This window comes from Lynx rufus, unplaced genomic scaffold (assembly GCF_022079265.1).
Source record: "Lynx rufus isolate CCGP_SWC_20201006 ecotype Redwood Valley unplaced genomic scaffold, mLynRuf1.p SCAF_2, whole genome shotgun sequence".
Taxonomy (NCBI): domain Eukaryota; kingdom Metazoa; phylum Chordata; class Mammalia; order Carnivora; family Felidae; genus Lynx; species Lynx rufus.
In genome coordinates this window covers 151,838,006-151,982,184 of record NW_025814834.1, presented here as the reverse complement: position 1 = coordinate 151,982,184, position 144,179 = coordinate 151,838,006, and the positions used below count along the sequence as shown (strand labels likewise).

General features: G+C 36.3%; 1 protein-coding gene across 1 annotated transcript; it reads right to left on the bottom strand.

Moving 5' to 3' along the window:
• Window positions 1–36,543: 36,543 nt before the first annotated feature.
• Window positions 36,544–131,465, bottom strand: TTLL7 (tubulin tyrosine ligase like 7). The gene is made up of 20 exons (XM_047085380.1): window positions 131,284–131,465; window positions 130,942–131,073; window positions 126,293–126,414; window positions 125,287–125,354; window positions 121,210–121,368; window positions 116,888–117,104; window positions 111,931–112,095; window positions 106,427–106,585; window positions 101,196–101,290; window positions 98,624–98,771; window positions 98,465–98,538; window positions 97,315–97,450; window positions 90,793–90,879; window positions 86,125–86,323; window positions 82,425–82,630; window positions 81,292–81,426; window positions 79,131–79,211; window positions 65,881–66,041; window positions 52,120–52,293; window positions 36,544–41,324 (listed from the first exon to the last, which is right to left on the bottom strand). The coding sequence occupies exons 1-20, from the start codon at window positions 131,306–131,308 to the stop codon at window positions 41,204–41,206; spliced, it is 2,664 nt and encodes an 887-aa protein (XP_046941336.1). The 5' UTR covers window positions 131,309–131,465; the 3' UTR covers window positions 36,544–41,203.
• Between the last annotated feature and the right edge of the window lie 12,714 nt (window positions 131,466–144,179).

Sequence of the window (144,179 nt, the reverse complement as noted above, 5' to 3'; positions counted from 1 at the left end):
ACAACCTACCCTGGGTGACTAGGTCCTCCTGGGCCAGATGCCATTGCAAAGCCCCAATTAATCTAAATATTACATTTTTGACAGATATACTCTTGGGGTTTCTATGCCAGGATACTGAAATTTATAGTTAAGGAGTGCATCTATGATTGTTAAGCGCTGAAATTTCTGCCCAAATTAGCCTGACCCGGAATGTGGACTTTGATCTCAAAATGGATGAATCCTGAAGATACTGTCATTGTCTTTAAAAGCCCCAAGAATTGCAGACAGCTTTTTAAGTAGTATAATTAGTGTAGAAGCAAAACCATCCATGGACCTGAGAGACGTCTTCATCTCACCCAGCAACCGGGATGGTCTTTCCTAAGACTGCCATATACCAAATTAAAAAAAAAAAAAAAAAATCTTAAAATGAACTAAGGCACACTTAAGGGCTCAAAAACTGGAGCACTTAAGAGGATTTATTTAAATCTCCCAAATAACAGCTTGAAAACAAATCCTGTTAAATGCTCCATTTCCCTATATCTGTCAAAATTTTTGCTTGGCCCTTTCCCTTTTATTAAATTCTGTAACTATTCATTATATTACAACATAACATATATGGTTGTTAGCAATCACCTGTGGCTATTGGCGTTTCTGAAAACAAAGCCTTTAGATTTGCCAACATGGTAATGCTGGATTATAAAGACAATGATTTGCTAGAGAAGATAAATGAAGAGAATTTTTTTCAAATACTATGAACACATCCACTCTTCTTCAGAACTTTTCCCCCATTAGCATCACCTGCAAGAGTTGTTTGCTCTCTGAGGAGTTGCCAAAATCAGGTTTTAAACTGAATATATACTATCGCAAAATCCAATGGGCTTTGTTTGTCCCAGAGGCTGGTAAGGAAGGTCAGCCAGGTCCTTTTGCAAGAAGACTCAAAGAGTCTGGAAAGCCTTAGAAATACTGAGACTGACACATGACGGCCAGGGCTAAGATCCCTGCACTCTCTAGAAATGAGGTGTCCCACAGGCCACAAGCAGTGCACCTGGATAGACACTGTGAAGGGATAAAGATGATGCTGATGGTCTGATGGGGGAAAGAAGCCATCCTAAAAAGAGAAAGCAGAAGTCCAACACTTAGCCAAAGGACATGATTGAGGCAGGGCGGTGGGTGGTCACAGGAAATAAATGACTTTGAACATCTCTCAGTTTGCTGACACTCATTATCTTCAAAGAAAAATGTTTATAATAAATACTGAATCACATGGAAGAGTCAAGCCATCAGAGATGAGAAAGAAACAAAACAAGAGACAGAAGAGGGTGTTCTCCTGCTTCCACATGAAGACAGCTGGAGCAAGACCAAATAACAACTGGAACTAAGTCACTTGCAAATAGCAAAAGAGAATACCACAGATACCTGGGAGCATCACGGCCATTGCTCAACATCAGAGCAGAAATAACTAGGTGAGACAGGTAGATGTGAGTTGTATCAAAAGACTTGATAAGAGACCACAGGATATTTCTTTCATTGATAGGAAGGATTTGGGGGAACTAGGGTTCCAATGATTTCATAGGGTGGGTGCTAAGCCAGAGATTATCGTTTTCTACCATTATTGTGATCCTGTTGGGGTTGCAGATAAGAATCCCATGGAAAGCAAGTGTAAGTGATATACTGAAAAATCTGAACACTAAAGGGCTCAGTCCTGCTGCATACTTTCTTGTAAGGGAGACACTTTCTGTCTTTTTTTAGTTTACTTATTTATTTTTGGAAGAGAGAGCGCGCATGCATGCACGCACATTCACGAACAGGGGAGGGGCAGAGGGAGAGGGAGAGAGAGAATTCCAAGCAGGCTCCACGCTGTCAGCACAGAGACAGACATGGGGCTTGATCCTGAACCATGAGATCATGACCTGAGCTGAAATCAGAGTCAGTCCTCAACCAATTAAGCCACCCAGGTGCCCCAGGGAGATACTTCCTGACATGATTTCTTCCAACCTCCTCTCTACCTGCGCCTCCTTGCTGCTGGTGTCCCTTCATCTGGCACTTGGTCAGCATCCTGGCCAGATGGTACAAGGCTAGCTAGCTCCTACAAAGGCCTAAAGGTCCAAAAGAAACCCACAGACCCCTACTAGAACAAACAGTAGTGTGACTGTAAGCAGTATCTCTATTCCCTTTCTTCCTGATAATATTTCACTCCCATTTCTCACCAGCTACTTTTCCCTTTATTCAAATCAGCAAATCCACTTTACACGCAGATGTCCACCTGTAGAAAAGAAGCCAGTCTCCCCTTTTTTAAAGTACCCCTTACAAATTTAAGAGGTTTTCTTAGATCTCCCCTCACTCGATTTGGTGTGTGGCAGAGGTAGGTGCTCCAAGAATGTACCACCCACTAAGCTGACAAATTCTCTAATTATTCTACTTGGCTCCTAATTTATAGAGTGAAGATGATGATAGCACAGGTAGTTTCGTCATTTTGTAAGTAGGTTCTGCAAGGATTTGGGGGAGCCTGTTTCTAGAATGGAAGGCTTACTGCTCTCATTTTCGGGGAGTTAGCTGCATATCCAAGGCACAGAAACAGTTCAATGTGACATCCTGTTATGTCCAGTAGATACCTCAGTAGAGAGATGTCATATGGAGCAGCAGAAACGCTGCTGCTCAAAGGAGCAGTCTCAAAGTCTTTCTTAAGATAATGTCACTGTCATTCTCTTGGTACAAAATATGACAGCATGCTTATTTTTTAACCCCATTCTATGGGCAATGAAAGTGGAATTCAAAGGTTAAGAAGCTTGCCCATTTTCACACAACTAATAAGTCAGGGGTGAAGACAAGACTCTCAGTTCTGTTTTGAACTGAACTTTACTATTCGACTTCTCATTTGACATACTGTCACTAGTATCACATACTTTGTCCTCTTTATAGTGAATCTCTTATCTGATTAAATTGGTATCCACAGGCTGACATGCTGAATTATTTGTTACTAGAAACATAGCATCTCAAGTAGATATTATTTAGACATTAGGCTAAACATGTAGCTAGATCCTCTCTATCTAAGGGACCAATCATTTGTAAGTTGATTCTTCATGTTCTAGCTCTAATTGTTTAGAGAAAATGAAGAATTTATTCTCTAGTCATGTGAGGAGGGCCCAGATTCAATAAGTACGAGTTACAATAAATATGTAAATATTCTCAACTTGAGACTATCTCATACTGTACATCTTCTAATAAACAGTAGGTCAATTACAGGACAATTAGGTAATGGGGAAAGGCCATTAGTGAAACTAGATCTAGCATATCTGGCTTTCCAGGCAAATACCTCTGCAAGAGACAAAAAAAAATTAATCTGACCCAGCTTGACCCTAAAGAGATTGCAGTTATATTTAAATTCATTGCATCATGTCCAATACAGCATATCATTCTAAATACTGGTGAATTTAAACATTCTATCTAGAAATATCCCTAAATAATGACACAGATTTGATAACTTTGTATAGGGTAGCAAACGTTTCTCTTTTTTTTTTTTTTTCAGATTTTTAAAGACATAGCTTTGGTTGTTTTTTTTTTTTAAGAGAAATTTTATGTTCACAAAAAAATTGACAGGAAGGTACAGAAATTTCCCATATACCTCCTACCCCCATATACATAGCCTCCTGCATTATCAACATCACACATCAAAGTGGTACATTTATTACAACTGACAAACCTACACATCATAATCGCCCAAACTTCATAGTTTACATTAGGGTTCACTCTTGGTGTTCTACATCCTGTGGGTTTGGACAAATGTATAATGGCATGTATCCATCATTATAGTATCACACAGAGTAGTTTCAGTGCCCTACAAATCCTCTGTGCTCCACATATTCATCTCTCTCCCCAACACTGGCAAACCACTGATCTTTTTATTGTCTCCATGGTTTTGTCTTTTCCAGAATGTCACACAGTTGGAATAATACAGTATATAGCCTTTCAGATTGACTTTTCTCAAGTTTTTATTTAAATTCCAGTTAGTTAACATACAGTGTAATATTAGTTGCAGGGGTAGAATTTAATGATTCATCACTTACATAACAACACCCAGTGCTCACTTGGTAATATGCAATTAAGTTTCCTCCATGTTTTTTCATGGCTTCATATCTCATTTCTTTTTAGCCCTGAATAGTATTCCATTATCTGCATGCACCGAAGTTTACTTATCCGTTCACCTATTGGAGGACATCTTGGTTGCTACCAAGTTGGGGCAGTTATTCATAAAGGTGCTATAAATATCTATGTACAGGTTTTTGTGTGGACATAAGTTTTGAAGTCCTCTGGGTGAATACCAAGGAAAGCAATTGTTGGATCATATGGTATGTTTGGTTTTGTAATTAACTCCAAACTGTTCTAGAATGACTGTCCCATTTTGTATTTTCATCAGCAAGGAATGATAATTCTTGTTGCTCTACATCCTCGTCAGCATTTGGTATTGTCAGTGCTCCAGATTTGTGCTATTTTAATAAGTGTGTAATGGTATCTAGTTTGAATTTGCGTTTCCCTGATGACCTAGGATGTGGAGTATCTTTTCATATACTTATTAAAAATTTGAATATCTTCTTTGGTGAGGTTTCTGTTATGGTCTTTGGTTCATTTTTTAATCCAGTTGCTTGCTTTCTAATTGTTGAATTTCAAGAGACCTTTTTATAGTTTGGATAACAGTCCTTTATCAGATGGGTCTTCTGCAAATATCTTCTTCAAGTCTGTGGAATTTCTGCTCATTTTTTGGACAAACCTTTAGTTTTGTCCTGAGTTTTTCTAACATGACTCAGGAGGCCCAAATCTGGTTACCTATGAGACAAAGACCAACTTAAATTCTTAAGCCTGCGAGGGTGAGGGTCAGGGCCTGAGCCAAAGTGAATTCACAAAGACAAATGCCACCTTATGAGTTTGGGAATTAAGAGGCTTTACAGATAGCCTTGTCCAACTCCATCGCTACCCGCCTCCTCCCATCAATTATTGGTATCTTATTACATATCATATCTGAAAAATATTGTTTGACCTGGTGGTTTCCAAACTTGGTTTTTTGTTTTTGTTTTTGTTTTAAGTTTATCTATTTATTTTAAAGTGGGAGAGGAAGAGAGAGAGAGAGAGAGAGAGAGAGAAAGAGAGAGAGAGAGAGAGAGAAAGAGAGAGAGAGAATCCCAAGCAGGCTTCATGCTGCCAGCGCTGAACCCAATGTGGGGCTCAACCTCACCAACTGTGACTTTTGAAATCAAAACTCATATGCTGTTGACTGACTGAGCCACCCATGTACCCTCAAACTTGGTTTTATATCAAAATAATCAAAGAAGCTTAAAAACAATACAACTCCTAGACTCCCAATGCCAGAAGGAATTCTGAGGTGGGCCTAGGTATCTATATACTTACACAACCTCTCTAGGTCACTCTGATACATCCCACTCCACCTTCAGACTATTCTGAATATTAGAAAGATCTTCCTTCTATTGACTCAAAATGTCCTAAAACTGTAGATTTATACCCGTTGATATAAATTTTAACTCTTGAGAGTAAAATGAATAATGATTCTTCCCTCTTCTCCCCAACAGCTTTCAGATACATAAAGGCAACTACTTTGTCCTTCTATGTCCTTCTGAGAGGAGAGAGTGTGTGCATGAGTGGGGGAGGGGCACAGGGAGAGACAGAATCTTAAGCACACTTCACACTCAGCAGAGCCCAATGCTGGGCTTGATCCCTGAGATCAACCCTGGGATCATGACCTGAGCTGAAACCAAGAGTCAGATGCTCAACCGACTGAGCCACTCAGGCAACCCAATCTCCATCTCCACTTTCAAACCATCTCCAAGCCAGTCATTTCCAGCTTTGCTAATCTTTCCCCTGATGCAAAGATTTAAGTCCCTTTTTCTTCCAGGCTGCCTTTCTCTGATGCTCTTCAAGTTGATTCTATTAGTTTTAGATCTTTGATCCATTCAGATTATGTACTTTCAATTGTGCAAACAAAGATCACAGTAGCTTATAGGTGGATATATCACACAGGGTCCACTGATAAAGAACCCCAAATCATTTTTAAAAAATTTTTAATAAGTTTATCCATTTATTTTGAGAGAGAGAAAGAGAGTGAGCAGGGGAGGAGCAGAGAGAGAGGGAAACAGAGAATTTCAAACAGACTCAGAACTGTCAGCACAAAACTTAATGCGGGCTCAAACCCACGAACCGTGAAATCACGACCTGAGCCAAAACCTAGTCAGATGCTCAACAGACTGAGCCACCAAGGTGCCCCCAAATCATTTTTTTAAACAGAAGTTGTTGCCAAGCTAGTTCCCTACCTCTTTCCCTAACTCTGTATCACTGCAGTTTGTTTAATTTTTATTTAGACTCACATGGATAAGCTTACAGTTAACTGATAAAAACTTGTCTTTTTAGATTCTGCTTATCCCTTCAACTTGTCAACATCTTCATCCACACTAGTAATTTTGTCCTCCAAGTCAAAGGGGCTGCAGAATTCTTACACAGGAGAGTCCTTGAGAACAGGAATCTACTTGGAGGTGAGTGCTTAAAGACGTACTTGCTGAATATATTTCACAAAACCAAGAAAACTTCTGATGGAGACCAATAAAATGTGGAGGACAGGTCTTCCAATTCATCTCTTGGTGTCTCCATCCATCAAATATTTGATATTCACCTTACCAGAAAATTTGAAAATCATGCCTTTCCTATTATTAAGCAAACTATTAATAGAATGTTATATAGAACCGGTTCAAAGACAGAATTTTACAAACCTGTTATCAGATTAATATTGATTCACTCATCAGAAATACTTGTATGTAATTGCTCAACTCATTATGACACTAATTTTATGTCCATACAGTCTTTTTGTCTCCTCAATTTAAATTTATCAGGATACAACTGGAAAAAGTCAAAATAAAATCATACGCTTCCACATCTTCCATCAAAACTGTTTTTAAAAAGAAAGAATTGGATTAACATGTTTTGTTTTTAGTAAATCCATCCATCCATGCAATGGCTATTCTAGAATTTTGCCTGGAATTGACATTAATTTCTAGAGTTTATCTTTAAATTTAATATATTGAAAGCTCATGAGAATGGGGCCCATAACTGCCTTGTATCCTGAGAGCCATGCACAGTGCCTAGCATCCAGTAGGCACTCAATAAAAGTTGGTTGGTTGGTTGATTGGTTGGTTGGTTGTTTGGTGGGTGAGTTGGTTGGCTAAATGAATGAGTCTATGTTTTGGTGAATTTACTCTTTTTCCGGTTTTGAAAAATCAAAATGGCATTTATCTGTTTCTAATTTTCTGATTCCTACACAAATGTCCAAGAAGTTCTCCATTCCAGATGAGCCAGAAATAACCTCCAGTTATAGACAGGATCAGCCTTGAATGAACCCTGAGGTGATAATAGCAAAGTCCTATCCCTCCCAACCAATTAATTGTGTGTGTACAAAATTGTGTCTGTGTGATCCTATAATAAATTTTGTGCCCTGATAGAGGTCTGACCTCCAGCCCTTTATTTAACACTGACCTCATGTATTGGACTATGTGCTAGTATATACCTGACTACTCTTGAATCCAATTTTTAACTGGAACTGAGTTCTATCACTAATTCATAGGCTTAGGGTACTAGACTTTTCTCTTTATTGCCAGCCAGAGACTGGGTTCTGCTTCTGATATTCCTTTTACTGACTTTATACAGCAATATGACTTACCAATTACATATTGTTGCCACACCCTATCACCTTAAAAGGCCTCTTAGCATTACCAGAGTCCTGGCTAGAATTAGAATTTGCTAACTTTTCTTATATTTAAAGGCCTTTGATGACGTTCTGGCTTCACCATGGATAAGAATAGCTCTTCTGAAACAAGTGTTGGCAAGGATGTGAATTAAAAGAAACCCTTGTGTACTGTTGATGGGAATACAAACTGGCGTAGCTACTGTGGAAGACAGTATGGAGGCTCTTCAAAAAGTTAAAAATAGAACTACCCTATGATCCAATAATTGTACTACTTGGTATTTACAAAAAAAAAAAAAATACAAAGACACTAATCCAAAGGGAAACACGCACCCTTATGTTTATTGTGGTATTATTTACAATAGCCAAGACATGGAAACAGCCTAAGCATCCATCCATAGATGAATGGATAAAGATATGGTATGTATACACAATGGGATATTATTCAGCCATAAAAAAAAAAGAATGAAATCTTGCCATTTGCAACAACATGGATGGAGCTAGAGATTATAAGGCCAAGTGAAATACGTCAGTCAAAAAAGACAAACACCATATGATTTCACTCATATATGGAATTTAAGAAACAAAACAAATGAGCAAAGTAAAGAGAGAGAGAGAGAAAGAGGGAGGGAGAGAGGGAAGGAGAAATCAAGAAATAGACTCTTCCAAAGCATAAAGACTCTTAAAAACTGAGAACAAACTGAGGGCTGATGGGGGGGTGGGTGATGGGTATCGAAGAGGGCAGCTTTTGGGATGAGCAGTGGGTGTTGTATGGAAACCAATTTGACAATAAATTTCATATATTAAAAAAGAAAGAAAGAAAGAAATAGACTCTTATCTATAGAGAAGCAGATGGTCACCAGAGGGGAGGTGGGTGGGAGGAACAGATGAAATAGCTGATGGGGATTAAGAATACACTTACGGTGATGAACACTGAGTAATGTATAGAATTGTTGAATCACTCTATTGTACACGTGAAACTAATATAACACTGTATGTTAACTATACTGGAATTAACATAAAAACAATAATTTAAAAAAGAGTAGCTCTTCTATAAGTTCTAATGTATTCTTCTTAGTTTCTTTAACTGCCATTCACCAAATCTCTGGGTTCCTAACATGTTCCAATGTCATGGGAACAATGACATTTAGAGTATAACCTTCTGTGCTAGGAGAATCAACATCATGTAGAATATCTTGGTGTTCTTAAAATTTCTTTGTCTCCATGGCTCTATTTTCTCTAATTTCAGCTCTACCACATTTAGTTTCAAGTTTAGTTTCCTTCACAAATAACACAGAAGCAAAAACAATTAAGAGGTTCTGGAGTATTTTTTTTATTTTCTTTCAATATTATACCATCAGTCCTTAACAATTAAATAAATTTTGTGTCAAAAATAAATAAATAAATAAATAAATAAATAAATAAATAAATAAATAAAATTTGTGTTTTAATCTGATTGACACTAATAGTACAAGTCGACTCCATTTTCTTTTAATTGCTGTGATTAAATATCTTTCTTTCAATCATTTATACATGTCCTTTTAATTCAATTATTCCAAAAAATATTCCTGGGAGCCTTATATTTGCCAGATCCTCTTCTAAGCTGAATACATTTATGAACAAAACAAGGACAAAGGTCTACTCTTTGGAGCCTCCATTCTAGTCTGAGGAGAAAAAAAAATCAGCAAACAAGTATAAATATAACATCAGGTGGTGACAAGTGCTATAATGAAAAATAAGGCCGTGTAAGAGGGATAATGAATAAGGGTGATGAAGGAAGGCCTCTCCAGGTCACATTTGAGCAGAGTAGAAGTGAGGGAACGAACTGTAAGGATTTATGGGGGTAGAACTTAATAGGCAGAGAAAATAAAAGCAAAGCCTTGAGGTGGGACTGTGTTTGGCTTGTTCACTACAGTGGATAAAGTAGAGTGAGCAAAGTAGGGTGGTGAGTAAAATAAAATGGAATACTGAAAAACAGAAAAGCAATACAGGAAAAATTGAAAAGTAAACAGATGGGACAAATAGAAAACAAATAGCAAGATGGAAGATGTAATCCAACCATATCAATAGTTACATTAACTACATATGGTCTAAACCAATTAAAAATCAGAATTGTCTGTCTGGTTTAAAAAGCAAGACCCAACTATATGCTATCTGTAAGAAACAGCTGTGTATAAGAATCTTTAAATATAATGATTCAGTAAGATTGAAAGTAACAGGATGGCAAAAAAAAAAATGTATCACATAATCACTAGCCATAAGAAACCTAGTATGGCTATATTAATATCAAAAAGAGACTTTAGGACAAGAAGCATTATCAGTACAGAGAAGGACATTTCATAATATTAAAAGGGTAAATTCATCAGAAAGACAGCACAATCATTTTTTATTGTGATAAAATGTATATAACATAAAATGTACTATTTAACCACTTTAAGGTATACAATTCAGTGGCATTAAGTACATTCACAGTGTTATGCAACCATGACCATCATTCATCTCCAGAACTTTTTCATCTTCCCAAACTAAAACTTTACATTCATTAAACAATAACTTCCAATTTCCCCCCTGCCACTATCTTCTGGCAACCACCGTTCTATTTCCTGTCCCTATGATGTTAACTACTGTAGACACCTCATATAAGTGGAATCATACAATATTTTTCCTTTTGTGTCTCACTTATTTCACTTGGGAAAATAACTTCAAATTTCAATCATTTCATAGCATGTGTCAAAATCTCATTCCTTTTTCAAGTTGAATACCATTCAATTGTATGTATATACTACATCTTGTTTACCTATTCATCTGTCAATAGACATTTGGGTTGTTTCCACTTTTTGGCTATTATAAATAACACTACTATGACCATACGCGTACAAATATCTGTTCAATTACCTGCTGTCAAATCTTTTGGGTTTATACCCAGGGGTGGAAATGCTGGATCATGTGGTAATTCTATGTTTAATTCTTTGAGAAATAGCCACACTATTTTATGCAGTGGCTACACCACTTCACATTTCCACAAGCTATGCACAAGGGTTCCAATTTCTCCTCATCCTCAATAACACTCTTTATTTCTTTTTTAATGTTATTTATTTTTCAGAGAGAGAGCATGAGCACAAGAAAGGAGGGGTAGAGGGAGAGGGAGAGAATCTCAAACAGGTTCTGCACTGTCAGCACAGTACCCAACTTGGGGCTCCATCTCAGGAACCATGAGATCATGACCTGAGCCGAAATCAAGAGTCAGCCACTTAACCAACTATGGCACCCAGGTCTCTCTTTTTCCTTTCCTTCCTTCCTTCCTTCTTATCTTCCTTCCTTCCTTCCTCTCTCATTCTCTCTTTCTCTCTCTCTCTTGTAACAACTGTCCTAATGAAGTAGTATCTCATTGTGGTTTTGATTCACATTTCTCTAAAGGTTAGCGGTGTGGTGTGGTGTTGATCATCTTTTCATATGCTTATTGACTGTCTGTGTCTTCTTTGGAGAAAGGTTTTATTCAGTTCCTCTGCCCGTTTTTTTGGTTGGGTTGTTTGGTTTTTGTTATTGATTTGTAGGTGTTCTTTATATATTCTGTATGTTAATCCCTTATCAGATATATGAATTGTAAATATTTTCTCCCATTCCATTTCAGTCTATTGATCTTGCCCTTCAATACACATATAACAATCTTACTGAACTTCAAAATACATGATATGAAATGAAATACATGAAATGTAAACTAACCAAATGAAAGGGATAGACAAATCCATGATCAAAGTTGTTTTTTATTAACATCCTTCTCTTAGGAATTGATGGAATAATTAAACAAAAATATCTGTCAGTATAATCAGGATAATAGAGATTTGAATAACAAAATTGACCTAACTGACATTTACAAAAAAATAAAATTAAATAATTAATTAATTAATTAATTAATTAAAAGCTAATAACTGCAGACTAAAATTTTATAGAATATGTTATCTGAGCACAATGGAAGTAAATCAGAAATCAATAACAGAAAAAGATCTACAAAATGCCAAAATATTTCTAAGTAACTCATGAGCCAAAAATAAATCACTGTTTTCGTTCAATTGAAATAGATTTTAATCAAATATTTCATTGAATGGCAACAAAAATACAATACATCAAAATGTGTATGATGCAACTGAAGTAGTGCTTATAGGGAAATTTATAAGTTCAAATACATATATTAGAAAGAAAAAGAGTATAACAATAGTGATCTAAGCTTCTACGTTAAGAAGCTAGAAAAGAAAGTGCAAATGAAAACCAAAGCAAACAGAGGGAAGGAAATAATAAACATCAAAGCAGAAATCAGTAAAATAGAAAACAAATTATAGAGAACATTAACAAAATCAAAATATGGTTGTTTGAAAAATTAAAATAATTCATAAACTTCTAGTGAACTGAACAAGAAATCAAGACAGAAAAGCAAATCAGTAAGAGGGGCGACCACTCCAGACCCTACAGACATGAAAACCATATTAGGGCCACTCCACTCCTAGTTTATATGTAGAAAGTTGCAAAAGACCATCACTCTAACTTTACCAATCAAGACAAGGCAGATCAGATGAACTACAAAATCACAGTATTAAAAAACCAGTTAAAATACTGAAAACAGAAACAACCACAAATGAATTAAAATCCAGAAATTGAGAAGCCATGTTATATAGAAAAGGAAATACACTCAGAAGCTCTCATCCCAGGCAGAAATATGAAGGATAAAGACTCTACCCTATGAAATTAGGATACATGATAATAAATGCAATTATATGTCTATATCTTGGTAGTAAAAAATTGGAAAGAAAGAGTTTTTAGCAGAAGATTGGAAGGTAAGAGTTTACCATTTAAAAAGCACCAAAAACTTATAATGCTTAGCAGTACGTTTAACAAACAACAAGTGAGACACTGAAAATTCAAATAATTCTGAGAAATATTAAAGATATCCTTAACAAATGGATGAATAAACCATGTTTATAGAGTAGAAGACTTATTAATGTCAAGTTGTTAATTGCTTAAATTGATGTGTAAAATCAATGTAATCCCAATCAAAACCCCAGAAGCACTTTATTAAAATTATCTATAAATCTTCACATTTATATTTTAACATAAAGGACTTAAAACAGCCAAACAACATCAAAAAAGAAAGAAAGCAAAATAAAGTTGGATTTCAAGACTTTACTATAAAGTTACTATAAAGTGATATGCATGTGGTATCAGTGTAAAGATAGACCCCCCAAAAAATCTATGAAAAAGATATGTTGAGGGTATGTATATTTATGATCAAGAGATTTAAAAAATTGTTTTTCATGTTTATTTATTTTGAGAGAGAGAGAGCACAAGGAGGGGGCACAGGGCTGAGAGGGGGGGGGGAGACAGAGAGAGAATCCCAAGCAGGCTCCATGCTGTCAGCCTGATATGGCTGTCCATCTCACAAACTGTAAGATCATGACCTGAGCTGAAATCAAGAGTCTGATGTTCAACCAACTGAGCGACCCAGGTGCCCCTAGAGATTTTTGACCAAAGTACACAGATGATTCAATGGGGAGAAAAAAAATCTTTTCAACAAATGGTACTGAAACAATAAGACATCTTTATGGAAAAATAAACTTCAGCCTCTATTTCGCTCAGTACACAAAAATTAATTTCTGATAGATTATAGACCTAAATGTAAAAGCTAAATCCTTGGAGAAGAAAACATAAAAGAACATCTTCATCACCTTGCAGTATGCAAAGGTTTCTTAAATTGAACACGAAAAGCAACACTGACCATAAAAAAAAATGTTGATAAAATAGAGAGCTTCAATATTAAAGAGTCGTTCTTAAAAATATATACAATTTAATTAGATAAAAAGGCAGGCAATGGACTACAAGAAGTTACTGCAATACAAACATCTAACAAAAGATTGGGAAACAATATCAAAGGAACTACTATAATCAATAATAAAAAGAAAAACAACCCCATTTTTAAAAATGGGCTAAAGATTTGAACAATTTACAGAAAGATATGCAAATGGCCACATGAACACATGAAAGGTGCTCATCAGGGAAGCACAAATTAAAACCAAAATGTCCTACCACTTCACACACACTAGAATGGCTAAAATTAATATACTGACATCATCATATGTTGGTGAGAATGTGCAGCAACTGGAACTCTCATACACTTCTGGCATAAAAATACCACATATAAAAATACTACAACCACTTTCTTTTTTTTTTTTTTCAACGTTTATTTATTTTTGGGACAGAGAGAGACAGAGCATGAACGGGGGAGGGGCAGAGAGAGAGGGAGACACAGAATCGGAAACAGGCTCCAGGCTCTGAGCCATCAGCCCAGAGCCTGACACGGGGCTCGAACTCACGGACCGCGAGATCGTGACCTGGCTGAAGTCGGACGCTCAACCGACTACGCCACCCAGGCGCCCCTACAACCACTTTCAAAATTAGCAGTTTCTTACACAGCTCAACAAACATCTACCCAATTACCTAGCAGTTTCTCTCCTAGATGTTTACCCAACAGATATAAAAACATATGTCAACAAAAATATTTGTACAAGAATGTTCATAGTTGCCTTATTCATAATAGGCAAAAAAATAGAAACCACACAAATATCCATCAACAAAAGGACACAGTAGAAACAAACAAAATGATACAACGATGGTATATCCATACAATGGGTTACTATTGAACAATAACTAAAAGAATGGATTATTGGTATAAGCAGCAATTGGATGAATCTCAAAAGCATTATGTTGGGCAAAAAACAGCTAAACACACACTTTATTATTCCATTTATACAAAATCCAGAAGCAGGGAGAACAAATCTGGCCATGAAAAATCAGAACACTGACTGACTGCCTAAGGAGTTGGGGATGATTCAGATTCATCTCAATAAGAGACAGAGAGATTTAGAAAAGGAGAGAGAAGTAGAAAGAGAATAGGAAAAGAGACAGTAGAGATGACAAATAGGGAGAACTCTTTGGGGAGGTTCTGCTCTAAAGAGATTCAGAAAGATGGAGCATGAAGGAAAGGTGGAATCAAGATAAGGCTGCTTTTATAAAGTTGGGTGATATTCTGGAATATTTGTGCCATGTTTTGGAAAAGAGGAAGCATATGAAGATGTAGGGGAAGCGGACACAAATGCAGAAGTGATATGTTTGAGAAGGTGAGAGATGGGAGGATCCAGCGTATGAGCGGAGGCCTTTGAGCAACCATCCTGGTTTCTTTAAACATCCCAAGTTAAGATAGTTCACCTAAAATGTTTACTGTAGTGCACTTAAAATGTTTACTGCAGTTATATTCAGTTGTCAAACAAACATCATTGCTGTTCCTTTTTCTTTCTTCTTTTTTTTTTTTTGATTACACAGATTACACACCATGGGTGATTTTATAACAACATATCCTTCTCCCAGCATGCAAAGAAAGCAAAGTTTGTTAACTAATGAAAGATGATGGATTTGGGTCAAGGAATTGTGACAAAGGTTTTAGAAACTGATAACTCCAATAGCTTTTCTCAAAAGACAAGCACAGCAATAAGGGGAAATGTAAAAGAACTTCTCGGTCCAAATCAGGTTCAAGAGCAGAATTAAGGTTACAGGAGAACAAGTGCTAATCATCCTTTGCTCATTTTGAACAGATTAAAGCTCCAGCTCTTCCATAAATGCTGAACATATTCTTAACTGCCTGTGATTTCTGCAAGCCTCGCTGGTTTAGAATTAATATCAATACTCCATTCTCAACACACACAAAACTCTCTCTCTCTCTCTCTCTCTCTCTCTCTCTCTCTCTCTCACACACACACACACACACACACACACACACACAGCCTGTGCTCAACATCAACAAATACCCACAGCTTGAGATTAATAGTCAGGAATTAGGAGGGCAGGAACCTTCGATAAAAGCCACATGTAAAGGCCAAAGTGGATTTTTAATATTGGGGACAACAAGCATTAACTAATTTTTCCTACTGGAGTGCACTGTCCTTTAGTCTCTATTTTTGCTCCTAATTGTTCCTGCAGGTAGTAGGTTAACACATAACGTACTTAGAGAAGGAAGCAATTGAATATGGCATAGATACTGAAAGAAAGGGCTCAATAAAAGAGCAGCATGTGCTCTAATCTGGCCTTTTACAACATCTACTATCAAAGAGCTTTGGGGGTTTAAGGGGATTAGACACCATAACCCATCTGTCAGGTCATTATGTAAGGAAACACTCCTGCTGTTTTCAAGGGAAGATGCCCTACTGTATATTATTATCATTAAGCATTTAGAGTACTGTAGACTCGCAAAGCTCTTTCAAGGCATTTTTATTTGTTGTTTCTTCCAAAATGCTGTCAACTCTAAGTCTTATTTACAGAGAAGAAACTGAGGTACCAGATGATGATGGCAAACATCTCAGTCACCCAGGGAATAGGAGGAGCAATGAGGGGAGCCTGTATCCTTGAGAAAAGGGAATAACCTACTACATCCTTCCACCTAAAACTACGCCAGAGGTTTTTGGGGGTTTGTTTGCTTTTTTTAAGGCCAATATTAATTCTCTCGTGTTTTCCTGCAATGTTATACATTATTCCATAACAAATACTTATGGGTTATTTTCTGTAGACACAAGACGTATCTTAACAGTTGTATCTCATGATTGACACCGTTCCATATGGGAGGAGAAGCAGGATGCATTCAAGCATAAGCACGTGTAAAGATGGAGTGATATATCGTAGTTATCATTTACAAAACTGGAGATCCCAAATCTAAAGCATAATGAGGCAAAAATGAAATACTACATGTCCATTCATCCATGTTGCTTATAATTTGCTAGAAATAATTTAGCATTCTAGTAAACTCTAAGCAAGCAACTTAGTATACAGGGGAAAAAATAAAGATGCTTGCTGGAAAATAGCAAAGCTATCCAATATGCGCTCCCTGGAGAGTTCTAACACATCACAATAACATGGATGCAGTTACCTGATAACATTTATTTTTCTGAGATTTTCCCTCCTATTTAGAACAGAATTATGGGACTCATTTTTGTGAATTGTAACATGAAAGGATTATAGTTTTCCCCTGAAAGAGAATTAATCCCCACTTAAAATAAAGGCATGAATAGCATTGATATATTTAGACCTTAAAGTCAGAAGATATATTCCTCAATTGTGCACAATTATACAAATGTACTGATCAAACTTGAAGACTTCATTAAAAGACTACATTTTACATCTTTTAAAGTTGTTGTACCTCCCCCAGTAACAAGGAAAAAAACTCATACCATTCTTTAATCATGAGTTGATAAAGAATACTGATATTTGCTTATTTATTACCTGCTGAGGACCTACTATATGCCAGACATAATTCCTTTCCTAAGGAGTCTACAGCCTGATAGAAGAGATAAGATATATCCATTATAACTTTATTACAAGGTAGAAGGCAATGGTCCCATAAGTAAATTATAGGTAAATTATTCTGGAGTTTGAGGAAAAGTCCAGCACTGGACAGGATTACCATCTCATCCACTGGGGGAGGCAGGGCAGGGTCATGTGAGGAAGGAGGAGAGATACGGGAAAGCTTTACATGACCGATTTCAGTTGAGGTGGTTGGTACTCCAAGGATGTGTAAGGAATTGAACAAGTGGAAAAGGAGGAGACAGATCATTCCAGGAGAAGGTAGTGGCACATGTATAGGGGCAAAAAAGATACTTGTAGGAGAGTACTAATGGTAGTTGGCTGTAATTCATAGTTACTACTACAGCCTAAATGATTACGCTGGATCATAGCTACATGTAAAAGAAAACAGAAGAGGAGGCAAAGCCAGACCAATTAGTGCTATGGTTCCAAAGTTTGGTTTAATCACCCACAGGCCATTTGGAAACTCAGCCAATAGCTAGGTGAAGCCTTGGCTGCTTTCGATTGCATCATTCAATTGTCTCCTTAATTCCTACCCACACCCACAGTACTACTTCAGACCCTGGTTACCTGTCACCTGGAATATAATAGCATGCTGCCTCACTCCTCATTAATGCTAGAATCATGTTTTTAAAACGTATGTATGCTCCTCACCAGCCTACTTCAAAACTATGTAGGGCTCCACACTGCCTTTTAAAAATTTTTTAATGTTTATTTATTTTTGAGACAGAGAGAGACAGAGCACGAGTGGGGGAGGGGCAGAGAAAGAGGGAGACACAGAATCCGAAGCAAACTCCAGGCTCTGAGCTGTCAGCGCAGAGCCTGACACAGGGCTCGAAGTCTGTCAACCACAAGATCATAACCTGAGCCGAAGTCAGACGCTCAACCGACTGAGCCACCCAGGCACCTCTCCACACTGCCTTTTAAAGAGGATGTGGCAAACTAGGTTAGTCAAAAGCTGGTCCAGCCTACCTTTCCTGCTTTATCTGCTTCAGCACAAATGTGTGTGCATAACACACACACTCCCAATGTCACTAAAGCTCATTCAGCCTCTGTTGGCACGCTCTGTGCTCCCCTTCCTTTCCAGAAAAAATCCCAACAACATTTAGCATTTTGATTCTGGAATTTATTCTAAAGAAATCATCTAAAATATTAAAATGTCTCTTTTTAGCCTCATCTCTTGTCATTTCCCACCTTGCCCCCACCTCCCGGTGCAGGGAACTACTTGCAGTCCTCATCGACTCTCTGCCTTTATTAGTGGCCTCCCTCTACTTGGTACCTTCTTGCTGGCTCACTTACCCCCACCCTTGCTTTCACTTCTTCGTATCTTATTCTTTTTTTGTTGTTGTTTATTTATTTTGAGAGAGAGAGAGAACAAACAGGGGAGGGTCAGAGAAAGAGAGAGAGAATCCCAAGCAGGCTCTGCACTGTCAGCGCAGAGCCCAATGCAACGCTCAGTCTCACAGACCGTGAGATCATGACCTGAGCTGAAATCAAGAGTCAACCTCTTAACTGACTGAGCCACCCAGGTGGGCCTGTATTTTCGTCTTAAAGGACCGATTCAAACGTCCCCCTTGACAAACCGTCTCTATCCTAAGCAGCTAGCTATTCACTTCACCAGACTTCATAAAACTTTGACCATATCTCCACAAGCACACTCAATTACACTGCATTAGAATGGCATCCAACCCATCTAAACCCATCTAAATCCATCTAAACCCATCTAAACCACGAGCGCCCAGAAAACAAGAAGCAAGCGTTGTGCAGCTGTGAGCTTTATCACTTGCACTGAGCCCACCAACATTTGTAAATAAATTAATAAATGGCTCAGTGAGAATCATTTTTGCAGGGAGATGTGTTTGGAGGGCTGTTGCCGAGATAGATTTGTAGTTAGTCCTCCCGTATCCATGGAGGATACATGAAACGACAGATAGTACCAATATATATACTGTGTTTTCTCCTACATATACAAATCTATGATAAAGTTAAACTGACAAATTATGCACAGTAAGAGATTAACAGCAAAAACAAATAACAAAATAGAACAATTATAACAATATACTGTAATAAAAGTTATGTGAATGTGGTCTCTGTCTCTCAAAACATCGTATTACACGTACTCACCCGTCTTGTGATGATGTGAGAAGATAAAATGCTTATGTGATGAGAAGTGCGGTGAATGACATAAGCATTATAGTGACGTACTGGTCGGGTACTATTGACCTTCAGGTGATTCTTCAGAAAGAGGATCATCTGCTTCAAAACCTTGGGTAACTGAAACCAGAAAACGCAAAACCACAGGTAAGGGAGGGCTACCAGGTAGGTTGGGTGCCTGTTAAACATAAGTGGTAAAGCAAAGAGGAGCGTCAAAGGCGAAGTCAAGCTTAGGTGATGGTGAAGATGATCTTGTCAAAGCAAATCAGAAAACATGGGATGAGAAAGAGGTTAAAAGGAAAATGTTGACAAATGCGGCCTGGGACTTGAGGAGGAGGAGAAAGAGAGTTTTGCGTTCCAGGCCCAGACGCACAGACACATGGACCAGCTCATCCATCCGTCTCCATAGGCTGGGAAATTAGAACCTTTCCATGCTCTGCCTATGATTCTCTGTCTTTTAGCTCTCGTGCTATTGAGATGCAGTGTGGGTTGCTATTAGTCACTGTAGAACTACATAAGAATCAATAGATGTGTAACCAGTTTATTGAAAAGGGCTGAACGTAATGAGTACAAACAGGAAGCAGCTGTATTTTCCTCCTACCACTGCCTTTCAATATGTCAGATTCCCCTTTCCCATACCTTAATGACATCGCAGGCAGTTCCAGAGCTTTTTGGTCATTTTCAGCAACAACAACAAAAATTGGCCTCGTGATGGTAATTATGGCTCACTTCAAGGTAGTAGAAGGCTCTGTTAAATTTAAGACTTTAATCTCACATCTCATTCAAAGCTGCTCCCCTCCGCCAACAGACTCAGGCCCAACCTGACGCCAGGCTCCTGTAAAGGAGAAGCAGGGCATGGTCTCTTTTCGTCTCCGTCACCTACCTATTTGTGGCTTTGCTAGAGTTGGAGCAAAACAAGGAATGTCTAGAGAAAGGGACAAAACATTTTCACCTAGGTGGTGCTGATTATAGCTCTGTGTTGACTATTCCTGACTATTTATATACCATCTGGATGTTCACATTATCTTTCTTTCAGAGTCCATTTGTGGCTTCTACAAGCCCCTACCGCACTAATGTGGGCCCTCTTCCCCTAACTTTTTACCACCCACACACACACACAAGTCCCCTCAAAGCAGCCAGAGCCTGGTACTCTGTGCCTTGCACTACAGAAAATACATATTTGTATGACACCAGATGAATGGGAGCAGAGGCTTCCCTGAATGCTGTCCCCTCTCCCTGCACAGGTGGCTGCATAAGCCCCACAAAATCCTGGTGAACCCATCACTCAATAATGAATAGCCTTCTTTGTCTCTGGGAGATCAGCCTCATTGTAACAGGAATGAAAAGAGAAAAGAAGCAGTTGATGCTCAGTTTTTAAATTTTAAAGTACATTTGTGAAACCGACAGCAGAGACAAAAGTGTGAAGGCTAAAGTTTTTCCTTGCAAGAACCAGGCTATTTTGCAAAAAAGGAACTATATACTTTTTTTTTTAACTCAGAAAGCATGGTTTGGGGAATTGGGCAAGGAATAAAAAGGCAAAGCACTGAAGAAGCTCAGGACATAAAGTTACGCCATAAACACTAATTAGAAAGACCAAAAGAGAGCCTGGTTACGGCACTCCAGAGGAGATAAAGATGCAGAGGGCCGGAAGAGGAGAATGTGACCAGCAGGAGACACCAGTGAGGCCCAGGATGGGGGCCTGAGCCTGGAGGAAAAACACAGTGCACCCAGAAACTGCCCAGCCTTTTCCAGATCTAAAGCCATATTTTACCAGCATCAGAGAGGCATAGAGAAGCGTGTTATTGCCTATGTCTATTCTAAGAGCATCCAATGGACCACTGCACATCACTTATGCTGAGAAATTCCATCAGCAGGTCTTTCCATTACCATCTGGGAACTTACTATGCACTGCAGTCTATTTATCACCTGGTGATCTTGCCTATATGTTCAGCCCCACAGTGAATCATCCTTTGTGTCTAATCCACCCCCTCCCCCTGACCCTTCAGCAGCTCAGGACGCTTGAAAGTCCCAACACAGTGTCCCAGAGTCTTCAAGTGATAGTATCCCAGTAAAAGGAGATGCCACCAGCCCTCAACTTCTTCATATGGATTCTGTTGAGCGATTACTTTCACCCAATGCCCCTAGCAGCATCCCATGCCAAAACTCCAAAGCTGTATATTGTTTCTCTTAGGATTAGGTCTAAACACACCTTAAAACAATAAATCACAGTTTACCTAGTAGAAAAGCATAACAACAACAAAAATAAAACCTGCCAATTTGGAAAAAGCAGAATAAGGCAAGATACTCACGTACTACAAGTTATTCACATCAGCTATTACAACCCCTTTCACCAGCTGAACAAGTGGGCAAATGGGCTTTCCTGGGGAGCCAGGCTTCAAGCCAATTTCTCCCTTGGTTTCATATATTAAGAACAGTGTAACAAGAATACTTCAATTCTTTTCTAGAAGCTATGTCAAATATGTTTCTTGCCTTATCAAAAGAAAACCAAGAAGAAGGAAAATATGTAGAAGTGGTATGGCTATGAGGAATTCTGAAGTCAAGCCCACACAGGTATTTAGACACACTATATACTGAATTTGGTAATACTCCATGTTCAAAATTAAATACCTAAAATTTACCAGGTCCTAGAAAACACTGATAGCGCATTCCACATTTCTCTGGATATTCACAAGCATGTATGACATTCAGTCTCAGAGAAATTTTCCATAAGGTCTTTTGAAATGAATTTGTACTGACCATTTCAGAACCTATCAATGCTGACCTCAACAATTCCAAGTCAGAACCCCTATCTTCCAATGCTTTCCATATTAACAGGCTGAAGCATAGGTGGAAAACCTTCAACATTCAGTTAATTTCTTATAGTCCCTGGAGAAGTCACTACAGTTTATACAATCTATTCATGCCTGTAGTTGCAAGGTGCTTTGTAGGCTATAAGATAAGATGGTACTCAATTACATTGCTTTCTGTTTTTTCAACAATTTAACAAACATTTACAAAACCCTATTTTGGTGTGCTAGAAGCTGAGAACACAAAGATAAATGGGAAACAAGCCTTGCCTTTAGGAAGTTCATAATCTCTTTTATTTGGTGTATTTATATGGCGTTCTCTTCTTTTTTCCATGCAATTTATCCAAATAAAGAGAGCATGCATGTGAAACTTTGCATTCATACTTACATCGTTTTGTTTGAGGAGAAATCTTATTCTCCCTCTCTTTGTCTCTTCCATATGATGTCTGAGGCCTATTTCTTTTTCTGATTCTCTCCCTCTCCACCTCAGACTTCTTCGTATTTATTCTCTCTTCCTGAATGAGTTAAGTGAAGGTGCATCTTATTTTTTAGACTTGTTACATTTTTGTGATCTTAAATTTCAATTTTTATACTTAACTTTTCTTTATTATTTATGTAGCCTTTATATGATTTTCACCCTCTACATGTCAGTAGAACTTGACAGAAAAATACACTCCCTATCTTCTGAACTTACAGATTTGAGGTTTTTGTGTGTGTCTGTGTGTATGTGTGTGTATGTACATATGCATATGCTTAGATTTTATCCCCAACTGGCCCGTATGAAATACAATGATAATAATAAAAACCCATAAATAATAGAGGGATGATTACATTCATTTCTCATTTCTACTTATTGTCTGATAGGAAAAGTCCTAGTCTATGAGTTTCATTAGGCTTGACCCGATTTCTTTTATCTTCATAATATGTGAGCCAGGATAAAGCGATTCAATTTGAGAGCAATAAGAAATACCCTTAAAAAGAAATCAGGAAATGGATGGATTACGAACAAAAAGAAAAATTCTGTAATACCTGGAAAATAGCATATGAACAAACCTGGCTCAATCACCGTTTTATCTACTTCATGCCCCTGTATAATTAACTCTCCGGTACAAAATGAAATCAAGTTTTACAAGTATATTTGTCACACCCTAGTTTATGAAACCCCAATATTCTAAAATCGGGTTATTCACTTCATTCATTCTTATTTTGGGACGTTTTTTCTTCTATTTTTTTAAATGTTTGTATTTATTTTTGAGAGAGAGAGAGAGAGAGCGCGCGCTCGCGCCTGAGAGGGGGAGGGGCAGAGAGAGGGAGACAGAGAATCCAAAGCAGGTTCTGCTCTGTGAACACAAAGCCTTGAGGGGGGGAGGGGGGAGGCTTGATCGCACAAATGCTAGATCTTGACCTTGACCTTTGACCTGAACCGAAGTCCAAAGTTCAAATGACTGAGTCACCCAGGCGCCCCTGGGTACTCTTTATTATTAAGTCTTAGCTTTAGCTCAAACCATTGAGTGGATATACCATAACTCGTTTCTCCTGGAAATTTTACCTCCAATCTGCTCGTGAACTCCGGCTGTGGATTGAGGCAGCTCCCTGTTTCTCTGAGGCCGCACACAAGTCTGAATTTGCTCTGTGGGGACCTTCCATCCTTTGTTCTGAGAGCTGCCTTCTCTCTGGATCGTGTGATGAGAAGTTTTAAGGCTCTTTTGTCCCCTGTCTGCGTTTGGAGTTTAAACTGAAAGTGGATTTGTGCGCTCGCACGGCTACCTCCAGCCCTGTGAGCTCCCTTCGCTGCTCTCTCCTTCTCCCCACCCTGGGCGGCGCTGACTTCCGGCTGAACTCACACAGCCTGAGGAGTGCATACTCAGTGCACACAATCTGATGGGTGTTTAGAGATACAAAATGCAAAGAGAGGAACCTCGTTTTAATTAATGAGCACACAATTTAATAGGAGGAAAAGTATGTGAATAATCGCAGAAAAAAAAAATTTTCATGCAACTTTAGAAAGACCTATCAGCCATAACATAAAGGACTGAAGCAGTTATTCAGGAGGGTGTTAGAGGCAGGTAGAGATCTCAACAGGTTCCAGGTAAAGGGAATAAGCATTTTACAAAAGGAAAAGCAAGGAAGTAAACAACAGCTTCTTCCAAGAATTGCATGAAACAAACGTTATGGATTAAAAAAAGAGGCTCAGAGAGGTTATGTAAAAGGCTTAAGATGGCAGAGAATTAATACCCAGGTCTATCTGGCTCCAGAGTCCATGCTCTCCATACTATTGCCTTAGAATGGAATGCAATTCGCTGTCCACATTACACACCTATGGCAACATGAGATGCCTTCTCAAGGCTGTGCCTGTGCCTGTGTTTCCCAGAGTATGTTCCACCTAATTTCAACAGGCTCCCTTCCCCATCGCTCAGTTGAAACTGTTCTTGTGATGGTCACAAACAGCCCCATGTTTGTTGACCATTCCACTTCTCTCCTCACCTTCCTCCACATCGATGGAGCTTTCTCATCTCCTTGAAATAATCCCTCCTCTGGGCTCCTGTGGCCCATTATATTCCTGGTTTTCCTCAGACTCCAGTGGCTGCTCTTTTTCAGTCTCCCTTCTTATCTCCTTGGCCACCTCATATGGAAGAGTACACAGGCACGGTGGTCTGTCTTTCTACTCTCCTAACTTCTTTTCCCAAGTGAGCCCATTCCAACACCAGCGTTTTAAGTCTCTCCAACCCTGTGTGCCAAAATGACAGAGGAGTGACTAAAAGTGTAGACTCTGGGTCAGCCAGGCTTCCTGGGTTCTGATCCCAGCTCCACTGACTAAAAGCTAAGCTGGCGACCTTGAGCTAACTGCTTAACCTTCCTATACCTCACTTCTCCCTGAAAACGGAGATGATAATAGTAGCTGTTTTTATATTCAACCATCTTATCCATACTTCCACTTTGCGTATCACATTTAACATGTCCCAGACTGAATTCTATATTCCCTAGCCCTCACAGAACTGTTCCTCCTCACGTCAATAAATGGCACCATCATACACTCAGATGTTCAAATTAAAAAAAAAAAAATCTAAAAACATCCAGGGGCATCTAGATGGCTCCGTTGGTTAAGCGTCCGATTTCAGCTCAGGTCATGATTTCACAGTGAGTTCAAGCCCCGCATCAGGCTGTGTGCTGACAGCTCCGAGCCTGGATCCTGCTTCAGACTGTGTGTCTCCCTCTCTCTCTCTGCCCGTCCCCGTGTTGTGCTCTCTCTCTCTCCTCTCTCAAAAATAAATAAACTTAAAAAAATTTTTTTAAATCTTAAAACATCCTGTTTCTTTGCCTTTACTAACTCCCAACATGAGCGGGTTTCCTCTGCTCTATGTTCCAAATATATTCCAAAATGTTCCAGTTTTCTTCACCTCTTTCCCACCCTAATCAAAACTACCATCACTTCTTAGTTCATCAACGTTAGTAGCCTTTCAACTGACCTTCTTCTATTCACTCTTGTCACACTACAATCTATTTTCCATATAGGAGTGTGAATTATCGTTCTTTTTTTTTTTAACGTTTATTTATTTTTGAGACAGAGAGAGACAGAGCATGAACGGGGGAGGGGCAGAGAGAGAGGGAGGCACAGAATCAGAAGCAGGCTCCAGGCTCTGAGCCATCAGCCCAGAGCCCGACGCGGGGCTCGAACTCACGGACTGCGAGATCGTGACCTGAGCTGAAGATGGCCGCTTAACCGACTGAGCCACCCAGGTGCCCCTGAATTATCTTTCTTAAAAGGCATAGCAGCGTATCACTCCTCTGCTTAAAACTTCCAATGGCTTCCCACTGAACTTAAAATCAGAGTCCACACCATGGCCTAGATGGCCCTGTGTGAATAGCCCCTTCCTCTCCATCTTCATCTGTACCACCCTCCTTGACTCATTACAGGCCAGCCACTGGCCTTTCTCTGTTCCTTCAACACACCATCTTGTACCATTCCAGGACCTTTCAATGGAATGTTCTTTCATTGGCAGAGATATTTTACCACTGGGATGTCTCGTTCTTACAAGACTGCCGGGAACGTAGTATGTGATCAGTATATACCTGTTTGATGGCTTGATTGATTGAGCCTTTTTTCAAGTCTGTAAGTCAAGATTTCATTCATCTAATCTATTAGATGAATTGTTCTTTAGATGAAATCTATCATTAAATTCTTTAGGGGAGCATTCTGTGTAAAGGAACTGTGAAGTGAAATTTTTTTTGAAGTGAATTTTTTTTTAATGTCTAGAACAATTCCTAAATTATAATTATAAAATTATGACTTTGTCAGTTACAGTTATTTTGGTGATCAAATATATATGTATATTGATATATACATGTATTCACTGACTATATATATTTGATATATCAGGATGCTTTAATCTCGGGCTCTAGGGATCTTGAAAAGGATCCAGGGATGCTTTAAAAAAAAAGTAGGTGGCTCATTGAATACATAAAATTCATTATATTCTGAGGTAACTATGTCAAGTATAGAATTAGACCCAGGGTCTTAGATATAATTACCGTTTTTTCAAAACTAAATATTGAAAGGACAAGAGCAGCATCAGACCTCAAGGGTACAAAGACACAAGGCAACGCCTCCTTGTGGCATTAATATTCCTAACTTATGCCCGTCAATATTCCTGAGAGCAAGCTACAGAAACCAGGCAAATATTTACATGGAATTTTTTAAATCCACAAGCTTCTTCCTATAAAGACTTCTAAAAATAAACCTCTTAAAAATAAATGCCTCAGATGTATTTTAATTTTTAAAAATTTTCTGAATTTAAAATCACATGAAAATAACTTTCTGAAAAGCACATAATTGATACATTTATTTGTAGCCATGACCTTGTTTTTTTTTTCTTTTTCTGCCCTCACCCTGGTAAATGACCCCCCAGAGGTTGACAAGTATCTAAAGATCCATAAAACATGAATGTAATAAGTATAATAAATCATTTGTCACTGGCATTTTTAAGATTTGGCCTTATCGAGTTTTAACTGATATGTTTTGCAGGTACTCCTGCTGTTATATGGAAGCAATATAAGTTAGATATTTAGTTATAGCAATCTAAAGACACTGTGTTTTACTGAAGTATGAAAACCTTGAGAGGAAATAGTGTCCTTAAAATACTTAAGGTAAAACTTTAAGCCACAGAATCTAGCAAAAATTTTAAAGTTAATCACAATTAATGATTTGAAAGTACACACTTTATTGGTGAAATCTTCACGCTTTCGTTTTTTTTATTCAGAGTTGCAAGTACACTTAATAGTACTAACATTTTCCTAAAGAAAATCTCCAGACATACCAGTTCTCTTAAAGTTAGATATGACGCAGCTTGATCATGTTGAAACAATATAAAAATTAAAAATCCACCACTTACACAATCTAAAACTCTTCCAGTTTTACTTAACTTCATTATACCGGTTGGAGAGAATAGATCCTGTCGAAAACCACTTCTGACAGGAAAAACAATGCCGATATTCAGAAACTCATAAACATGGATAAGTGAAATCATAAAGAAGAAACATGTTGTGCATAGAAAATACCTGGAGATAAAAATATGATCCTTTACAGAATGCATCATCAACTGCCATACTCCTAACTAATCACTGCACTTGGTCTGTCAAGTTCAGAGGCAGGTAAAGTAATAGGTTCCTAAATAAAGCATGGACACGATGCCACCACTTATGGCCGTGGAAATGTATTTTTGTAAAGTGTGCTTATGTTGCTCTCTCTTGGTGAAAAAGTAGTACTGTTCAAATTGAGTGCCGCTGATTTTTTAAACTTTCTTAAAGGTTTTCTTGTTAAGGGGAACAGTCTTGTTTTGATACAGCATTTTCAGTGCCATTTGCACAAATTAAAGTGCTAATTGCTAACCTTAGAACAGTTAGAACCGCTTTAAATAATTCTGAGTTTCTAAATTGACATGAATTAAAAGCCAGTTAGAGCACACACTCAAACGTTTTCATTTATGGACTCACAGGAAATTTCATTTCATAATAAACAAAAGTAGCAAAGGGAATGGATAGGAGGATACTAACTATGAAAGAAACTCAGCACTGAAACCTAATTGACTGGAAGAAGGTAAATATAATTGCAGTCTTGTAAGTGCTCTACCGATTTAACATGTTTGCAGTAACAAACCATAAATCCATTTGAAAAGAAAATTTAGTGGAGAGACATAAGTAGTAGCAGAAGGTACAAATGTTTAAAAAACAGAAAAGAAAAAAAACTTGGGTGATCACCAATTTTCAAATCAGAACCAGTGATTTAGTGGAGCCGATTGGTACCAGCTTGCAAGAGCTAACTGTGTTCACAACTTCCGAATTGCATGTTTAGTGACATAGCTTTGATAGTTGAAATCTGTCATGGCGGGAGTGTTTAAACTGCAGAAATTGGCAAACACTATAAAATAGGGTTTTGTTTCTGTGTGTGTGTGTGTGTGTGTGTGTGTGTGTGTGTTTGGGGAGCTTGTAATCAGTTACCAGCATACTACTAGAAATGCCAAAATGTGAAAAAGCATGCCAAAAAAAAAAAAACAAAAAACAAAAAACCTTTCCCTTTGATCAATGATAATTGATACATAATTAGCAACTTTTCTGCATTGCAATGAATGAGAAGACTGAAAAAGGATCTCTCAGAAGAAATCATTACATGTTAACCATTGTATAAGTGAAGATACTACCAAATTTAGTGTAGTAGCTGAAACAAAAGGGCATCTTTCCCCCTCTCTTTAAACCACTTATAAATCCAACAATTTATGGCATTTTGTTGTCAGAATAGAAACTATTCACCGTGACTATTTCTTTATGTTCTCCCCTCCAAAACAAGATTCTTCTCAGAGACGCACTTCCATCATATGTTTTTTCAAGTTTATTTATTTTGAGAGAGAGAGAGAGAGAGAGAGAGAGAACACACAAGAGCAGGGGAGGGGCAGAGAGAGAGGGAGAGAGAGTATCCCACTCTGTGGAAGCCAAGCCCCAAGTGGGCAGGCCTCTATCCCATGAACTGTGAGATCTTGACCAGCCTAAATGAGGAGTCAGATGCTTAAAAGACTGAGCCACCTAAGTGCCCCACCAATCATTTTTAACCAGTTCCCTACAGCAGTCAAATAGAGCTGGGTAAACTTTGGGAATTTTTAATTTCTCAAAATACCACACTCAACTAATATGAGTGTTCTGCACACTTTTGTTATTTTTAATACGAGACTGAATAAAGAGGATGTTCAATGGCATAAATTAAGGCATATACAATGTAAGCCAAAGTTTGTTTGACAAAGACTTGAAAATGATGTTCCATAAGCCAAGCCCTTTTTGTGTGCTCCTTGGGGTACACTCACCTTTGGGAGGCAAGACTCAAGATTCCTCAGTCTTCCTTTCCCTTAAAAGACTTACTCGTACATTTAAAGAAATAAACTCAGGAAACCACTGTTTTGCTGTTTAAACTTCACAGCAGAGCATCCTTTGTACAAGACAAGAAAACGCAGCTTCTAAAGTATCACAGTGTTCTGCAGCTCACGTACGTCAAAGGCACTGAAATGAACTCTTCATGCACGGTCCAGCAGCTCGTGTTTACATTAGGTCCAGTTCACTGTGTGGGGAGGATTCTCAAGGGAAGGTTTGATTGATTATTAGGCCAGTTTTGCCTTCCCCTTGGACCCACTTGAAGATGTTATACCTCAAGGTGACTATTTTATTGAAAATAATATAATATTAATTAATTAATGATTACATATAAATAATGGCAAGAGACTAATTGAGGGATGGTTCAGTTAAATGGTTCCAACAATGTCACTAACAGTGACAGCACAGCTGAGCAATTGATAAATAGTACCAGGCATCGAGGGCAGATATAGTGCCTTTTAAATTAATCTTTCCATGTATTTCTTCATGATGAAAACCAGTAACAAAAGTGTATTTTAGAGACAAAAAAGATGTTAGAGAAAATATAATCGTTAAAGCAGCAAGACTTGTCTCTTTATCATTAAGCCCTCGGAATGGAAATATATCTAGTGATGTAAGATTGTTTCTAATATTATTGACAGAAGGACAGGAAGATCATCGTGTCAGTAACATAGAAAGAAAGAGCTATCACTGCGGAGAACAATCAATGGGAGTGCAATTTTCAATGTTACAAATCATTAAGTTGAAGATATATGAGAATCAGTTTTAAATACAACATATAATCAGAATCTATTGTGAAACCATACAATAAGATAACTTTTTAAAAACTGCACCAATTCACTAAGGTATTTATTTAATAAAATAAAAACCTGACTTCTGGTATAGTTATTCTGAAGGTTCCCTATCATAAAAAATGAACATAAGACTTCATCTCACTGATGTCTTCAGAAATGCACACATCAATCTTCATAACCACCCTATTTCTACTATCATTATTATCCCCATTTTACAGATTAGGAAAATGAGAAAGAGGGTATTAAGGAACTTACTAAAGAGCAGACTGGTAGGAAGTGACGGGGCTGAGATTCAAATGCTGGCAGTTCACTTCCTGAATCCTGCCTCTTAGCTACCACAGTGCATACTTCTCATCATTTGGATTAAAGATAAAATTGTAGTGGGGCGCCTGGGTGGCGCAGTCGGTTAAGCGTCCGACTTCAGCCAGGTCACGATCTCGCGGTCCGGGAGTTCGAGCCCCGCGTCAGGCTCTGGGCTGATGGCTCAGAGCCTGGAGCCTGCTTCCGGTTCTGTGTCTCCCTCTCTCTCTGCCCCTCCCCCGTTCATGCTCTGTCTCTCTCTGTCCCAAAAATAAATAAACGTTGGAAAAAAAAATTTAAAAAAAAAAAAAAAAAGATAAAATTGTAGAGTGTCCAGAGTTCTTTCTGAAGAGAAAGTTTATCTTGAGCTGCTTTCGCCTCCTGAGAGTCTACAGCATTAAACATCAATTCTGCTTTCTGCATTACTCATTACCCCTGCTGCTGTAAGGGCCATTCCATGTGGGAACCAGAGCTAGGTCCTCACGTTACCTAGAGGTGTTCCGTGCTAACAGCAGTAGAACATTTTAGGCAATTCCTTACAAATAATTACCTTTTGTTGTAATTATTTGTTTAGGTGACTTTTTCCTGTACTAGAATTTGAGCTCATGGAAAGTGAGGGCGTTATCTTATTAATAATAATTTGTTTCTCTGGTATTTAGCATGGTCCCTGACACAGAGCTGATACTCAATACGTGTTTGTCAAAATGAAATTAAATGCCATAGCCAAGGTAAGCAGCCTTGAAGGAAACAACCTTTAGCCTGCATATTAAACACACAATCATTTTTTAGACCAAATAAGATTTTTTTTTCACAACAACGAAAACATGTTTAGACAATTCCTTGATTGTTCTCCTTCATTCCTCACACAAAATAGATCAAAAAGTCTGAGGCATTATTCCTCAGAAACCCCTCTTAAATCTGGATCATCTCCACCCCACTGAAGTTTAGTCCCTTGTCCTAACAGGGCCCTGCAGTCACAGTGTCCTACTCCCCTGTCTCCAAGGCCTGTGTTCCTCCCTCTCCACAAGGCCAACATAGGCAACACCATAACATGCAGATCCCATCTCCTCACTACTTGATATAAAAAATGTCCATTGATTCCATTGTATAAAAGGTAAAACCCAAACTCTGAAGAGTGGCATCTAAGGCTTTCGTGATTTGGCCCCAACCTACCTCTCTTCTTCCATCAACACCCCAACATCACACTAAGCTTCTCTGTTGCCTCAGTCAGTCAGGCCATCTCACCTCTGACATCCCCCTGTGTCTGGAGTCCTTTTTTTTTTTTTTTTTTGGCTCTGTATGTTGAAATCCTGCTCACATGTCAAGGCCAACCCAACTCAACCCAACTCAATTGCTCCCTTGTGACACTGACACCAGTTCTCCCACACAGCATACTCATTACTTCTGCTGTACTCCCACATACCCTCTCGTATCTCCATTGTACTACATGTCTTCATTAGTATTATCTAATAGTGATTATGTATCTCCCCACCAAGAATATGAGTTCTTTTTATCTCAGAGCACAGTTCAGTGGTGTTTGGCAGATAGGAGGCCTAGTTTTGTTTGTGGTGCTCATCAGGCCCTGTTGAACAAAACCAGGAATAGCCAATAAAAATCTTTCATTTATTGATTTTTCTCTACACCTTCTTGTTTCAGAAGAGGCATGTGTGTGGTAATTCTATAATGATTATAACTACCATTTCCTAAGAACAAATATGACTAATTCTTTACCGATTGGTCAATTCGCCCTTCAATTCAGTATTTACTCAGAGATCTCAATGGTTAGAGAAACCTTTTGGGAAATGAACAACTACACTGCCCCTTGTCTGAAACTGGCATACTATAAAAGAAAGAACAAAGCAGAGAGCAAGGCTGGAAAATGTGCAGTGGGAGACCCTGAAGGATGCCCCAGATGCCAGATTGGCTTTAGGAGCCCCCAGTCCTAAAATATATCAACAGAATTGTGTTTCATGTGGAAATAAAAATAACAACAAACATTTATTGGGAGGTCAGTGCCAGGCTCAGAACTCTACATAGAACATTCCAATAATTCCCCACAAAACTGCAGAGAAAGCCCTACTCTACCATGAAGAAACTGAGGCCCAGAATCATTGAAACCCAGGTCGTCTGGCGTCTGAGGTCACTCTTTTACTCAGCATCTTACTTAATTGGGAATAACAAAATCTAAAGGTTTTGGTTTTGTTTTGTCTAAAATTCTTCGCTGTGTAAATGCCTTACTTTGTGATTTTGAAAGTGAATTTAGTGGGTCTGCAAAAGGTTTTTATTGAATGAATGAAGAGGATTACCACCCAGTAACAAGTTTCCTTAGTCCCATTCTTGGAGAACCTGAAGCCCAATGATAGCCCTCCGGATTTAGAATCATAGAGTCTTCAGATCATCAGTGAGACATTTTTTTATATACAATGAGGAATTTACAATAGTTTGCTACCGACACTAGTGCTTCCTATTTTCCTCACAACAAGACTCTCGTGTAGACAAAGTTGCTATTATTTTTAGGAAATGAACTCTCTCCCACCCAGGAAGTTCACAGCAAAACCAAGGTTGAAACTTATGTCATCTGCTTCCTATTCAGTGTGTTTTCTATTATGTAGGAAAAGTAAATTTAAAAGGTAGATGAGAAATAATAAACTACGGAAGACAGTAAAGACTCCAGTCTTTGTAAGGTGTTTAATTTCATTTTCCCAAAGCCCTGGGATTACTTGGCAAGGTGTTATGGTGCTATGGAGTCTTTCAGAAATCTGTAACCCCCATTTAATAATTACGCACCTAGGTCAGATCTGCAAACTGCTGTGGAAATTTTTAGCAAATGCAGGGCGAAGCAAGGTCTAGAAGTGGCCTCTCATGGTTTTTCCAGGGCATATAGTCTCAAGAGGTTCCAAGAAGCCACAGAACTTTACAGAGAAGTGGTGACCATATATCTGCTATCCAGAGAAATAGGACACTAGGACTGTAAGCCAAATTGCTAAAAAAAAATATTAATCCAAAGTACAAATAATAATGCAGAAGTGGGATCTGCCTTTACTCTTCCCATACATGTATGATAAGAATTCAATGTTTTAGTTAAAACAACCAAAGTAGGCAATGATTACCATTCTTCAAGTGAGGGCACCATGGCAATGCATCACATGGGAAACGTGGAACGGAATGAGATGAAATGGAGAAACGTAGACATGGTCAGAAAAAACAAATTCCAAAGCAAATTATAAGTAATCTTTGGCTGAGAAACCTGAGGCTAAAATATAAAATCAAGCTAATTTCTGAGGAATCTACTTATCCTTTATTTGTACTAAATGTTTTATGACAAGTCTATTGCTTCAGTTTGGGAAGAATCAAAAAAATGTAGAACATTTACTGAATAAATACCAATTTGAGCTAAAATGATATTAGGTTTTGATGATCTACCTATTTTTAGCCTAAGGACTAAATGATTTTCTGACTTCACATTTTCATCATTTTAATGAAAATGAAGTTATATGCTGAAATGGTATTTTCTTAGATTGTATTAAGGTTTATATATTCTAGATTTTTCACATATGCTGTGCTATACATTTTTCCCCTAAATCAAATATATTACACACATGTAGATATATTTTTACTCCTAACAGAATACTGCAGGCTTGAAAATGAATTTTATTATGTTCCTTGACCTTTTTAAAGTTATTTATTCTAATGCTAGCAACAGTCTGTCTATAATATAACAGAGCTTGGCTAAATTTATATCGCTTTGAATCATCCTTGCAAGTTTTTGTCATAACAGTGTCAATTTAGTACTTAAAAGGTTTATGTCTACTTGCACCTGTTCTTAGGACAAGATTTGGAATTTGCTTTTTCTTACTGTATGTTTTTATTACTATATCAAATACTGAAGACCCGCTTGCTGTAAAGATATGAAAATGGCATCATTTCCTTGCAACAGTCAAGACACTACTTTCTAAGTCAAAATTTCAACATTTTTGATAACTACGTAAGACAGTTCAGTTTAGATCAGTCTTAGTACCACTCAATATACAACTCTGTAGACACACGGAATAGTCATAGATTTACTACATTTTTAGGAGGGAGATTAATTTGGCAATATTTCACATGGGACCAAACAGAACTGAATGTGATGAAAATTCTTAAGGCTTCCAAAGTGTCTAACATACTGCTTAAAGAAAACCTAGATATGGGGAAAATTTGGTTCAATAAATCTTGCCTCTCATAAATAATCCAACAAACTTTTAATCAATTCCAGCTTTGAGGGAAATTTGTTGTAAACCAAGAGGCCTTTTTTGTTTGCATAAGAAGATGCTTTCAAATGGCAAGTGCTTCTAGATAGACTGTGCGTTACGTACAAAGCTCTTATCTGCTGATGGGTGACAAGAGAACGTCATTAGAGACAAACTTTTATCATGTTAGACCCAAGAAATCATTAATATCTTTTTCTAAAAGCTCGGACCTCATTCTGACTACATTCTTAAGCATTTTATATCACTTTGCATATCACAATTGTGTTGCAAATGTCTAATACAGCTCAGGTTTACCATTAAGGTAATTTACCTGTGACCATCATTCTTGGATCAAGCCATCCCTGTTGAATCCCTGCTTCAAAGATTCCTCCGGAAATGACCAATTCTTTCTCAACTGACAGGTTCAAGTAAATTCCTGCACTAGATTTATCAGTGTTCATAATTATACCACCAGTGCATATTTGATAAATGATTAAGTAAATACCTTGATTACTTTATTAATAAATGAATGGTTTAGTTTTTTGTTTTCCAAAGTTTGGTCAACAGAAGATTAGTCCTGGGAAATGAATTTCAATGAAAGGTACCATAGTAAAATTAGTTTAGAAACTGATGTACGTTCTAATCTCTTGCTGAAAACTCTCAACATATCTTAAGATACTAAGGACTCAGGTCCTGAAAGTAGAGAAACACAACCCAAATTTTACACCCAATGTTTTACAAACCTACAGGATCATGATGATAGGCATTGTTGTCACCATATTCTATACATACATGAATAATCATGAAGGGATAACGCTCTCCAAATTAATTTAAAGATCTATTATCTTCCTCTCTGCAAAATAGCTGTGTTATTTTAGTTTTACGGCACTGTATGAAGTTTTCTACACTTGAAATTATTTCAGGATTTATTTTATAATTTAAAAAGATGTCTAGTCATTTAATTGAATTTATACATATATCTTACAAATTATTTGATAAAATAAGGAGATACCAAACTACCCACACTAGCCTCATCTTTACCTGTCACTGAAAAAAAAAGTCAAAAAATTAACTTTTAAGGCATTCATGGAATACTTTAACATTATAAAAATAATTTAAAATTTTTAAAACCATTTTTAAGTCAATATTTATACCATGTTATCGTCAATTCCAAAAACGAAGGCATTCATGCATTCAAGTTCCTATCACGTGACAGGATTTTTAACCGAAGTGCTTCCTTTCTTTAAAGGAAAAATATTCTAAACTTCTTTCTGTATAATCACCTTAAAGAACAATGGTATGAATGACGATGAGACTAGGATATGCTTCTTACTGAGGCTTAGTATGATGTTTTAACGATGACAAAATGATAAAGTCTTAAGAAAAATAAACTTCATAACTAAGATGCTAATATAATTCTATTCAGATTAGTAATACTTTGTTATAAGGAATGATACTAGAGACATATGAAAATATCATTTCTAAATTTTAGAAAGGTTTGCCTTTCAGCTAACTAGGAAAAGAACTGACACCAATTTTGTTTACTCGACCTGACTTTAATAGAAGGTAAAGTTATCCCCATAGTGCTATTGCTGTCTACACAGCAGAAGAAAATTACTGTGAAAATATATTTCATTACCTGAAAGCTTAATTGACCAGTCTCCTCCACTACTAAAAACACGGTGTGTATGTGTAAAACAGAAATAACCATTTGATGACATGTTGTAGCTTTCTTATGTTAAACATTTTTATTATAGTAATTGAAATAACTTCACCATACAGATATCACATGCTGAAGCATGACAATGCAATAGTAATTGCACATTGTGTTGACATTTCAAGCATATTTTCTGTAACAACATTTGCATTCATACACAGGTAGTAAAGCACATGGGGGGATAATTTGAGTCATGATTCATGGTAGCAAAATGTATTGCTTTCAAGCTATTCTTGAAACCCAGAATCTTCAGCAAATCTATTAATATTCGATATTGTAGCGTGTACAGTATTAATTGGATGAACCAACCAGTTCAGGACCAAGAACTGCCATTGTTAGCCTTTGAAAGAGAAATAAGAGCATTATCTGATTACTTTTGTAAAGTAAGCCTTCTTACTTATTTAAAAAATATTAGTCTGTTGAATAATGATTTTACCAACAGTTTTCAAGTTAGTAGGGATGGATAAAATAAAAGTTTTATGTAGCCCTTCTTAGATAATACAGCCCAGTTAATACAAAATGTGTTACCCGAATCATTTTCCTTCAATATACCATACACCCATTTATGACATGGCGAAAAATCACCAAAAAAGGGCAACAATCTCAAAGAGTGCAATAAGTTTTAATATACTACTTTTTGGTTGCAAGGTTATTCTTTGTATCCATACATCTTGGTTCAAATGGTCTAGACAATCCATGCTTTCTAGGAGTAGAAACTTGGTTCTTAAAAACAGCAGATGAATAGAACTTGATTTAAACACATTTTATCTAAGTTTTACTGTTGCCGAGGCAAAAATACACCACCATAAAATACAAGGAAAACCAATATTTAAAAGGCAGCAGATATCTTTTCTTGACCTTCTCCACGCAAAGGTCAAAACTTCAAAAGGAGCTTAAAGTGAAGAAGATGAGAAGCAAAGAAAAAAGGAAGAAATAAAAAGCAGTGTAAGAAATAAAATTTTCATCATGAATATATTTCCACTTTTTTAATTTATTTGTAAGTACTATTAACCCAAAATATTTAGATAACTAATTCAGAACTTGAAAACATAAACTTCTCAATTTAAAGAGCAAAGCCAATTTTCAAAAATTAAGTCACAGCAACACAACTATTTGAAGTTACACTTTTTATTGCTTAGCCCTTAAAACTAGGTAAGCTAAGATTTGAAATGTAAATTAGCATTACAGAAAAGAAAAGGAAGGTATTTTCTGTCACTCTTCTCGAGGTATTTGCTATTATTTTTAAAGAATACCCTTTTAAAAATGAATCAGTGCTTTATAGAAACCTAGAAATAATAGAGTTTATGCAACTATCAATTTTTGTTACACTGAAAAGGTCAAATAATGTGTATGTTTAGATTTAAAAAGAATTTTACATAATGGCTTTGACATGCTAAAGACAAAAGCACTTGGATTAACTTATATTACAATGTGAAATTTCAAGTTAGATAACTTCCAACTTGAAATTCTATAATCATATGCTTTCCAAATTAAAAAGAGAATTAGAATGAAATCCTTGATGTCTACAAGCCACTATCATCTAGTTGTTTGTAAATACTACATGAAAAGAAAATTGAGTGTTTTTTTGTTTGTTTCTGTCTGAGTTTGGCTCATTTTAGTTTTAGGGAGGAGAAATTAGTAGGCAATTTTTGTGTAGTTAGACCTAATTTAGACATACGGAAAAAATATGTATAAGTCTTTGCATCTGGCAGAGGTTATTTCCATATTTGATCCTGTTATAGCTTCATTTTCATACACACAAGGTAAATGAAATGCTAGTAAAATAAAATTTGTTGCTAATAAAAATAAATAAAAATATGAATCACAATAGTTGGATTACATAAAGCAAATGCTAATTAATTACAATGCTTGATAATTAAAGTGAAAACAAATCTGTAATCTCATACCATATTCATAGATGATGATTTAAAATAAAGATTGCTTTTTATATAATTCTGGAAATCATTGCAATCATATACGGTTCTGGAAAGCATTCTGATCTTAGATTAACAGAATGAGTAGAGATATGTTTTCTCTAACAGAATGAAAATACACTTTCAACTTAAGTAACCCAAATTCCCTATTAAAAACTCCTGTGAATATTCAGTAACTTCTGGAGTTTTTCAAATAAAGTTATTTTCTCTCCTGGAAAAGAGAGAGAGAGAGAATCAGACCCGTACTATCACTTATATTAATATGTTTTAACCCTATGAATAAAAAATTTATAATAAAAACTAAGGAATATTTTATACCTCTAAAACATTTCCGTGGCCGCTAGAGACTTTCATGGTTTACTAGTGTATCTTCTCTTCTTAGTTTCTCATTAGGGAATAAGCACTATAGCAACCATAGTCCACAGCATACCAGGTAGCATATATAAATAATGAGCACATGGCTTTTATTCACAACTTTATCACATCAAACTAGATCAGTATAAATATGCAAATGTGAGCAATAAAATTCTGGTGTTCAAAAAAAGCCAGCTCTAAGTAGCTAGAGAAGTGAAATTTGTTCATTGGGTAGTTTCACACATTTTAACTTACTTTTGGTTTTTAAATTGTGTGTGTGTGTGTGTGTGTGTGTGTGTGTGTGTATGTGTTTTCTAGGGGGAGAGGGTTCATCCCTATGTTAAACATTCTTCTTTTTTGTTTTAAATAAAAATTTTAGTCTTCTATCACTAAGGACAGAAGTTCCAAAGCACCCACTCTAGCATAAGAAATAACCATTTGATTTAAATTAATGCAAGTGAGTGACCAACAAACTGGGTTGATATCATATACCAGACACTTGAAATTATGTCTCATTCATGGAGAAATCATGAATTTAAAAGAAAGATGATTTAAAAAAATACTTCATGAAAAGACCCACTTGCTGATCACTCTTAAAATGATTTTGTAATATCCCAATTTTTACATTATTAATTCTAAGAAATCTGCAATAAATTTAGTAATTCACAAAGTGGAGTCACAAATACTCAGAGTTAAAATGTAACTTCCTTTATCCTGACATCCTCATCCTCTTTTTCCACAAAGATAATAACAAATTCTTCTTTGGGATGCATCTAGCAAGGAAAAGTATCTATCGGAATATGGATGTTAGCTAGTCATAAAGAATCAAGTAGCGATAATTTAAGGAAAAACCTATTTTAGCCTATCACAGCCTCAGAATATGGCTCTAAAAGCAAAATGTATCTAACTTACAACTTCAGGTTGCTAATTATCCAATTTGTAAATTAAAACCGGACAGTTTGCCTCTCTTAAGTTCTCCTGCTTTGGGGCCATTTCTTGATTTACTGAAAACAGTTTCTAGGATAGTAAAAGGTAAAACTTTCCTACATTTTGCCAATAATTAGCATCTGTGAGAAAATAAGACCGTTGGGAGAAGTTTAAACAAACTTCTATAAGATGAATATCACAATTTCTAAGGACTTCCATGTCAATGATACTGCTGTGTTGATATTTTTATGGAAAACTGAATGCTCACCCATCGTTTTTGAAACTGTAAGCAAGAAAAGGAAGTAAACTGCTAAGAAATTCATGCAGAATAACTTTACACATGAAGAAAACTTCATACTCTATTTTGATTTTTGAAAATTCTTAAGGGTACATCCATGACTAATAATATTTAGTAATCCAAATCTTCCATTTGCAATAATTTAGATTATTTTCTATGGTACAATGTGAAACTCTTTATTAGACTTTGCAATGTTAGTTGGTCTCAACATTGAGAGACTTGTAAGTGTGACACATTACCCTATAACTCCAAAATGAGTTTGAAATGTCAACTCTTCTACTTCTGAAGAACAGAAGAAATTGTATTTAACCATATGTACCCATTGGAGATATACTTTCCAAATAAAAGTGAGTGATATGAGATACAAAAATCAGATGGAAAGATTTTGTTATTACCATCATTTTCTGTTCCTTTATGTGACTCCCAATGAAACATAAAAAATGAAAGCTAGTTTATGTTTTGTTTACTTTAACCCACTGGATTGTCTTCCATTTTAGATCATTATATGATCTTACTAGATCCTTACTGAAAATGTACATCATCACAAGTAGCTAAATTTTCATATGGAGAAATAAAAATGTTGGGAATTTCAGGTTGGGATTTTTATAGTAGTTTGCAGTGTGCTGTAGTAATGATAAACCCGTCTTATATTTAATCCTATCATCAAGCAACACCAGGCTTCTAGCTTTGTTTTTCATTTTAAATGGCTACTATATATAAGAGAATTAATAAGGTATTATACTATTAATGCTTTTTCAAGTCAAAAGATGTGTTGTCTAGAAAATAATTTAACACTGAAATGGGATCTTCAAGATCAATTCTGTTTTATATATTCTGCAGCAAAAATAACATTTCTAGTAGGAACGTATTAATTATAAACCTAGCAAATTCTAGACATTCACATATTTGTGTAAACAATTTTAGCATGGTTTATTACATTTCCAGAAAGGTTAAGTCTTATATCCAGTTTTCTGCTAATTCTTCTTTCATATATTATAATAAATATATATGTATTATTTGAGTGCACATGTGTATATATTTTCACACATATATGTCATATATACATAAAACAGCACTTAATGGTCACTTTCTTTGCATGTTTAAATTGGAGGGAAAAAATGAATTGCTATTATGCATAATCCATGGTGATCTTCCTTTCTGTTTCACAAATGGCCATATCGGGACGTAAACAAAACATTGGAGCGAGTCATTCCAGGTGAACTGTATTTCAAGGTGTAGGTTGGTGTTCTCATGAAGAATTGTGTACTTCCTGGTAATAAATACCTATAAATGACAGTTAAAAAGTTATACTTTCACAAACAAGTTAATATGAACATGTCTCACTAAAGTGTTCTTGGTTAATACTTTATATATCCTACATGAAAAACAATACTATAACAACAATGCATTCAACATAAAAAATGCCCTCTCCCAGACTGAGGTGGGGAGGTGGGAAGGTGCTCATAAAAGCCTTACCTAAAGAGCTGCCTATAGATGCAATATATGACGATCTCAGTGTCCTAAGACATCCCATATAGGGCCATTATACTCACATGCTAGGAAACTATTTGCATGGCTCATGTTAATTTGGAATTCATTGTTAATCTCTATAAATAATGTGTGAAACTAGTCAAATATTTCTTAAAAGTATGTGATATGAGAATTTGGCTAGCCACATTAGTAATAATTGTTTGTTTCAAGGATGTTGGAACCACTAGTTATAATTTAAAAACATTTCATCAATATATTAGGACTAAGGTAATCTAAGAGAAAAATTAAAGATTAAAATTCATAACTATAAAATTTATATTCCTGGACCACATAGTTCTTATGGTAACAGAACACCAAAAACAATCATGATTACAGGTTACATGCAATCCTTGCAGCCAAACGTATTTGAAAATACGTGAATTATCCAGATTTTAGAACAATATAGTGTATATACTATATATGATATAATATCTCCATGGGGGCTTGGGGCAGCATCCTGAAATCAAATCATTAATATTTCTGTATTTAAATGTATGCATACTTACAATAAACAGGATGAAAACAATAAATAACTTCATGTCAATTCAGGTCAGGTCAGATTTGCCAATAAAAAGGTTACTCTTCCTTTTTAGTTTTCAGAGATTTGAGAATAAGGAATTGTAAACAAGAATGTGCACCTGTATAATTTGTTTCTCTCTGGAAAAACTTTGATTAGCATTAGGCCACTCCAATCTATATATCTAGAGAAAAATGGAAATCCACAAGGAAATCCACATGAGCAAATGCACATAAACATAGCTATTAAAAGTATAAGTCTTGGTAATGATGAGAAGGACATGGTATAAAGCCAGGACAAAGACATCTATGAGGAACTTCCAAAACTATAGTCAGCAATAGAAGGAGGTTTGAAATTTTTGAAAAAATAAACAATGGTAGAGCATCAACTCATTTATTTTTTTCACTTGACTTTAGAACAGCAACGGTATCACACTTCCAGAGATACACAAAGAAACTGACAGCCAAGAGTACAATTAGCTACCTATTCTACATTAAATAATGTTGATAATTACTATACCTCTATGTCAACAGAAAATTACACTTATAGTTGTATTATATGAATTTTATAGAAGAATATGAATTCATTATGATCAAGTTGCATACAGCATTCAAATTAAAATGGAAGAATTCTCTATAATATTCATAAACATCACTTTATCATGAATTATCTAATAATATCCCCTAAATCTATTACCTAGTACCACAAACTATAAATAATTGCTCAAATCATTAAGTTAATAGAGCAGTAAAATAATACAACAAACCAAATTAAATCAAAATTGCACAATGGGTGATGAATAATGAAACAATTGATTTCTCACATCACAGATTATATAAATTATTTTCTTAATATCACTTGGGTAATTTATATGGATTAATTATTATGTCAAGAGCTAGTGGAATCATGATGATTAATCTGATGTCTTCTGTCATGAAAAGACTCCCTTCCTATCTAAGGCAGAGGTGCAAAAGAAAATAAGGTGTTTGACCAAAACCCACTACTTTGTATTGGTTGAGAGTTATTCTTCTACTGAAAATGCATCCTGATTATATTGATAATTTTCAGAGTAAACAATAACTTCTACCAACTTCCTTTTGAAGAATTTCTGAGCAATAGTTACTACTGACATTACAATAACATCCACATATCTGTTTGAGTTAAAGATCTCCATTCCGCAGATGAAAAAAATAAAATAAGAACACGAAGTCCAGGGGTAGCTATACTATTTTATTTAACCTATGTAACATTTAGTGTTTTCTGTGTGCTCACCACTATTCCAATTGCTTTGCAAATATTAACTCATTTACTTCTCAGAACAATTCTATACAGTAGATATTATTGTATGCTTCATTTTACACATGAATACACTAAAGCATATGGGGGTCAAATGTCTTGCACACAGTTAGACAGCCAGTAAATGGCAGAGCTCAGATTCAAATCCATGTGCACCAACTCCAGAATCAGTGCTCCTAGCTACTGTATTATATGGCCATTTCTCTGTGTGAATCTCAACTTTAAAACCAATGGATACAATGATTATACTCAGTTTTTCAAAACTATGAAGTGTAAAATAACCTAGAAAGTAGAAAAAAATTATACATCCACAAACCTAAACTTTTTAATAGAGGCAGAAAAAGCTAAAATGAAACTTTTTCTAAGGAAAAAAGTTCAGTATGAACTAAAAAAAGCATATGAAATTACATTGAAAGAAACACTTTGTTTCCCTAAAGCAAGTGCTGTGGGATATTTTAAAGCATAACAGGGAAACACAATGGGTTATATGCCTTAAAATCTCCATTAATATCTCTTGGGAGATTCCACACTAGCTGAACATCAAAGATTATTTTTGAAATGTTCTTTGCAATGATATTAAATAATACAATTTGATCATTTTTAGCAAGAAGAAGATCTCTGGGAAGTACATTTATAGCCTATATATATCTATCTAAAGATTTTGTGTTAAAGCACCAAAAAAATGTGAAAAGTTTAGTTCTACCTTTACTCTAGCTTACTCTTGATGTACAAAAATAGCTAATTTGTAGATACCAAGGAAAAATACCTCACACTTATACCCTCACTTCTCATCTCTGAGGCTAGGTGTGTACAACCTCACATATCCATCACATAGACATAAAACATGTATTCGTCTAATTTCTACTTGACGTAGAATTGGTTGGCCTGTCAATGCCAACTTATTGCTGACCACGGAGGATCTCTGGAATGTGAGCATTACAAGACTGGTAGGGAATTAGCCTTGAAAACTTAAGCTACACCCACCTTCCAAGATTGTCCTAGAGTAAGATCAGGGCCCCTCAGACCCCAAAATAAACTCAGCTTCCTAGTTTGGGGAACAAAGGTAAATGAAACTCATCATAATATTTTTCCTGTGTTTAATTTTTTTTCTATTGTGGTAAAAGATATAGAACATGGAACTTACTAGTTTTATCATTTTTAAGTTTTATCATTTATCATTTATAAATCAGTGCATTAAATACATTCACAATGGTTGTGTAACCATCACCACGATATAGTTCCAAATGTTTTCATCCCAAACAGAAACTCCTTGCCCTTAAACACGAAATCCCCATTTCCTCCTCCTCCCATTCCCTGGTAACCTCTATTCTACTGTCTCTATGAATTTGTCTAGATATTTTCTAGATACCTTATATAAGTGAAATCATACTATGCTTGTCCTTTTGTGTCTGGCTTATTTAATTAGCATGCTTTCAAGGTTTGTCCATGTTGTAGCATGACTCACAATTTTATTCTTTTATATAGACTATTTGAATAATATTCCATTGTATGTATATATCACATGGTGTTATCCATTCATCTGTTGGTGGACACCTAAGTTGTTTCCACCTTTTGGCTATTGTGAATAATGTTGCTATAAATATTGCTGTACAAGCATCTGTTTGCGTACTTGTTTTCAATTCTTTTGGGTTTATACTGAGGAGTGAAATTGCTGGGTCATACAGCAATTCTATATTTAACTTTTTGGTCAATTACCAAATTGTTTTCCATAGCAGCCACATCACTTCACATTCTGAGATAGCAATGCATGAGGGTTCCAACTTCTAAATACCCTCACCAACACTTATTATTTTGCATTTTGGGGATAACAGCCATCCTAATGAGTGTGGATTGTCCCACTGATTTAATTTTGATTTGGGGTACGGGGTGGGGGAAGCTCTAGTCCCACTTCTGCCATTGCTAGCAATGTGGATTTAGATAAGCTATTTAACCTCCAAGAGCCTCAGTTTTCAGTTTTCTCTTCTGAAGAGTCCAATAGATTCTGCCATGCCTGTTTAATAGAGTATAGAGCCAAAGAAATAGTGCACAAAGGTGAAATATTATTTATGTGTTATGAAATCAGCCTCACTAGGCAGGACTACCCCTGTTCTGAGATAGATGTTTCAAGCTATCTTGGCCTAGGGCCATAATGGTACCATGTCTTTAACTCAATTGTATAGTACACATTTGAAAATGTATAAAACATAAACGTCTAGCTTAATGAATATTATAAAGTGATTACTTGTAAAACTGATACCCAGGTTAAATAACTGAATATTCCTAACAGTCTAGAACCCTATACTATAGCACCCTCTCTCCTTTCCAGTGTCTTCCCCATTTTTTTTATAGACTGTTCTGATTTTTCTTAGAAGTTTGTAAGATTTTTCTAAAAATCTTACACAGGTTATGCAGGCTGTAAATACCTTCTTCCATTCAGTGGCTTATTTTTTAACCCTCTTAGGATATATTCTAATGAACACATATTCTTAATTTTAATGTAGCAAAATTCATTTTTTCATTTATGATGTGCACTTTTGGTCCTATTTTTTATAATCTTTGCATACTTCAAAGTCATGAAAATATTTTACTATATTATCTGCGTAATCTTTGGTTTTGCCTTTCACATCTGTATAGTCAATTCACTGGAAATGATTTTTGTACATGGTATCAGTAAGTTCAAGTTTCCTTTTTTTTATTACTATTTAGAAACCTAATTGCCTCCACACTATTTTTTAAAACAAATTTCTTTTTTCCCATTTGTCATAAATCAAATGTACCTCCCTTTCTCATAAATCAAGTCTCTATATATGCCCGGGTCTACTTATGACTTTCTGAATGCTTCCGTCAGTCTATTTATCTATTTGGCAATATTACACTATTAAATTAAATTACTTTAACTTATTAAAAGTCTTAGTACACTATAGTTAATAAACCCTACCATTTTATTTTTCTACTTCAAGAGTGTCCTAACTATTCTTGGCCCTTTGCTTTTCTATATAAATGTTAGAATAAGCTTTGGTCAAATACTGTGCCCCCGCCCCAAAAAAATAATTTGTTGGAATTTATACTACGATTACACTGAATTTAGAGATGTTCAGATCTATGTGAGACATTTGATGATATTGATTCCAATGATGAACAAGGTATATCTTTCCAGAGTTTACATTTTCCTACCTAAAAGTCTTACACATTTTTGTTACATTTATTCCTAAGTATTAACTATTCTTTGATGCTACTGAAAATAATATCGTATCTAAAATTTCATATTTGAGCTGTTTATATAGAAAAAATACAATTGATTTTCGTGACCTTGATTTCATTAAAACTATTAAATTTACTTAATAATTTATCTGTAGATTTATTTAGATTTCTATGAAATAATCATATCCACTAGCATTGAGTTTTACTTTAGTGCCTTTTATTTCTTTTGCTTGCCTCATTGAACCAGCTAGGACCTCTAGTACAGTAATAAATAGAAGTGGTAATAACAGGCAATCTTGTCTTGTTCCTAATCTCATAAGGAAATCCTTCAACATTTCATCATTAGGCATGTTGGTTGTAGGTTTTTTGTAGTTATTCTTCATTAAATTAAAGAATTTCCCTTTTGTTTCTAGTTTGCATTTTTAAAAAAACATGTGCCCTGAATTCTATCAAGTGATGTATATTTATCTTTTAAAATGATCTTTTATCCTATAAAAATTACATTGACCACTTTTTACTGTTATTGCACCCTTAAATTGAAGCAATAAACAGAAGTTGGTCATGATATACATTATCCGATTTAAAGTTTCTGGGTTCATTTTGCTAATATTTCATTTAAGACTTTTGCATCTACATTGGAATAAGATTGAGCTGTTACTATCCTTTGCCATAATGTCCTGGTTAGGTTTTAGTATCAAATGTATGGCGGCCTCATAAAACAAGTTGGAGAATGTTCCCTCCTTGTCTGTTCTCTAGATGGGCTTAATAGAATTGGATAGTGAAAACCTATGAATCTAGAGTGACCTTTGAGAGGGTTTTTAATTACTGATTCAATTTCTTCTATAGTCAACACTATTTGATAATTTCTATATAAGACTTCCTAACAAGAAGTTGTGTCACTTTTGGTAATACATATGTCTTTTTCCAGGAATTTGTTAACCTAATCTCAATTACCAAATTTATTGGCATGAAATTGTTTCTGTTTTCTTACAAAATTTTCAATGTTTGTAGGATCTGTAGTAATGTCTCCATTTTTGTTCTTGATGTTAACTATTTCTGGCTCTTGTATTCTTGATCAGTCTCACAAGTTGCTCATCATTTTTACTAGTCTTTTCAAAAACACATTTTGGCCAAGTTAATCTTTATTGTTTCTTTCATTATTGTTAATTTCTGCTCTCCTTTCTTTGTATTCTTTGGGTTTATCTTAATGTCATTTTGTCATTTTTCAAAATGGTTACTGATATCATTAAATTTGTGCCTTCCTCTTGCCTAATGCCAATTTATATAAATTGTCTATAAATATGCCTATAATAATGATTTTTTATATACTGCAATTTTTATTATAGTATTTTTGTTATAAATCCATTCAAAATATTTTCTTATGACCATTAAGATCTTTGATCTTCTTTGATTCATCAGTTACTTAGAAGCATAATTTTTTTTATCTTTCCAAAGTATGGATATTCCAATTATAATCTTTGCTATTATTTTGTAGTTTAATGGCATGGGGTCTGAAAAAAAAACTCTGTATGAGTTAAGTCTTGTGAAATTTGTTGAAATATGTTTTGTTATTCCACAATATGATTGATTTTTGTAAAAATTCCTGGTGTGCTTGGTATTTTATATTCTGAGATTATTAGATTCACTTCTGTATATGACAGTTAAGTCATATATATGACAGTTAAGTCTGTTATATTGTTAAGATGTTCTATATCTTTAATTTATATATATATAGATAGATAGATCTCCATCTATGGTTGTAGATCTATTTTTCCTTGTAATTCTGTTAACTTCTGCTTTGCAAAACATCTGGATGACTGTTACTCCTAGAAATCTAGGGTGTTTACCAATATCCCCATCTTTGGCAGACCTTGAACTGCTACTTTTTCCCTTAGGCCCATGAGTCTATCAAAAGTACTACTCAGTACTGGGGCACCTGGATGGCTCAACTGGTTAAGTGTCTGACTTTGGCTCAGGTCATGATCTCAGTTTGTGAGTTCGAGCCCTGCATCAGGCTCTCTGCTCTCAGCTCAGAGCCTGCTTCAGATCCTCTGTCCTCCCACCTCTCTGCCCTTCCCTCACTCTCTCTCTCTCTCTCTCTCTCTCAAAAATAAACATTAAAAAAAAAAAGTACTACTCAATACTAACAAGCACTCATTATGTACCCAATTAACTCTCCAATGTCTTCAAGCAAAGGTATCGGTATTTTGTCTAGCTTTTCTAGTTCGTATTAAAAGGAAGATTTGTCCAAAAACCTAGTGCTCATTACCGAAGGCAGAAGTTTGAACTCAAAATGTTTTGAACTAAAAATGTTTTTAGCCATGAAACACCTTGTGAAATGAGCTTATATGGAAGCTCAGTATATGAAATATAGAAACACATTTTGATTCTAGTATCCTGGAGATAGAGAGAGAGAGAGAGAGAAAATATATACATATATATATATGTGTGTGTGTGTGTATATAGATATATACAATAGATATATATATGAAGAAAATAGAGATAACATATATATATAACATATATAACACATATATATGTTATCTCTATTATGTTATCTCTATTTTCTTCTCTTTTAATTTTATAGATAAATGAACTAAATTTATATCTCCTCATAAAGTATTTAGGTATACCCCATACATTATTTATATTAGGTATATATTAAATTATAAATATTAATTTATACTTTACTAGGTAACTTAATAAATGAAATTTATCTATGCATTAATAAGTATAAGTTAAGTGACTTCTTTTTTTTTTATTTTTTTAAAAAAAATTTTTTTTTCAACGTTTATTTATTTTTGGGACAGAGAGAGACAGAGCATGAACGGGCGAGGGGCAGAGAGAGAGGGAGACACAGAATCGGAAACAGGCTCCAGGCTCTGAGCCATCAGCTCAGAGCCCGACGCGGGGCTCGAACTCACGGACCGCGAGATCGTGACCTGGCTGAAGTCGGACGCTCAACCGACTGCGCCACCCAGGCGCCCCTAAGTGACTTCTACATATAAAGTAAAATGCTATAGGTTCTTAATTGACAAGGGAAAGAAGATACGGCTAGTTGTCACATGTTTTTAAATTAATGTGACACTGACTTGGGTTTTAATAGCTAGATATCAGGAGGACAGTTTCATTTCTCTTCCCTCCTTGTGGTTTCCAAGTAGAAGAATTTCCACCAAATTTTTCTGACCTTTTCCCAGAAGTGAGTTATCTGATTTTCAGGTTTAAAGTTTATTTATTTATTTTGAGAGAGAGAGAGAGGGAGGGGTTGAGAGAGGGAGAGACAGAGAATCCCAAGCAGGCTCTGCACTGTCAGCACAAAGCTCGATGTGGGGCTTAATCTCACAAATTGTGAGATCATGACCTGAGCTGAAATCAAGAGTTGGACGCCTAATTGACTGAGCCACCCAGGGGTCCCTGATTTTCAGGTTTAAAAGAAGGAATCAGGTATGCTTGGCTTGGCCCCCTTCTCTTGTTGGATTAGTCTATCTGCAGAAAGGGTGCATCCTTATTTGTTCTTTAGCCAACACCAACAGAACTAGATTTTATGGGGTAGTGTGGAAGGTTTGGGTTGATCCAGCTCTGCTTATGACTGGATCAGTACATTTAATTCTCACAAAGTCAATTTTAGAGAACTCACTTGGATCAAATCTATACCATGCCCTTTAATGTAGCTTTACTCAGTAACGAAGCCACATTCTGATGATTACCTGTCTGATTCCTACATTTCTCTCTCAAATGGTTCTGAACTTGGGCAGAAATAGAGGGTGTGTGTACTAATATACATCCCCCAAAATGCTTATAATCACCATACCTGGGTTATAGTGAGCATTTATCAGAAGTCCAGAACTCAAGGTTCCAGAGTCAAGAATATCTCTTCTGACCACCAAAAGGGGGAGAAAATAAAAAGGCCTGAACCAACTGCAAGGTGTAACTTCTTCCTCCAGAATGACGTCATCCTATTTTTGGCTGTCTACAAAAGTTATAAGATCCCTCAACAGAAAATGGGTTACAAAATCTGTAATTGCAAGTGTGACATTAAAGATTTTGAAACCATGCTTCCTAGACTGGAACTTAAGATTTTTCTGATCATCCTTCCAGAGTATCACTCTTTAAAATGAAGCCTCTTCATTTATATATTGTAATATTTCAATGATGACCATCATTCTTTCAAACCATATGAAAATACTAATGAAAGTAATATAAGTTGTAGTTCAATAATTTGCTTCAAACCATTAAACTGTAGAATATTGTTTTGATATTTACATATTTCAAATATTAATGGCTAGCTTTATCCTTACCGTTGTTCTAATCAGGCAGCTTCTAAAGGTAATGCAACAGTCAGAATCCAACACAAAGATTAAAAATACATCTTTCAATACTTTTTGTTAAATATATTCCAAGCCATTCTGCTGTTGTAAGTCAGTTTATAGAAAGTTAGCTTTAATATACTCTCTGTGATTTTTATAATAAACAGATTAATTTCTAGGTATTTCAAAAAGAAAATCCAAGCTATGGTGGTTCTATTTTCCTCATTGCCTATTCAACTGTTAGTTGAATACTATCATCTTTTGACTATCACTTAGTTTTTCAAAGTCATAGTTTATTCTCTTTTCTTTCTTTCTTTCTTTCTTTCTTTCTTTCTTTCTTTCTTTCTAACGTTTTATTTATTTTTGAGACAGGGAGAGACAGAGCATGAACAGGGGAGGGTCAGAGAGAGGGAGACACAGAATCTGAAATAGGCTCCAGGCTCCAAGCTGTCAGCACAGAGCCCGACACGGGGCTCGAACCACGGACCGCGAGATCATGACCTGAGCCGAAGTTGGCCGCTTAACCGACTGAGCCACCCAGGCGCCCCTGGTTTATTTTCTTCTATCTTGAGTAGTACTTCAATGTATATATACTAAAAATGAAGTCGCATATCCATCTTTAATTCTAATGGGAACTATGATTGTACAGAAAAATCCTAAAATGTACTTCTTTTTTACTCTGTGTATTTTTGCAGCTTAAAAACAACATTATTTTTTATGATTTGGAAAACTACCTATTTTAACTGGACAATATTTATTAAAATTCAGTTTTTAAATGGAACTTAACAAAATTCACCTCCCATAGATTTGTTTGGTGATGAAAGGAGTAGTGGAGGCATACTGAACAACAAAAATTAAACTAAAGGCATCTTCCCAACTTATCAGGCTGATGGATAAATCTGAAATATCCTTATTGGAGCAAAAAGTTAATTACCATTTTTTGGATGCTTTTACTTGGCTTTTGAAAGCAAAAGTATATAAACCAAATAATCTCATTTCCATGTAGGTTATTTCTGTCACCTTCAGGTTTGTGGCTGTTGTCCTTGTTTGGTCCTTCAAAGGTGAAGACTGTGCAAATTAAAAGTCTTTTGTAGATAATAGCGGGTATGAATTTTTGGTCTTTAGCTTTTTCTCTAGCTATATAAATGAAAAGAGACTTTCAATTGCAAACTGCATTGTGGAATTACTTTATATAAAACTCACAGGGTGTAGAAATGTAAACAAGTACCTGGAGTTACTCCAATCAGTACCAGGGCCTGACAGTGATCCTCTTGTGTCAGTTGCATACTTGTAAACCACTAGCAGGCACTGTTTACAAAGCTCAACCAGGCGCTGGCAACATTGGAGCTGCAAAGGAGTCACCACCTCCGGGCTTTTACTGAAAATACTCTCCCAAGAGGATCTGTGGGCATGGAAACAGACATGACCTCATGTGGCTGTTAAAAAAGGCAACCAGCTTTATCACTTACCTAGCAACAAACCAATAAGGAAAAGTAGAAGTGGCCTCAGAACATGTGAAGTGACTGCAGGTGGTTGAAAGGTATAAGATAAATATATATTTGAAAATTAATCTTTATATTAAAAAACATAACATAGAATTCATATGCTATTTGTCTCTAAAGACTTTACTGATATCAACTGTGGGTAGCTATCAGCATGGCTTCCCAACACCTCCTAAAAATTTCCATTACTCTATATTAAAGTATATGTAAAATATCGAGCTTATTTCTCAAAAGTTAGGTATTCTAAAACTTTAAGCTTTCTAAAGTCCTTGTTATCTTTACCTTTATATTAATAATAATCCCAAGATCTGAGGAGTTAAGATGGTGGAATAGTAAGGGGACCCTATACTTGTCTCTTCCCTTGAACATAGCTAGACCAACATCAAACCATTCTGAACACCTAGGAAATAGATCTGAGGATTAACAGAGCAATCTGCATAATTTGAGACACAGAGGAAGGCAGAGGCAGGTACTTGGTGCAGACAGGTGAACTGGGGGAGAGAAAAGCTGCGGTGCTGCAGAGCAGAGGGAGCTATTTTCATGGAGAGGAGAAAGACAGAGGTGGCTGCAGGGAGAGAGCAGCACTCGGGTTTGCATAAGAAAACACCCCCCTGAAAGCAGCTAGAGAGAAAGAGTGAAAACACACACAGGGGACTGCACAAGAAAATGGTTCCCCAAAACCACCGGAGGGGGGGGGGAAGGAGAGGGTTTCAATACCGCCAGTTTTTTTATTAAACAGCTGAGCACAGAGTCTGAAGTTTCAGAGATCAGACTCTGGTGTTGTCCGGGCCCCAGGAGCAGGCAACTGGCCTAAGGATCCCCTAGGTCCCATAGGGAGAAATGGTTCCTCAGTTTGGAGTACATTTGGTAGAGGTGATACAACCTCTCTCTGGGTAAAAGACAAGGTGGGCACCATCAAGCTGCCACCGATATAGGAAGAAAGATGCCAGTTGAGGCCAGCAAATCCTGGAGCCAGCTGTGTGTTGTGATTTACCATAAACTCTGAGTACTGCCACTGAACGGTGGCATGACCATTTCCTGGGACAAGCCAGCCACAGGGCAGTGAGATCCTCCCCCAGAAGATCACTGAGGGTCTGAACTGTAAAGGTCTCTGAAGTGTGGGGTTTTGAAACACAGCTGTGCCTGAGATAAAACTCTGGAGAGAGGCACTGTTTGATAGGTGGACAGCTCAGACACAGACAGGGGTAAGGCAGGGAGCTGATGGAAGCAGTGGACACAGGAAGGGTGGCTGATCATGCATCTGTGAGGGCGCAAACTTCCCTCCCTGGACACTAGAGAGTGGGGTGAAGCCATTTATCATTATTAGCCCACCAACACTGATCCACCCCAATGAGCTAAACAGTGCCTCCAAGTGGAGAATAGAGCCATTACACAAAGGCCCCCTTGTGCCCTCCAGGCACATCTCCATTAGGACAAGTTGGCCTGAGAATCTGAGCAGCAGACCCCTCTCCCAGAAGCCCAGCACAAATCCTTTCCCTGAGTTTAGCCTACCATAGACTACTGCAAAGTTTCAGCTCTAGGGGAAACCTGATCTAGTTTCATTTGGTTTTTTTGTTAGTTGGCTCATTTTGTTGTTGGTGCCTCTGTTTTTGTTGTGTTTTTCTTCTCTTTTGTTTCTTGGATACAGAATGGACACTTTATTTATTTATTTTTTTAATTTTTAATTTTTTTCTCTCTTCTTTTTTCTTTTCACTTTTTCCTATCAAGCTTCTCTTAACTAGCAGACCAAAATACACCTAGGATCTAGCTTCCTTTATTTTATTTTTAAAAATTTTTAAACTTTTATTTCATTCTATTATTATTGTTGTTGTTTTCTTCCTCCAAAATGACAAGATGGAGAAAGTCACCTCAAAAGAAAGAACAGAAGGAAATGATGGCCAGGGATTTAATCAATGCAGATATAAGGAAGATGTCTGAACTAGAATTTAAAACAATGATTATAAGGATACTAGCTGGGCTTGAAAAAAGCATTGAAGACACCAGAGAATCTCTTTCTGCAGAGACAAAAGAACTAAATTCTAGTCAGGCTGAAATTAAAAATGTTATCACTGAGATGCCAACCCAGTGGAAGACATAAAAACGAGGATGGATAAGGCAGAGAAGCAAATAAGCGATAAAGAAGATAAAAATTATGGAAAATAATGGAGCTGAAAAGAAGAGGGAAACAAAGGCCAGGGATCACAAAGGCAGACTTAGGAAACTCAGCAATTTATTAAAACATAATAACATTTGTATCATAGGAGTCCCAGAAGATGAAGAGAAAGAAAAAGGGAAAGAAGGTTTATTTGAGCAAATTATAGCTGAAAACTTCCCTAATCTGGGAAAGGACACAGACATCAAAATCCAAGAAGCACAGAGAACTCCCATTAAATTGAAAAAAAGTTAGCCATCACCAAGCTATATAGTCAAATTCACAAAATAAACAGACAAGGAAAGAATCCTGAAAGCAGCAAGGGAAAAAAAGTCCTTAACCTACAAGTCCTTAACCTGAAAACAGATCAGGTTAACAGAAGATCCGTCCACAGAAACCTGGCAGGCCAGAAAGGAGTGGCAAGATATATCCAATGTGCCTAATGGAAAAAATATACACTCAAGAATACACTATCCAGCAAGGCTGTCATCCAAAACAGAAGGAGAGATAAAGAGTTTTCTAGACAAACAAAAACTAAAGGAGTTTGTGACCATTAAACCAGCGAAAAATTTTAAGAGGGACTCTGAGGGGGAGTGAGGGGAAGACCAAAAGCACAGAGATTAGAAAGGACCAGAGAGCATCACCAGGTAACACAATGGCACTCAATTCATATCTTTCAATTAACACTCTGAATATAAATGAACTAAATGCTCTAATCCAAACACATAAGGTATCAGAATGGATAAAAAATGAGATCCACCTATATGCTGCATACAAGAGCATTTTAGAGCTAAAGACACATGCAGATTGAAAGTGAGGGGATGAAGAACCATCTATCATGCTCCTGGATGTCCAAAGAAAGGCAAAATAGCCATACTTAATCAGACAAGCTCTATTTTAAAACAAAGACTGTAATAAGAAATGAAGAAGGGCATTATATCATAATGGCCCTATCCATCAAGGAGATCTGACAATTGTAAATATTTATGCCCCCGACTTGGAAGAACCAAATATATAAATCAGTTAATGATGAAAATAAGGAAAGTCATTGATAACAATACCATAATTATAAGAGACTTTAATACCCCACTTACAACAATGGACAGATCACCTCACCAAAGCAGAAAATCGACAAGGAAACAATGGCTTTGAATGACACAATGGACCAGATGGACTTACCAGATACATTCAGAAGATTTCATCCTAAAGCAGCAGAATACACATTCTTCTCCAGTGCACATGAAACACTGTCCAGAATAGATCACATAGTGGGTCACAAATCAGCCCTCAACAGGTACAAAAAGACGGAGATCATACCATGCATACTTTCAGATCACAATGCTATGAAACTTGATATCAACCACAAGAAAAAATTTGGAAAGCCCTCAAATACATGGAAGTTAAAGAACATTCTATAAAGAATGAATGGGTTAACCAGGAAATTAAAGAAATATAAAAATACAAATGAAAATGAAAACATGGCAGTCCAAATCTTTTGGGATACAGCAAAGACAGTCTTAAGAGAAGAGTACACTGTAATTCAGGCCTATCTAAGAAGCAAGAAAGGTCCCAAATACACAACCTAACCTTACACCTAAAGGAGCTAGAAAAAGAACAGCAAATAAAGCCTAAAGCCAGCAGAAGAAGGGAAATAATAAAGATTAGAGCAGAAATAAATGATATAGAAACAAACAAACAAAAACAGTAGAACAAATCAATGAAACTAAAAGCTAGTTTTTTTAAAGAATAAACAAAACTGATAACCCCCTAGTCAGACTTATCAAAAACTAAAGAAAGAGGAACCAAATAGATAAAATCATGAATGCAAGAGGAACCAATGCCACAGAAATACAAGCAATTGTAAGAGAATATTATGAAAAATTATATGTAAACAAACTGGGCAATCTGGAAGAAATGGACAAATTCCTAGAAACACACTACCAAAACTGAATCAGGAAGAAACAGAAAATTTGAACAGGTCCATAACTGGCAAAGAATTTGAATCAGTAAATCAACAAGAGGGGCACCTGGGTGGCTCAAGTCAGTTGAGCATCCGACTTTGGCTCAGGTCATGATCTTGCACTCCATGAGTTCAGGCCCCGCATTGGGCTCTGTGCTGACAACTCAGAGCCTGAAGCCTGCTTTGAATTCTGGGTCTCCCTCTCTCTATACCCCTCCCCCCACTCATGCTCGCTCGCTCTCTCTCTCTCTCTATCAAAAATAAATAAACATTAAAAAAAATTTTTTTTTTTTTTAAATCTCCCAATGAGAGTCCTGGGCCAGATGGCTTCCCAGGAGAATTCTACCAGACATTTAATGAAGAGTAAATACATATTCTTCTCAAACTTTTCCAAAAAATAGAAATGGAAAGAAATCTTCCAAACTCATTCTACAAAGCTAGCATTATCTTGAATGCAAAATCAAAGACCCCACTAAAAAGGGGAATTACCGGCCAATATCCCTGAAGAACATGGATGCAAAAATTCCCAACAAAATATTAGCAAATCAAATTCAATAGTACATTAAAAGAATTATTCACCATGATCAAGGGGGATTTATTCATGGGCTGTATGACTGGTTCAATATTCACAAATCAATCAATGTGATACACCACATTAATAAAAGAAATGATAAGAACCATACGATCCTGTCAATAGATGCAGAAAAAGCATTTGACAAAATACAGCATCCATTCTTGATAAAAACCCTCAATAAATTAGGGATAGATGGAACATAATTCAACATCATAAAGGCCATATACAAAAGAACCACCGCTAATATCATTGTCAACGGGGAAAAACTGAGAGTCTTTCCCCTATGGTCAGGAACAAGTATGTCCACTATCATCATTACTATTTAACACAGTACTGGCATCACACAACAAAAAGAAATAAAAGCATCCAAATAAGCAAGGAAGAAGTCAAACTTTCACTATTTGCAGACAACATGATACTCTATGCAGAAAACCTGAAAGTTCAACTGCAAAAAAAAGTGCTAGAACGAAAACAAGAATTCAGTAAAGTTGCAGGATATAAAATCAACGTGAATAAATCTGTTACATTTTTATACACCAATAACAAAGCAGCAGAAAAAGAAATCAAGGAATTGATCCCATTTGTAATTGCACCAAAAACAATAGATACCTAGGAATATATCTAACTAAAGAGATAAAAGATCTATACTCTGAAAACCACAGAACACACATAAAAGAAATTGAAGAAGCATTCTTCAAAAAAATGGAAAAGCATTCCATAGTCATGGATTGGAAGAACAAATATTGTTAAAATGTCTATACTACCCAAAGCAATCTACCCATTAAAAAAAAAATTTTTTTTTTGTGTTTATTTATCATTGGGAGACAGAGAGAGACAGAACATGAGCATGAAAGGGGCAGAGAGAGGGGGAGACACAGAATCCAAAGCAGGCTCCAGGCTCTGAGCTGTCAGCACAGAGCCCAACATGGAGCTCGAACCCATAAACCCCGAGATCATAACCTGAGCCTAAGTCAGATGCTTAACCGACTGAGCCACCCAGGCACCCATCAATCTACCCATTTAATGCAATCCCTATCAGAATACCACCAGCATTTTTCACTGAGTTGGAACAAACAGTCCTAAACTTTGTATGGAACCAGAAAAGACCCCAAATAACCAAATGTTGAAAACAACCAAAAAACAAAAAACTTGAGGAATCACAATTCCGAATTTCAAGCTATATTACAAAGCTGCAGTCATCAAGACAATATGGTACTGGTACAAAAACAGACACATAGATCAATGGAACAGAACAGAAACTATATGGTCAACTAATCTTTGACAAAGTTGGACAGAATATCCAATGGAAAAAAGACAGTCTTTTCAACAAATGGTGTCGGGAAAACTGGACGACAACATGCAGAAGAATGAAACTGTACCACTTTCTCACACCATACACAAAAATAAATTCAAAATGGAAGAAAGACCTAAATGTGAGTCAGGAAACCATCAAAGTCCTAGAGGAGAAAACAGGCAACAACCTCTTTGACCTCGGCTGCAGCAACTTCTTACTAGACAGGTTGCTGAAGGCAAGGGAAACAACAACAAACACGAACTACTTGAGTCTTCATCAAGGTAAAAAGCTTTTGCACAGTGAAAGAAACAATCAACAAAATTAAAAGACAGCCCAAAGAATGGGGGAAGATATTTGCAAACAAAATATCTGATAAAGGGTTAGTATCCAAAATCTATAAAGAACTTATCAAACTCAACACCCAAAAAACAAATAACCCAGTTAAGAAATGGGCAGAAGACATGAATAGACACTTTCTCAAAGAAGACATCCAGATGACTAACAGACACATGAAAAGATACTCAAGATCACTCATCATCAGGGAAACACAAATCAAAACCACGATGATATACCACCTCACATCTGTTAGAATGGCTAAAATTAACAACACAAGAAACTACAGGTGTGGGAAAGGATGCAGAGAAAGGGAAATCCTCTTGCAGTGCTGGTGGGAATGCAAACTTGTGCAGCCACTCTGGAGAGTAGTATGGAGATTCTTCAAGAAACTAAAAATAGAAGTACCCTAGGATCCAGCAATTGCACTATTAGGTACTTTCCCAGAGAATACAAAAATACATATTTAAAGGGGTACATGCACTCCAATGTTGATAGCAGCATTATCAACAATAGCCAAATGTCCATCAATTGATGAACTGAGGAATGGATAAACAAGATGTGATATATATATACATACATATATGTATATGGAATATTACATATACATACATATATATAATGGAATATTACTCAGATATCAAAATGAAAGAAATCTTGCTATTGGCAATGACATGGATAGAGCTAGAATGGATCATGTTAAGTGAAATAAGTCAATCAGAGAAAGACAAATTTCATTCATATGTGGAACTTAAGAGACAAAACAGATGAACATATGAGAAGGGGAGGTGGGAAGGGAAGAGAGGGAAACAAACCACAAGAGATTTTTAATGACAGAGAACAAACTATGTGTTGATGGGGGGAGGTGGGTGGGGCATGGGCCAGAAAGGTGATGGGTACTAAGGAGAGCACTTGTGATGAGCACTGGGTGTTCTATGTAAGTGATGAATCACTGAATTCTACTCCTGAAACCAATATTGCACTGTATGCTAACTAAAATTTATTTTTTTTAAAAAGGGGGAAAAAATAAAAGATGAAAAAATAGAAAAAAATAATGATCCCACAAAAGAATTTAAAATTTGCTGTGATTTCATTTGTGGTCTCTGTGCTAGGAACATGTAAATTAATCCTTTGACTATGACCACTCCTTTCAAAACCCTTTCAGATGTAATTATATATCCATGATATTTCTAGAGCTCAGTTTCTCTATTCTAGAAGTAATGTTATCTCAATGAATACTGCCTGACTGAAATCTTAAACATAGTGTTCTTCCTCCTTTCATGCACTCAACTTATACCAAAGCAGGTAGTAGTACACACTTCTTGGTAAACTTAATATGTGTGTGTGTGTGTGTGTGTGTGTGTGTGTGTGTGTGTGTCTATGCACATGCAGGTACACAAATATATATAAATATACTTACAATTCTAAATTTACCATGATGATCCCAATCAGGAAATACCTCCTCACCCACCCCCACCACCACAGAGAGAGAGACACAGAGAGAGAGAGAAAGAGATTTATTTCCTTAGTGTAAATGAAACTCTTCTTAAGTCTCAAGGGGAAAGTTTTATTTGAGACTTGGTAATGGTTCAGGTCTCGTTTTACATAAACCAACTCGCTTAACCCTCAGAGAAAGAAAACAGTAGATTTTCAGAAAGAAAAAAATATTAAGGAAAATATTTTTCTGAAGAAATTTACTTCCCAGTGGGAAATTCAAAGACTCCATTTTCAATTTTCTGTGGATATTTGATATCTTTGGAATTTTTAAAAATGCTTTAAAAACTCAGAAAGGCATTTTTTTTAGCAGAAAGGCTACTGTTTATTTTTTCGCGAGAAATGTGGTCCTAAAAAGATAGCATGTCATCAGTGAATGACAGGTTTTCTTAAAAGGAATGAGATTCAAATGAATAGACTGAAAGGAATAAATTTTCTTCATATTCTGAGATGTTCAGGACTAAATATAATACTGTTTTTATTATTTTAAGAAAGTTATTGCATTCAAGAAGCAGTAATGTGCTAGCTAAATTAACTTTTAAAATAAGTTTTAATTTATTACTAAATATAAGAAAAACTAGATATAACACATACATGTTTGTATATACCCATATATACCTGTGTGTGTGTGTGTGTGTGTGTGTGTGTGTGCAATTGACTTAACCTAATTTGATCAAGAAAAATATTGGAGAATACCAATTAATTAGAGAATGTGTTTATAATTAATATGTCTTAATTTCAAAGTCCTACATGTTTAGGTCCAGATAAATAAAAATTTCATATAAATACAAATACATTCAGGAAAACATCCTGTGTTACGACTGTCTGCTTAGGACTTTTCTCTCCACTGAAATTGAGTATTGCTACATCCTCTTCTCTTAATTTGGATATATTTTTATTTTGATCCTTTGGAGCCATTTGATTAGATCCACTATCAAGTTACAAACATCATGGCAATTTTTCTTTTCCTGATTTGGAGTATAGAGAGGTAAGAAAAGAACAAATAAAATGGAAGCAAGGTAAAAAGAGCTTTTTCTATAACACTCGAATTTGATGGAACAGTCTGAATATTATATAAGTTATATCACCAGCTCTGCTTCTCAATCTCTCATTCTTCCTTAAATATTTAAAATAAATATGTGAGGGGCGCCTGGGTGGCGCAGTCGGTTAAGCGTCCGACTTCAGCCAGGTCACGATCTCGCGGTCCGTGAGTTCGAGCCCCGCGTCAGGCTCTGGGCTGATGGCTCGGAGCCTGGAGCCTGTTTCCGATTCTGTGTCTCCCTCTCTCTCTGCCCCTCCCCCGTTCATGCTCTGTCTCTCTCTGTCCCAAAAATAAATAAACGTTGAAAAAAAAAATTAAAAAAAAAAAATAAAAATAAAATAAATATGTGGATCAAAGTCTTTTACCAATTTTTGTTGTGTATGTTCACCACCACAGGCCAAAGACCACATTCTACTCTATTAATTCATATTTAAGTGTCAGCGCACCAGTGTTCATAAAGAAAAAAAGAAAATGGATAGGAATTGCTTCATTTGGTACTAGGCTAACTTTCTCTGCACAAAGGAAACCTATCTTTCAAACTGAGTATGTTAGAACTATGTCCCCCACCTCCTATCCACTACACCTGGCATATAGAGGCATATAGAAATAAGAAGGTGAAAGGATGTAAAAATAACTTATAATACCAGTTCCGTTTTAAAGAACCCAAGGTCTTATCTGCCTTTTTTCTGTATCTAACTTCCGAAAAACAGAAGAGCCAAAATCCATAAATTGAAAAAGAAAAATTAACTGGTTAAAAATTTGTTTGGTACTCCCTAATGCTCAGAGATACATAACAGGAAACAACTTTAAACAACCATTTTTAGTAATATAACAATAAGATACAGAATAGTGAATACTTCTGGCAATAAAGGGGAGGTATTAATGAAATCCAGAGACTTGAAAAGCCTCTAATTATCCAGCAATCCAGTATTTTTCACCAACTTTCTCATCAAAATATTAAAAGTAGTTATCTAAAAAGTAAAACGGATTCATCTTTTTTCTCCTTCTCTAATAGAAGTCAGAATGGATGACTGAGTGGACCAAAGTTAAGTAGCAGAAAGGAGAAAGGAAAATAAAAACAAAACAAAACAAAAACTGGCCTATACCAACGGAATAAACAGCAACAATTGAGCTGAAAAGTACTAACAACAACACATCCAATTGAAAGTGATATGAGAACAGGAAGATTCATGTCATTTTTAGTCTATATGTTATGCATATATTTTTAAGTAGGCATATAATTCAGCCTGAAAGCAGACTGCTTAGAATACTCCTTATCATTTTTCTTGCCTGAAGATTCTAAGAGAAAAAGCTTTTCCATGAAAAACTTCCACTAGAAAATGCCTTTGGCTAACAGGTCCAAACAGATTCTCTTTCTTTGGGGTGTATAGATCATAGTTTTGAGTGGAGAAAAGGCTTTTCCAAATAATACATTTCTTCTCCCATACCTCCCCCTGCCTCCTCTTTTTTGTTTTACCTGGAAAACTATTCTTCCTCTTCCTACAAGTCTCAGCTGAAATGTTACATCCTTTGGCTACCTTTCATGAGCTCTCAGACCTGAGTTTGAGTCCACAGCACCAAGACTTCCTCTATCCCAGCAAAACATGGCAGATAATTTTATTCATGAAAATTCTAAGAGCTATTCCCCTACAGAGAACACATTCAGAATGTGGGGCATCATGTGATAACAAGAGAAGGTTCCATGTAACAACAAGGGTCACTGAGCATGGGCTTTAGCAGCCTGGAAAAGTAAGAAAGAGGGATAAGGGTGTTTTCTATTTGGTGCATCAGTAAAACTTCTGGGCCAACTCTAGGGAAACCTGCCACAAAGTTTCCTACGATATTCTTTGATGTGTCTGGATGTGGACAGGGAGTGGTTTATTTATTTTGCTTTGTTATTGGGGTGTTGATGGGCAGAGGAAAGAATCAAGGTGGCCCAGACTTATTTGAATTATATTTTTCCAAGATTTTACACCTAACTGTGAATGACAGTTGTGTTTTTATTAAAATCATTCTCTTAGAACTGAGTTTAGAGTAGATTTTTGCCTTGACTATTGGGCTGTTAGGCCAAACGTTAAAGGAGTATGCATTGACTAAACATGACTCAAAGGATTACTAACACTACTCTGGGTCTAACCTGTGAATCAAACACAATGCTGTGTGACTTCATGAAATTGAGGAAGCCTAAGAAACCCATTCGTAAGGCTGCAAAATAAAACCCAGTGTTAAACTCACCTCTACAAACCACCAAAATTTTAAAGAAATGGATGGAGTATGGAGGTCAAATTGGGCTCAAACTCCTGCTCTATTTGCCCAGATGTGGTGGGGCTGGGGATCTGACTAAGGCTATGGGACTTGCAATCAAGCAAGTCTGGTAACCACTGGGAATGCTGCTTTGAAGGGAATCAGTGAAACACACAGCTAAGAGCTTGGGGGCTCTTGTCTCAGACAACCTGGGTTTAAATCCATGCTCACCTAGTTACTATAAGAACCTGGATAAACTACATGCTCTCTCTATGTGTTAATTTCCTCATCTATACAATGAGAATAACAATAATAATTTACTCAAAACACTAAAGTGGCAACTATAAGACTATTTAATATGTAAAACAACGTCAGGCTTTTAGTAAGTCTTCAATAAATGTTGTTAACTCTCATCATCAATACCAATAATAATAGATACCACCAGAGAAATTTAAGGGGAGTATTGTGCAAAACACAAGAGAAAAAGATTCTGAATCAATTAATATTTTACCAAACTAGTTCAGGGAAGAGGAGCCCTAGAGGCAAAGAAGAACCACTTGATGGGCATCTTTAGGGTCTGGAGTTGGAGATTATCTCATGAACTTAAAGCTACCAGCACTAGTTTCAGTAGCAGACTGTCTGACTGTTTTCCCTGGTGAAAAATAGCTGGGATTCATATGTAGCATTCCAACCAATGGATCAACAAACAGAAAAAAAAACAAAAAACAAAAAACATTCCAACTGTGAGTCTAGATTGAGAGAACTTCTACAAAGAGGCAACAACTAACAGGCCATAGAGCATAGTTCAAATATTCCACTTAACTCTCTGAGGAAATAATTTATAGCCAAGATTTCTCTCAGGTTTTACCCAAACCCAGAGCACCTTAGAAAGTCTTCCTGTTGTGAATGGCTACTGAGGAGATAGTAGTGAGAGTAAGTCTGCAAATGATATGAATGAATCAGTACTAGATAACCAGAATATTTAAATGGAGGACATTCAGACATCATTTCAGACTACAATAGGCTGTTATGATTTTACCAAAAAGGAAGTACAGGCTGGGTCTTTACACTGAATTTAAATAATGCAAAGGGAATTGGAGGGATAGGGTTGTGGAAAGCAGCCCGGTCAGACACTTAAGGACACCAAAAGCTCCGATGAAGAAAAGAAAACATTTTAAAGATATTTGAAAATAACGAGCTTGTTTTTCTGGCACAAGCTTTAAGTAGAAAAGTAATGACAAAGAGGACTAGAGAAATAAGAAAGAATCAGCATATTAGAGAGTGCTGTGTCTCTAGATAAAAACTCTAGACTTTAATGATAAATGAGGGAACTCACTACAGATTTTAGGAAATGACCCCTGACAGTAGGATGGATATGGGAAACAAAAAACTGGAGGCAAAAATGTCTAGAAATCTACTAATCTTACCTAGCCTTTCTATAAATGGCTAGAATACTTTATGTCTCTTTTATAATCATTATTTTTTTTATATCTCTTCTTTTGTCTACTAGAGGCAACAAAGCTTATTGGTTAAGACCATAAATTCTTGGGCCAGGTTCCTTGAGGCCAAATCCCAGTTGCACTAGGTCCTTAGCACCTATCTGTGCCTCAGTTTCCTTGTCTATAAAATGGTGATAAATCATAAAACCTGTTATGAGGATTAAATCACTCATTATACATAAAGTGTTTAGAACAATGCCTGGCATACAGTAAGTAGTATAGCTTTAGCTATTATCATTTTTAAGAGTCTTGCAGGGATCTGTGGGGAATTCAACTCTGTATCTCCAAAAATATTCAACATGGTAATAAGTACTAACAATAGCTAAGAACAATGAAAAAGAAAGTAGCCCCATGGGAATGTGACAGAAAAACTAACAGGATTTAGTAAACAATTGAAGATGCAGAAGCCCCTAAAATATCAAACCTGCATAACAAAGGGATTAACGGAAGGCCAGAAAGGTAGCCCTTTCTAATTGAAAAAGAGGTAGGGAATGTTTGGTTTTAAATTATCTTAAGGCTAAAGAAACAATGAATCACAATAGCTTTGGCAGGACTGAAATTTTGGAGAGGGACGGTAGCCATATTTTGGAAGTCTGTTGTACGAAGGAAAGAGCAGAAGAACATTAAGAATATTGATTCGTAATTGAGATTTTTCATTAAGACTACTTTCTCTCCATTGAATTCAATTTAGTTAGGTGTTATGTTCATATTCATTATCTCATCTAAATCAGTTCAACTGCTATAAACTACAGCTGAGTACAAAAAAATTATATGCAGTAAAAAATATCCATATTTTAAGAGATCATTATGGAAATTCAAACATTTTATTGGCCTTCCTCTAACCAAATAATAAAATGTTAAAAGTAACAATAATAAAAGATAATTTAGAACTTACCCTGAATCACAGAAACAGTTCCACAGTCCTTGACCATGACTCCAGAGTAAGCGATTAAAAACCCTATTGAAAATCCGATATAAATTTACTTCCTCGACATCAGGTACCTTCCAGATGCGTGGAAGAATTGTACGGATACTTGTTTTTACTATGTCCAAAACCTAGTGGAAAAACAAAAGTTATTTCAAAATCTAAGTAAGTGTGTGTCTAAAATTCTAAGATGAATATATGTAATTCAAGCATAAATACACACACACACACACACACACACACACACACACTAATTCATTAAACAACAGCACAGAGTAAAAATCCCATGCATTTATGTAAGTTTGGTGTATGCCACAGGTGGCAAATCAGACCATTGGAGTAAGAAGAGATTAAGTTTGAAGTTAAAATTTAAGTTAAATGCAAATTAAATCAATAAATGGAGATTGAAAAATAGTAAGCTTTACTTAAAAAATAAAGCTGAATCCTCATTCACTCGATTTAAAAAATCAGCTCTAGAGGGATTAGAGTCTTAAGTTTAAAAAATAAACCGTTAAGAAAGAATTAAATCATGTCATCTGTGGCAACGTGGCTGGAACTGGAAGGTATTATACTGAGTGAAATAAGTCAGTCAGAGAAGGACAGATATCATATGTTTTCACTCATTTGTGGATCTTGAGAAACTTAACAGAGGACCATGGGGGAAGGGAATGGGAAAAAGTAGTTACAGAGAGGGAGGGAGGCAAACCATAATAAACTCTTAAATAGAGAGAACAACCTGAGGGTGGAAGGGGGTGGGAGAGAGGGGGAAAATGGGTGATGGGCATTGAGGAGGGCACTTGTTGGGATGAGCACTGGGTGTTGTATGTAAGCGATGAACCAGGGAATCTACCCCAAAAAACAAGAGCATACTTTACACACTGTGTGTTAGCCAATTTGACGATAAATTATATTAAAAATAAAATAAAATAAAATAAATTTAAAAAATAAAAATAAAATAAAAAATAAACCACTAAATATCTTAGTGAAAAGCATTGGTGAATATCTTTTAGTCCTTAGGTTATAAAAAGATTACTTTAACTCACAAAAAAGTGTGGGCCATGAAAGAATAATAGATTGATTATATTAAAATTAAGAACTTCTGGCCATCAAAAAATACCTTCAAGAAAATAAAGGATCAAATTACAAACTGGGAAAATAGATTTAAAATATATACCTCCAACAAAAGATTAATATCAGAAATACATAATGAATGCCTAACAAATTGTTAACATAAACACCACCAACTTAGAAAAAAATGCACAAAAATACATGGACTGGAATTTCACAAAAGAGGGAATAAATTTGCCCAATAAACATAAGAAACAAAAATTAAAACCATAAGATATCTCTTCATGTCCATTTAACTGACAAAAATTCAAAGTCTGACAATACCAAGTGCTGGAGAGACAGGGACGTGCAGGGTCTCTTAGACACTTTTGGTGGGAGTAGCAATTGGTGCTGTCACTCAAAAATGGCTTGGCATTATCTCCTAAAGTTAAAAATTCATATACCCTATAACCCAGCAACGTTGGTCCTAAGAGAAATCCTCTCAGAGGTTAAAAACAAGAGGCATGTACAAGAATGTTCTAACAGCTGTTCACAATTGCAAACAGCTGGGAACATCCTAATTGTCCTTCAATGGGAGACTGAACAAATAAACTGATACCCTCATTCCAGTGAACTATTATACAATAATCAAAATGAATGAAATACAACAACATGCAAAACACAAGCATCCTAGTAATATAATAGTACATTTTTAAAAATGCAAACCTGAGTTATAATATACAGTATGAAATCCCTTTAATAGAAGTAAAAACAACTAAATATTAAAAATGCTTATGGGGAATAAAGATAGACAAATAAGAATTTATAAAGAAAGAAAGTAAAGAACTAATAAATCCTGAATTCAAGAAAATGGCTCCCTGAGATATGGGGAGGATGTCCAGGGGAATGGAGTAGAGTCATGTGATTGAATAACAGGTCACTGCCAGGAACATAAGTTTTGTTTTAGATGTGGGGGTCACAAACGGGACAGTGACCTTACAAACACTAAATAAAAGCAGGTCATATACAGACCATTAATGAGAGAGTATCATGAAATAAGAACATGATTAATCTAATTCTGGACAACTGAAATCCTAGAGGTTCTAAAAAAATTTGTAAACCCAAAAATTGACTTTGCCCAGTTCACATCTATTTAATAATTATACAATGCAGTATTTCCAATGAAAAGTCTTTTAAAAAAATAGGAAGCACCAACAAATACAGTTATTCAAACAGTTATTCAAGACTTTTACTTTGTATTTTATTTATCTAATTGAAGGAACTGCCTGGAAGTATGTGAGTGAGTGGTGAGAAGAGAAAGAAGCTTGCAAACATCAAGGCTGAAGGAAGACAGATTTCCCTCAATTGGCACAAATGTAGAGAGAACTGGAGGCAGATAGAGGAAGAATTTAATTTGCCTGTCTTTAAAACAACCATATTTAAAGAAGTGATACTAGTTCTCTCTGAGAAAGCAAATGTAGAATAAATACCTGTTTAAAATCAATTTAGTAAAAAACTTTCAAAACACTTTATTTAGAGAAGAAGGTCGACTCCAACTTCTCATGATGAATTGTGTGAGCCTCATGCCTTCCCTTCCTGTTCACCATGAAGTGGAAACAGTATTTGCAACTCCCACTGCAGGTTAAGGGTATGTCAGATGAAGGGGCAGCGAATAAGGAGAGAGAATGCAATCTGTAATAAAGTCGCCTGGGGAAAAAATTGTCCTGGAAAAGCTCGTTATTACAGATAACAAATGCTTAATAATTAAGAAGTATTTAAAAATTTTTTTAATATGAATTATTCACAATAATACTGATATGTGTATTGATTAACACCTTTTATTTTTTACAATTTTCATTTAAGCTATTAGTTTAACTCATATGTATATTTTTTAATGTTATTTATTTTTGAGAGAGCAAGCAGGGGAGGAGCAGAAAGAGGGAGACAGAGAATCTGAAGTGGACTCCACACTGACAGCAGAGAGACTGTTGTGAGCTCGAACTCACGAACACGAGATCACGACCGGAGCTGAAGTCAGACACTTAACCAACTGAGCCACCCAGGCACCCCAAACTCTATATTTTTTAATGTAGAAAGCAGTACTCATGACTGATGTGATGGAAGAATCCACACTAGCAGTAAATGATAAATTTCAGTAAATTTTCCTTTCTACTTTCTATGTATTAGTGAGTAATAACAGGCCAAAAGTCATAACACAGGACAAATTTAAAAAGCAGCCATGCTAACGTTAATTTCATATTCTATTAATAAATAGCTATTCAACTTTAAAGCATTTGAGATTATAAGTTATTTGTTTATTTCTTTTTGAATACATTTTATGATAAAATGCACACAATGCATAAGAACCAAAGAGAAGAGCCTGCCTGCTCTATACTAAGCACTATACTAGGTGCATTATTTAGTGGAGACCCTCTTGGCCACTGCTCTGTACATGTTTTAGTCTTAGTTTAGAGGGAATTTTAAAACCATGATCATTTAATATCCTAGCCCACACATGACGGAAGGCAACTCCAGAAAGCAGCTAGGGAATTAGGGGCGGTGAATGCTTGTGCTCTACTCCTAATGTTTCCTCCAAAATGGAGAGATGAATACATTTGCTAGGCCTCTTGCACCACATCAAGTATCTCTGCCTGAATGATTTCCCAGAATCATGAGACTAGCATGGTCTAGGCAACCCAGGAACTTGCTCCTTCTTTTCCTGAGCAGCCCACTGGGAACATACATTCTACTTTGCTTCTCTTTGCCCTATTTTTATTTTATTTTATTTTATTTTATTTTATTTTATTTTATTTTATTTTATTTTATTTTATTTTATTTTAATGTTTATTTACTTATTTTGGGAGAGAGATAAAGGGCGAGTGGGGGAGGGGCAGACAGAGAGAGAAACAAAGAATCCCAACCAGGCTCTGCGAGGTCAGTGCAGAGCCTGATGCGGGGCTCAAACCCACGACCTGTGGGATCATGACCTGAGCTGAAATCAAGAATGGACTAACCCCCCAGGTGCCCCTGCCCTCAATTTTAAAGGAGGCAAGCTCTCTGCTCCTGGAGAAAGGAGGGGGTTAGAGAGACCTGTAATTTGGAGGGCACGAGGGCATGTAAACCGAGGGGACAAGTACCTGAATCCCTGCATCTTCCCTCTGAGCCTTCATATGCTCTCTTTCCTCAGCTTGGAACAGTCTTCCTTATCTATTCACCTGGTGAACCTACTCAGGGACAACTTTACCTGCCATTAAACTATGATCCCTTAATCCCCGGTTCCTCCTCTATTAATAACTACCTTGCTTTATTTTAATTTCCTGTTTCACTAATATAGACTGTTAATCCATATAAAGGGAGGCATTATGCCCATCTTGGTAAAAAACGTATCATGTCCTCAAGGCTGAAGATAGGTCTAGCACTCAATAGGTGTTTATCTTAGTGAAACTGTTCCTTGCATCAAAGTGAAACCTGTGCAGACACGGTAAAAATCAGAGCTCACACTTTTTGAGAGCTTCCTATAGACCTCACTGTGAACCAGGGACTGTTCTAAACACTTTTACATAGAACAATTCACGTAATCCTCAGAACAAAAACATAAAGTAGGTACAAATTGATCCACAATCCTTTTCCAAAAAATCATGAGGCTGGATTCCATAATCATAAATATTTCTATTTCCGCAGGAAAATATATGAATATTCAAACCAAGACATGAGACAAAAATAACACATACCTTCCTGTCAAGTCATTGTCATCAAACAAATTCAAGTAGGTTAGGTTTTGCTGCCTAACGGTTATGAAAAATTTTCATTTATTTTTTTGTTTATTTATTTTGAGAGGGGGTGCCAGTGGGGAAGGGGCAGAGAGAGGGAGCAAGAGAATCCCAAGTGGGCTCCTCTCAGTGTGGAGCCGGATGCGGGGTTCAGTCTCAACGATTGCAAGACCATGACCTGAGCCAGTATCAAAAGTTGGAGCCTAACTGACTGAGCCACCCAGGCACCCTGGACATTTTTACGTTCTGAGAACACTTCTGGATCTCATTTTATGGATGAGAAAACTCTGGCATGGAGCAGGTAAATAACTTGGCCAAGATTACACAGCTAGTAAATGGACAGTTCTGTAGCCAGAGCTTCTGGGGAAGCACTACCCAACACTGCCTCACAACTAATTTGATCTGCCCAGGTGTGAACAGCAAACTCTACAAGAGAATCAAATTGTTACTTCTTAGATTCAGATTTGCCTCTAATCAAGTGATACTTGGGAAAATGGGTTGGGTTACTGTACATAAAGAAGGCTGCCCAGACACGCCCTTTATCAGGGCCATGGTGAAGGGTCTAGTCTGCTTAAGAGGCTCACAGATGGCCACACAGTGACTGCACCTTTAGCAAAACATCCACTGAATAATCTTAGGAAGGCAGAGGGCAGACAGGCAAGAAATCAGACTGGAAAGAAGTAAATTAGTGCCAGTTCTATCTGCAATGCTATTTTGGATATCTGGGTGCTTTGGTGTTAGAACAAAATGGTAGATGAATGATTTGTGAAACACGAAAACAAATGGTCAGCAAGTTGCCCTTTGTGTTTATCTGTGGACTCAAGTGAGGCTAAGTTATAGAATACAGGTATGCATTTCCTGACATTGTGACTTTTAAAAGCACCCCGATCTAACATTAAGCTCTCCAAGGGAAAAAATAAATAGGAGATTCAGTCAATGAAAACATTAATAAAATGAAAAGATTTGTCTTTTCCATATGAAATATAGCACATTGAAGGCATAGAGCACACAAATTCATATTTTGCAAGAACATACAGATGTTGAATGACAAACTGCTCCATATGGCTGAACAGTTGGTTCTAAATTAAAATAATGGCATGAGGTGAGGGAGGTTTAGAAATAACATTAAAATCACTACATGCTGTACTAATGATGCATGCAGCAGCCATGGCTATGGGGGAAAGGCACTTTTGCTGATGCAACACGAACAGCTCCGTGCAGCATCTATGTCGGCTCAAATGAAAAAGAGATGGGAAATAATAACATCAAAATGCACAAAGAAGCAGCTACAGTAGGTATTAAAAAGAAATTGCTATGTAGAGAAGAAATACTTGATAAACAAGGATCTCAGAACCCCCAAATAAATGCAAATATGGTCTAACCTTAATATCACTACTTATTTCTCTTCATCCTCCAATCTGAGGTTTATGCCTAGGTATCACGTCAGAGAATAAGCTTCTCAGCAAATCTGGCATTCTTCACAGCCCGCCAGCACTGCAGTATTTTCATACTTCTCATATATTCCTTACAAATTATAGAAAGCAGCTGCATTCTTGGCAGAAAGCTGTATTATGCAAGTGTGGAGTTACCACAACATGATATTAAATAAGATTAGCTGTTTCCATTTTCACCTGGTGAGGATTCTGTTCAGTATTTAATTCCCTCATTCTTGACCTTTAACGCTTACATCCAATAAGGAAAATTTGAAATAAGGCACGTGAAAGAGTTTGTGTATGAGGATTCTAATCTTACAGTTTTATAACATTTTAATGAGCAACCAGCAAATGCTTTGATCCTGGAACAGAAAAAGTGAGATACACATTTCAACAACGGTCTATAAATAGAATTAAGAGCTTTAAATTATGCATTCCACACCGAATACAGTGCTTGGGACATGATAGTCCCTCAATTAATATTGTTGAATGCATGTTAGAATGAGCAAGTAACTAAATGAATGAATGAACAACTCTCAAAATCCCCAGTAGTGCCTAGCACAGTAATCGTACAAAATGGCAACAAATAAATGTTTGTCAAATTAAATTGCATGACATGCAGCCTTTGTGGCAGCCATGAAGACGTGCCATTTGGGTCAAGTTGCTTCCAAGAGTGAGTTAGCCTCCCCATTCAGGATCCACTGCATCATTCAAGCTTATGCTCTCCTCTGACTGCCCCCAACCAAATGGTTGGGCATGGCTGGGACACCTGAGAGGCGTCGTTTCTGCCTAGCAGGCAGTGCTTGTTCTGCCTCCCCACCAGCGCTACAAGGCTTTCTGAGAACTTCACTAGTCTCAGGTTCTTCCTCCCAACCCTCTTGCCTTCCATTCACAGCTGTCAGACCTATACTGCAGTCTGAAGGCCTGTCCTATCTACTTGAACTCTCTTACCCTTTTATCTTTCTTGTGAGTTTTCTCTTATAAATCTCTTTCACTTCTAAATCTGTCTTATGTCTGCTCCCCAGGAGACTGAAAGGACACAGCCTTCCAATGATCACTATCATCCCAGCCCAAGGAAGCACAGAGCTGATTAATCCACATCTAGATGTAAATTAGTTAAGTGCATGACCTTATGAATAAGTAACATTTTATAATATCTAATTCTACGTTCAACAGCTGACCCGCATTCTAGGTTTCTTTTTGTTTTCTTGGATGCAGTTTTTGGCTTTAAAAAGCAATAGCACAGGTTTCAAACAGATGGTCAAATAAATGGCTAATATATTACAACCCCACAGACAATTTTTTATACCTCATTTCCACATATTCTACATAAAATAATTCTACATCTGAAGAACTGAACTCTTAGTAGTCTCGCTGTGTCTGCAGTTCCACCTTCCATAGTTTCAGTTACCCGAGGCCAACCACTGTCCGGAAGCAAATGGATTCTCCTTCGGACGTAGTCTCAGAAGGTCAATGGTAGCCTAACGTTGCATCACAATAACTACAGCATTCACCTCACTTTATCTCATCGTGTTGGCATTTTATCATCTCACGTCATCACAAGAAGAAGGGTGAGTACAGTATAATATGATATTTTGAGAGAGAGAGAAACCATATTTATACAACTTTTATTATAACATATTGTTATAATTATTCTATTTCATTATTAGTTATTGTTGTTAATCCCCTACTGTGCCTAGTTTATAAATTCAACTTTACCAGTGGTATGTATATATGTATGAGAAACAACAGAATATCTACAGGATGCAGTACTATCCCCATTTTCAGGCATCCACTGGGGACTCGGAATCCCCCGCGAATAAGGGGGAAGCACTGTTAAATAAAACACATTGGAGAAACAGCCTGGTATGACGATCCTTAGTAGGAAAACAAAATCAGCCTGCATTTTATACCTCCTAAGGCAGAACACCCTCTCACATGATGTCTCATTTCTTCACAAAAACCCTCCAAATCTTAAGGTTAAAAATCTCAGAAATTCTGAAAAGTTACCTGTCCCAAGTAAAGGACAGAGGCAGTATTTAACTCAAATCCACATGACTACGAGTCCAATACCTCTTTCCACTATCTAATATTGCCCCTTATCAACATATAAAGCTTAATTTTTTTTCAATGTACTTTTCAACTCATTATTATACTGGCTCTCTTGTTGCAAGAAAAAAAAATATTTCAGTCATTCTCTTATCTCACTTTACCTCTTGATTTCATTTGAAACAAAACAAGATTGGGAAGAGGTAGAGAAAAAGTATTTATATATTATAATATATACATATACATATATACAACTAGAGCAGACAAACATATTTAAGTTTGTCCCAATGATTATTTTATAATATATCTCTATACTTATCCTATCTGGGCTAAATTTTAAGTACTTCACTTCATTCATTCTAATGCTATTGATTAAATGAACAAAACATAAAAACAACAACAAAAAAATCCCAATTAAAAACTCTGTGTTTATGTCTCTTAGAGCTCAAGACCTCCACCGTTGGCTGGCCTTATGATTTGCATTCACGGTATGTGTATTTGTTATGCTTATTTTGTGGGCATGGGTGAAAGAACACATACATTTGGCAGGGTAAATTTTACAAAAAGGAGAAATTTTACAAAAATTCATTTCCTTATTATCCCAATAATTCCTCATGGGTGATAGCTCCTCAGTGGCCCTGGCAGTGAGGGGGAGAGTGTCATCACATGACAAATGCTGCTGAGAGCTGCCTTCTGTTTCTTTTCCCAGGAGCACTTCACCTTTCATGATGTATCTGAGAAACTAGAGTTTGTTTTGGAAAAACAGTGTCTTAAAAAAAAGGGTTGAGGGAAGAGAAAGAAACACAGTGATCATGACGTCACCACGAAAAATTGTTGCAAACAAGTTGTAGATGTGTAAATTCTGGCCTTTTCCTTTCCATCATAGCCTAGGCCTACTATTCCTGAGCCATCTTTCAGGGCCTCCTTGAAAGCAGGCAACGTGGCAGGATAAACTTGCTCTAGCTAAGATCAGCCCTTTCTGTTCTCTGAGAGTCAATATTCAGCTACAGATTCTTCTGCCAAAAACACAAGTATTAAATTACCTTCTGCAGAACTTCTGTAACTGCTTGGGTAGTGTAAGCTATGGGACTGTAACACGTTGTGCATTGAAGATGGGACGTCTTACTACTTTTTACAAGCATAGAGGACACAGAGTACTTTTGGTTTATGCCAGAATGGAAGGGCTCAAAGAAAGGATACCTAGGTATGTAAGTTGTATTAAAAAATTCTGCCCCCTCACACTGGCATTTCCACTCCTGTAACATGACAGTGTATGACAAACATGGACATGTGGCTACACATCTGGGAAATGAAGGAAAGGGCTACACAAACACAACTCACTCCAAATATTCTTAGAGGACATCAGTACAGAAGTAGATGTACTGGCAAAAGTACTTGCAAGTAAATTTACAAGCAATTGTTTAATTTTACTCAAAATTTATAAACCAAATTGAACATAACAATCCTAAAATGTGAAATAGTTTTCTTCCAGTTCACAAAAGTCATTACTATTCACACACATCCTCTGATCATCCTCTACAATGTTTATCAGACCTTCTCAAATCACACGTGAAAAAACAGAATGGCGTCCTCGTTTGTAGCTGCTGTTGAAATAAACACACATCGGGGCGCCTGGGTGGCTCAGTCGGTTGAGCGTCCGACTTCGGCTCAGGTCATGATCTCGCGGTCCGTGGGTTCAAGCCCCGCATCAGGCTCTGTGCTGACAGCTCAGAGCCTGGAGCCTGTTTCAGATTCTGTGTCTCCCTCTCTCTCTGACCCTCCCCTGTTCATGCTCTGTCTCTCTCTGTCTCAAAAATAAATAAATGTTAAAAAAATTTTCAAATAAACACACATCACTAGTGAAGAAAGGAGGAGGCAGAGAGAAGTGAGCTTGCCATTGACAGAGTTCATAAAAGAACCTAGAATTGAATCAACTTACTAAGTGGTTACAGAAAGCTTCCTACAGGTAACTACAAAGTAAGACAAGCACCTGGCTTTTAGAGAAGTGGGGAAAAATTAATAGAAAAATCTCTCAAGGCAGATCATAAATACAACTGAGTACAAAGTGCCATGAAGATTTAGAATAGGGAAACATAACACGTGATTGTAGGGGAATCCAGACAGGCTTCACAGGAATGCCTGTGTCTCCCTGTCATTCTGCCACTTTTGAAAAGATTATTTTAACTTGAAAAAAGTATAGAAATCTACAAAAAAGGTAAGAATGACAGCAAATGTCACCTCTTTCCTTCCTGTGGCTCAATAAGTCTACCCTCTAGAAATATATCCTCTCAACAATTTGGTACCTAGTTTTTAAAAACTTTTTATGCTAGATATATATATTTAAAATAGTATATACACATAAGTCACTTAAAATGGGACAACACATATTATTGTACGACATGACACGTTTGTTTAATTTACTATCCTGATATCCTTTTGGATGGCATATAGAAGGGAACCAGTTGACAGAGGTGCTCCTTCTTCGAGATGCCCAAGGCGATCACGACCTTACTGGACACTCTTGCAAACCCTTTAATGGAATTTCTCAGCAGGAAGATAACTGAGAAAGTTCTTATCTAAGAACATATTAGAAGGCTACCCCTGATCTGTCTAGATCCACCCTGTCAACTACAGTAGCCACTAGACACATTTGGCTATTTAAATTTAAATTTAAATTAAAAGTTCAGTTCCTCAGTCACAATAGCCACATTCTAAGTGCTCACTCAATGGCCATACGTGTCTGTGACCACTCCTTTGGACATCACAAATATAGCATATATTAGCATCTTTGCAGAAAGTTCTATCGGACAACATTCATAGTAAATCAATCTTTTTATTTCAGCTGACTGGAGAACAGAAGTTAGTCACAAAGACTACATGGGTGACTAATGGAGAAGAAAAATGAAGGCCACCCACATTTGGAAGGCTCCCTCCGTACGCAGGTGAACCACACATAGTTGGCACTGATCACTCTGAAGCCAGAATGCCTCTGGACGTGTGAAAAGGGATGCCTGATAGCGGATGGACTCATGGCCTTCGGGTGACACCTAACTGATTGTATCCTTTCACTCGTGATTAGTTACCACTGGCTGATTTTACTAATGTATGTTTGTTTCATATGTTACAAGCCATAATCTGATTCTATCTCTCAGGTTAAGATCTATGATTCCAGAATAGTATTCAATTTAATGAAACTGAATAGTGTGGATGCACTATATTTAACCATAAATTTATTGATAAGATATTTACGCTGCTTCAAATGTTTTGCTTTCACACATACCACTGCAATGAATGCTCACACATGTAAATCTTTCATATACACAGACAATTATTTTGTTGGATAGAATGCTGTAAGTGGTTTTGCTGCATCAAGGTTATGAACATTTGTAATTTTAATAGAGACTGCAAATCACCTGTCTATGGAGTTGTATCAATGTATCCTCCCTCTAATGATATAGCAAAGGCCCTTTATCCATACTATTTCCATCACTGGATATTATCTGTCTGATTAATTTCTGCTAATACGATGGCTTTTACTTGCTTTTCCTTCATCATTAGTGAGGCCAAGGATCTATTTACATGTTAATTGGCTATTTGAAGATCCATAAATTGTCTTTTCATGGCCTTTTTATGTACTTTGCCATTTTATTTATTAATATTTATAGGATAGTTTGTCTTTTGATGGTTGATTTGTAGAAAGTTTTGGTTTATTGGTATTACTTTGTGTTTTATGTGTTACAAATATCTGTCTTCCTCCACACCCCTCCTCCCATGCCCCTCACAGCTTCTGCCTTTTAATTTGGTTTAAATTTTCATGTAATCAAATCTGTCAGTATTTTCCTTAAGATTTCTGGGTCTAAAGTCTTTCTTAAGAAGTGGTTCCCCCATTCTAAGGTTATAAACATATCCTTTTCCTTAAAACTTTTAATATTTTCCTTTTTTTACATATAAACTGCAGTCTATCTGCAATTTATTTTTGCATATGGTGAGAGATAAGACTCTGACTTAATTTTCTTACAAAGAGGTAGCCAATTGCTTCAGTATCATTTTGGGGGGAAAATGTCATTTCTTCAAGTCTTTAAAATGTCACATTTATCATGTATTATAAGTATATTGTATAAACACTTTATAAGTATTTATAAATAAGTATTTATTTATAGGTATCTTATAAATACTTTAATCTGCTTCTGGCCTATTTCATTTTAATTATCAACTTACCTACAGTTTTCCATCTTCTAGATTACAAAAAGTACATGGACTGTATACCTCTTCTGCTCAAAATTTTCAGTGGCTTCCCCTTACTTGGAATAAAATCCAAAGTCTTTAGACAGCCCATGAAGTTGTGATCTGACCCTTGCCCATATACCCAACTTTAGCATTCACCACCCCTCACTCACTCTTGACCAACACAAGCCAATGATCCTATAAATAAGGGAATAAAATGGTCCTTCTATGCTTCAGGGACACCTCAAGCTAACATCCACCACAGGCCCTCTGTATCTGCTCTTCCCTCTGCCTGATTGATACATTGTAACTGCAGTTATCTGCATAGTAGCATTTCATTAAGGTCTCTGCTCCCATGTTACCTTCTTTCTTTTTTTCACTCTGATTTATTTTTCTTCAGGTACTTACCCTACTTCAGGTATTTACCCAGTAAAATTGCCCTTCATTTTATTATATATTGTTTATTATCAAACACCTGAACTAAAATATAAGCTCTATCAGACCACGGGGCTTGTTTTAAATTCACTTTTTTTATCCTCAGAACCTAGAACAGTGCCCGAAACACAGTAGGTGTGCAACAAATATTTGTGGAAGAAATGAGTAAACAAATGAAGATGTATATAGCTTGATTATGGATATGGATGAATGATCTTAATACATAATCCCAAAGGGCAAAACTATTTTTGGAATTACTCACTTTTCGTTGTTTTACAGAGTCCAATTTTATGAGCCAATATGAAGCCACTTTTGTTTTATGATACCTCCAGTTATCAATGATCTGTTTTGGGAGAGAAAGATTAAGAAACTTAATCTAAAATTTTCCTTAAAAGTAACAAAAGAGAAATAAATGGGGTGAAACCAATATTATTAATTTGTGAAACGGAAGCACTGTAATATTACTTGCAACAAAGAATGTTTACTTTCATAAAGACATGCCATCTGAATCCAAAGTTTCTCTTTTTTGCTGTTAAAAGCACACAGTCTCTAATAAATGAAAGTCAAATGTCTTGAGGTACATAAGATTTGGGAAGAAGCCCAAAACACAGATTTTCCATTTTAATTTTAAGAGCTCTATTTACACAGCACCCATAGTAACAGAATATTGAACAACACATTAAAAGATAGCCCATATATAATCTATTATCCCTTTGTTTTGTTTATTGGGTTTTTATTGGTACAAAGCTTCAAAATTTCTAAATATATATTCCAGTAATATATACTGTAGCAAACAGATTAAAATATTTGCTGCGTATGGTGAACATATAGTAAACAGTCTAATGTCTTATAGAATTATTCGTTACATTTTATTTATACTCTCTATTTTTTGTTTTCTTGGTTTTTTGTTTGTTGTTTTGATAGTGCATGTGCACGGGGGAAGGCCAGAGGGAGAGGGAAAGACAGAATCTTAAGCAGACTCCATTCCCAGCATGGAGCTGGATGTGGGGCTCGATCACACAGCTGCAAGATCATGACCTGAGCCAAAATCAAGAGTTGGATGTTTAAACAACTGAGCCACCCAGGTGTCCCTATAAGCCCATATATATTCTTTATAAAATAATCACATCAGCCACAAATATTAGTTCTACTCTCTATCTAATTTTTCTTCTACCTAATTCAAAAGGGTGGTATGTAGCTAATATCTCTAAGTAAAATTTATGTACAAAAACTTTGTTTTTACCCAGAACTTGATTGAATAAGATTAATATGTAAATAAAAACAAATGTACATAAAGCTTTATAATTAATGTTCACTTTTCCTCCTTTTTCCTCAATGTAACAAATATCTTTGTAAGCAAGATATCATTTTCACTTTTTAAAATATATATATAACAATACAATGAATAATACTTGGGGGGTTTTGCTTATAACTATGTCATGATTACAAAATAGAAATTGCCACTATTAATTTTTTAGCTAAGAAAGTTAAATTTTTATTATTATTTTGTTTCTAGACAGTTCCTTTAGATAGGTCTAAAGTAATGCTAAAACATGAAAAAGGCCAAGTGCATTGTTGTGGTTCTTATCCTACAATTGGCCACTAGATGGTGTCTTCTTCTCTGGAACAACAACAACAGCAACAACAACAACAAAAAACCCAAAAAACAAAAACCCACCAAAACCAAAACCAAACCAAACAGAACAGGGAAACCAGAAAACAGCCTTCTGTTACTGGGAGATTATCTAAGCATGTCAATTTGAAATAGATGTTTAAATGAAATTAATCTGTGACTGAAGAAATGCTCTTTCACCAGAAATATCTAAAAGTTGGACATTCTTTCTAAAATAGAAGTAAGTAAAAGCCCTTGACTTTAATATGAATTTTAGGACTGTGTCATTTTAGAATGTTCCACTGGGTGGTGCAAATGTGTTTATAACAAGAAAAACCCCCAACATAAGCCATTTCAAAATCTGACCAAAACCAAAACCATTCAAGGAGCCACATTCAAATATTCTTGATATTTTATACTGAGGGCCCTACTTTTTTCATTACAATTCCTTCCATGTTAGATCCTTCTAAATCTTTACAGAAGGAGGCTTAACTTGGTATTTTTTTCATCATTACGAACAGTAATTATTTAACACTAATTATTCTCACTTATGAGGCAATTTCATCATTTTAATATTAAAACAGGACTATACGCTAAAAGATATTCTGCTTTATTGATATGGTGATCTCACTACTCATAAATCATAAAAATTAAAATAACCCCTGTATTTTCTAAAGCTTGTGGAGGTTGAAAAGAACATTAAGTTTACCATGACATTCAGAATGATGCTATCAGGAAATAAATTTTAATATTTTAAGAAGAACAATAAAAAGGTGCAACCACCTTGGAATTTCATACATTAAATACTCACATCTTCTATCAGAAGTAATGATTCTGCATCTGATTTTCCTGGAAACCGGATCTTCATGTCCTTGAGGACAAATAAGGTCTGACTTGTTAGATGGTCTTCTTGTTCCTTTGTTCTCGGTTGCCGCAAAGACTCACTCTTAAATTTGAAAGAATACAGATATTTGGAGGGGGTCTTATTTCATTGTGCCACTATAATCTGAAAGATATTTCTAGGTAAAAATGATGCACTTTTAATTAAAAAAAATAACAAAAAGAAAAAATTTTTTTTACATTTATTCTTAGGATTAAATGGATATGATTTTCCAAGAATGTCTTTCACACTTCCACACAGTTGTAGTTTATTTAGCACAAAACACTAAAATAAAATGTAAGTGTTTAAAAAAGACTTCCTGGTCGGTTCCATTTGTTCCATATACCTTATGCAATTCTTGATTAGAAAAAATAATTATTGATAGTTACCAAATGAAATTCATCCATTTATACTTTCTAGACTTTTCTCTTTGGGAACATAATCCACATTAAATAAACAAATAAATCCCTGGCCTGTGTGTAGGTGCCTTGAGATATCTATTTGAGCACCTACAACTATGCCTGGTTGCAAAATAAGTTCACTGACCTCCTTAACACTGAATCTCTGGGATTCGTGCTAAGGAGGGAATATGCTGTATGTTAACATGAAGAAAACATTATGAACTATGTTATACTTCAGTAGCCTAAGGATAAGTTATCAATGGTTTGGTTTTTTTTTAACCTATTAATCAATCATCCCATTAAGGAAAATTTACTATCCAACAAATTCCCCCAAATTTACGTATATACTGCACAATACACTGCAAGGTGATACATTTACTCAGATGATTTTCAACAAAATTACCCTAGACCATCAGCAAATGGACATAAAACGTTATTCTCAGTGTCCATCCTCAAGTTCTATGATATAGTAGAGTCTGCTTTTGAAGAACTCATACTAAGTTATAGGCTAAGTTGGATGAATAATTCAAATTCCAGAAGACCATGAGTTGAATTATAGAAAGGATCTGAGGTTCAACCTGTCCTCCTCTCCACTGATCCCTTTACCACCTAAATCCTGAGTGTAGTGCTTCCTGTAATCTCGGAGTGAAATAGATGACTTACCATCTGAGAGTTAGTAGAGCTGGCTTCATTAGTGTGAGGCAGAGGCCTCATGTAGGAGGAAGCACGGTTTAAGGAATGCGATCGAGACCCTGAAGCCGGCCGGGATGCTGATATCATTTGTTGAGCAGAAAACGGCCGGTTGTCTGCACTGGAAGGTGATTGAGAAGAGATGGACCGAGGGCAACTGACTGAACGCCTAATAGAGCCTATTATGATGGAGAAGAGGGATGATAGTACAGTAGCGAGTTAGAAGTTTCCCACTTCATTGGGTTCATTTAAACTAACAATTAGACCACATGGTGGCAGGATGGCCATAAATGTAAAAAACATAGACATCATCATGAGAATATGAGTTTGAAGTTAATTCTTCAATATAAACAGTAAATTTGGTGCAGAACCCCTGTCATGTATGAAGAATGGCAACCATGAGAACAATTCTTAAACAGTTCTGTTCTTGAAATGTGACATAAAAGAACCAGAAGGAAGGAAAACTAACATTTATGGAGCATCTTCTATAAGCCAGGCATCTTGCCTGGTGATACACTTTTATCTTAATCCTCACAGAAACCCTCTAAAGTAGGAATCTCCATCCCCTGGAGGTTCAGAGGAAGAACTTTCTCAAGGCCACATGATGAGAAAGTGGCAAAGCTCAGGTTTAAGTCCTGACCTACATAACATCAGTGTCCTCCCTCTTTCTAAAGCATTATGCCATCTACTATCTTTGGATTAGACTGACAATTTATTAGAATAATCTGTGAATAGGTTAAAAATAGAATACTTTATAGCAAGATTCATAGGGAGGGATGCAAAGGAGTCTAGAGAGTGGCCAGGATAAATGGATGTTATATCTCAGAAACCATGAAAAAAATAAATACATAAAACAGAAGAAAAACATAAAGATTATCCTAATGGAGTTTAAGTATATAATTGGTTATTACAAGAGTGGGACTAGACAGATAGTCTTCTTATTCACAGGACAGGAAAAAAAATAGGTTTAAATTCTCATAGTAAAGATTTAAGTCAAGAAAAAAAATGTCTGGATCTAGAGGATTAACAGAACAAACTAGGGAAAACCATAGAATATCTTCCCCAATGCATATTGAGACCATTTATGAAAGAGAACCAACTGTTCCAGGTAAATTTTGATTCCTCGCACAGGGAAATAGAATATCACTCAATAGTATACATTTATATCCTTTTTAGTTCATATATTCTTTATACCCTCTGTTCTATATTTTCTCTCTGCTTGGGGAATATATCAGTCTTCACTAATTAAATAATTTAATAAAACTCACATGAAGGCAGGTTGAATACCCAAATAATTCTCTTCATTAGCTGTTGAAAAAAATTTAAACCTTTATAAAGGCAATGGACATAAACCTTATATTTAGGGATGTATTTCTAATGGATATTTTGAGTACACGATAAGCCTAAAACCATGTAGTTCTGGAAAGTACAAAAAAGTATACTCGTTAAAGCTTATTATAAAAGGTGTTTTAAAAAAAAAAACCTTCCATTTTTTCTAACTATTAACTTTCTTCTGAACCTGAAAGTCGTATCTTTTTTTTGGAAAGGACTATACTTCTAGAAAAGGGCTGTGTGGAAAACACACCACTGCTCAACCTTCTACCAAGAAAACACACAAAAGTGTGTGCTACTCCTACGCCTTGGTCCTGCTCTCTTTGAGGGCTTAAGGTGACAGTTTGGACCTGTATAACCTGATCACAGGTGCAGAAGGAAAAATATCCTTTGTCTTGAATCACCACAGATTCCCATTTTTCCCCTGCACACACTGGAAATTCAGACAGAATAATTAAATCACTAGACATGCCAATAAGTAGATAAACAAAAAATGGTTATAACTTGCATACACAAATTATGTGAGAAAATATTTCATATCGTTTTTCATTTATGAACATCTTATATCAACCCAAAATATATCTCAAAGTATAGCAAGTTTGAATTTCCTAAGTTAACAAATGTTACACATAATCTGGATTTTGTCCTCTGTCATTAGCATTACTTTGGAGAGAAGCCTCAAGAAGCGTTTGTGGCTATTCCCTAGTGTAATATTAAAGACAGAATACAAAACAAATTTAAACCTTTGAGGTAATTCCTAATGACTATAAAAATAAAATATAACTAATAAAGAAAAAGATATGTAACTGAATTAAGCTATGTTTAAAATGTGAATTCACACTTAAAAACATTTTTAATACACTATTTTTCTGATCTCAATTTATTAGCCTGTTGGTCTGAGAACAAAGAACACTCTCAGAGCTATAGAAATCCTAGCAACATATTCTCTATGCTATCCTCTGTCAGCTCCTGCTCTTAGGAATGCACACCTTAAGCAACTGAAGAGGGCTTAAAAAAAACTGATGAAATCTAGGCAGGACAATGTCAGCTTCCAAAAGAGAAACAGAGCCCTCCTTATGTATAGACATATTGAAAGTACTTAAGGTGTCTTTAAGAAAAAAAGGAAGTAATTGATAAAATAGCTTGCAAACTCTAGAACAAGTGCTCAATAAACATCTTAAATGAGTAATTAAATAAATGAAATGGAACATAATGCATTATGTTCCCTCCAAACACATAAACTCTCAAAGACAGGACATATATTAGCATGTATATTTATGGAATAATTCAGTAAAAGAAAGTAAAGGAAAAAGAAAAGAAAGACCATTAAAAATCTTCATGGTAATTTGGTAAAAGAATAATTAAACATTTTCATGTTTGTGCTGTATTCCTTATGTTATGTGCCAAAGTATGGAAGGCCAGGTTTAAAATCCACTCGATACCAGGGAAATAACATATTAAACAAACCATTGCTGGAGATCAACAAAGGCTCACAGTTGTGTTTACTGCATGATTGAACTGGTCCCTTTAGTAGAGCCCTGGGACAACAGAGAACAAGGGAGAGACAGCAGAGATAGGAGTTAAGGAAAGCCTTGCACTGGAGTATCCAATGAGCCTGGGAAAAGAGCAATACCACACTGGACACTTGGGAATGAAAGAAGAATTGTGGACACCTCTGGAATCAAGGAAGGAATGAACGACAGAATGGAGTAGAGAGAAAATGTGAAAAGAAATAAAAGAAGAAAGAGAAAAGAGGAAACCAGAAAGAAGACAACACAGCAGCTGGTCGGCTACTCTCCTGAATACTTGCTGCAACCCAAAAGCCCTCACATAAGTGTTTAGCCCTGATGGAAATGAGGGAACAAAACTTTAACTATTTCACAATTCTGTGGGCTCACAGAATTGATGATCAAGTCAAATGCCTAGAGAGATACACATTTTTATAGGTGAGAATATAAACTAAAATGGGTGACCAGGAGGAAGGGAAAATGGGGAATGGAATGAGAGAACATACTGTCTTAAAAGAGAATGAATTAGCAGATTAGCAGCCATGAGGCACGCTTTATAAAATCCATGCAAAAATCTAGCACTTAACAAAAACTATGAAATATAAGACAATGGACTGTAAGAGATCCTTGACTCAAACCTTTTGTTTTCTATCTACAGAGCCTGAAAGGGATTGTGGGTTGTGCCCAGGTCCGCTTAGGGACGGAAGCGGGATAGAATCCAGGTCTCCTCACACACGACAAGGGTTCATTTGGCCCGAGGCCTTTTATTGAGTTCAGTAATTTCAGTTCCATAATTCTTCATATAACAACTAAATTAGAAGAAATTAACTTACTGGATTGTTGAATTAACTTGTAATGGTTGGACTGTTTCAGGTCATACGTAACTTGTTTTTCTCTTTTCTTATTTTGGTATTCTTCCTTTTCATTGTCATCTGATTCCGAAGAGCTGCTGCTACTGTCATAACTGCTGTCACTGCTATAGTATTTCTGTCTTCTCATTACCTCAGAGCTCTCAGGCATGGAGGACAGAGGCTAAAATAGAGGGAAATGTGTTATTCTGTTAGAATTCAAAAAATTAACAAACTATTAGCATGATTAGCTACTATTTTTAATTTCCTGTTTATGCCTGCTGCTTTTCACAAAAGCCTGATAATCCCCCAAGTATGACTGCTACAGTGCTATTCACTAATTGTTCGTTTCTGCAAAATATTCCTTCTTAAATGATACAGTTCAGTCATAACGAGGAGAATGCTGTTTCTGCATGATTTGAATAAATGACCAGAGTATTCACACAGAATAACAAAATAAAATATTTGATATGAAAATATAAAAATCGGAAACGTAATCATTCTGCATAACCACTTTTCTTCATTCCATACAAAGAGATTACTTAGTACTCATCAAAACACGAAGATGTACTTTTATTGTACCACTGATGTTCAGAGTCACTCAATAATTGTGTGTGTGAATGTATGTTGCTTCTGAGAGAGAAAGAGAGAAGGAGAGAGGCAAGGGGAAGAGAGGCAAAAAAGGGTAAGAAAGCAGCAGCCAGTTAAACCACTATAAGTAAAGTAACATAAATCACTGTAAGTCGAGTAAGGTCATATCATAAAACAGAGTCTATGAGCCTATCCACTCAGATAACGTGTAAAAAGAAGCAAGGTATTCCTCACATGTCTAATTTGCTGTGGATACTTTCACAAATAAACATTTTTAGTTAATTATCTACTTTCCATATTGGTCATGAACAATTCCTGTCTTTTCTCATAGGATTTCTAACTAGGACATATAGGTATGGCCATAATGGAGTAACACTGCTTTTCACTGCCCATGCTACATAAAAAAAAAAATAATGTAAAAATCAATATGGCATGAATTTTTGGAGGACAGGTGCCAAGAAGAAGGGAAAATCTGTAATGATTCAAAATGGTATTATGTTCCAAAATCTCCATTAGAATTACTTGTCTCCCAACCTCCCAATCAATATGTCTCCAATGATGCCAGCCGAAGGAATAAAAGGAAAGTGGGACAGCTTCACTTCAGAAAGAATGTGCACAACCAAGAATAAGACATTTTTCTGACTTAGTCATTTTAGGAGACTATTTATTATACAAACCATATGCCTCTTACTCCTGCTGGGAAAGGTGCCTGTAGTTGTATACTAGATTCTTGTTCTCCATTAAACAAAAATGCTTTGATGTTAGCATACACCATAATGAAATCCTTGGTTACCGTGGGATTTCACTGAAATATCAAGGTATATCTTCTTGTGCATCAGTGTAGGATGAAAGATAAAGAGAGAAATAGCATTTCATGAAGTGCCTGGAATACACAGTGAGCCAAAGCATGATCCTCTTAAAGTTACTGCCTTTCCACAGGATGAAAAATAACAAAAGCAGGAAAGTAATTTCATACGCTAAGGTACCAACCTGTATTTCAAAGTATGCTTTCCTTTTGATAGTCTAATATTTACTGAGCACTGGCAATGTTCAAAGAGATATATATGCAAACACTGACTAGTACACAATCATCAAACATTCTGACAGTCCTGGGGAATATGAATTCTACAGGAAACACGTTTCTTCAGAAGTCTCACAGAACCAGAAGAAACACTAGCACGACCGGGCTTGCTAGTAATGCCCTCTTTCATGTAGGCAAACAGCTTTAAGGTTTCTTAAAGAGCTGACTACGTAATGAGTTATTTGATCCTATAAAGAATCACAAGGGGAAGCAGACAGCTGAACCTTTGTGTCATATGTGCACTTGGGACTTTTTGACCAACACACTGTTCAAGCAATAATTCATAAGAAGTCATAGCATAAAGTTTGAACAGTGCCTTAATTACAAAATGGAATCTGTAAAATGGCATTGACTTAGGACGCAAACCATACTACTTATTTTTATGTCCAATTTTATTATGAATTGGGTCAGACATAAAAATATATAAATAGCAGAAAGATTAGTAAAACAAATATTTATGTCCCTACCGCTCAGCTGAAAAGAAAAAAGAACAATGCTAATAGCTAATACTTTATGTGGTATTTATTATTTATATCGTTAATTAATATTTCTTAGTTTCTCAAATAAGGGAAAATTATTATTTCTCCTAGTACGCATTTCATTTAACCTGCACTATCTTCAATTATTCTTCTACTATAAACACACTGGAAATTAATGTGTAGCATGTGATATCATCCCTTTAAAAATTTTTTTTAACGTTTTTTTATTATTGAAAGACAGAGAGAGTCAGAGTGTGAGCAGGGGAGGGGCAGAGGGAGACACAGAATCCAAAGCAGGCTCCAGGCTCTGAGCTGTCAGCACAGAGCCCGACGTGGGGCTCGAACTCACAAACCGCGAGATCATGACCTGAGCCCAAGTTGGAGGCTTAACCGACTGAGACACCCAGGCGTCCCTGTGATGTCTTTTCCTCTAAAAAGGAAAGCCTGCTTTGAAGTTTGGCTCAGCCCAGACCCTCAGTGTACATAAAGTTAAAAGGTATAAAAATGCTTTTACTTCAGACCGATTATGCAGCTTTCAACCACTTGGAAATATTACTGACATTAATAACTACAGAAACCAACCAATTCATTTCATTTCAACAAATACAGTTAGTTTCCACCACTTGCCTAGAAATAAGAGGGGTTGAAAAAAATACATCATATGAATTCTGCCCTCCAGGAGCTTATATTTTTATTTGAATGAGAAGCCTTATTTGATGAGGCAAAGAAAAATATGACAGTAGAAGGCTGTCTCAGGGCCTTTGCACTTGTCGTTCTAACATAAATATTGTGTCCCCGAGTTGTCTCATAACTGGTTTGCTGAATTGCAATAATTAATACATAAAGTTTAAAAACTATTCACTTTTATAGTCTAAAATATATCTGTTCCAAAGGCATTATCAACAACATCTTCCACAATTCTTCAGTATAAAGTACATATTTCAGAAGAATGGTGCCTAAGATCCAAGGTCTCTGCTGTCCACCAGATACATGTTTTTCACCAGATTCATCTTGCACTGTTTTACTCCTCAGGAATCTTCCATTTGAGTCATTCCAAATTCTTTCTTTTCTTTCCAATACTCTATGCAATGGCACACCTCCATGTCCTTGCCTTAAATATTTCCTCTACCCTGAACATCCTTCTCCTGCTCTTTTATTTTTTAATGTCTATTTTATTTTTGAGAGAGAGAGCGAGAGAGATAGAGGTAGCACGAGCAGGGGAGGGGCAGAGAGAGAGAGGGGGACAGAAGATCCAAAGCAGACTCTGTGCTCATAGCACAGAGCCTGACGTGGGGCTTGAACTCACAAACCGTGAAATCATGACCAGAGCCAGTCAGATGGTTAACCGACGGAGTGAGCCACCCAGGTGCCCCTCCTTCTCCTGCTTGTAAAAGATTAAAGCATTACTCATTTTTCAAGACCCAGTTTAATTGGCATTTCCTTTACGAGGCCATTCATAGTCTACCAATCCTTTTCTTCTCTATGTTAGTGTCGCCCTTTCCTCTCCCTTTATTACACCACTTGCCACAATATATGTGAGTTTTGGTGCACCTATTTTTTCTTCCACCAGCCAATAAGGTTTTGGTGGACACATTCAACAAATTAAACTAATGGTTTTTGACAACCTTGTAAGTGCCAGACACTGTACTAGGTGCTAGAGGTATAAAAATGACAACACGCTTCCTACCCTCAAAGAACTTACAAATTCATACTAAAGCGAATATGCACACAATTGTCACAGCTGCTCTACGAAGTGTTACTTGTGGCACAGCAGAAGAAGCAGAAGAAGGAAGTCTAACTAGGGGAGTGAGGGAAGATTACACAGAGGCAGCAAGGGGTCAGCTAGATTAGAAGGGGATCTCTAATCAGTCGAGTAATGAATGATTTTTTTAAATAGGAAGGCATTCCAGAGGCATGAAAAAAGCATGAAAACATGACAGAGCATGCTGATGTGTGTAAGGACATAGAGATAGCTTTGTATTGCAGAAATATAAACTAAAAACAAACAAAAAACATATTTTAAAAAAACAATAAAAAATGTTTCCAAGATTTTACAAACTCAATATTTTCCTACTCTACTAGCAAGGACTTTGACATATGAAAAAAAAAAAAAATAGCATGTAGCTATCATCACTAAAGAGCAGATGAAGGTAAAGCAACCACCTGCTCATTTCTGCCTGCATGACAGCTTCCTGTTTATTCCTAGAAACCATACCTATTTTAACGAACACAATTTCAATGTTGCCGGGTCAACGATAAGTGGGGCTTCCTATAAGGATCTCCAGAGTCATGATTTGCCTTATCTGTAACGCTACACATCTCTGATCATTGTAAGTCTAGGATATGAGAAAAACGTAATACAGAATATACAATAAAGGTACTAGTTCTAAGTCCCTCTTGGCCCTAACTTATAGGGTTTTCACTAGCATTAGGGAAAGAATAAAAAATGAGGGAAACTATTAAAAAAAAAATGAGGGAAACAAGAATGTAGAGGTACTGTACCTTTGGTCCTCGAGGCTTGACAGTTTTGCCCATCAGTTTTTCATCGTCAATCTCACATTGTTCCAGAAGATCTAAAATATCTTCCTCCTTAAAAACAAATTAAAATTGTGGTCACTAATGAACTCTAGAATTTTTCCAAGTTCATTAATCTCTATAAAATAGTGTACAACAAAGAGTCCTAGAACTATTTAATGAAGATGGCTCAGATCAAAGGAGAAATAAAGGGTCATGGAAAAATCTCTTGAAGAAAACTTCACTAAAATCTGGCAATATAAAAAATACATACCTGAAATCTATTATGTATTAATATCATAAATAAATGTATCCTTAGGTTCTAGTACACTACTAAAATCTTAGAGTACAATACTTCAATGAATTAGCCTATTGAACATTTTAAAATTTCTAAAAGTACACTCTAGTTTCCAAAGCACAATTTCTTCAATTATTTCTATTTAATTAGTGCAAAATAATATTACAACTTCAGGAAGAAAACTGACGATTGGCCTAATAATTTCATTTAGAACAATCTAATGTTAGTATTTGGTTAATGGGCACAATTTAATGAAAATTCTTTCAAAATTTTAAATATTTTAACTATTTAACTATTTTAACTATTGCTCAAGAGTATCTTTATGAAAGAGTATCTTTATCAAAAGTTTTCATTCTATGGGCATAGTATCTTCCCTTACGCTCTTCTAGAGTCATTTTAAAGTCAAAGGGAAAAGTTATAAAACCATATACTGAAGTAGATGTTTGAGCAAACCAGAGAAATATGATATAATACCTACACTGAAAGAGGTATAATTTATGGTTTCTTTGAGTTATTTATTCAACCTATAAATATATCATATCTTCACTTATGTATTATGACATATTTCAGTGTCCCTTACAAAAAGGTTTTTGAAAATATAGAAATCTCATGGTACAATGGAAATTTGTAAAATAAGTTACTCTTCATCCCAATCCAATAAAGTTTAGCTATTAAAATACCAAAATACCTTTGTTATAGTGTTTTGATTAAATAATAACCCTACAATGAATTCCAATGACAGCAACACAAGATAATGAAAAAGAAACTCAAAGAGTTCTATTTCTGCTTAAGAGAAAAAAGGTCATAATAGCTAATACTTTCATTATAGCAGCTAGAAAAAGACAGATAAATTAAACAATCACATTTTTTTAAAGACATCAGAAAGCTGTGGTTTAAAAGGAATGTAAAAGAAACTGAATACCAGAGGGGGTAAAGTTCTTGTAGGTAAGCAGACATGAGTAGCCACTTTCTACTTTGGGATCATTTGTCTAGTCTGCACACAGAAGGGCAGAGACCATGTCTATAATAGAGAGATTCTAGTGGGATAAAGAGAATCCAACAGTTTTCGATGGTCATGTGGGCTAATGTAACATCTAGAGGAGCCCCACAGAGCTGGGTCTCTCTGACAGCAATTTTAGTGAATATGTAGTGGAGTAGGAGGATAGAGGTATGTAAAAGTCAGTGCTACTCCTCTGAAACCTTACAGATTTTAGATACTGATAGAGAATGAGGTCTATAACAATCAATAAGTGATGTCTATCCTTGACGCATTTGAAACAAGAAGCTAATAAAACTACTACAACCCAGCCTGGACCTAGTTCAACTTTTATTTTATTTATTTTACTTTACTTTACTTTACTTTACTTTACTTTACTTTACTTCATTTTATAGAAACAAATTTGGCATACAACATTGTGTAAAGACACATTTACATATTTAATATGAGCCTAGAGCCCAATTCACTCTGTGAGCCTAGAGCCCAATTCACTCTGTGTCTCCCTCTCACTGCCCCTCCCCAACTCACGTGCGCACTCTCTCCCTCCCTCTCCACTTCAAAAATAAACACTAAAAAAAATTTAAAAAAATTATAAGACATTAAAAATAACAGGAAAAAGTGACACATGGACACATCAAAGTAAAAATGTTGAGTGAGAAAAAAAAAAAAGCAGCTGGGGAAAAAAGACATATTACATCCAGAAGGAAAACAAGAATAATAATGGTTGATTTCTGAATAGAAACAATAGAAACCAGAAGACATCTATAAAAGTGCTGAAAGAAAAAAAAGCCTGCCAAGATAGAATTCTATACCCAAACAACCATTTAAGAAAGAAGGCAAAATGAAAGACAATTTCAGACCAAAAAAAAAAAGGAGAAAATTAATCACCACCACACTTATGCTACACATGTGTCCATGTAGTTTTCTTTATATGAATTCTCCTTGTAATTTTCTCAATTTCCTGAAGCTCTGGATTAATGTATCCTATTGGTTTTGGAGAATTTTCCTCCATTATTTCTTCAGATATTTCTGCTTCATTATTTTGTATTTGTCTCTTTATGGGACTCTAATTACATGTATATTAGATCATTGGACAGCATTCCATCTATCTTTGAAACTCTGTTCTGTTTTTCCTTTCTTTATCTTTTTGTGTGCTTCAGTTTGGATAATTTCCACTGATATATCTTTGCTCTGCCCAGTCTGCCATAAGCCTATCTGGTCGTTTCTTAATTTTTTATTGTATTTTTCAGCTCACTATTTGATTGTATTTTGAAAAAATATTTTCAATTGTTTTTGAAATTTCATTTCTCTGTTGAAATTCTCCATCTTCCATTCATTTTATTAATTTTTAATCAATTTTATTTATATGTATATTTTCTTTAATATGTGTGTAGTATTTATTTTAAAATCCTTGTATGTTAATTTTAACATGGAGATCATTTATAGACCTGCTTTTTAAAGTGTTTTTTCCTTTTTATTATGGGTCACTTTTTCCTGTTATTTTTAATGTCTTATAATTTTTAAAATATTTTTTTAATGTCTATTTTTGAAGGGGAGAGAGAAAGAGCACGTGCACACCCACAAGTGGGGGAGGGGCAGTGAGAGAGGGAGACAGAGTCTGAACTGGGCTCTAGGCTCATATTAAATATGTAAATGTGTCTTTACACAATGTTGTATGCCAAATTTTCTTCTATTAAAAAAATAAAATAAAATAGAAGGAATATGAAATACTAAAGTAAGTTTCTTCAAACTGAAGACAGATAACCCTTGTTAGAGGCATGGATCTGCATGAAAAAATGAAGTATACAAGAAAGGGTATAAATGTGAATAAATAGGAAAAGCTAGTTAGAAAACCATTAAAGACCACTAATTGCTTAGACAACACTAACAACAACGTTATTTTCAGGTTTATAACATATGTAAAAGTAAAATATATGTTAACAGCACAAAGTCAGAGGGACTCACTAAATGAAATGAAATTGTTATGGTCCTTAATTCAAGGTTGATTATTATAATGAAAGGATGTGTGTTGTAATTTCTTTTATAAACATTATGCTAAAAATATAACAAAAAGCCAAAAGAGAAGACAAAATAACATAACAAAAAATAATTGATTTTTCCAATAGAATAAAGGGAACATCAAAGGAATAATGAACAGATGGGATACAGAACAAAGGTAAGAGAGAAAACAAGCCCAACTATTCCAGTAAATGTGTGAAATGATCAAGACACAGATAGTGTCAGACTGAATTTTAAAGCAAATATGACCCAACTACATGCTATTTACCAGAGACATCTTAAATATAAGAACACAGATGAGTTGATAAATAGATGGAAAAGATATGCCATTCCAACAGTAACCATAAGAAAGAAACTAGTGCGGCTACATTAGTCACAGAAAGTAAATTTTAAGACACAGAATATGACAAGGGAAAGATGAGCACTTTATAACAAAGAAATTTTAAAAAATGAATTAATTAGAGAAACACCTTCGTAACTTCAAAGTATATGAACCAAAAATTGACAAAACGAAATCCACAATCACAGTTGGAAGTTTTAACAATCTCTCAGTAACTGCTAGAACAAGTAGGCCAAAAAAATTAGGAAAGATATAGAATATCTGAACAATGCTAATAGCCAAACTTACTTAAATGACATGTATAAAACTCTATAGCCAATACCTGTAGCAGCACATTATTTTCAAGTACACTTGGAACATTCACTAAAATAAGTAGTCTATGAATTAAAGCAAGTATCAATTCATTTTATAATATTGAAATCAGAATGTCTTCTTACACTAATGAAATCAACTAGAAATTTTTAACAAAAATAAAACTAGAAATGTTTAATGTAAGAAAATTAAGCAACAAACTTCCAAATATATAATATATATTCCAAATATATAAATAATAAATATATAAATAAATAACCAAATTAAAACCAGAAATTAATTTGAGGTGGCTGTTAATAAAAATACAATACTAAAAAATTACTAGATATAAGGACAACATACAAAAATAATCATATGTTTACATCCTGGAAGCAAATTTAAAAATGAAAAAAATTGAAAACAGTATTATTGACAATAGTAGCAAAAACATCAAATACTTAAGAATAAATTTAATTAGGGGCAACTGGGTGACTCAGTTGGTTAAGCGTCTGACCCTTGATTTCAGCTCGGTCTTGATCTCAAGGTTTGTGACATCAAGCCCCATGTCAGGTTCTGCACTGACAGCATAGAGCCTGCTTTGGATTCTCTCTCTCCCTCTCTCTCTCTGCCCCTCCCTTGTTCACACACTCTTTCTCTCTCAAACTAAACATTTAAAAAAATATTTAGTTCAGCATGTGCAAAAATTATATACCAAAAGTTATAAGCACAGATGAGTAAAGACTCAAGTAAATGGAGAAATATACCATATTAATGGATCAGAAGACTCAGTGATGTTAATTCCCCAGTAATTATTTTATAGATTCCTCATAGTCCCAATTAAAATCCCAGCAACCACTTTGTAATATAAAAATTAATCAAAATCTAGAATCAAGTGGATTCTAAAATTTATATGGAAGCATAAAGGACCTAGAAAAGTCAAAAGCAACAGTACTACAGATAGTATGATATTTGTGTAAGAAGAGGTTCACAAATCAATGGAATACGACAGGCAGAGGGGTGACATTTAAACTAGATTTTGAAGAATCCAAAGAATACAGGAATTAAGATTTGAAGCCTATTTATTATGTGCCAAGTACTTTACGCAGACTACTTTAATTAACTTCAATTTTATTTTAACAACTAACCTGTCAAGTATAGTTTTAACAATACTATATTAGTGATGAGGAAACTATCGATCAAATAGTTTAGTCTAAGGTTACAAAATTATTGCATGGGCAACTAGAATTTGAATGTAGGTCTATCTGGCTCCAAAATCCCTAGGCTTTCTAGCAGAAAAAGTGGGACTGTGGAACAGAGTAATGACAAGATGAAACAGACGCTGTGTCCACAGGAGAGACAAACAACAGTGCAGAACAGGTGAAGGAAAATGAACAAAGTCTCCCATGTCTTGATCAAGAAAAGCAAATGGGCCACAGAATATAATTCTAATGGTGGAAACATCTGCGTATGTCAAAAGAAACACTTTTAGAGGAAAAGAACATTGCAGTAGACGTTATTCCTTATGCTTCTGTCTTTTAGGTGTAGCCAGATTGAAAGTGGCTTTATATCCTTCTGTCGCAGAATTTGAGTGAAAAGCCCATAGCAAAATCTATCTATAATAAACTTTATCATGACTTTTGAATCACTCAATATAACAGTGTATCCAAGCAATGGAGGTTATCACTGTAATGAAATGACAGTAATATAAAGTACTAACAGTTTTAATAGGTCCACATAAACTTACTTATCCAATGGGACATTAGCAAGCACAATGCAAGCAGTGGCTTGATTAGCACTTGCACACTGGGTTTATCCTCTTGAAATGTTTCCTTTTAGAACTCCAAGCTACCATATTATGGGATCTGGGTACCCTGCTAAGAGACCATGTAGAGAGAAAGAAACATCCAGCCAGCTCCCCAGATGTTCCACCTATCTTAACTGAGGCAGCAGACATAGGAGTGAAACCCTCCTGCATTTCCAGCCCAGGTAAGCTTCCAGACAAAAGCAACTATATGATTCACTCCAAGTAAGCCAAAACAAAGAGCCACTCAACTGACACTAGCCAAGAGTACAGAATATGAGCAAATAAATGGTTTATTATGCTACAAAAGAAAACCGATAGACATTTTGGTAAACAGATTACTCTGTGTGTATGCGTGTGTGTGTTTTAATTACTTCCCATATGCCAGGTCTATGCAGTATATCAGGGAAAAATACTGTATAATGTTAGTTACAATCCAAATAACAAGAGCATCACAAACCACTAGGCTAATTCAATGGATTTTTTTTATTCAGTTATATATACACGCCTCTGTGAGAAGGCATGTTACAATAGATTGATATTACAATATAATATCAACATTCTCTGCTACATAGTTTGTCCTGTTAGACGTCTAATTTATTAAATCACTTGGTTGGTTACGAAATGCTACCAACGGTTAAAATAGAAGGGAAATGCCTCTTAAAACTAAAATGTTTTTATACGTGGGACTAAGGTGGGTTGTTTTTAAAAACATATTGTTTGGCTTCATTCATTTTTCTCTTTATAAACATTCATTCCTTTACCTTCATCCTTTTCAAAGGATTATTCAGCTCTCGCTGGAATGAAGCTGCTCTTCCTGACAGGAAGGTCTGAAAGGCAACAGCCAACAAATTTTCATACTTTTCAAGCAGAGTTTTATCTTCAGGAGGATAAATTCGTCTACAATAAATCAGACAAACCAACTTGTTTAAAAGAAGCTATCGTAGTACAAGAGTTAAGGTCAGTTACATAGATACTCTTTGACCACTTACTCTGCCAGTCATTTTACTAGGTGCTAGAAATAACGATGAACGCAGGTATAAGAAATTCACAAATTGTCATTGTTTACCTACGCAAATTAAAGTTTATCTAGAGAACGGTCATTAAACAATGAAGCTCCCGAAGGCATAGCATAAGGGTTTTTGTGGGGAAGTGGTTGGATAAAAATTACAACTGGGCATATTGAAGGAATACAGATCTTCATGAGAGTGAGCAGGTAATGAGCGATAGTCTGGAAGTTGTGCATGTATAGTGTGGCTACTGACATACAAGAATGCAGGCATTAATCCTGAGGTTCTCTTTTGGGGTGGTGGAATTTGCCTCTCTGACGGAGAGAACAGAGTAAAAGGTAGAATGAGAGGAATGTGTTGTCATTGTTGCTGTTGAGGATGTTAAGGCAGGAAAGAATGTTTTACTAAGAGTGTGAGAAGCTCTGTGGCCCCAAATCCTCCTAATTCTGTTAATGGTTGGGAGGTGGGGCAGTCTTTCCAGGGACACAAGGAATTTAAAAAGGGGGGGATCCTCTTTTATCCTGTCAAAGGATATTGTGGAAGGGTTCCAGTTCAACACAGTCCACACTCCTCTGGATCGTCTCACACCTGCCTCCTTCAAACATTTTCACTATTTGCCTGGTTCCTGACACATCTAAGTTTAACCAAAGTAGAGCAATCACTCTGAACTGACAGAAAGAAAACTAGGAGACCTGAAACCTGACTTTCTCAAAATACTTCATTATAAGCAAATAAGGCCACAGGATAGTATCAGGTTTAAAAGACCTCATATAAACATCCAGGAAGCTAGCTAGCAAGAATGAAACAAACAGTGCTCAAAATAAGTCTAAAAGGTTAAAAAATGTAGAACAGTTGTTTTGACACTTTACTTCTTCCATCTATAAGAAAATGGAAACACAGTTACCTATAATTCCCCATATGTCGATTTTCATGTTCTTCTTTTAAGATCTGTTTTCGTACTTGAGCGAGTCTCTCTTTCTAAAAATGAAGAAATTTTACAAATAAAATCTGACCAATGAATTATGCAATTCAAATTGTGGGTATGTTGTTAACATTTTCATACCAACTCTTCTTTCCGCCTCTCTAACTGATGTCTCTGCTGTTCCCAGTCTGAGGAACCTGGTAAGAGCCTTTTTATTGAATTTTGTCCATAAAGCCTTCTTTGAGCCTCAGCTTTTTGTTTGGCCAAGTTTCTCCTTTTATCACTGGTCCTAAAATATAAAACATAGGAATTCAAATAAGCCCTGATCTTATTCCTATGAGGAGAATTAACAAAAGAAGAGACAACGTGGGAATATGAATCAATGTTTATTATATTCAGGGGCACCTGGGTAGCTCAGTCATTTGAGCATCCAACTCTTGATTTTGGCTCAGGTCATAATCCCAGGGTCATGGGATCAAGCCCTGCATCAAGCTGAGCATGGAGCCTGCTTAAGATTCTCTTTCTCTACCCCTCTGTCCCTCTCCCCTGCTTGCATTCTCTGTCTCTCCAAAATTAAATATATATATACACACACACACACATATATATCTTCATATACATCATATTCATCTAATCATCCATTGAATAATGGTCTCCCTGTAGTTGAGGTTCTGTACTCCCAGGGTTTGTGATAGAATACTCTGAACAATCTACATTCTTCTGGATTTCCTTGAGATTAAAAGAATAGTCTCACAAAATGAACTTTGGGTGTATGTGGAACCATACTGTAAGTAAAACATTGTATTAAGAAGTGCACAGATTTGAAATACAAGTCTAACACATGTATATGTCCATGGAGCACTCCATCTGGATGGAAGAAAAGGCACATGTGCAACGTAAGCTTCAGTAGCACATGCTGTAAATGCTAAGAATTATACTAAATTCTCTTTGTGGAACAAGACAAAGAAAAATAAGGAAAATTAATTCCAACTCTCCTTTATTTTTAAGTCTAGAAATTTCTCACTGTTTGAACTGTATATATCTCACTTTTAAAAAGACCAAAACACCCATAGGTTATGTCCTAAATTGGTAACATCACTGACAATGACATACAAAAAACAAAAACAAAAACCATTAGGCCTACTTATACGATAACAGTAAATGTTAAAACCATGTATGGGCATACTACTTGTGTAAGCTAAATAAACAAAAATTTCACCTTCTACATCTCTTCTATTCATTTCTGTTAGGGTAATTGAAATATCAGTTAAATTTAGGCAATCATTTTTTATCAAGCAAAAGAAGGGGCCATATGAAAATTTCTAAACAAATTTATGTATCAGTCTCTTCTTTCAATAATGCTTTCCATATAAAGCTACTTCTCATGCAGGCATCTGCTAACTGCTTGAAAACACTTAAAATAAATAAATTGCTTGGAAGCATCCCACAACTCATTTAGAGTTCTTTAAATGACAGTGGGAATCAACTGAATTCATAAGATCCCTGGGCTCAAATAACCTCAGAGGTCCTTTAATCCAACACCCTAAACACTGTTTGAACACTTATAAAAGCAGACGTGACTCACGACTTCATTAAGCACTTCAACTAAACTTCTAACAAATTTGTTGCATAATGAGCCAAAAGCTTTCCCACAAAATAGCAATTCCAATATTTGAGATCCATGATCATGTACACTGCAACCAGCTAATAACAACACTAATCATAATATTAGTGCAGCAATCCCACTTCTGAGTATATATCCAAAGGAGTTGAAATCAGGATGCAAAGAGATGTCTGCACTCGCACATTCACTGTAGCATGGTTCACGATAACCAAGACACGGAAGCAACCTAAATGTTCATCAACAGATGAATGATGAAGATGATGTAGTATACACATACAATGGAATGTTATCCGGCCTTAAAAAATAAATAAATAAATAAACAAATAAATAAATAGGAAATCCTGCCTATGATTTTCAACGTTTTTTTTTTTTTTTTTTTTATTTTTGGGACAGAGAGAGACAGAGCATGAACGGGGGAGGGGCAGAGAGAGAGGGAGACACAGAATCGGAAACAGGCTCCAGGCTCCGAGCCATCAGCCCAGAGCCTGACGCGGGGCTCGAACTCGCAGACCGCGAGATCGTGACCTGGCTGAAGTCGGACGCTTAACCGACTGCGCCACCCAGGCGCCCCAGAAATCCTGCCTATGATTTTCAATGGCAAGGTTAATCCTGTCTTAATAACCATCTCATTTCTGTTTACCCAGGCAGCATGATATAGTGGGAAGACTTCTGAACAGAAAGGTAGGAAATCCATGTGTTTGAGGGTTGTTGTTGTTGTTGTTGTTGTTTACTTCTTGAATGCTGAATGACCTCTGCTTTAGGTTCTGCTTGCAAGGTGAGGAAGATAATCTAGAGATTTTCCTCAGGTAGTCTCCAATTCAACTTTATACTCTATACTGAATAATTATACCAACACTGTAATTTAACCATATTTACTATAGATTCAGAGCATGATACAGGGAGAAGGAAAAGCAGTATGTAGAGGAGAGGAAATGATATTTAAAAAGAAAACACTAAATGGGTTTGAAGAATGAATCAAGAAATTTAAAACACAAAATATGGAAAAGTTACAAGCCAACCCCATGTACAAGTGATTGTTCCAGGCCAAATGTGCTGGAAACCTTCCAAACAATGAAGGAAAGACTTTACCTGATGTTTAGCAGTTTCAATGCATTTAGCAGCACTCCCCTTTTTACATCATAGTCTATTTTCTGATCCGTTCCAAAGCTTGGAGCTCGATTAATCTGAAATTTACAAAGGAAACAATGAGAATGGCCAAATGTTGGTAGATTGGTAAATATTCAATTCCTATTTTTTAAATTAATGCAAGATCTCCAACCAGTAGAAAAACTCTACAATAAATCTCAAAGCTCCACATACTAGATGGCCCAGTTACCACTGTCACACCTCCCTTCTCGCCACCCTAAGTCAAGGAACTGACTGCTCTCATGGCCCTCTTCCCCCTGCTGCCTTAGCTCAGGATCTTCAGTCGCCTATGTGCCCTCCCCCTCCTCCCCGCCCTTTTTCAGCCCAACACCCCATGCTCTAGGTTTTAAGTTCAGGGAAGTTAAAAGTGACTCATTCTGACATGAGATTAGAAGACCAGTATTAACAATAATAATGATGATGTAACAAAAAAGATATGCATGCTACCAATATAGTAATACTCATGCATTTATTTAGCATACGGAAACTATCAGTACCCTCTTTTCACTACTTCAGATCTTCTGAATGAATTCGTCTATTGCTGTCTAAAAAATAAACTATTTTTTTTCTACCTGGATCAAACAATAATTTATCATTTTTCATTTCCAAAAACTGCATAACTCAGAAGATACCACTAAAGGTAGTTGCAGACTAATCTCTATGAGTTTCTCTAACTATATAAGGATTCTGGGCATAAGTGAGTTATTTGTGAGTGTTCTTTCCAACATCATTTCCAGGATTTCATTAAGATAAAAAATAAAGAGAGGCCGGGGTGGCTCAGTCAGTCGAGCGTCCGACTTTGGCTCAGGTCATGATCTCACAGCTCATGAGTTCAAGCTCCGTGTTGGGTTCTGTGCAGACAGCTCAGAACCTGGAGCCTGCTTCTGATTCTTTGTCTCCCTGTCTCTCTCTGCTCCTCTTCTGCTCATGCTCTTTCTCTGTCTCAAAAATAAATAAACATCTAAAAAAAAAAAAGATGAAAAATAAGAAGTAACAGTAACTATATGTACCCTGAAACCCATGATACAATATGCTACCACCCCAAGAGCTGGAGCTCCTGTCTTTGTCTTTGCTGCTATTGGGTTTGTTGTTGCTGTTGTTATAAAAATGTAACTGGAATAGCAAGTGTTTAAGAAAATTAATTAACTCGGTTGGTTAGAATGCGCTGAGTTCTAAACTACAGCTCAGCTTTCATGACCACCACCTAACACCACAGACGATCTAAAAAAATATACTACTAGTCCTGAAAGAGGATTGTCTTTTACAAATCCATTCCATTGGAGACAAAAAACTTGATAGTATGCATTTTACAACTCTGGCAACTGTAGGAAGTATAACTATAAGTATATAAAGAGAAGCTAAACAAAGAACAGAAAAATCACCTGTAATCCCACCACCTAGCATACTGTCATCTATTTGATAGTGTATTGCTCACCATTTGATAAAGTGTAAGTATCTGCCATGCATGCATATTTATAATTTTCACTTTACTTTCTAAATACATGCCTATACTAACAATACTATTTTATAGTCCAAGTTTTTCCCTTATCAATATATCATGAAAATCTTTCATGCCATCATTTTGATGCATGGTATTCCATTTATAGAGATATGCCAAACTACATTATGCTTTTGCTGATTTCTGATTTAGAAGGTGACGGACATATTTCTGCCTATGTGATGTGGTCCCAAGGAGAAAGGAATAGCTTAGTAACTACAAGAACCTCCATTTATTCCAGGCAAATTTAAGAAAGGGAGTCTACCGGGGCACCTGGGTGGCTCAGTCGGTCAAGCATCCGACTTCGGCTCAGGTCATGATCTTGCAGTTCGTGGGTTTGTGCCCCATGTCAGGCTCTGTGCTAACAGCTCGGAGCCTGGAGTTTGCTTTGGATTCTAGGTCTCCCGCTCTCTCTGCCCTTCCCCCACTTGCACTTGGTCTCTCTCTCTCAAAAATAAATAAAATATTTAAAAAAAAATTTTTTTAAAGAAAGGAAGTTTATTAATCCACGACTTCAAAACTCTTTAAGTATTTCCTCTTACAAGTGCAAAGAAAGGGCAATGTATTTTATGTGAAAAAAAACAAGTTAACCATTCCATACTGATTCAAATCTCTGGAATCTGTAATACAATTAATGATAGTTCAGCTGCTACCTGTAACAGGATTATAAAATAAACCAGACATTTAGGAAACAATGATTAAGTGGTTCACTGAAATGTAATATATCTTTATAGAATTCCTTGGGTGTTCCATTCCAAAACTGTCATCCGGAACTCTGCCAGACATACCCCTCCTGCAGGATGGTTGTGACCTCAGGTCCTCTCTTACCTATGTCAGAATCTTCCCTCTACTACCATAAAAAAGAAATTGGTCTACGGACAAATGTACTCACACAAGATCAAGTAATACATGAAAAGGTAGAAAAACTTTTTGCAATTAACATTTTGGATTTCTCAAAAGTTTTATGAGAAAGGTAAAGTAAAAACTAAAGACAGATGAAACTCTGAAAATTAGGGTTTCATCCAGTCAAAATTCTACTCTGTGATGTTGACAGCTTCTTTGGCTCTCATTCCTACCCCAATTCTAGAACAGACAAAACTCTGCAGATGTTAGGGTCTTAACATTCAGCAGCTTGTAAATGCACACAAAAATGAAAACTATCAGAAAGCAGACTAAATTGATAAATACTATTTATTAACCAACCAAATGATAGTTTTACTATCAAAACAAGCACAATAATTTCATGCACATAACAAAGTATACGTAACAGATTTTGTGCTCACAAATTAATGCTATTCCCTCTGCCCAGTAACTTCTCCTCATCCCACCCCCATCTCTCCCAACTTCCAGTCCCCACCGTACTTTCTACAGCCTTAAATACTCTGCTCAGGAGTTCCTCCTCTGCAAAGATTTTTTTTAACTGTCAAATACACACTTGTACATAGAGAGATTAATCACTCTATTGTTTGTGCTGGTACCCTGTTCCCTACTTATACCTGTAAATATTACCATAAGACACATATCTGAGTCCCCACTAAACCAGGGCAAGTATTCTGTCTTCTTTTATCTCCACCCCCCTGACACAATGACTCGTTGAAATAATTCAAGGGTAATTAAAGTATTAGCAGTATATTCATACCCTGCCCAGTTTTCATACTTTTCCCTAACAATGTTTCTGTGCTTGAAAATTTCTGCCATTTTGTCACTATGAATCATTACCTGCAATTATTCCAGTTAACTAAAAGTTATCATATCCTCAGATGCACCTTCTATCTTATTCCACTTGATGGTGCCAAAAGGTTTTTAACAACATATGTTAGAACCACTACAATTGCAGCTGGGAGAAAACACAAAGAAGCAAGATCTAAATAAGATAACTTTAACTGTTTTAATACAATAAATGTTCATTATCCATAGTGATTGATTACTATAAAGTCTTTGTAATGGTTCTGACTGATCTGGAAATGATAAAGAAATGAATTGAAAATGAAAATATGCTAATGCAAACAGTGCCAGTTAGCTGTTGAGTATTGTGGAGTTTTTTAATGGTTATTCATCTGGACATGATAAAGGAGAGAACGAAGTATGAAGAAACACTAATGCCAACAATGGTGTTTTGAACCTTTGAAAAAATATAGAATTCAACCATTCAGTCAATTCTGCTTTACCAAGCTCATACAAAGCTCCAGTTAGACAAATGCTTTTAAAAACAAGTAACTAAATTATCTATAGTCATTACTCCCTACTATACTTTGAGTGCCACTTCATGCATGTGCCTTCACTTTTTCTCCACCCCGTCAAGGATAAAAGACAAGTAGCAGGAGCAGGGGGAAAATACAGTTAAGAACAAGGAAGAATAATTGCAGACAAAGTATGAAACCTAGGGAAGAAAATGTCAGGCCTAGTAAGGCGCAGAGTCAAATGCTTTCATGTTCAAGTGATGAAGGACACAAAAAGATAGCAAAATCTTATTTCCAGGACCCAAGCAGGAATAAAATTTGAACATCTGACATCTGTATTTGATTGGAAATATAACATGCTGGAACAGAGCAGATTGAACACACACACACACACACACACACACACACACACACACCCATTAGCCCTCTAATTGGAAAAGTGCTCCTTCCTAAAAATATATTTTGAATGTCTTGATTATCTATCACTCATTCAATTTGCTTTTGCACGTTATAGGCAGAACTTCCACCTTCGAAATCATTAACAAAAAAAGAGAGATAATCAGCATAAAATGAAAGGTACTTGTTGATTATACCTTCTATAGCAATATGTTCCAAAATGTAACTAGTCTAGTAAACACTGTTTAGATATGTGCTATTTTCCTGATAAGGTTTCCTAAACACAGTGTTCTGTGCCCATGCACTCTATGACTCTAGATCAAGGGCCTGAGAGGAAACTGCTGAATGGGATAGAAAACTTCTAAGTTTTCTTCTGGATGTAGTATAAAGTATGACTGGAAGGAAAGGTACACAAATCTTAAGAAGAGACTATTTTTATTTCTCCTTTATATCATTTCATATTTTCCTAATTATTAAGTGATTTTTTATAATGAGAGAAAAATAATGACGACTCTGACCATACCAGGGACTGGCAGCAAACCCAAAGGCACACAGTTAACAGACTGGACATGGGGGGAGTCCCAGGCATATAATATGGCCTTCAGGGAGAAGCCATGACAGCTGGGGTATAAGGTACTGAATACTGATTAATGAACCAATCAGAGTCTCTCTCTTCTTGGAGAGTTTGAATAGGAAACCAATGAAGATAAGGAGGCCATGGTCCTCAAGCCCAGGCACCCACACAGAAGAAAGACAACATCCAGAGGTCATGGAGTAATGAAGTAATGAAGGACGTGAGACTGAGGAAATAGCGGAGAAAGTAGATAAATCAGTAGAAGCAGATCCACACATACATTCAAAATTCCTGGCCCAGAAATGCACTCAAATTAACTTGGGAAAAGTAATATCAAACACATATTGGTCCGTTCTTGGAACTGTTCTATTCTCTGAATTTTTGTTCTCTTCCTCCCACATGTTCCATTCAGGCCTCTTTCTGCTCGGTTAATGAGACAACTGTGCCAACTACTCATTTAAAAAACATTTGTTTTAATGCACAAGAACAGTAGTAACTTCTCTTTCTTCTTATATAAATGCCTTACCTCCAAAAGCCATGGCTTTAGTTTTCTGTCCAACAAAATATCAAATCCCAGAACTTCAAAACAGACGCTTTCACTTCCTGGAGGCTGACCGGGTCTGCACATTCGATATGCATGCAGGACATGAGGTTCTGCTACAATCAAAGTCTTTACAACCAATTCCTGCAAATAGAGTGATTAAAAAAAAAAAAAAAGGTGAAAATGCCTTACTTTTTTGTATCTTATTTACATATGTGGAAATAAGGCCTAAACTTACAGAGCAGCACACTGGCCAAGTTCACAAAGCTGTATGACACGTGGCCCCTGCCGCTACTCTGATTCCATTTCATGCAACTCTTGTCCTACTCATTACACTCCAGCCACGCTTGCCTGCTTAGGGTCTCTGGCAGTAACTGTTCCCTCTTTCTGGAACACTCTTCCCAATATTCCCATGTCTGGCTCCTTGATATTCAGAAAGGCCTTCCCTGACCCTGGAGTCAAAAGTAGTCATGACTATCCTTTACTGTACCATCTTACACAGCATAGAATCAGCTGATATTTTTCTTTTTTAATTACAGCCATGTCCTTGTGCCTACACTAGTGCCTGCCATTTAGTAGATGCTCAAATATATTTGTGAACAATTAAGTAACATAAAAGTGGATATGGGCCGCCTGGGTGGCTCAGTTAGTTAAGCATCCAACTCTTGATTTCAGCTCAGGTCATGATCTCATGGTCTTGAGTTGGAGCCCCATATTGGGCTCTGCACCGAGCATGGAGCCTGCTTAAGATTCTCTCCCTCTCTCCCTCTGCTCCTTCCCTACTCATGCTGTCTATCTCTCTCTCAAGAAAAACAAAAACAAAAATCAAGTTGACAAATGTGGTTTCTATCTGGTAAATAAATAAGGGTAGGAGCACATGCTAGACTTCTCAGAAACCATACGGGAGGGTTTAGGAGTGGCAGCGAAGAAAAGTTACAGCGAGGGTCAACTACTTCACAAACGGCATTATGGAACCTCCACTGAGACAATGGCTGAAAGGATGGGACAGAATCTAGGAAAGGTGGGCTTCTTTGTGTGGTGATGATTTTGCAGTTCATAAGGTTTACTGGAGACAAGAGGACACACAATACTACTAGAATGAGTTACTAATGCTAATAAAACAAAAGGTTGGTTTACTGAAGTTTAAGAACAAACTATGGATTGTGGAAAAGTGGTTTTGCTGTATTTTTGCCTTAGAATATATTGTCTTTTTAAGTCCCTCTCTACAGGCATAGGCAATATAACATGGCAGTTAAGAACTTGGCTCTAACATCAGACTTTCTGGGTTTATTCCTGGCTTTGCTCCTTGCTGGTGTACAACCTCAGTTATGTTGCTTAAGCTTTCTGAATCTCACTTTCCCAAAGGGAAAGGGGAAATAGTAATAATACCTACTGCAAAACACTGAAGTAAGTGCAAAATGAGACTCCATGTAAAACTCTTGGCATAGTGCCTAGAACAGAGTAAACCTTCAGTAAGTGTTAACTACTACTATTGTTATAATTATTCTGCCATTCCTCACTCCACTTCGTATTTCAGGTCAGAAACAAACATTCCATTACCTGGTGGGAGCAATATTCGTCATACTGGAGAAAAAATGGGAGACAGATTAATCTTGCTGTTATCCAGAATCCCAACCCAGATCATACTTGGGGTAAGTATCAGAGATGTTATAAGAGGTTAGTCTCAGAAAAATTTTACTCAAAGTAAAAAATTGAACACCAAAAACACTAAAGTATATAAAGATAAAAGACAAAAAAATCACTTAATATAAATCTTTGGATGTATTAGTGAAGATACTGGAAAATAGGGGAAAAAAAGTTAAAACCTTGGCTAATAAATGTCTGCATGAAACAATTCAGACGGGAGCCGGGGAGAGGAGATCGAATATTAATTGACCCTGAAGAATTACAAATCTGTGCTTTTTCTGCATAAAACACCACACTTTTAGGAATGCAAAGGTAAGACTACAGGTATATGTGAAAATCAAGAGTGATATAACCAAACACAAATCAAACTCCACTGATGTTTTTTGAGAATTTCCAACATACTGTCATTGCTCTGAAATATGATTTGTAGATCTGTATCTACAGTGTATAAAAAGAATTCAGAGACAATGGGGTTTATGAGTAACTTCCATGGCTTGATTTTCTATTGATTTCTTACTCATTCTTTTTTTTTAAATATTTTTTTAATGTTTATTTTTGAGACACAGAGAGACAAGCATGAACGAGGGAGGGGCAGAGAGAGAGCGAGACACAAAAACCCAAGCAGCTCCAGGCTCTGAGCTGTCAGCACAGAGCCCGATGCGGGCTCGAACTCACAGACCACGAGATCACGACCTGAGCCGAAGTCGGAAGCTCAACCAACTGAGCCACCCAGGAGCCCCGTTTTCTCACTCATTCTTGACCAGCACAAAAGCACACATCTCCATGCTACACAGGAGGTACTAAACGTCAGTTTTCATATACAGACAGTTACTTTTTAGAGAAATTGCCTCCCAAAAACGAGGTCATTGAAAAAAAAGTCCAAAGTTAAATTCATGAAATTTGTAAACTATGACACAAAGATAAAAACTTACTGATTGACTGCCTTCTCTATCTCCTTTTTTTATATTATTTCATTAACTCATCTTAAACAGATATCTTTATATGCAATTCTTAATAAAGGTAAATATAATTAAAAGATATACACTTGATGGGCGCCTGGGTGGCTCAGTAGGTTAAGCGTCTGACTTTGGCTCAGGTCATGATCTCGCAGTTTGTGAGTTCAAGCCGCGCGTCGGGCTCACAGCCCTGTGCTGACAGCCCAGAGCCTGGAGCCTGCTTCAGATTCTGTGTCTCCCTCTCTCTCTGCCTCTCTCTCTCTCTCTCTCTCTCTCTCTCAAAAATAAAGATTAAAAAAAAATTTTTTTAAGATATATACTTGGAAAAGTTAGTAATTTACTAATATTAACTAATTGCTTATTTGTAGATTATTACACATTATAACTAATGTAAGCAAGAATGATGTAGAATTTACCCCTTTATAGAAGATATCACAAATGTGTCAGAACTTAATAGGCACACACTGGCCATGTTCAAGTTATATATGAATGTTACATTTTAGGCTCTCACAGAAAGGTCCGTTTCCATACCCTCTTATTAATATTAGTCTCACTTCTATACCTTCTCCTAATTAATTATGTACGGGAAGTACCACTTAAAACCAATGGATATAAACCTAATGACACTCATTTTTTTCTCTCTGATTCTTTCTACACATTCCTCACCAAGGCAGTCCAAGAAGTTCCACCTTTTCACACCCCCTTCTCCAAAGAAGTAAAACCCACATGGAAGTGACAAATTTGGTAAAAACAACAACAAAAAAGGAGCATCACAGGGCATATAAACCTTCTTGGTCTTGCTGAGCTATTCATCAAATGATCCATTCATTAAATCATCCAGGTATCAACATGTATGATCTTCCATTTGTTATTCGTGCAATAACAAATTTCACACCTCTGATGCATCTGACATAATAAACCATCATTATTAAAATATTTTTTGAATTTCTGCAAACTTGGCCTTGATAAAATAAATAAGTAGATAAATAAACACAGAATTAATTGTCATCAAATTTCTTGTTTGGATGTATTTAGGCCACCAGGAAGATAGGATAGAGAGTTAACAAGTTGGTGGGCCTCCAACAAAATCCAGTTGATACACATTTTTGGTGGAGCCCCTACATTTTCAAAAAGTTTTAAATGTGGTGTCAACATTTTAATAAATCAGGAGACTTAGAGCTTCTATTGTCAAATTAGGAGAATGAACCACACTGGGCCCACAATACCATGTGGCAACAAAAGGCTGGTGCTGAGTAGTGTCCACCCCCTTCAGACTTCTCATACACTTCAAGTTACCATAGTTCCCCGCATACTCTATTTACTTCTATCCAGACCATTTCACTCCTTTTACTTATCTGACACAAAAGGACCTCTGGATTTACATTCTGTGATATAGAAAATAAGGTATAAAAAATCCAACCAACAAAACAAGAAAAGGATAAGTATAATGACGCTGATTTTTCTAATTATCTCAAGAGAACTAAATTCAACTAACTATACTTTCATGTGCATTTTCCATGATAGATTTATTTAAATTATACAGTATCCACTCCCAAAGAAAAGCTAAATCATATTGCATAATCCTATCATATTAAGTACTTTCAAGAGACACACTCTTCTAATTTTGAATACCATTGTGATACTTCTGCTAGGATTTATAAAGGGGCAGTTTCACCCAGGTTATCTTCTCAGATCTGCTTCTTTTCCCTCTTTACCCTTATTTTCAGTGTCATCCACTGCCATGGCTTTAATTATCAATTACACTTCAAACATGCACTTTTAACTACCTGCTTAATCTTTCTACCTGAGAAAACATTTCAAGTACAATAAATCTCTAGATCTCATTATCATAGCCTCATGAACTTTTACAAACTTAGTTCGGGTGCCAATGCCTCTTGGGAGTCCTCCTCCTATCCCTTCCCACGGAAAGTTACTATATGTGGTCTTCCTCTACATTCCCACAGAATCCAACACATGCCTCTGTTGTACATGCTATGGTATATTTTATTAACAATTTGTATGTGGGTCTTTCCTACAAAACTCTTACATTTCTTGAGGACTGGAGCTGTATCTTCTAAATCTTCAAATTATCAGTCAGAAACAAGGTTATGGGTTCAATTAATGTTTACTGAGTGACTGAAAGAATGAATGGAATGAATAAATGAATAGAACTCTTTTCCCTCACTTGCAAAAGTAAGCTCTACATCTTTTCAAAATTAATTCCTCTCTACTCTACTTCAGATAAAACCAACCCATGCTCCCTATAACTCCTCCTTAAAACTGCAGAGGAATCTCTGAATACTTCTCCCCGATTTTGGACATTCAGTTAACCTCAATGTTTACTTCGTTGTCACCTCTTCTACTCTGAGCTGGTTCACCTCAGGCCACTCTTTTCACTTAAACTACACCCCGGTGCCCTCCTTTACCTACTCTTAGTCTTTACTATAACCCGTCCCACACCCATCTTCAGATTTATCTTTTAAATTCAGGGTCTTTGGCCTTATTTCTCTTCTCCCTTAAAATCTGGAAAGATTGAATCCTTACTGCCTACCAAGTTAACCATTGATTTTCAGACCTAAAATTTTGCCTCCACATATCTTTTCAGCCATAAATCCCCACAAAATTCCCACAAATACCATATGTGCTGACCTGGGCCACTTTTCCCTATTCCCCTACATCTATGCTTCTGCTTATACCTAGTACCCCTCTCTCCCATCCCTAGCAGTAGAAACACTGCTCATCAAGGTCTGTCATAATTCCTACCTCCTTCATGACAATACTTCATTTGTTCAACCTAATGTAATCTGTTCTTTATTTAAAATGCTGATGATCCTTTAAATTAATCTGAGGAAAGACACTTATAATTGTGAAATGGTATAATCTTACTGAAATATCACTCCAAAACTTAGCAACATCATGTTGATTTGCTTGTAGGAATTCTGTAAACCACTTGATGGAACGTTTGCTGCCTTTGTTTTCAGTCTCATCCCTTTCAAAACGCTCATTGTGCTTGTTCACAGAGTAGTTTGTTAGATGCATGTATAACTGCGTCTGTAACAAGTAAGAACCAAAGTTATCACCTATGAGACTCTAGAACTGTGAGGTTTCACAGAACATAAAGCATCCAAAGATGAAAGACATTTTTAAAATTTAAAACATACAAATTGACAATTTCACGATGACTTAGATAGGTTTCAAATTAAGCGAAACAGCAAATTTCCAATAAAAGGATTACAAATATAGTCATCTACAAAGTTACTTTATATATTATTCAAAATGTATCTACCATAAAAAGTATTGGCTTAGTTGGCTATGTGTCTGACTCTTGATCTCGGCTCAGGTCATGATCTCAGGGTTCATCAGATTGAGCCCATATTGGGCTCTGCTCAGTGCAGAGCCTGCTTGGGATTCTCTCTCTCCCTCTCTGTCTGCCCCTTCCCCACTTGGACACTCTCTCTCTCTCTCTCAAAATAAATAAATAAGCATTTTTTAAAGTATTAAAATAATACAAATATACAAAGTAATTACATGAAAGCATGAAATTCTACATTGCTAAGCAGGAAAAATGCTATTTGTTTTCATATTTATTTTTAACATCTTTAGTCACTTACAGTTTTCACCCAAATTTGTTTGGGGAAGGGCATTTTCTGACAGAGCATTCTATATCTTTTAAAAGAAAAATAAAAAATGAAAGTTCAAGTAAGTAGCATAAACCAAAAGGCAGGACTACCAAACACAACCTCTGCCCTCCCACGCTGACCAGGAGGCCACTTGAACTCATTCGCAAGACAGAATGCACTTACAGCCAGCAAACAGAGGCACCACACAATGCTGTACAGAGTCCAAATGATTAACAGTATAAATTTATAGTGCTGTTTATTGGAGCTGCCATGCCTTGGTCTCTTTATAGTCTTACATTTGTTGATACTGTTATCCTCAAATAAACCGGAAAAGTAATCCAAAATTTAAAACCTCTCGTAACTGTCAACTAAGACACATCTAATGGTTCCCTACCAATCTATCATAGACATTCGTCAAATCTATAAATTCTGCCTATTCTCAGAAATTACTTTAAATAGCAGGGTGCTTCACAATGAACAAATACTTCATGTACATGGTTATTATTTAGGCTTGTTAATAGCAAAGTATATTTGCATCATATTTTATTTCCATTGCAGTTACTTCCATCTACAGTATTCACATCTTTGATGCAAATGTGCAGAACTTATCATCTCAGCTACATGCTGTTTACTAACCCATGCACCATTGCTAATTAAGAATTTATTTTTTCATCATTAAACAATACTTAAGGAGCGCCTACTTACTATCTGCAAGAACTTGTACTGGGCACTGAGGATACAAAGATGAACAAGACAGACACAGTCCCTGCCCTAACGAAACTTGGAAAAAGCTTTAAACTAAGTGATATTTGAAAGAAAGAGCATAAATCTTACACTTGTCTAATTTTAACTGCTTGATTTGAAGAAAAAGGAAATTAATCAAACTACAGCACTTCCTAGTTTCCAAAATAGAAATCACTTTTAAATTTTAAAAAATTGGAAAATAATTTTTGAGGGGGTTCTCTATTTGGCAAGAATTTTTTAAGATAAATAATATTAGCAGTCATAAAAACTCTAGCTATCCTAATGAAAAAAGTGAGTAAGAAATGGAACTTTGCATTTTTCTTAAAACAGTAGCTTTGTAAGTAGGATTAGAAATTCCAATTTCACATCTACCTTGACAAAAATCCCCTTCTAAGCATTTTATTGCCAGTTGGACATTAGCCATAAGCAGTGAAAACAGCTATAAATCAAATAGCAACCTGCAAGGTATGAATAGGATATAAATATTCTCCACCCTATTTTTTAGCATATAGGCTCAATACAATGAATTGGGATACACAAAACTTTTCAAGAACCTGCCAACTGCTACATTGGTAGCAAAAAATAAATGTTTACTATATTTCAATGTTTGAAATTCTGTCTTATGATCTCCTTATATGCAGTTTACCAATATTTACTTCTTATAAACACACACAGCTCTTTATAAAATATATGCTCACTATTTTAAAAATTGGAAATAGGAAAAAGAAACAAACATGCAGCATTATGCCATCCAAAAACCACCAATGAGAGCATTTTGGTTTATTTTTTCCAGCATTTTTTTCTTAAGCTTACCTTTTACATAACTGTGATCTCACTTTAGATAAAATTTTGTACTTTTTTTTTTTTTTTTTACTTTTTCATATCTTAATCTAGGAACTTGATCGTGAAGTCGAAAAAGGTGAACTTTTGAATTTTAAAGATATGTAAGGAACATTGACATTTATCTAGGAGATCATTCTTTGTACATGTGACCCAGAGCCACAGAGTACATGATTCAAAAGCACTTGGCAAAGTGAGATACATTTGCTGACTCATGGTCTTTCCTTATGATTTCCTAACTCAGCGTACTTAAGTAAATCATATACATATAATTTAAAATATTAGAATAAATCACTTTGTCACCTAAATGAGCTTCCATATCTCACCCTTTCCTATGTCTTCCCTTACTCTTTTCTCTTAAAACATTACTACCTGCCTCACATGTATTATAACCCATTCTTCCCCACACCAATTATTTTAATTATAATCTAAGAGCTGACAAGTCTCAAATTGGGTCTATAGCTCAGTTCTCTTGTCTCAACTCCACACCTATACTATACATCCAAATGCTTATAGCATAGATCCATTTGGAGGCCCTTGCGGGCATGTCGAACCAAACACACCAGCCTGCAAGACCTTTAATAGCCCTATATTACCTATCATGGTGAATAACACCCCATCTACCCGACTGCCCATGCCAAAAATCTTGAGTTTTTATCCTTACTTTCTCTCTCCTTTTCCTTTGTTCTACAAATGCAACCTCGCAGTATATTATTATATCAATGCTATCCATGTTATCATAAATGTATCTTAGATCTATGTTCTTATTCTTTGGCTAGCCCTACTACTGTTACTTCAAATAAGGCCATCTTTTCTCTCACGTGTGGTTAGTATAAACAACAGCTTTTTCCTTACCCTCACCTCCCCCATCCATCCACACCCCCATCTCACATTCCCCACACTACAGACCAGGTGAACTTTTGAAGACAAAAATCTCATTCCTCCTTTCCTTCTTTAAAATCTTTTAATGTTCCCTTTCTTCCTAGGTTAAATCCCCAAATCCTAGACATGGCCTAAAAAGCTCTGAAAGATCTGTGCTCTAGGATCTTCATACTCATTTCTGAACACCCACCCCTTCATAGTCTGTATAGAGCAGTACTGAACATGTCTGCTTTCTCCAGATATACCGTATCTCTGGGCCATTTTTCTCTCTGGAGTTCCATTCCACCCCGCCCCCAGCCTGGCTGACCCTTCATTGTTCGTATTTCACTTTACAAACTCCTTTTCTAACCTTTATCTCCAACTGGGTTAGATGCTCTTGCTATGCACTGCCATAGCACCCTCAGTTTCTTAGACCATTACACTTACCATTAGGTATTATAACTGCTTATTTTATTTTCTGCCTCCCCACTAGACTGTTGCTTTTGAGAGGTCAAGCACTGTATCTGTCTTGGTCACTGTTTTTCCAAAACCAGCACAATGCCTGGAACGCAGTAGAGTTCAAATATTACTTGGTGACTGGATATATTCACACTTTATGACCTTTAAAGAGACGATTCTTTCTTTTATCTTCCTTTCCAGTGGAAACAGTTCCCTTATTTGACAGTTCCCTTATTCTTCCTTTGCCAGGTTTACATTTCTCAGTTAATTGAACATAGCAACATTTATGATCAGTCATTATGTAATTTTTAAAATATGACCACTCTTAATGCAATTAATTCCGTGTATAACATTGGAAGAGAACAATAACCAGGCCTTTGATAAAATGGGAAACAATACTTAATTACTTGTAACTTTTACTATAATTAGCAGATCCAAAAACAGGGTAGAGGTTAACTAAACTTTTAAGTATAGATAATAAATTACAGTTTACTATAAAGTTTGTTATTTGCATGAAAAATTGTCATAACGAATTACAGCTTGACCTTCATAAATTATAAAGTTATATATGTTATATATGTTATGACAGCACAAAGGAAATCTTAATGGAAAAATAACTACAGGAAGTTCCATTTAATAGATTTTAAAATGCACCCAGAAACTGCCAATTTATGTCTCTACTTCACATTTGGTGAATGTAAATTTACCATCTTTTCATTTGTGCAAACAAAACTTAACAGCTCTACTTTCTGATAACTTTTGCTTCCTCTGTTTCATACACTTTCTCCCACATCCTACATGTTAAACTGTACCTTTTATGTAAAGCTTTCTCAAAGCTTTCTCCATGAGGAGCTAAACACAAACTATCCCTAAACTCAACCCCATGACACTTTGTCTGTACTTCTCAATGAGATATTATTTCTACATATATCTCTAAATAAGTCATTTCTATCCAAAGTATACACATATGTGCTTTGAAATCCATTTTTATATAGGGTCACTGTATACACATGTGTTATATGTCATTTCTACACAAGCCCATTAGATACACGTGTGTGCTTTGAAATCTATCCTTATGCTCACAGCACCCAGAGGGAGTGCCTTCTCCTAATTAGCCTGCTGGAGGAGACATCATTTTTTCTAATTTTCACAAAGCTGTCTATAAATTAGAAGCAGTCTTGTTTATGCACACAATTCTTGACTATAAAAACTGGGGAAAAGGGACTTGGATTCATATAATCATTATATACAATGGGTACTTTAAAAAGTACATGTTGAACAAATGAATAAAATCATTGATTCTAGCTGGTGTCACTTACCAAATTAGACTCATTAGGTGGGATGTATTTCTCTGTCCCCATTCGCACAAGTCCATCATGGTAGAGAAATATTTTCAGTGGATCACATGATGTTACCAGAATATAAATTCGTAAATCAAACTTGTAACCTTCCATTAGGAAAGGCTTTTCAATGTATTCTTGAACAATCAAATGATCCTGAGATGGAAGTTTGTCACCATTTCTTATCAAAGAAATCCTAAGTTAAAAAAAAAAGAATTAAAAGGATAATTTGATATGGTGTCAAGATGTTTAAAAAGCTACAGATAATACTAAAGAGAAAAATGGTAGAGTAGGGAATTCCAAAGTCTGTCCCCCTACAAAAGCAAAAACAGCCAAAAAATTGTCAGAATCAGCTTTTTTTGGAACTCTGGAAACTGACCAAAAGCTTGTGACAACCAGGGAACACTTAAACAAAAAAACAGCTGAATCTATGTAAAACAGCTTTGTGGCATTTTAACTCACTCTGGTCCCATCCCTCAACCTCGGCTCAGCAGTGGCCTTGAAGAATAATTCATGTTCCTAGTACAAGTACTGGTTCTAGAGTGCAGAATAGACTTTATTCTTGTGGTAGTTTTTTGTTTGTTTTGCTTGTTTGTTTGTTTTTCACCTGTGTGGTCATTTCCTGAAGGAACTCAAAGGACTTGATTATATTTTGTCTAAACGGGAACTCTCCCAGTGTTGAGGCAGCTACATGGAGGTGGGGGGAGGGAGTGCATTATTGAAAACCTTTAAAGACAAATGCATTATAGTTCCTGCTGCCTATGGCAACCAATAAAGGTTGGGGAAACCAATATACTAACTAAAAAGATTGGGAAGAAAGAGTAAAGTATGAGAATCTTGGGGGAATAAAAGCTTTGAAAAACTCAGACATTTCTGAGAATTTAGAAGACCTGTGTATGCCCAGGGCTGAGTGCTTGCTCAGGAAAGACTTGAGAGACCCAAAGCTCTCTTGAGAGGTCCATCAGGTTCTGGTTGTTAATGAAGGAGCAGGAAATGAGAATAAGGCAGAGTTGTAGACTGTCTAGTTAAGTGTTGAAGACATGTCCCAATATACATACACACACACACACACACACACACACACACACACACACACACACCATCTGCAAAGATTGGGAGTGTTTGGTTTGGGGGAGGTTTTCTTGGGTTTTTGTTTCTTTGTTCTTTGGCTGCAAGTGTTTGAGAAAAGCTCTGTTCATTTACTAGGTGAGTACTGACCTAAAAGAACAGGAACTTCAATGCCACACACAACAAAATATACAGACTTCACAAAATTATTTCAGAAAGATCACTAAACAAATAAAGAACAACCAAAATAAGCAGCAAGAAAAGCCTTGTAAAGGAGGAAGAATTTGATCTCCAGAGTTGCTACATTATTAACATTCTAAATGTCCAGTTTTCAATAAAAAAATTTACAAGTCATGCAAAGAAAAAAGAAAGTATGGCTCATAGGCATGAAAATTACCAATTAATAGAAAGCCAGACATTGGGCTTACTAGACCATCAACTATTTAGATCAACTGTTTTAAATCAAATAGTTAAAGGAAACAATGTACAGAGAACTGAAGGAGATCATGAGAATGATATCTCACGAAATAGAGAATGTCCATAGAGATAGAAGTTATTTCAGGATCCAAACTGAAGTTCTGGAGTTAAAAAAAATTCATGGAACAAAAAATTCATTAGAGAGATTAAACAGAAGATTTAAGAAGTAAAAAAAAAAATCAGTGAATTTAAAGTTTAGGTCAATTGAGACTAACTAGTCTGAGAAACAGGAAAAAAAAAAAAGAATGAAAAAAATGAACAGAGCTTCAAAAGGGAATCCCAAAAGGAGAGGAGAGAAAAATATTTGATGAAAAATATTAACTTACACATCCAAAGACCTCAATGATCTCCAAGTAGGATAAAACTCAAAGACATCCACACTAGAACATATTATAATAAAACTGTCCAAGGCCAAGACAAAGAGAACCTTGAAAGTAGCAAGACGAAGCTACTTATCAAACCCTAGTGATCCTCAATAGATAAACAGTTGATTTTTCATCAGAAACAATGGAGACCAGAGGCAGTGAGATGACCTATTATTCAAAGTGTTGACAGAAAGGGGTGGGGGGTTGAGGGGGTTGGTGGAACTGCTAACCAACAATTCTTTATCTTGTAGAAATATTCAAAATTGAAGGAGAAATTAAGACATTTCCAGATAAAAACTGGTAAGAGTTTGCTACTAGTATATGTGGCCTATAAGAAATGCTAAAGTGAATCCTTCTGGCTGAAATGAAAGGACACAAGATAGTAACTCAAATCCACACAAAGAAATAAAAAACACCTGGTAAATGTGACTACATAAGTAAATATAAAAGTCACTATTAATGTAGTTTAGGTTTGAAACTATTTTTTCCTTATATTATTTAAAATACAATTGCATTAAACTATAATTATAAATCTATGTTGATGGGCACACAATATATGCAAATATAATTCATGACCAAAACAACATAAAGGACAGAGCTATATAGAAGCAAAGCCAAGACTTGGCAGAATGTATTAAAAATAAATAAATAAATAAATAAATAAATAAATAAATACAAACAAAAAAACATAGTCCAACCACACATTGTCTACAAGAGATTCACTTTAGATTCAAAGAGAATGAACAAATGGAAAAGATATCCTATGCTAACAGTAACCAAAAGAGAGCTGGAGTAGTTATACTAGTATCAAACAAAATAGACTTTAAGACAAAAATTATTACAAGAGTCAAAGAAGGACAATATATAATAATAAAAAATACAACGTATCAATAAGACATAGTAATTATAAACATATATGCACCTAACAACAGAGCTCCAAAACATATATAGCAAAAACCAATAGAATTGAAAAAAGAAACAGTTCAACAATATCAGTTACAGTCTTCAATACTCTACTTTCAATAATGAATAGAACAACTAAACAGAAGACCAGCAAGGACACCACAGAGAGAGGTGTCCCTTTCTATGTACAGCTACATTACATGAGATAAACTCTGGCAGCACAGAATGTATACAGTATGCTTTTTCAGCTATTTTTATACTGTCATCAAACCAAATTGTTACTTATTTATAATGTTTCGACATTAAATATTAGCACATATAAATATAAACATGATTAACATTAAAATTTAGAAAAAATGTAAACATCTACTAAGCCCCGCCCAAAAAATTTTCCTTTGATACAAGCATTTAGCAAGCCAACTTTAAACAATTAATATACAATTCCCACTAATATCACATAAGCCATGGTTATAATAATTTCTGATTAAATTATTAAATTATGATTAAAAATTACAAGGAAATTTGTTGAACAATAATTTACCTGGCAGTTACATTTCCAAACATCTTTTTTCACCACAGCATTTTAAATATCAAACAACTGGGGCACTTGGGTGGCTCAGTCGTTAAGCGTCTGACTTTGGCTCAGGTCATGATCTCAAAGTTTGTGAGTTCAAGCCCCACGTTGGGCTCTATGCTGGCAGCTCAGAGCCTGGAGCATGCTTCAGATTCTGTGTCTCCCTGTCTCTCTGCCCCTAGCCAGCTTGCTCTCTGTCTCTCTGTCTCTCTCTCTCAAAAATAAACATTAAAAAATTTTTTTTCTAATCAAACAATTAAAATAACTCATGTGTTTTTATTAAAAGCAACCTCAGCCACATTTTCTTTGAAACAAACAAACAAACAAACAAACATTGCAGTAAAGTAACATTAGAAAGCAAAAGGAAACAGGAATATTAAGTTGTAAAATCTATGCTCAGCTAACATGTCTAGTTCTTAAACATGTCTTAGCTTAAAATGTGATTTATTCAATTTCAATTCAATTACCATGGTACCTAAAGAAAAAAACTTATTTGTAAAGCAAAGAGGATACATATTTTGCTTTAAAATTTCTAGGTATTGAAAGAGTAAGTCCCTTGCCATTTCTTTCTTTGAGTCAATTTAGGTCTACCGCATCAACTGAATTTTACCCTCCAAGTTTACTCTTAAATTATTATAAATGCAAAATTCTATGTTTAAGAAAAAATTAGAAGACATCTTTTTATTGTCTCCTATTAAAGTCTCACAACCTGTTGATTTAATTTTTATAATGAATTACTGAAGCCTGTGGGACAGGGTAAAATGGCTCATTAAATATTTATATTTAGTCCCAAAAAAGCAATGAAGACCCATTTTATTATTTTTTTCATATTCAACCATGAATGAATGTTCACATTTATTCTTTTTCCCCAATTTTTCAAAAACTTTTATATGTTCTGGGTGATAAATACCTACCCATGACCCATTGCACCATTAGCTGGTTTTACTATAAAAGTTTTCTGCTTTCTCTTTTTCTTCAATTCTTTCATATAGTTCTGGAATTGTGTATATTCAGCAGGGAAGATCCATGTTCGAGGAACAAAGGTATAATCCAGAGGCCGGGACTTGATCATTCTGTAAATTAGAGATAATATGAAAAGTAATTTCCATTCAAACTTGTCTAAATTTTCTTTCTCTGTGCTACTGACATTTATTACACGGATTTAAATTCCCTCCATTTCTTTTCATTTATTGATTCATTCAACACATGTCTGTAAAGCACCTACTATGTGCTAGGCATTATTCTAGACCCTGGAAGGATACATCAGTGAAAAAAAATAGACAAGAACCTCTGTCCTATGTACTAATTTATATATTGGTAGATTATTTAAGTATATACTTTATGCTAGGAACTGGGGATATTAGGATAATTTAATACGGTCTTAACTCTAAAGAATTCACATATAGGCTATTAAATACAATGTGCTAGATACAATAAAGACATACATGGCAAGGTAATATGTGGAAATAGTAATTAACTCTGCATCTGGGATGACAGGACAGGTACCAGGAAATGGTGTGCCATTCATATTGCTTCTTTAAAGATGATTTTGAGTCCTCAAGGAGTGGCTTTGATCATCTTTTACTCCAGTGTTTTTTGAAGTTTAACTACCTTTCTGAGAAAACCATGTGAAGCCTAAGTATACTAGAAGTTTCTTGTTCATATGAACTACATATGCCTATACATGTGGTTTTATGGCTGCAACGTATGTCCTGATATTTTTATATTTGCTAAAAACCAGGCTGCCTATTTGAAACATAAGGATAAAACTAGGTATAAAATGTTTACTTTTGATTAATCTCGATTGTTAACTGTTTTGTACATATTGATTCCCACTAAAAATGAATATATTTTAAAATATAATCAAAGAAAATCTGATTGCTTCAAGGAAGTTCTTTTTAATAAATGTACATAAGTCTTTTATAGATGAGATGATATTGTCTTCAAATGAGATTAGTCAAAACTAAAATGGAAGCACCATATATGGTATGCACAGAGGTAGCGCCTAAATTCTAAAAGGAGGGTGTGGAATGCATGAGCCACTTGGCCTCCAAACTGTAGGCTCCTATGGTTATATTTCAAGTGCTCTTTCAAAAGAACTCTGTAAAAAACTTACATTTCCATTATAATAAGGGAAGTAATTACCAACTCCATCTATCAAATCCAGAATAAGCCAACAAGCTAATTAATTTCAGTACAATATAGGCTAACTTTGACTGGTTTGGAAAACACACACACACACACATATATCTAAAGGAAGCACAGTAACAGTGCTAATGTCCATGTTTTTGTTTCCAATACCTTTAAGTGTATTTATTATATTTTTAACAATGATATTAGATCAATTTAAAGTTTTCATTAAAATAATCTATTTTAAACTAATCATATAGTATTTATGAGTGATACCATTCTTTCACACATATATTTGGAAAAAATCCAAGCACACATATATTGAAGAGAAACACTTTATTCCATTTAGCAATCTAGCACAAATCATTTGATGTAAAAATGGATAGCTTCAAAAGAAACATGCAGTCTCTTTTGGAAATTTGGAATTTGGAAATATGGAATAATTTCTGCTCATAGCTGTCATGGATTTACTAAATGATATTAAACATGTAATTTAGTTAATTCTCAAACAGGTCATAACTTTCAATCCAATAGAAGATTATTTTTTCCTTAAGGAGAATTCCAAAGATTCTATAAAAATAAGAAATTGCCTATTTTTAATAGCCTACTAATGGGTCTACATTCAACTTTCTTGACTCTCCTGACCATACAGGCTTCTGTTCTCTACAAAACAGATAGAATGATCTTTTCGAAATGCAAATCTCATCATATTACCAATTTCACCTCCCCCTCCTCTCCTGTGGAATTTAGGATAAGGACTATAATCCTAAACATCACGCTTCAACTAATCTCTCCTGGTCCCCATCTATGTCTCTGTGCTCTAGCTACACTTGGCCTTATTTCAGTATCCTGACTATTCCTGCTTTCTTGCACAAACATGACCTTAGCCCATACTATTCTTCCTGCCCAGAAAGCTGTTATATACCATTTTACCAATAAACTCTTACTCAGGATTCAGATTTAGGCTTCCACATCACTTCCTTGGGGAAATTCTCCAATGCCTCCCTAAGCCGGAAGTCCTTCACTATGCACTGACTTACAACTGTGTACCTTTATTTCACAGCACTTATCACAGTTGCAACCCAATGTTGTAAAAGCCTCAAGTCTGCTTTTGATCACCTCATGAGCCCAGAGGCCAGCACAGTGGCTCACATATAAAAATTATATTTAATAAATATGTGTTAGATGAAAGTAAATGACTTCAGTGAAACACATGTCCCAAACTTTACAGAGGTAATTCCTGTTCCTCTGATGTCCGTTCTTCCTATAATCCCTATGTTACTAAAGTGTTGTACCTTCATGATCTCCTAAACCAGAAGGCTATCTACCAGTCATCTTGAACATTTCTCTACTCCCCTTGGATTCTCACATCACAGCAGCTTTCCAGTCCTGTAAATTCTATCTATTTTGTATTTTCCAGATGGATTTTCTCTTCCCTATTACCACTCTCTCCTTTAGTGTATTAGATGTTGACAATCACCTACTCCAGGGCTTTCTCCTCCTTTCTACATTCTTTGAGTCCATTATCTATAGTCCCACAAAGATTATCTAAAACATATCATTTCTCTGCTTAAATCCATTAAAAAAAGTCTCACTTCTCTCAGGATAAACAGAAATGTTTGCTGAGTAGTTAAATACATTAAAGAATCAATAATTAAATAATTGAACAAAATATAGTTACATGGCATCCGCAGCCTGGCCTTTGCATTTATCTCCAGTATCATCTCAGGCTAAGCCTCCTGACACCCTATACAACCACAGAAACTGCTTAAAAGTTCCCCAAACACATCATGTTGGTTTAAGCCTCCATAAAGTTTCTACCACTGTTGTTTTTGCCTACAGACTCCTTGACTTCTTTTCAAAGAATAAACTCTTATATACTTTTCAATATCCATTTTGATTTTCATTTCTCCAGAAAGCCTTCCCTGCTCTCCTAGAAATGACCTCTGTCATCATCTTTGTCACCGCCATACACTGACTCTGCCCCTCATGTGGCACCATCAAACTGTATTATATGTATCACTCTTTCTCCCTTATTAAAATTTGAGTTCTAGGCAGGGACTAGGCTTTATTTGTCTTCTTTACCTCAAAGTTAGCAGTCTCTAGTCTACAGTAGATATGCAAAAAATATTTGTTGAGGGAATGGATGTATAAACTGTCACATGATACATATAAATATCTAATTACACACCAAGGTTACTAACCTTTCTCTGAGTTTTCTTTCTAAAAATGTTCTCAAATTATCACTTAACTTCCTTAAACTAAAAACAATGTAATCAATATAAATATACATCACATTAAAAATTCTGCAGTTCATTTGGTATAGCACTTGAGAACTTATGAACAGTGTTTCCTATAAAAGCAGACTGTTTACTCCAAACACTGGTCTCAGACAAATTTATGTATATCCCTGGGTAGGCACATACACATGTGTCTATATGTATGAATGCGCACAAATTCACCTACTACAGTGTCTTGCACATGTTAGATGCTCAACAACCAGTATATGAATAGACACACACACACACACACACACACACACACACACACACAGTGTATTATGTTGCCAAACTGCAGTAAAAAGAAGCCCAAGATTCTGGAGACTAGGATTCTGCTCCAGGTTTGCTATTAACTATTTGTTTGACTTGTTCAAGATATTCATTTTTGTGACACTCAGTTACCTCCTCTGTAAAGTGAAGGAAGAACCAGGGAACTTCTAACCCCTGCTAACTCTACAGTTCTCTCTTCCATCAAAGTATCATTTCAAATCAATGTAACCTGGTGAAAGATACACTATAATATTGAAAATGCAACTTTCAAAAATTATAAGAAATTCTCTATTATAAGTAAATGAAGATTACTTGGTCATATTTCTTGCTAAGAAATCCTTTCTACAGATCTCCCCCATTCCTGGAAAATGGTTGATCCTCTGGAAAATAAAAAGGTAAACATTAATGTTCTCATTGACTTAATGAATATATTCATTTATACTATAATAGAGTTACATCCATCTTCTGAGTTAAATATTTTTTTAAAGCTATTAACGTAAAACATTTAAAATCAAATGACCTACAAGGAATCTGTAGAATTCAAGAATCTACAATAAGCAAAGAATGAAATTGCAAATTTTTTCAGAAATCAGAAAAGGATATTTACACAGGTATCAAAGTTACAATTTTCTGTGTCAAATAACTAGTAATTCTATGTCCAAATTATTTCTATTATCCTCAATTTTCTATATTCATACAGATAAGCATTGTATAAATATTGGTGAAAATGGCCTTGTTTGTTCCCTATGGTCAATTTTGTATTTCCCACCACACTAACAAAGAACTGTACAAAATGTCAGTTGTCTAAAGTTCTGGGTATTTGGCTTTTTAGTTTGATGTCTATTTTTTTAATATGCTTGCATTACATTCTAAAAATCAAAGAATGAAGCCAGACTGCACATAGCAGACATGGTAAGGTACTTCTAGTTCCTGATCTGTCTGTGCAAGCTACTCCACATCACCCATCTTTAAGCATAACACAAAGCAGCAGTGTAGGAAGACTTTTCTCCTATTCATTCTTCCTTAAAGATGGAAAGAGGTTATGAGGCACCTGGGTGGCTCAGTCGGTTAAGCGTCTGACTCTTGGCTTTGGCTCAGGTCATGATCTCATGGTACGTTAAAAGTTTGATTTGAAAGAATTCAGGCCTTATGTGACGAGTCAGTACAACCAGACAGCAACAAAACAGGTTGTTTGGGTAAGTTAGAACTGAAATTTAATATGTCAACACATTAAGAACCAACCCTATCTAAGTAAAATTATAATGGAATTCATATAACTTTCCTGATAACCAATAATTGGTCATGATTAATTCCCCACCTGGTAATTTTGCAGCTCGGCAATCTTCTCCTGCTGAACTGCAGAATCACACCATATAAGGTTGCTTGTCTCATCCTCATCTGGAGTTTTCATAAATCCCATTTCATCTATTACTAAACGAACTGCAAGTAAACGGTTACGTTAAATGAAAATTAAAATACTTCTGAAGTATATTCGTTGTGGAAACATTTTCTGATCTGTGCAAATTTTATCTCACAGTATTTCACTTGCAAAATATCCATTAGTTATAGCATAACCTTGTTTTTAGTTACAACAATTTATCTAGGGCCAAATTATACTCACAGTAACTGAGAACTGTTTTTAGGTTGCACTCAAAATCCCTGGTTTCAGCCCTTCGAGATTTAGCGGATACACAACACTGCTAAAGAGTTCAGGGATTATTCATGGCACAGTGAAAACATACACACAGCTGAGACAACACTAAGGAAAATGTACTTCAGGGCTTTTTTGTGACCTTGGGCTAGGTACAAAAGGGAAAAGGTAATAATAGTCCCTGATCATTAGACCTATCCTTTACTTTCCACCTCCCCAGTTCAAATTATTTTTAGCAGTTAAAACCAAGTCAGCTGTGTTGACCCAGGATATGAAATAATGAAGCAGAATTCACAGCAGAGATCTAGAAACTGGCCCTCCTATCTGCTCCTAACCCTTTAATCCTATTGAAAGAATGTATGCTCAGAGGAAAGCTTGTTTTTTAGTACAAACTATTTATATGCCCCTCTCTGACTTGAATATCACAATTAATATCCCACAAATTTCAAGTTCAGAATAAAGACAAGCACAGGTGCCTGGGTGGCTCAGTCGGTTGGGAGTCCGACTTGGGCTCAGGTCATGATCTCGCGGTTCGTGGGTTTGAGCCCCGCTTCAGGCTCTGTGCTGACAGCTCAGAGCCTGGAGCCTGCTTTAGATTCTGTGTCTCCCTCTCTCTGCCCTTCCCCCGCTCGTGCGCTGTCTCTGTCTCAAAAATAAATAAATATTTTTAAAAACTAAATAAAAATTCTGAGTCTTCATAGAATGGTGTAACTGTATAGACGCACTTCAACACTTTATTTTTAAATATTTTTAAACATACTGGTACCCTTCGTAAAGGGAGAAATGGTAATTGGGGGTCAGTTGTCTGAATCTACCTGGCTCAGGCATAAAACTGATGAACAGACACCTGTTGGTCTCAAGTCCTAGAGACTCTGATTGCTTATTTGGCTGAGGAGAAGGAAAGGGCTTTTTATGCACTGGTTCTGAGAACCCAGACATAAAAGGAGGGAACAGTGATTGGTGGTGGGTGAAGTTGGGGCTGGGGGAGGAATGTGGAGCTGGAGTGGTAGTTTTCCATGAGAGGCTTGGGAACTTTTGGGGCTGTTCTGAAGGCCCAGGTAAAAATGTACAAAGCAAGAGTTGGGAAAAGGGCTGTTCTTCTCTGGTCTGCCCCAGGCCACCATGCAGCGTTGGTGAGCTGAGGCCTCAGCACCTGCCGTGCCACGTGGGGCTCCCAGGAAGGGCAAGGGCAATAGCCACACAGTCTGGGAGACTCCTTTAACTGACTCATAAGCAGAAAAAAATAATGAGGCCAGAGCATCAGCCCAAGAGTAGACCTGCTCCTGAGTATAGGAGAGACACTGTCTGGGGCTGCTCAGAAATCACTGAGAAGACCTTAAAGAGAGGATTGGAGCGGGTGGCAATTAGAGGGAGGACGTATAATGAGCTACTCAAACGTGGTCATAAATGTATACATGAACCAGTGAGGCTGAGGACATTCAGGTTACATAGCCATAGTGGAAAAGATCTACTCTTTCCTTAGATTCACAAAATCAAATATGTAAGGTCAGTCATATATAAGTCTCTTTTATTATGAAGTTCAAAGCTTGGAGAGCTGACAAAGTCGAACTTCAAAATACAATGTTGGGAGTTAAAATGTCACTTTTTTCTCCAGTAAGTTTAATTTATTTAATCAAATTTTTGTTTGAATTGAAATTTTAGAAATCAGTTGGAATCTTTTAAGTATATCATCCTCCAATACATGGAAAAGAAACCCCTTCAATGTGTCGGTTCAAAATAGAAAGTTGTTGACACCTAAAGCCTAACTCCATGCCTACAAGGCTGATGTGTTAGGAGCTCTCTTTTAAAAAGGAGGTAAAACAGTTGCCTCCATATTGAACTTCTATCAAGCCAAACACCCTGCTGGAACAATAGAGATAACCATATGAATCACTTTCTCACGTTTCCCTTTGCATATCACATACCTGCTTCTCGGATCTTTTTTGTCCCCATTTAATAAAAATTACCAAAAATACATTCCTCACAATTTGTCCCATGATTTTTTTTCCCTAGACCCATAGAGCTTTCAGAGGCTAAGCAGAAGTTTTAAAAATAGGAATCCATGCAACTATCTAAATTTTAGATACAGAAGATACATTTGTTTCTCATTTTAAATTTCAATTCATACTTTACTTAGGCAGCATGATATAGTAGAAAGAAAACTGAATCTGGAATGAAATGAATTCAGGTTCAAGTTCCACTTTCGCCATCTGTATGAACTTGGGTAAGTTGCTAACTCTCACTGGGCTTGTTTCTTCAACTCTGCTATAAAGGACATATTAAGAAAATCATGTGAAATGTCATAATGTATTAATCATAGAACTGTGGGAAAGCACTTCACTATTCCACAATGTGTCTTCATAAGGAACTATAAGAAAAATTTCTCTCAAGACACAGGAACACAGAAGTCCTATATCCGTTGAATAACCAGTATGATTTTATCTCCTGCTGTGCATTCTAGAGTGGATTGTGTTTTAATATTTGCTTCAGTTGAGGCTCCGAGTCAAATCCATCTCTAACTATAGAGGGTCTCAAGGAATGTATTTTGTATTCTTATCAGCCACAAGATTCATCCTATTTTCCTGTTTTTATTTTTCCATGCATATTTTCTTATGGCTATTAGCCACTTCAAATTCACTATTAGAGTGAGGGAAGACAGGGGGAAAGGGAGCAAGGGAGTAATGCAGCCTATATGCAGGGTTATTTGGAAGATTAAGTGAAATAATACACGTGGAAATGTTTGGCCAATGGTTATAAAAAATTACTATTAAAACTATAGCAAGGTTTTCTGCCTGAGGAAATAGGCAACACCAGGGCAAAAACACAGGTGTGCTGACTTATGGCTTAAGTGTATTTCCATTATATAAGTCAACTGTCAAGGAAGCAGTAATTAAATTCTAAGAAGTACGCTGTTGCATTCACTAGCTTAAATAAGGGAAAAGCAAGGTAGCATTTTCTCCTAGGCACATGGTCCATTCTCTCTTTCCCTCCCCTATACTTAGCTCTGTATCCTCTCAACGGTCCCCGATTCAAGGCCCTACAGGAATTTTGTTAAACACAAATGAGCAGGCTCAGCAAGGAGGTAGGAATCATTATAAAGAATGCTAAGGCAACTTCAGCCCTGGGAAGACTTCCCGGGAAAGTGACGGGGAAGTGCACTGAAACACTCTCCTATAGATCAAGGCTCCTTATGAACCCTGCCAGAACCGTAAAAGCAAGAGGGTAAGTTAACACCACCCATCAATCACTTTAACAACAGTCGCCTTACTCTTGTTCCTAGAAAACATGCTGCAGATAAACCCTGAATCTTTCATATTTCACCCTCCCATGCTAACTTGCTTCAAGTTCCTTCCTCTGAGGACCACTTGTTGGAACAGAGTATCAGGGGACCTCAATTCCATTGAAGTATTCCACTGATTGCTCAAGAACTTTGGTGAATTACTGCAAATGAAATGAGATTCCCAAAGATTAATAAGGGTAAGAATAATTAACATCCTTGAGGTTCACATGATTTTCCTTAACTTTTAGTGCAAAATGGTTGAGAGGAAGATTATTTGAGTACTTACGGTATTTGTTAAGAGTTTTGTTTGCAATGCTGGACAAATGTATCTTAATTTAAAATGATTATTCTTATCTATTCTCTATACTACAGATACTGCTTACACATAAGAACTGCAATTTCATTAATAAAAAGCAACAGCATCATCAAAAGAATTTTCTAAAACACAGAGAGAAATATGTTTTTACTCCTTAAGCCAGGTTCTCATTGTTTAATAAAAAATCTCAAATTTTGTGTTTTTTTATTTTGCATCTAACATTTTAATCTGTTTCATGTTGATTTGATACTTGATTTAAAAACTAAGTATTAATCAAAATCACATCTATTGAATACTATCCCATTAATAGCTAAAGCTTTTAGCAATGTTTACATTGATGTTCTTTCTGATTATTAACATGTTAAATGTCTCATAAAATAGAAAATTTTATAGAATACATTTAAAAATCAATTACAGGGGCACCTGGTGCTCAGTTGGTTAAGCATCTGACTCTTGATTTCGGCTCACATCATGATATCATGGTTGGTGGGTTTGAGCCCTGCATCAGGCTCTGCACTGCCAGCACAGAGCTTTCTTGGGATTCTCTCTCGCCCTCTCTCACCGCCCCTCCCCCCACTCATGCTCGCCCTCTCTCTCTCAAAATAAATAAATAAACATAAAAAAAATCAATTACACAAAAGATCATTATCTCCAGAATGTCTACATTGTTTTCAACATCAAACCAGTTTCCCCAACAATTATGATTCTGAGGAGACCTACCAATTTCAAACTTTGTCCCAGCAACATTTGCTGTAATGATTCCCTTCTTTTTCTTCTTTCTGACTTTCCTTTTCATTGTGCTTTGATAAGGCAATTCTGTATTCAGATCCAGGGGAGAGGGTCCCTGAATAACTTTAAAAGAAATGTAAACCAGCCAAATATCACTGAAATAACAAAAATTCCAGAGCAGAGAACACAAATGCCCCCCCACCAAAAAAAAAAAAAAGTAAAATTATAAATTCTACTTAAAAGTCCTCAATTAATTTTTAATTCTTAAAAAAAAATTCAGTGATGATCTATAATTTTGTATATTTTGTAGTGTGATTAAGTCAATCTGCTTACCTCTTTCTTGAGGCAGAGATGGCATTATTGTCTGTGCCTGTGACAGTGTGTGTTACTGGACCAAGCTCTCAGGAAATCTGGAAGGCCTGCATGAGTCTAAGTAGGATACAGCTCCAAATCACTGAAAGTTCCTATCATATTATCTTGGTGGAATCCTCAAATTTCAGGACACTGAAGTTATGGGATGAGAAGGTACCTGTAGGGATTTTAAAACAAAGTCATTTTAGAAAACAACTCTGACGAAATTTTTCTATTGTCTTTAAAAGTCAAGTGAAGGTGAAAGTTACTGTACTCAATCGACAAATGTTTGTTAATTTATAAAACCTTACACAAAATGCCAAGTGATAGTTAGTTCCCTGTCCTAAAAAGTGTAGTCTAGAGGAGGAGGTTTTATTTAAGTTACATATCATATTTACACACAATAAATAGCATGCCATACACAAATAATGATGATAACCACACTCGCTATCATCTACTGAATGCTATCGTAGGCCACTTAAGCCATTTAATCTTGCAGCAAAACCATGAGGTGGAAGCTTTTATCCCTAGCTTACAGTTAAGTAAACTGATCTCAGAAAGGGCAAATCTTCACACAAAAGTGACAATGTGGAGATTAAAGTGAACAACCCTCTGGTGTCAAAGTCAGTGCCTTAACTAGGACCCCACACAACCTTCAACCCAACACCTGAAAGTTAGATGCAGCATCACTTTTAATATGACACAGCGAAGTGACTGCCAAGGCAGAGATCACATACAACGAAATACAGAGAAAAGCGATTCCTAGTGAAGGGGTGGCGGGGGTGAGGGGGGGCTTGTTGGTAGGGAGGGAGTTGATGACTTCATAAAGTAGACCACATTTGAATTGTGCCTTAAAAAATGAACACAATTTTGAAAGGCAGAAAATGAGAGGAGTCATCATTATGCTGATCTTATCTGGGCACACAGAGGAATGCAATAAACATTTTTTAATGAGCTCATTTGATTCGGCTACACCTCAGCATGGCCTATATTACAGTCCACTTATTTTCACTGTGTATGTATGAACCTAGGTATTTATGCCCTGACTATACTATATTGCCCAGTCTATACTGTCAACTTTCTAATTTCTCCCTTCATGTTGTAAGAATCTTTAAGTTCTTGTAAAATGTCTCTAAGCACAATGAAAAACTATAAAGCCTATCATGATAAACAAAGGTATGGTATCGATACCTTTATCAGGAGGTTATCAGGTTTATCAGAAATTCAGCTATATAAAATGTGACTCTTAATACATCACCCTCAATAGTCATTACTAATAATAGGATTCATTATTAAAGAAAATTTAGAACTTAGTTTTTGGGTATCATTTTTACTAGAATAATTATCTAGAATAATTCAATATGAAAACTAGTTAACTATTACTTATTACAGAACAATTGTGGACAGGCACTGTTAAGAATCTAAAATATCTTACCTAATTAACACACCTGGAATTGAGATACCATTTCTGCAATTTTCTAGACATGGAAATCAAGGCTAAATAAGTTAAATATATCAAGGTAACACAGTTTATAAATAGAAACCTAGGCTTTGAACCCAATTCTGACTGATTGTTCATACTGTTCACAGAGCCCCACTATTTTCAGACACCGTGCTAATATGCTATATAGATGTAAAAAAAAAACAAACAAAAAAAACCCACAAAAACTTGGTAACCCAGTTGCAGTGCAAACTGCCAGATATGGGTGTATTGTGGGAGATCACAATACTTCAAAATCAAACAGTGAAGTCACAGTAAACATCCCCAGCCTGACCTCAGCTCCCAATTCCAAGCTGGAAATAGACTAGATTACTTTTCAGAATAAAAGAAAGGAGTGGTCTAAAGTTCAGTGTGATTTCTTTCTGGAAGCTCTTTGATACCTCAGGGAGGTAACTATTTGGGTTTACAAGTCCTTGTCCAACATCTTGTTACTGGAGTAAACAAAGATTCTCTTATGGTAACAGAGTACGTATTACATCGAAAGTAGGTGACAAAGTCAAGAAGAGTTTGAGACAACATCTGCCAAACTACGTTGACAATAAGTTAGTAATTATTATCAGCTCTAAAAACAGATTTGTTAATTTCTGACTTAAATAATGAGCCAAACAGCTTTGATTAGTATAGAGCTCAAAACAGGAACTGTTACCCCTTCACTCACCACACAGGAATTTAAAGGCCTTAAATTTAGTCTATCTTTATATGCTTTACTTAGTTGCATTTATATTTTGGTGAATAACAGTAAGAGTGCTTTAACAAACTCAAGAACTTCATCCTACCATCTCAATTCTAATCATTTCATTGTATCCCTAGTGAAAGATGTGAGACGGCAAGATTGATCACATCACTTAAATGAGCCATGGTTACCTACTTTCCAGAAGCACACAGCATGTTTCAGTTACCTCCAAAATACTTCAAGCCAAGGGTTTCTTAAGCTTGGCTGCAAAGTAGAATCACCTGAGAAACTTTTGAAACTCCTAGCGCCAAGGCCACACCCCAGACCCAAGTGGGGCCCAGGCATCAGCATTTTTTTAGCTCTCCATATAATTGTGTCATGCAGCCAAATTTGACGTCTGCTGCGAGCACATAATGACACTGAAGCCAATAATAGTTATAACATACACAGACAAGAAAAAAGTAAAACAAAGAAGAAAACTTTGGAACCTATATTTAAAAAGGCCAAATAGGTTAAAAAAAAAAAAAAAGAAAAGAAAAGAAAGAAAGAAAAGATCATCCATTAAAATCTTCATCTCTAGTTGAAGTAAACAAATTGGGGAAAAAAAGAATTAGAAGATCACCAGAAATTGATTTCTAAGACAAATAAGCAATTTTGTTCTGCAAATAAGCCATTTCCAGAAGGACTCAGTTCTCAAAAATGTCAAGCAAATGGGCACCTTGAATGTAGAAGTTCAAGGGCTACCATGCAAAACAATAGATACATAAGACTAAAACACAAAAAGCTGTAATTCCAATACATTTGTGTTGGAGTGCTCTTTCTTCCCAGTCCTTTCTGTCGAATTACAACCCATCACTTAAAGTCCAGATACCAATTTCCACTCTTTCCTTAGAGCTTCCTCTGATTATGTTTGAAGAAATTCATTACTCCCTCTTCTGGTCTATCACAGAGACCATTATTTGTACCCCTATCATATCACCAACCACAAACTAAGAAGGTAAGCTCTGTGAAGACAAGTGGTTCTGGTTTTCTTCTATCTTCTTCAATCCTCCACTCCCAGAGCCTAGAATATTGCCTCACACAATGCCAAGAAAGTACTTGTTCATGATGCCACCTGGCAGGAACCAGAGGTGGTCATGGGGCTCTGAGAAACAAACACATATCATTTACAATATATTACTTTCACATTTTTAAGTGAAAAAGGCAAAGTACCCAGAAGTTTACATCTGGGTAAAATAACAGAAGAGCACGTGGGAAATATGCATTGAGTGGTGGCAGCCTGTTGTGGCAGGTGCACAGCTAAAGGAGACACCCTTTCGTGTACACCCATTAGTATCCCGCGCTATTACCTTTTGGAAAAGTAAGATACATGTGATAAAAGTTTGTTTCATCATTACAATGTTAATAACAAACCCACCAAACTTTGCGTGTCATTTAGATCAAAATACAATATGATAGAAAGAGCACTGAACAAGAGGTCAGTTTCGATTCTTATCCTTTATTCTGCCACTTAACAGATACATGACTTAATTTCTTACTGTGCAAAAGGAAGAAATTGACTTTTTCCAGCCTTAGAGTCAAAAATACCAACCAATGCTATCTTCATTGGTTGGTATTTTTGATAATAAGATTGACACCAAACACCTTTTGTGGAAATTATGAGAGAAACTCCGATGTTCCCAACATCCCCAGGAATCTGTGCCCAGTGAATGCTATATAGAATGGGTTCTTCAAACGTATTGGCAGAATTTTAATTACCATAGATTACTAAATTTTAGTAATCTTAACCAAAGGTCAGTGGGAACCAAAATTAGGGTTAAGTTGAAAATATGTAAAATTATATTAAATAAAAATTTAATAAAAGCTGTTTTTATGATGAGAAGGAAGGAGAAAGAAAGGAATATAAACCAGTACCTCCTGTGTACTAAGCATTTTTCACATAACTTCATGTGTATTTAGTCCACTTAATAAATGCCCTGGTATGTTTTATTCTCATTTTATATATAGGAAAATTTAGATTTCATGGCTAAGTAACTTGCCCAAAGTCACACCTAATAGGTGACAATGAAGTGGCTTGTCTTTAAAGCCCACGACATTTCCCACTTTGTATGCTACCTTCAAAATTCAGTCTTTAAACATGACACATTGAAGATTTCACAAAGAAGCTTAATTCTGCTTGAGTGGAGCTGTTTTAAAAGCTAGAGAATGAGAGCAAGAGAATCAAGCTGTGGTTTAAAATGTAGTTGAGATCACAAAGTTGCATCAGATTTAATCTGTCTTCTTAGAACCCCAATGCAGCTATCCATATCTAGACTGTCTTCCTGTTTTTTTCCTTCATGAAGGTATTACAATTCAACAAATACTCTTATGTAGCAGCCACTGTTCTTAGTGAACAAAATAGGAAAAAAAAAATTTTCTTTGTGGTGCTTACACTCTAGTTGGGGAGAGACTAACAGTAACAGCAAACATATTAAATAAGTAAACGTCAGAAAATGCTAAGTACTGGGGGGGTGGGGAACACAACTGATTAGGAGACCAGGAACGTGGGGGGAAAGTAAGGAGAAGAGTTACAATTTTATTTTATTTTTATTTAACGAAGAGCCTTTTATTTTTATTTTTTATTTTTTAAAGTTTATTTATTTTTGAGACAGAGAGAGAGAGAGCATGAACAAGGGAGGGGCAGAGAGAGAGGGAGAGAGAGAATCCCAAGCAGGCTCTGTACTGCCAGCGAAGAGCCTGATGCGGAGCTCAAACCCACAAACCATGAGATCATGACCTGAGCCGAAATCAAGAGTCAGATGCTTAACCAACTGAGCCACTCAGGTACCCCAAGAGTTGCAATTTGAAATTTGAATCCAGATGGATTGAATCCAAATGGAGTTGATAAAAATCTGATTTGTATGTGCACATATGTGCCTGTAAGCATATGAGGATATGAACATGTGCGAAGGGGAAGGAATGGAGAAGACATACCATTTCTGTGGTACTGAACAATGTCTAAGCCCTCCAATATGGTTCTTATTCCTAAATCCTGGTTTTCCTATGTATTTATTTTCTACATTGGTTTTAAAATTACTATTTTCACACTGACAAGGAGAACAAACATGTTTCACAGTGTATATAACGAGTTTTATGTACTTTTGATAGGGTATCAATTTTCTGACGGAGAAGGAGAGAAGAGGGGCAGGGAGATCCCAACCCCTCTCTCCACCTTGTGTCCCCAGGACAGACATTAGATTTGCACACACTGCTGATGACTCTCTTGGGTTCTTGTCTCCTAGCATCATAGTTTTTGGCATCTAAGTTACTCCTGTCCCCCTTCCATACTTGCTATCCTACTAATAATATGACTTTTCAGATCTCAAAACAACAATCTGTATTAGAAGAGTCTACATTTTGCTGCAATAATAAATATCCCCCATATCTCAGGAGCTTAAAACAGCTAAGGTCTATCTCTTAATCATGCTACATATCAACCAAAGACTGGCAGGGCTGCTCTGCATTTCACAGTCACACAGGAAGCCAAGCTGTTAGAGCAGCCATCATCCTAAAACCAGTCACTGTACCAGAGGGAAAGAGTTTTGGAGGCTCTTATATAGGCAACTAATGACACACAAAATTTCTACTCGCACGTCAATGGCCTGAATAAGTCACATGACCCCAGCCAACAAGAGTTAGGAAGTACAATCTTATCATATGACCAGTAACACTAATAACCATCACAAACTCCCTATTTGAACCTTGCTACCTCCCCCTAGGCACTATTTTCTAGTTTTCCATAGCTCCACTTTATAGTATTCTCCTCTGCTGGAGAAAAAAAAAAAAAAAGATAGCGAGACTCTGTACTGGGCCCAGTATACCCCTTAATTTTATACAATGGATAATTAAATTTGTCTATCCTTCGCCTGCTCTGGACTGTAACAACACTGATGAGGAAGAGGAAGAACACAAGAAAAGGGAAGGGATCGGGTGATTTCAGTCATTTAATGTTAAGCATACTATGTGCCAGGCACTCGTCTAGGTTTTTACATCTAAAACTCTGATCTTCACAACCTAAAAGGTGCCGTTATTATTATCCCTATAGACAGCTGTTTGAAGAAAAGAGGTACTGGGGCGCCTGGGTGGCTCAGTCGGCTAAGCGTCCGACTGCAGCTCAGGTCATGATCTCACGGTTCCTGAGTTCGAGCCCCGCGTCGGGCTCTGTGCTGACAGCTCAGAGCCTGGAGCCTGTTTCAGATTCTGTGTCTCCCTCTCTCTCTGACCCTCCCCTGTTCATGCTCTGTCTCTCTCTGTCTCAAAAGTAAATAAACGTTAAAAAAAAAAAATTGAAAAAAAAAAAAGAAAAGAGGTACGATGAACAATGATATTGAAACACAAGGTAAAAGAACATTTTTAAATGATAATTCTGCAAATTTGCCTCAAAATAATCCTCTCCGGATTCCTAAACTGTAACTATCTCATGAAAGATGTTTCTAGTACTACTTCAAAATAATTGAAAAATAATGTTACAAAAATCATATCCAATCAGGCTTTTACTTAGGGGAAAAAACACTCTCCACACACATAACGTATTATTGCAGAGAGGTTACTACAAGTAGCAGTCAGAAATCTATTACTTCATGAAAATTATCAAATGAGACAGCTGATTTTTTTTTTAATGTTTATTTGAGAGGGAGAGAGAGAACGAGAGAGGAAGAAGCAGAGAAAAAAGAGTGAATTCCAAGCAGGCTCCACACTGTCAGCTCAGAGCCTGATGCGGGCTCAAACCCACGAACCCTGAGATCATAACTTGAGCTAAAATCAAGAGTCAGACGTTTAACCGACTGGGCCACACAGGCACACTGAGGCAGCTGATTTTTTTGTGTGGGAAAAGAAATATTTCCAGACATCAGGTCATGAATACATTCATCTATTTTTGTGCTGTAACACATCACTAAATTTTAGCACTTGGTCCCCAAACCAAATTTGATATATTATTTTTATTTGCAAAGAGATACTGCATTTCTTTTTTTATTTTATGTTTTTTTCAAATTTTATTTTAGAGAGACAGAGTGTGAGTGGGGGAGCGGCAGAGAGAGAGGGAGACACAGAATCCGAAGCAGGCTCCAGTCTCTGAGCTGTCAGCACAGAGCCTGACATGGGGCTCAAACTCATGAACGGAGAGGCGATGACCCCAGCCGAAGTCGGACGCTTAACCGACTGAGCCACCCAGGCGCCCTGAGATCCTGCTTTTCTTAAGTGACAGTAAGAAAATGAAAGTAAGTGAAATATGCGCCAATTTTTAAACATTAAAATTTGAAATGTTTCTTATTTGTTTTGATATTATCAGGATTGGATTTAATGTGAGCTCTAGACCAGTGGCTTCTTAAGCTTTCATGTGCACACCAATCATCTGAGAATACTATATAACTACGATGTTGAAGTCCAGATTCTGATCCATTAGTTCTGGGGTGGGGCCTCAGAGGCTGCATTTCTAACAATTTCCCAGGTATGCTGCTCCACAGACCACACTTCGAGTAGCAAGGCTCTAGGGGACCACAATGTTTAATACTAAGCTGACACTTTTTTTTTAAGCTTAAAGTCCTTCTTTATAACATATAAAAATTACAAAATTATATAGTGATTTTAAAATTCACGTGATATGAAATTACATATTAATGTTAAAGGGCTCCACGAGTCAAGAAAATAAAATAAAGATTAGGAAATGTTGGCCTAGAGCAGGGATTCTCGAAGTGTGGTTTCAGGAACAGTAGTATCAGCATCACCTGCACTTATTAGAAAAGCATTTTCTTGGGTTCAAGCCCGGAATTTTCAAATCACATTCCAGGGGTGAGTGAGGCTCAACAACTGACAAGCTCTCCAGGTGATTCTGATGTAGACTAAAGTTTGAGAACTACTGGACTACGGGCCAACAGCTGGTGGCAGAGGCAAACTCCAGGAAAGTGGAGGACACCACTGCTGGAGTCTACTCCTTCCCCACCGGTCTTTTTAAGCAGAAACATGTGCATGACTTAGAAAGAAAGCATTTGCCAAGCAGGACTCTGAACAGCTGGAAAGGAAGATACTTACTACAAAGGATCTCTCCTTACTACAAAGGATTTACTACTGGAGACAGCTAAGTGAGGTGAGGTTTTATTAATCTACAAAGGCAACTGATACCCCTGTTTGAGCCCAAATCAGCCACCAATGGTAACCAATCAAGACATTCATTTTAAAGATAAGCAGTCTACTAAAAATCATTACACATATGAGGATTAACAGTAACCACAAAGATTAATAATATACCCTCTGCTCTTGGGGCGCCTGGGTGGCGCAGTCGGTCAAGTGTCCGACTTCAGCCAGGTCACGATCTCGCGGTCCGTGGGTTCGAGCCCCGCGTCGGGCTCTGGGCTGATGGCTCAGAGCCTGGAGCCTGTTTCCGATTCTGTGTCTCCCTCTCTCTCTGCCCCTCCCCCGTTCATGCTCTGTCTCTCTCTGTCCCAAAAATAAATAAAAAACGTTGAAAAAAAAATTTAAAAAAAATATACCCTCTGCTCTCAAGCACCGAGCCAGGAGCATGGTAACTTGATCTGAAACGGTCATGAATAGCTGAGAAATGGGGAGAGGGGTTGCAGATGAACATCAATATTGTGGTACATTGCTGCACGCATGCAACGAAAGTACTATGCGTCAGTAAAAATAAACAAACTAGAATTACATGATGAATCACACAAATAACGCAGATGAAAAAAAGTTGAGGAATACATATAGTAGTATATTATTTATACAAGGTTTAAAAGTACATAAATAACATATAGTATATATTGAGAGAGAGAGGGAGAGAGAGAACTTAGGAATGAACATATAATGAAATAAAAGTGTCAAGAACTACATGGGGAAGATAAGAAAGGAGGAGGAGGAGGCAACAGCCAGTCCTGTTCTACAGAGGATGAGCATCGAATATGTCATTCTTAACATAAAGAATGAATGCACCCTTATCATGGTTTAGCCTTCTGAAACAATAGGGAAAGTAAAATGGCCAAGATACTTTCATTTGAACCATCACATGTCTCCTTAGAATAGAATTATGTTCTAAGTCGGAAATTTAGGTCTGATCCTAACTCGTAAGAAATGTGGAGTCACTGAAGGACTTTAAGAGGAGTAACACAATCTCAATATTTTTTTAATGTTTATTTCTGAGAAAGAGAGACCGCATGAGAGATGGGAGGACAGAGGATCCCAAGCAGGCTCTGTGCTGACAGCAGTGAGCCCAATGTGAGGCTCAAACTCACGAACCCTGAGATCATGACCTGCACTGAAATCAAGACTCAGATGCTTAACTGACTGAGCCACCCAGGCATCCCCTAAATTTCTTTTTAATCGATTACACTGGCAGTAATCACAGGAGCTGGATAGGACGGGACAAGAATGGAGACCCGGTCCTGAGAGGATGTTACAAAGACATCCTTCTCCAGAAGAGAGATGGTACGAGCTTGATCACAGATAAAAGCAACAGACACAGGGCAAAGGGATACTGCTACTACAGTTGGTGATCAAGAAAGGAAAGGTGATATCAGATGACTTGGAGATTTCTGGTTTAGAGGATCTGGGTAGAAGCGGGCACCAGTCATCAAGAGAATGCCTGCAGAAGGAAGAGTCATTGTGTAGGGTAAGATGATTTCAGTTTTATATTTTCAGAAAAGGACAGATAGACAAAAAATAGAAAATAACACAACAGAATGAGTGATTGACTGTAGATAAGGAAAACCTCTACTTTCATAAATAAAATGATTTTAATTAAACATAGAAAGGTCCATTCCAAAGCTGACTGCTCCCATTTCTGTGCTCTCTGCCAAGAAATTACAATAGATTTTCAAAACGCCCAGCTGCCTGACTGGTGAACAAATGACATCACCCAAACAACCGTCCTAACAATAGTACATTGGCACCCCTCATTGTGTGTATAAATTAAAAAGGTTTTCAGAGAAGCTACTTACTTCCTGAACACAGAAACTTTTGTGTCCGTTTCTCAGACTGGGTATATTCCCAAAAGCTAGCTCTGTAGTGTTTTAGACCTGAAAAAAACATTTGATCAACCACTTCTAAAAACCTGAAAGAAAGCCAAGTGTGACATTATATAAGAATAAACAGAAGAACTATTTATTCATTCTAGTAACAATTAATATTGACTTTGAGCAACAGTAGCTCTCACTAATGTACTGCTTATTTGTTTTCCAAATCGCCTTACCCTACTTAGTATTGGTTCAAGGTTTTTGGTTAAATTACAGCATCCATACAAAATGTCCACTAGGCTCTGTGGAATGTCTTGTCTTTAAATTTAGCCTAGTATGACATGAAAACAATAGAAACTGATAAATAGGAAATGATAACACAGCATACCTTGAAGGCATTTTCCCCTTATTAATAGTTGTTTTATTTTCAGTACTTAGAATAATGAAAAAAGGCAAAAAGCCTACTCAGTAAATGTTGAACTAAATAAAGTTCAAAGAAGTAACATCCATAATTCAGTCAACAAAGTGACAAAAGACAAGGTGACTTGATAATGTAACCATCAAAGGCTTAAGCAGAGTCAAAATCCTCTTTGGGTACATTTCCTTTAGAATGTAATACTGCAGTTCTATAAAATTCTCCAGTAGCCTAAAAAAAGTCTCATTTGCTCCTTAGGAATAACATGTGATGTTATCAGTTAGTTTTTGCATATATCACTCACTCTTGTGAATCCATTTGCCTCCTCCCATTCCCTCACCCTGCAAAGAACAGTACCAAATCTAAGACAGCTGAACCTCATATCCTCAAAACACCCAACCTATGCTTGACGACACAAAGACTTCTCTTGTTCTAAGCTACGGAGTTGGAACTGTGGTCCTTTGGACCTAGCTCTCCCTAACTTTCAGTAACCTAGATCACAAGGTGAAACAGAGGGAGTGGGGGAAATGGAGAATTTCTAAAATATCCAGTTCTCTGTTCTCTGCCAGAAAATGCACAATAGATATCAAAATGTGCAGCTGCTTAGCTGGTGACCAAATGACATCACCCGAATGTCATCTGATACCAACATTTATAGTTTTAAATGTCCAAAACTTAACTCTTTAACTTCCACTGAAAACCTGGCACTCCTCTTATGTTCCTTATCTTGACAGAGGACCTCACTATAGCCAAACAGAGACAGATAAATTAGAATCATGTTTTACTCTTCCTCTGACCTTATTTGATACTGATTCAATGCACACCTTGTTGCCAATTTTAGGGTATGATTATTTTTACTGTTTATATTTTTATCTATTTCTAAAACAAGTTTTAAATCTTAAATATATAAAATTCATTGGGTTTTTAAACAAGCCTCCTATGTCATCCATATCGGTTAATAAGTTAACACATGTTGAAAGACTACCAGCTGCCTGCCTGATAGCCATTCACTCGTTCTTCCTTACTAACAAAATATTGACTGGGTTATTAAGGTGGCATTGTACCAACCTATATAACCACATTTCCCAGACTTCCTTACAAGTGTACATGGCCATATGACCAAGTTCCAGCCAATGAGATATAAGTGGGAGTTATTAAACAGGAACGTAGACAACTGGTGGACACTCATTTTATTTGCTTTTTTTTTCTTCCATCCTGGAATGTAAATGCAATTGTAGGAGCTGCAGCAATTCAAAGAAAATTGGTTTTGTCATGGAAATGCTTTATCAGTCTTGGACTGACTATGTCCAGAGAAAATAAACCTCCATCTTGTTAAGCTATTGTTATTTTACGTTTCTGTTACCACCGTCTAAATGAACCTTGTATTGGACATGCTATTCCAGTAGAATTATTATTTTGGTTTCTGAACAAGATATAGCAGCCTAAATGCAAAGTCACTAGCACACTGCCCTTGGACATTTATCATTTGCCACAGCCTACACTTACCCATTTTCTGTGAACAGTAATCTGAATTTCCTCTGATAAAGCACTACTCCGCCTTGATCATTTATCATTTATCATTTATCATTTGCCACAGCCTACACTTACCCATTTTCTGTGAACAGTAATCTGAATTTCCTCTGATAAAGCACGACTCCGCCTTGATCTATGTGCTTTGAATGGGGTGGATGCTGATCTCAGCCCCAACACTGGGCAAATGACTTACATCTAAAATTACTGAATCCCATCTCCTTGACCATGGGATTGGTTCAGAGATGAACACAGGATCCAACTAAGACCAGCAAGACTCAAGCCAAGAACTCATTTTCAGATTCTTAAAGAATATAGGTTCTCTCTTGAGCTGGATTTGAATCTGAGAACATACGTACCTGCACTGGTGGTCCCCATCTCACCCCTACACAGAACCTGAGGATGAAGTTATATAAAGGAGGCAGAAAGATAGATAACACATTCCTGAACTTTTCAGTCATATAAACTAACAAATTTCTTTTTTGCTTAAACCAGGTGCCTAACCAATACAAATATTAATGAAGTTAGGTTCCATTTTTGTTTTTTAAATAAAGAGAATTACTTCAAAATATCCTTGCATAAAATGCCACAATTCAAGTGAAATAAGAGGAGGCTACATTGTATGTTTCCTCTGTGAGACAATTGGCTCCCAGGCAGCAGCTTTAAAAATGTCTTTGAATTTACATATTCTTCAATCTCAGACACAGAGCCTGAAGTTACCACATCAGAGGGATACAATTTGTTGGGAGGTTTTGAACTTTAAGTAAG

Coding starts and splice junctions, on each gene's coding strand:
- TTLL7 (XM_047085380.1), bottom strand. CDS start 131,308: ATGCCATCTCTGCCTCAAGAAAGAG. Junction 121,369..125,286: donor TTAGCAAGAAATATGACCAA/GTAATCTTCATT, acceptor TCTAATTTACAG/AATGATCAAGTCCCGGCCTC. Junction 82,631..86,124: donor CAAGTTAATTCAACAATCCA/GTAAGTTAATTT, acceptor CCATCATAATAG/GCTCTATTAGGCGTTCAGTC.